General features: G+C 41.3%; 1 protein-coding gene across 2 annotated transcripts; it reads left to right on the forward strand.

Annotated features, from left to right (window-relative positions):
- The first annotated feature begins 60,912 nt into the window (after positions 1 to 60,912).
- On the forward strand, positions 60,913 to 107,626 carry LHFPL1 (LHFPL tetraspan subfamily member 1). 2 transcript variants are annotated; one of them, XM_027608809.1, is made up of 4 exons: positions 60,913 to 61,210; positions 69,661 to 70,056; positions 79,190 to 79,288; positions 106,621 to 107,626. In XM_027608809.1, the coding sequence occupies exons 2-4, from the start codon at positions 69,675 to 69,677 to the stop codon at positions 106,800 to 106,802; spliced, it is 663 nt and encodes a 220-aa protein (XP_027464610.1). In that variant the 5' UTR covers positions 60,913 to 61,210; positions 69,661 to 69,674; the 3' UTR covers positions 106,803 to 107,626. The 2 variants fall into 2 exon arrangements, with proteins under 2 accessions (XP_027464610.1, XP_027464611.1); XM_027608810.1 differs by lacking the exon at positions 79,190 to 79,288 and having other exon boundaries at positions 61,108 to 61,210; positions 106,621 to 107,583.
- The last annotated feature ends 36,553 nt before the right edge of the window (positions 107,627 to 144,179 follow it).

Here is a 144,179-nt window from a genome sequence, read left to right on the forward strand (position 1 = left end):
ACTTGTTCTCCCCATCTTCAGGAATGCCCGTCTAAAAACCAGAAGGACATCTGAGATGCATCTGATCCAGCCCAGCTAATCTCTATTAAAGTGTGAACACTCTTTGATGCAGGTAGGATATAAATTAACCTGAGTATTGTGGATTCTCTGAATTCCTGGCAATCGTGTGCAAAGTTTCATGCGCCTGTGTATATGTGCATTATTTTTTTAAATTTTTACCCATTGTGAAGTTCTTATCAGGCCAGGGTGTAGTCCTTTGTGTTAATACTTGGGAGTCAGTGTGGCACAGTGAAAGGAATAGGCTTTGGAGCCAGAAAGACCTGGCTTTGAATTCTGGCTACACCACTGAATAGCTGTGTGATCTTCAACAATGTATGTCACCACTCTGAGCATCATCTATCTGTAAAATAGGGAAAATAATAGTGCCCAACTTGAGTTGGTATTGTGAGGTTGCAGTGAAATAAGGTAGATCCAGTGCAGAACATAATGCTCGGCACAAAGTAGGTGCTTACTAAATATACATTTATTCAGGGGCACCTGGGTGGCTCAGTCAGTTAAGCGTCTGCCTTCGGCTCAGGTCATGATCCCTGGGTCCTGGGACCAAGTCCCATGTCTGGCTCCCTGCTCAGTGGGGAGTCTGCTTCTCCCTCTGCCCCTCCCCCCAGCTCATGCTCTCTCTCTCTTTCTCTCTCTAACAAATAAATAAATCTTAAAAAGTTCACTTATTCAATTATGCAGCCATCAAAAGGAATGAGATCTTGCCATTTGCAACGACGTGGATGGAACTGGAGGGTGTTACGCTGAGTGAAATAAGTCAATCAGAGAAAGACATGTGTCATATGACCTCACTGATACGAGGAATTCTGAATCTCAGGAAACAAACTGAGGGTTGCTGGAGTGGGGGTGGGGTGGGAGGGACGGGGTGGCGGGGTGATAGACATTGGGGAGGGTATGTGCTATGGTGAGTGCTGTGAATTGTGCAAGACTGTTGAATCACAGATCTGTACCTCTGAAACAAATAATGCAAGATATGTTAAGAAAAAAAAAAGAAGAAGATAGCAGGAGGGGAAGAATGAAGGGGGGGACATCGGAGGGGGAGACGAACCATGAGAGACGATGGACTCTGAGAAACAAACTGAGGGTTCTAGAGGGGAGAGGGGTGGGGGGATGGGTTAGCCCGGTGATGGGTATTAAAGAGGGCACGTTCTGCGTGGAGCCCTGGGTGTTATGCACCAACAATGAATCATGGAACACTACATCAAAAACTAATGAGGTAATGTATGGTGATTAACATAACAATAAAAATTTTGAAGGAAAAAAATTCATTTATTCATTCAACATATATGCCCACTCTGGGCCATTCACTCTTCTGTGTTCCAGAACTACAGCACTGAACAAAAGTCCTTGTCCTCGTGGGGCTTATGTTAAAAAAAAGTCAAATAAGTAAAACAGCTAAAAAGATGAGAAGCGCCATAAAGGAAGCCAACAACGGGAGCTGAGAAGGAGAATAAGGGCAATGGGGACAGTAGACTCAAAATGAGTCTACCCTCGGACGTGGTGACATTTCAGTTGCGATCCAAAAGATGTAGAGGAGATAACCATGAGACGGGAAGGATGATGTGTTAGTACTTTATCGCTGTTAGAAGACACTACCACAAACTTAGTCAATGAAAGCAACACTGATTTATTGTCTCACAGTTTCCACGGGTCAGTGGTCTGGGCACAGTGTGGCCCAGCTAGGTTCTCTGCTCAAGGTCTCTCAAGGCCAAAATCAAGGTGTAGGCCAGACTGCATTCCTTAGTGGAGACTCTGGGAAAGAATCCACTTCTGGGCTCTTCGCGCTTTCCGCACGGCCCCCTCCCTCTTCAAGCCAGCAAGAGTCACTCGAGTCCTTCTCATGCCTCCAATCTCTTTGACTTCCATTTTTCTGCATCTCTCAGCTTCTAAGGGCTCGTGAGATCACACTGGGCCTCTCTGGATCATCCAGCATAACCTTTCAATCGTAAGGGGAGCTTTGCCAGTAATCATAATTACATTGGAATAATTCCTTTTGCCATGTAATGTTATACAACAATGAGTATGACCCCAGGGGCTGAAGGTCATGGGTGCCCAAATTCTGCCTACCACACATAGAAAGGATATTTTCTGACCAGAAACCGGGAAAGAGGTTAAAGCCAGGAAATGACATGATCCGGTGGACATGTGACAAAGATCATTCTTGCCACTGCATGGAGAATGAACTGGAACAGAGCAAAAATGAAAGGGAGAAAATTGTCATGCGGGATAGAGATTATGATCCCAATCCCTGATTCTGGTGCTTTTAAACCTGTTTCAGTGACACGGCACTAGAAATCACAGTAATATCATGAAATATTCATATTTGAACCATAAAATTTCTCTCTGTGTAATTCCATGATAACTCAGATGCTACCTTTTATGTTCTAGTGTGGGCCCATGGAAGCAGGATGTCCACAGAATTTATGGGAACACTCTGTCCACCAATGTTTTGCTTTTCCTTGAAACATTTGGGGGGAAGGACCGCCATTTCATTGCGAGTTCAGTTTGTTTCATTTTTAGTGACGGAATACTCTGTTTTGTTTGCTTGTCTGGTTTTCATAGGACACAGCATTCTCTCAGAGGACAGTCTGAAAAACACTTAAGAGAAGAGCAGTTTACCGGGGCATGGATACTGATGTGAGCTAGACGCAAGAGTGGGCCCTCCCTGTGTCCTCTCGGCCTTTTCCGGTTCCCTTAGCCAGGAGATTTGGGTCACCATTTGAAACGCATTATTGCAGTGGGAAAAAAATGCAAGGTGCAAAGGATAGAGAGCTAAGATCGGCCTCATTTCTAGGTGGGTCCTTTAGTCCCAGGTGGAAACAGCTCTAAATCTACCTGTCAGCCTGCTCGCACAGGCTCCCGTGGCCTCGTATCCTGGACTGCTTTGAGCACAAAGCCCCCAGCCGCAGGCAGTTTCCCGCCCAGGCTCCTCCTCTCCTGCGCCCTGGCTTTCAAGAATTCTCTGATCTGTGCTCCTTGCAGACACTCAGACTTCTTTCTCCTACTTTCTCATGCTGTCCGTCCATTTACACACCTCTCATTGAGTCCTTCAAATGTCCTATTTTTCTAAATAACCCCTGTGTTTCCTTTCATCATCTCTCGGTCCCCTCTTCCCAGCATCACACATCTGGGGCTCTGATGGCACTTGTCCATTCCTGCCTCTCACATCGACTTTGTTCAGCTCACCCATGCTCAGAACATACATTTGCATGTCTAAAGTCCCATTAACATTATGATTATGCCTTCCCCATTCATCCTGCAGTTTTCTCAACATCACATACATTGAGAAGAGGGAAAACGTTTCTATAGGAGCCAGGATGCAGGTGTCAGAATTGTGAGTGAGGCCTTAAAGGTGGCACTGTTGGATTCCTGAGAGCCTGGGCTGAAGTAGCTAGGAGTGGATTGAAGAGGCGCTGGAATGTCCACTTAAGGATTTGTGGCAGATTCTAGGATCTGAGGAACAAAAGCAATATTGTCATCCCTTTTGGACAAGTCTATCCAGCTTCAAATGAAGCGAGGCCTGTGTACCGCCACATCTTTATATCTGTTTGGAGCACTGGGGGCTTCTTTGGTGATGGCGGGGGAGGCGGGGTGCGGGGAGAGAGGCAGAGAGCACAAGAGAGCGTGAGAGAGCTGGGGAGGGCACTAAGGCAGGAGAGAGACTGATAAAAGAAAAACCTTTTCAGGATTTTGAGAAAGCCTTTGAAAAAGCATGGAGGGTATGGGCTAGTCTGGTTCTGGTAATCCGGCGGAATGAGACAAGACACGTCTGCAAAATGCGGCTCAGGTGGCACTTGTTTTGGTACCAAATTCTTATAGTCACGTCAAACACTTGTTGAGTGCCTATAAACGCGTTCTGGGCCCCGGGCCAGGCCCAAAACTTGTCCTTTACTTGTCCTAACTCATTTAATCCTCATGGTTACATGAAAGACAGAAGTTGGTATTATATTTACACTACCTGTGGGAAAACAGAGGCACAGAGGATGGAAGCAACTGGTTCAAGGACACACATCTGGTACGTGGCAGAATCAGGATTCAAGCCCAGGTCTGGCTAACTTTGGTGCCCATACCCCTAAGGACTATACTGGCATCCTTGGCCACACACAGAACCTCATCCTGCTGACCTCGGTTCTGAATCCCTCTCTCCTCCTCTGCTTCCATCCCCAGTGCTTCCAGTACTTTCTGAGAGGTCCAAAGCTCAGGGAACGGGAAAGACTTGGAGGAAGAGTACCGTCAGCTCACAGCAGAAACACTCTTTAGTGTCTGTGTTCAGGCAAGCATCGGTGACTCAAGAATTATCACAGGCTATCTTCATGTGAGCCAAAGGCTTCTTTTGTAGTTTTTTTTTTTTTTTCCACAGAGGAAATTAAAATCCATACACCCTTCCATGTCTGCTCCGGGGTCAAGCATCTGTTGGATGTGTTAAAGCCCAAGACTCCCATCTGGATTTCTTCAATTCTCTGTCCTTTACCCTGCCTTCCTCCCCTCTGCCTCCCGGCTCTGTCTCCTGCCTCTCTGTTCCTTTATCGGATTTTGTCTCCCACTTCTCCGACTCCCTTTTCATCTTTACTTGCTAAGTCATAGACAGAAAAGAGAGTTGTATTTTCTCCTCTCCAGGGTGATTTCCTGGCTGGTCACATTCTCCTCTACTGACTGCCTCTGATCATCATATCCTCTCCCAGCCACCCATGTATATGTTTAAGATTTAAGAAGTGAAGGGGGGGGCCTGTTGCTGTTCAATGTGGACAAAGACGATATCTCGTCTCTTCATTGAAAAAATGGTGTGACATGCCAATAAATAGTGATAGGGCCACTTTGTGAAAAGGCTGCTTTCACTTTCCCAGAATGCTTTTTTCAGTCTTTGACATTACAAGGCATAGTCATTACAGGGCCTATGGAACCAACTATAGAACTCTCCATTTGTATGACTCACTCTCTTTTAGGCTACAGCTCTGGGAGGCAGACTGGACAAGTATGATTAACCCCATATACCGACAGGCAAGTGACTTCCCCATGGTTATGCTGCAAGAGAAAAGCAAAGCTAGAGGTAGAACCTAGGTATCTCATCCTTAGCTCCAGAGATCTCTCCACAGTTCCATACCCAGTGGATATGCTCCTTCCCCAATGCGATCTGGATTTTAGAAGGGTGCGGTTGGAAGTAGCTCCTGGATGGTGCTCTTGAGTGACAGGAGACATACACTAATAGCCCTAACACTTTCTAGAAGCTTTCCTGTGCTTTACATGCATTTTTCCCACTTAATTCTCACAAAATCTGATGTGATAAGTACTATTATTGCCCCATTTTATGGATGAGAAAACAATTACAGAGAGGTTGGGGACTTCAGTACTTAGCAGAAGTATTCCTTGACCGGCTCAGGCTGACATTACTGAGTCTAGAATGCCTGATGGGGGGGTGTCATTTGCTTCAGTTATAACTTCGGAATTGGGGTCGTGGCATCAAGTTCCCTTCTCTCAATTCCCACTCTTCAGACAGAAGTACCCCAGTCCTCATCTCTCAGAGTTGGTCAAGAACATCCTATTCCGATTGTACATTTGCTCCAGACAAAATGTGGAAATGCGGAAGTGTACAATTTAGTGAGAATACCCCAAATCTCACCTTATATGATCTAGGAGTGGAAAGCACTAGAAGTCAGTCAGAGCTGGATTCAAGGCCTCTAATTAATGGCTGTTTGACCTTAACAAGTCGACCTCAGTATAATCCAGTTTGCTCACCTATACAGGGGGACAATAAGAATAATCATCACGTTGAGTTTTGTGGGAATTAACGGAGAAGATGCAGGTCAAGCACAAGAAGGCTTCTAGAAAATGTTAGTGCCATTGTTACGGTGCTTTTCACCGTGTTTTCTTCTGGTACTTCTTTTGGAAGTCTCACTACCCATTCTGTGAGGTAGCAGCTGGGAGGGAGAGCGAAATGACTCACTCAGGACCACTCAGAGTCCTGTATCCCCACCTGGCAGGGGTGGTGGTAGCTCTCAAAGCAACACGAGCTCCACCTCAGGGGCTCTAGCTCCCAGCTGCCTGTGTGTATGGTGGGTTTAAAGGGACTCCATTGAAAACACATGTGCGATGGTCACCAACCCCCCTCACCCGTTTTCTCTTTTTCTTTTCTTTTTTTCCTTCAGGGAAGAGAAATGAAACCAGATGCCAGAAGACCAGGGAAAAAATCCCAGGAAAGTCTTGTTTTCGGTTAATTTTGTATATTTTATTGGCATAGTTTCTCTTCATCCCCTCTGCACCTCCATTGCCTTCACCCGGACTTGAAACGGCCCAGGCGAACAGAACCGTGCAGTCTGAAGACGGTGGGGGAGGGAGGTCTCCTCTGGGTCTCCAGGTCTGGACTGGGATAAATTCCATGTCCTTGGAGAGCAGCTTCCTTTTCCGCAGGGCTTGGAAAGATCTGTCTCTTGGGCTTCACACAGTCTCAGGTTCTTCCCTTCAGATTCTCTGGGCCTCTGTTGGGAGCAAGGAACAGGCTGGCCCTGCCCCCCCCCGCCCCGCCCTGGTCCCCTCTCCCCCTCCTCCAACACCCTCTTCCTTTATGGCAGCTGCAGCTGCTGGGTCAGCCTCGGGGCCCCAACCCCCTCCCCCACGCCCCTTTACCCCAGGTAAAAATAAATAAAATGTCAGCGAGCTGATTGCTTTTTGGATTGCACCTCACCTCTTTTCTTCCTGTTTCGAGCTTTCTTGGTTTCTTAGTGGGAACTACAAACCTTGCCTTGACTCTGGTGTGGGTGTGATTTCCTTCTTCCTGGCTCCTGTCCCACTTTCCCCCCACTCCCTCCTGTCCTGGCTTAACTCTCTTATCTTTCTAATTGGGATTTCTCACCAGCAAAGGATTTCCATCTTCTTCCAAATTAGTAAATGTCTGGAAAGGATGGTGACACTAAGTTCTCAGGAACCCAGCAATTGGAGCCGAGAAGCGGAAACTTCTGTCTTTTACCCAAGACTCACTAGGTGACCATGAGCCCTTCTCAGTGACAGTGTCATTTGGCTTGGGAAAGAGGGTATTAGTCACCCTCGAGTTACCCCAAATAAGCTTGCAAAAAGTGTGCTTGCTTGCTCTACAAATGCACCTTCAAGGCAAACCCCTTACTCTTCCGCAGCCTCCCCAAGCCCCTTCTCACATACAGAATGTGAACACAAACAGTAGAAGACGTATGGGGACAGATGCCCATATAGAAATTCTGGAGCCATTCACTTTATAGGTTGTTCCCTCTTTCAAGACTGCTCAACAATACGAACTTTTAAACATCTTTGAGATAGATTACCATGTTTGTTGAATTTAGCTGGTGTATATAGAGCCCAGATTGTGGCCTGGACATATCAGTCAGAATAGCAGCCTCTGTGGCACATTTGCAGTTCTGTCTGTAATCATTATAAAACTATACTCAATAAAACAGTTAATGAACATTGATTGAAATCCCTATGCAGCGTCAAACCCTATTCTAGTCACCTGAAGTGCACTCGGGCTCCTCAGGTAGATCTGGAATGCATTAAATGCACTGAGGCAGTGGGAAGGAGCAAAGCAACCGCCGGAGACAGGCCTAGAGATGTAAAACACTTAGAGATGTTTGAGGGCAGTGGGGCTGAAGTGCAGGGGGCAAGTGAGGGAGCAGAGGCAAAGTGCTGGTTGTCGAAGCAGAGTTGAGGGCTGGCCACCGGCATCGGCATCTCCTCTTGGGAGCACACCAGAAAGAGTTAGACATTGTGGGTCTGACTTTTGAATGGAAGCAAAAGTATTCCTCTCCTAGAGGGGTTCCTCTCTTCTGAGAAGTCAGAATGAGAAAAGTGTACTCAGATGTATAATGGTTAAGAGCATGGCCCTGGCGCCAGGCCACATGAATTCAAGTAGATTTCCCGCTAACCAGCCAGCCATGTGACCTTAGGCAAGTCATTTCCCCCTCTGAATCACTGTCCCCTCATTTGGAATGTGGAGGCAGTAATTATATGTATCTCATGAAGATGATGAAATGAGTTCACACAGATATAGTACCTGGCACAGGCTAAGAGCTCAACCAGTGTCAGCTCCTATGTATTCAGTGCTTGCGATGTGCCAGGCTCTGTTTTGTACTTTTACACACACTGTCTCCTTCACTTACTACAACTACTCTATGAAGTAGAAGTTATAATAATCTTCCATTTTCCAGATGAGGAAACCGAAGCTGAGAGAAGTTAAAATGATGATTATAATTGAGTGTGGAAGGTGCTACAACAGACAGGTTCAATAGGAGTACAAAGATGGACATGTCCAATCCTGCCTGGGGACATCTGGGGAAGGCATCACAGAGGGTGGCACATCTAAGGTGGTCCATCAAGAGGGGTGAAAGTATGCAGAGGCAAATGCATGGTAGTTGGGCATAGTTGGATTACAGATGGGAGCAGCGTACACATTGCCAGGAAATAGACCCGGAGGTTGGCCAAGACCCGTTTGTGTATGCCACACTAAGGATTTTGGACTTTACCCTCTAGAGAATCATCAAGGACACGGAAAGGCTGCATACAGGGAGAGAGTTCAAGCCAGCAACAGTGAGGGTCTGCGCTAACATAGCAGCCATGCCAATGGCGAGATAAGTCCAATTGCAATGCCACCTCTACTCTGACCTCAAGGAGCTGACAATACAGTGCAGAAGACAGACCCCCAAATCAAAGGCAAACCAACAGTTACAATACAGTGTGGTACATTCAGTGAGACACACACACACACACATAGGGTGTTGGAGAAGCACAGAGAAAGAACATTGCTTTGGGGTAGGGGGTTCAGGAAAGTCTTCTCACAAGAGGGGCCTCTGGAATGAAGTCTTGAGGGGTGAAAAGAGTTATCCAAGTGAAGAAAAGGTCAGAACAGGGTTGTCACTCTAGTTGCAGGACTAACACAAGCCAAGATGCAGAGGTAGGCAACAGCATGGAATGTGGGCGGAGCCACAAGTGCTTCGGTATTGATGGAGCAGAAAGGGCATCATCGAGGGTAAGGGGCAAGAGAGTGGTGGGAGATGGGGCTGGGGAGAAAGGCAAAGGCCAAGTCTAGGGGACTTTCTATTCCAGGCCACAGAGTTTGGATTCATTTAGTAGGTGAAGGGGGGTCACTGAAATCACCTAACCAGAGGCTTGCCAGATGTACTGATGCACCCATTAGACCGGCAGTGGAGGGTGGGTTAGGAGGGAATGAAAGAGGCAAGAACAGAAGCAGGAAATCCTAGTAGGAAACTACCGTAATAGTTCACACTTGAGATGATGAGGGCCTTGACTAAGGCCAGGCAGCGGTGACAGAGGGGAGTGGAGTGACGGGGTGGGGGGGGGGGGTAAATGAAGGTGGCAGGACTGGTGCCTGGTTTGATATGCTGGTTGAAGGGGAAAGAGTTGAGAAGGATTCCCAGATTTATGGTCTAAAGGATGAGTGAACTCAGGTTTCACCAACCAAGATAAAGAACAGAGAATAGAATCTGGAAGAAAATGATGAGTTTAGTTTTGGTCATCTTGAGTTTCAGATGGTTTGGAGGCATCCAATTGGAGATGTTCACTGGACGTTTTTCAGTATATGAGTCTAGAGCTCCAGGGAGATGTCAAGATGGAAGATTTAGATTTGGAAAGCATCAGCAGATGGATGATGGTAAAAATCACCAGAGAGGATGAGATCACCCAGAGAGAAGATGTACAGTGAGAACAAAGGAGGGCCAAAGGTAAAAACTTGGAAGACTATCACAATTCAAGGGGAAGACAGAGGACAGGGTCCAGGAAAGGTTGGTGCTCGTCTGGACTGTGTATTTTAGGGACTGTGGGATTGAGTAAGAAACCCCAATATAGTAACCTCAATCTTTCCTTCTTGGAACTTTGTAAAAGTTTTGTAGCCTATATAATTGAGGATATTAACAAACTTTAGGACGGCATATTTTCAACTTCTCCTATAGTACCTTTTTCTGAATATTGTTGCAAATTTCTTTGCAACAATGTTCACAGTAAAGGTTTCTGAGCTCCTTACCTCTCTAAGCAGAAAATTGAATGCATTTTCTTTGTTTCATTGACATAAAATGCTTTGAAGTGTCACATCCCTTTTGACCCAGTTAGAGTTTCCTCCTCTTCGTTTTAACCTATGCAAAGTACTCAGCACCAAACACAGGGCTTAGAAACATAGTAGGTGGCCAACACAACTCAAATGGCATTACGTGAATTCACCGTTTACCTAAAATAAGCACTCTATCCTGTAGCTACAGACAAACATGCAAGTAAGTTAGGTCTTTCTGAAATAGTGATGGCTCAATTTAAATCTTGCCTTGCAGGGGCACCTGGGTGGTTCAGTCAGTTAAGCATCCAACTCTTGGTTTCAGCTCAGGTCATGATCTCAGGGTCCTGGGATCAAGCCCTGTGTCTGGCTCTGTGCCCAGCATGGAGTCGGCTTGAGATTCTCTCTCTCCCTCTCCCTCTGCCCATCCCCCCACTTGTGCTCTCCATCTCTGTCTCTCTCTAAAATAAATAAATAAAATCTTTAAAAAAAAAATCTTGCCTTTCAGGTTTTTGTTTTAAAATTTTTTTGGCCCTGAAGGGCAAATTAGTAGAAGAACAACAACAACAAAAAAAAGTATGTAGATTCCAAGGGCTGTTTCCCTTTAGATTATTACAGCATGTTAAAAATTGATCACAGTTGATATACAGCAGCTTGCCTGAGTCTATGCAACATGCCTCAAATGCAAAAATCCTTGGTGATGGACGACTGTGGGTAAAAACATACATGTATCAAATTTCTTCTCTGATAGCTTCCAGACCCCATTTTAGTGGGTTTGGCTCTCAAGGCAAACTCCGTTCGACAGCACAGGAGTAGCACTCAGTCATTTCCACCACACTTGGCCTCCATTCAGCAGGCGGGCCGACTAGCTGCTTACATCCTCTCCCTCCTAAGGGAGAAGGGAAGATAGAGAACTCCCTGGTGAGTACTGAGTTGCCGTCTGTGCATAGAGTTTTATAGGAGAGAACCAAACTACTCTGCTTTCTTTCAACGTAATTGTAATAAATCTCTGAAGATACTCCCTGGTCGGATTACATTAGAGAGGGAGAGGGAGAGGGAGAGGGAGAGGGAGAGGGAGAGGGAGAGAGAGAGAGAGAGAGAGAGAGAGAGAGAGAGAGAGAAAGGGAGAGAGAAGAAGAAGAAGAAGGAGGTGGAGGAGGAGGGAAGGGGAGACAGAGAGGAGAGAACATGCATTGCCCCTGACATGCACTACTTTTCTGTGTGTGATTTGTATTTGTAATGGTTAATACCCAGATGTGTCCTAAATCCCACAAAGCTGTTTCCTTCCCAGTGACTAGTAGTAACAATCCAATCCAAATGTAGCCCTTGATTTTTTCATGAGAGGAGGATAGAATCCTTTGTTTCCTACATACCTTTTTTTTTTTCGGTACAGTTTTGAGTTTAAAAAAAAAAAAAAAGCCCAACCCTAGTCAATGTTCCAATAGCCTGCTCCTCCCCGCCTCCCCTACAAAACTTGCTGTTTGCAAGACATGCATTGATCAGTCGAAGTGGGCTTGTTAATCCCTTGTCAGGCTACAGCTACCACATCCAACACATCAGCCTTCACCATCACCCAGTCCTTGTCACTGCGGCCACTCTGTTGACCTCTGTCTCCAGGAGATGAGAAGAAGGGAGGTGTTTTTGCAGGCTTTGGCACAAAAAGAAGAGGCAAGTCAGGTCAGGTAAAGAAAGAAAAGAACAGGAAAGGAGAACGGAGTGGAAAGAAAGGAAAGGAAAAAGAGCAAAGCCCTGAAACAACAATCCCCAGGTTTCACACATAGCTCGTGTGGCTGCCCCCCCTTTGCTCCGCAGGACTTCATTAAACAAAGAATATTTCTTTGAGCTGTGGCTTTTCCAGTCCCTATTGTGGGGTCAAGCAAAGTACATGATATGATGGAGGGAGGAGAGGCACTGGAATCAGATTGCCCTGGGTCCTCCTCGCTCCAGGACCTAGCACAGTGCCTGACTCAAATCAACTCCCTTTCTTAAGAAGTTTCTATTGGAGTACCCCCTGTAGCAATGCCAACACTCCTGGGCTGTATAGTTTTTTTCCTATCATTGCAGGATGCCAGTAATCTTTCACGGGGAATCCACTTTTCTCACATGTGTTTGGCTATGAGGAAACCAGATTCCAATTGTCCGGCAAAGTAGGGTGTGGCTTAGTGTACATACGGGAACACACACTTGCACCCACACAGTGTGTACATGGTAAATAATCCAAGCCTAACAAAAGGCATACAGCAAAAGCTCTGCTCCTTGCACAGCAACCTTCAGTTCATCTTGCAAATGCAACCATTGCCAAACGACTGTTAACTTGTCCGATAGGTGAACTGTACCGTGGAGAGGAAGGTCGTCCAAGGTGCTCCTGGTTTGCACAGGTGCTGAAATAGAGGGTCTCGGGGCCTTGGACTCTCGTGGGGGATAATAGCCCTGAAAACAGGTGAGAGAAGAAGATGGGAAACATCACCTGCTTTATAATCCAGCCTCCCTCGTGGTATGACACTTACTTAGACCATGGAATGGAAAGGTCTCATCAGAGAAGGATCTAAAATCTGGTCCAGGAAAGGAAAGGCCAGTCCAAAGTTACACACACACACACACACACACACACACACACACAACCATTTAGAGGCAGAGTTGTGATGTTAGTCCCTAGGCCTCCAGCTTTCTAGAACAGTGTTTTTCCCTCAATTCCCCAGCACATCCACCAGTGGAACAAATGAGGCTAGGACCTCTGCTTCTGGCACCTTCCACTGTTATTCTATTCCCTGTGTCTGGACTCTTGAGTCTTAGAGATCTCCTGGGTCCCTAAAAGGGAGGTTTTTATCCCTCTTTTCTCCTTTTATTGGAGACATGATAGTTTTGGGGCCCAGAGAGATAGTTTTCAAATTCCAAGGTGATCTGGTTCACCTGAGCTGATTGTTAAACATGTCAGTCTTGCCCAGCTGTTACTGAATTTCAATGAATCCTCTACCCCTTGGAGAAAGGCATACCACTCAATGGAATTTTTTGTGTTTACGTGATGACTCCTTCCAATGCAGCTTTAAATCTAGAGAAAATATAGTCTTGTTTTTTCTTTTTATCGTAATGTTTCCGTTTGATTATAACATTAATACATATGGATTGGCAAAAATGAATATTATGGAAGAATAGTAAGAAAATAAATATAAGCCAGCAGATGCTGTTCTTCAAACCTTTTCCTGAGCTGTCAAGGAAATGCCCATTCTGGACACAAGAGGGAGCTTTTAGCTAAAATGAAAATAAAGACAATTTAATGTAGGCTCTGCCATCTTTATTTTCTTTTCATTAAAAATTGAACTTTGTTATCTTTGAAAACATACTAGTTAACTGATCATGGAATCATATAACGGTAAAGCCGACAGTCTCCTTAATCATGGTGACCTCTCTCCAGTGGTTGATATGTTTGCTTACTCCTTTCCTTAAAGGTTCTCCTTCCTTTGTTGGCTGAAACACCACTCTGTCCCTGGCTCTGTCTGTAACTTTTAAACCATTTCTCATCCTATGCTCTCCCCTTCAGTGTGGGTGCTTTTCTGAGCCCCTCAGCCATCTTGTCTTCTCATTCTGCCAAATATACATACTTTCCTTGGCTGACCTCACTCATTCTCATGGTTTCAACTCCCATTATGTACTGATGAATAAGTCACCATGCATACCTCCTGCTATTAAGTCTAGTCTATGCTGAGGTACAGGTAGGCTCATTCGCTTAGCTACTGGACAAGCCCAAGAATACAAAAGCTGCCCAGAGGAGGAGGAACTGGTCTGAACCAAGGGGTCGTAAATTTGAAGACTACAGAACAGGTTGGTTAAGGGAGTCTCTAGGTTTTCAGGATCTACAGGGGATCACCCTGGATGACCATATGAACTGCGATATTATTGAAACAGAAGGAAAAAACAAAGCAACAACAACAAAACCCCTCTACACACTACGGCACGACAAACAGAGCCACTTAGAGCTGAGCAGTGGCTAGTCACAAGTGGCTCCTGAGCACCTGAGATGTGGCTGGTTTAAACTGAGATGTAAGCAGACATAAAATGCATATCAAATTTAAAAGAAAGCAAAGTATCTCATCAGTAGTTTTATATTGATTCCAGAAGAGCTCCCGGTCCATATGATGTGCTCAATACATGTTAGATGCTACTGTTATTAGACACTCACTTCTGGTCATTCCAAATTTCTTGATGTTATAAAACTGACCAGGCACTTTGATGCTTCTCTACTTTTGTCAAGGCTGTTTCTCCCACTTAGAGTGCTCTACCTGAAGTTCTTCACCTATTAAGCTCCTCCTCATCCTTTAGGACTTAGCTTAAATATCACCTGCTGTTTGAAGCCTTCCTTATTACCAGGAGTCATTTTCTCTTCCGTGGCACCGTGTACATATTATTGCTATTATTACACAAACTGTAGAATAATTACACTTGTAGCATACTTTGTCTGTTTCCTCCATTAGACTCTTAAAGTCAGTAGGGATAGGGGCTCATCTACTTCCTCCTTGTATCTCCAGAGTCTGGCACGACATTTGCCACATAATAGGCACTCAATAAATGTTTTCCAGACTGAAAATAATTACCTAATCAAATGAACTGAAGACATTGAAGCTCAGGGAACTGATGGCACTTTTTGGACAAGATCACACTTTGGATCTCAGTGGACCAGGGTTTTTTTTTTTTTTTCCTTGCCCCTGGAAAGAATAGGCAAAAAGTGACCCCAGAATTCTACTATAACTGGAAGTAGAACTTAGGTTAACCTAAATCCTTCAGTTTTTCCACTTTGTGTGAAAATATCATGAGAGTAAATCCCAAACCTGATACCAAGTTAAACATATAACCTGTAACAAAACTTCCACTAATTTCTGATCTCAGGATGTTGGTTAATTTTTTAAATTTATTATCCCTCTTTGGCTGGCTAGACAGCAGAACCTATAAGTCTAATTGACCTCTGGAATCAGATCACCCTGGGTTCTCACTCCAGGACCTAGCACAGTGTCTGACTCAAATCAACTCCCTTTCTTAAGAAGTGTCTTTCCCAAGAGGGTCCAATATTGATGTGCCTTTGGTGGCAAGAATATGGAGTCAAATGCCCCATACGCTAATCCTAATTCTGATGCTAACTCTTAGTCAAGTTTCCTAAACTTTCAGCAACTATTTTCACATCTATACAATGAGGGTGTTGGATCAGATGATCTCCAAAGTCTAAGGAAATTGCCTGTGACTGTGACTATGACAGGATCCTTCATAGTCAGTGAGATTCTCTTATTTTTAGAGCTTTCTGGAGAACTCATGCATTTCTCTTAAGAATACCTTTAGTTTACTTACATCTCTGAGGTCAGCAAATCATCATGGAAATGACTGGAATAGTGTTTGTAGATTACAAATTATTTTCACATGCAATATTTCAGTTTGTAATACCTTTTTTTTTTTTTAGAGAAGGAGGGGGACAGAATCTTAAGCAAGCTCCATGCCCAAAGTGGAGCCTGCCGTGGGGCTTAATCTCATGACCATGAGATCATGACCTGAGCAGAAATCAAAAGTCAGAAATTAACCAACTGAGCCACCCAGGCACCCCTGTAATATCTTTTTGAGAAAAGCAGGCTGGTTGTTACACCAACTCTGCAGATAATGGTGATGATGATGATTATGTTGATGAAAGTTAATATTTTATTGAGTATGCCATATATTGTTCTTAGAACCCTGCATGCACTACCATATTGAATTATTCTAGATGAGGATTCTAAAGTCTCATAAGATTAACTGACCAAGTTGGTAATGACAGAACCAGGATTTGGATCCATATTGGCTCTCATTTCTGTATTCTATATCAATTGCTCATCTTCCTGCAATAGACTGTTTCACTGTTTTGTGCACCATTGAAGTAAAGAATGAATAAACACCATTTTTTATGATAACCCTTCACCACTGGAAGCTTCTGCTCTTTATCCTTTTAAGTTGATCTTCTTTTCTGGATGGATTGTATTTTTGGTCACAGAACTGGAGCCAGATCACATCATTTTATCGGAGCTAATTCTGTATATCTCTCCATTCACTGATTCAATGATTCAGTGACATCACCTTGGTGACTTGATATAGGCCATAGTTGGAGATTTTTATACCACAGAAATACGTAGATGCTACAAATCAAGACCCCTTTCCCCCTAGAGAGCTAGTGGTTACACATTTATCAGCACGTGTCTGGTTCTGGATGAAAGAGAGAAATGCCTGAACCTTGTTCTGGAGTAAATATAGCAGTGTATTTGAGCAAATGTAGCAGTGTAGACCACGGCATCTTTCTTAGTCTGGACAAAGAGAGGAGTTAGTCCTCCTTTGAGATGCCTTTCCTAATTTCCAGGTACACCTAGACTTGAAGAGAGCCTACGGAGCCAAGAATTTATTGATCCAAATTGCTACTATTCTCCTTTCTTTTGGATCCTGAAAACTGAAAAGGTCCAGACTCTGATCCACTGTTGGCAAAGATTTTTAAATAACCTGCTTCAAGCAACTTCTATTGGCTTAAGGTAACAACCTAGTGAATGGTAATGCCTGGGGTTCTGATGACTGGTTCATAGCTCTTGTCACCCAACAATGTACCTGTAAAAGGCATTATTTGGAAATATTTGCACTATGTACTGTCAGTCAATGGTATATGAACAAACTTACATCTTATAAATAATCACTCTGAGCATGTTTACTGGGTGTTCACACTGTTCAGCCATCAGAATCCCTGCAGATCCAGCTATTATACATGTTCACGTTTAAGGAGAACTTTGTGCACCTTCTAATATTTTGGAACTGGAACAATCTCTGTCATTCTCTTGAGGAAAGAAATGGTTGAAGGTCTGATCTGATAGCACACAACATTGACCACAAGAGCACCTCATAAAGTCCAGCTGACTGAGTTATGTTCATTTTAGTGAAGTAGACTTCAGATTCCTTCAAAAGACTAGTCTGTACTTACTCCCCAGGAAGCAAGAACCCTGGATCACCCCAAGGTAGCCTCAATTCCAAAATCTCTGACTGGCACGAAGTCCTTATGCCATAAAACATGCCTTATGTTTGCTTCATGAAAATACCATCACTGTACACACTGGGAATGGGACTATTTTGCTGGAAGATGATAAAACCATTCATCATTATTTATAAATTTCATTAGGGTAGTATTTTAGGAAGCTAGTGTATGGTCTGGATGAGTGGGCAGAACTCTTGAGCTGGACTGATGGGGAAGTGAGGAAAAGCTGAAGAAAGTCACTAGAGCTCAGGCTTCAGGCATGCCTCTTCTCAGCAGCTCCCTCTGAGGAGCTGTATGCATGGCTCACTCCCCAGGACCTGCATTATCTAGCCACACGTGTGTTCTGAGGGGAGGACTGGCTGCCTGTTGGTAGCAGGGCAGACAGTATCCACAAGGCCTCTTGCCCCAAACCAGCCCTCTGTTGCCATTGCTATAGCCCCTGAGAGAATGCCTTCAGGGCCTTGTCTGGGCCCAGGGCTCTGAAGGAGAGGCCAGACAAGTTGGACTATGGGACAAGGAAAAGACTGTGCAGGAGTGCTTGTGAGTGCTCGTTGAAAATATCATGGGCGGGCTCAGGATTGATTCAAGGAGAGCTGAGTAGGACTCCTTCCCGAGGAATTTCTGCAAGGGCAGAGATCCGAAGACACACATTCTGCAAGAAGCAAATGGTGGGGTGTGAGGTCGGATGTGTTTGGTTGAGGAACCACTGCACTAAGCCCCCCTCTCCTGGGTGTTTCTCTGAAGGTGGAAGAATGAAGAGAGAATTTTCTGGAAAAGAGCTATGTGATAAAAGGCAGAGCCTAGCAGAGGCTGTTTTTGGATAGGGAGACTGATCATCATATATGATCATGACTCTCAAGATTCTAAATAGACAGTGGACCAACTTCTTTTATTATGTAGCTTTTCTTTCTTTTATCAAAGCTGGCACTTTCTAGCTCTCTCTGATTATAAGTCATATTATGGGACCAGCTTCTTTGTATTAATCTTGATCTCCTTCTGCCCCTCCTTTCTCCCTCTTTATATTTTTAAATATGGACTCTGGATATCCAATTCCAGGGCTTGAGTATGTCAGCCTCAGACACTCCTTAAACCAGATAGCCATGTACTTTAGAGATGCCAAGTTGGAGAATCTTTTACTCTTGTGGGGAAGAAAAGTGACATACAGTGCTAAATAGAATAAAAAGAATAGGAATGGTACTAGGAAAAGGGCAAGGCTTGAGGTTGGAACTGGGCAAAGAAGCTGAAAAAATCCAGGGGAAATCTTAGGCTCTAGGTGAACACTGAAATGAATCCCACTGATGTTTGAGGCTGGCTGCGATAGTTGTGGGGTCTATCTGTGGAGAATGTATTTAAATGATTATCAGAAGGAAGAGGGGGTAAAGAAGTCATTTCCAAAATAACATCCAGCAATGTTTGTTTCTCTACTATGTTGTCTGATCGACAGAAGTAAATGCTTATTTGGAGGAGGAGGGGCAAAACCGTCACCACCAAAATCAATCCAAGTGATACCGGATTCTGGATGAATTAGTCATGGGGTCTAATCCATATAAGTAACCCCTTCTCTGAAGAGGGAGAAAGAAAAAAGCCACTCCCCAAATTACAGGAAGTGATGTTTGTTTCTAGATGAGTTATGTGTGTTGTCTAATCATTATAAGTAAATGCTTATGTGAAAGAGGAGGGAGACAAATGCTAGTAACAAAAACGGTTCCAGCGACCTAGGATCCTGGGCAAGTTAGTCATGGGGTCTGATCAATATAAGTAAATGCTGATTTGAAGAAAGAGGAGAAAAAGTGTCATCTCAAATTAATTGCAGTGATGTTTGTTTCTGGACTAGTTACTAGTTTTGCCTGACGCATATAAGGAAATCTTATCTGAAGAAAGAGGGGGACAAAAGTCACCACCAAATACATGGCTAGATAAGCTGAATTATATGCCACTTGTTTATCAAAAAGACTATGTGGATGTAACTGGCCTTGGTTTTTATCCCAAAGTGTAATTTTGGTGAAGAAAAATAGGTAGGAGCATGAGAGAGAGTCTCCTAGCAAGAGGAAAACACCAGAACATGGAAGAGGCAAGCTGTGATAGAAGTGGTGGAAGTCTTATCTCAGAGAGGGCAGGGAACTCTAGAATAGTGGCAACGTTGTCCTGGGTCATGGTAGAGAAGAAAGTGGACACCTGACATGGGCAGGAAACTCCAGCTACAGTGGCAGCAGATGAGATATCTGTCAATGGATAGGAACTTCCAACTACAATAGAAAGCAAATCTGCTTTCTTAGTGGAAAGGAAAGTGGGCAACTGCACAGCCAGGGAATCCCGACTGTGGATGAACAGCCAGAAATCTTACAGTGGAAAGGAACATGGGCAAAGAGGAGAGGACAAAGACTCCCAGGTAGTCAGGAATCATCGATCAGGTCTTCAAGTGGATAGAGATGTGTGCAGATAGTGGCCAGCCAACCATGATCTGCTAGGTCAGCAACATAGAAGCAGAGATCTTGGAGAATGGATTGCTGGACTTTTGGGAGAAGTGCCAGTGAGTGGTCGAACCTTCCACCCTCACTCCCAGTTGAGAGCAGCCACAGAAGGATCAGAATTGGAATTGAAAGCTGAAGCCTTAAACTGAGGGTTTTAGAGGGGAGGGGGGTGGGGGGATGGGTTAGCCCGGTGATGGGTACTAAGGAGGGCACGTACTGCATGGAGCACTGGGTGTTATACACAAACAATGAATCGTGGATCACCACATCAAAAACTAATGTTGTACTGTATGGTGACTAACATAACATAATAAAATTAAATTAAAACAACAACAACAACAACAACAACAACAACAAAAGCGGAAGCCTTTCTTTACATGGGTAAGATATCAGAAAGTAAACTGACTTTATTATAATGATTTTAGTGAGTATTTGGAGGGGATTGGGAGTTGTGTCTCATTGTTCTGAGCGGCATGGTCCTATGACATGACAGTTGCAATGTGCTAAAGGACAACATTCAGAATGTGCTCAGTCATGCCATACTCTAGGCTTTTTTCGTGGTGGTAGGAGGATGGGTTTGGAGCACTAATAATCCCAACTAATGGTTAACAAGCATTTTCAATCCAAAGATTACTTTTCCTATCAGGAAGCATTTTTCACATTCAATGTTTTTCTAGAAACGATAATGCTAACCATATTTTGAGTGTAAACATTATCATTTCCAGAGGTTAAGATCAGGGGAAAAATTTTGCTCTGAAATATATCTGAAACAGAATCCTGGTTTAAAGTCCTTCTTTTTTATTTCCACACACTTCTTAGTTGAGTATTGCATTATATAGCCAGGCAATGCTTTTCCAGCTCTTTAGAGAAAAATATCTCTTTGTATTTCCAAAATTATGCTAGAAAAAAAGTCTCAGGAATAGTAGCTCCTCAGAATACCAGTGATTGTATATGTAGCTAAAACTTATATTTAAAATATTTCTTAAAAGTGCTAATATATAGCCTAACCTAATTTTTCTTAAAGCATTTTTCAACTAGAGTTAACTCGTTGGGAAAAGCTTTTAAGCGTTATTTTCTAACTCCATAGAAAAATAGCACTACTCAAAATCAATTTGTTAAACAATTAAAGATATAGAGCTTCAAGGAAATTTTGGTATCACTCATCCTGTGAGGAGACAGGTTCAAAGTTTTAAGCAATTTCATCTAGAGCATAGCTGGCGCTGGCCCAAATCTTGCTTCCAGGTAAATTCTCCTTCCGTTATTCATATGGATGAATGGAACTTTAAAGTACAGCCCTTACAGTGCAAGCTCAGAGTTTAGTAAGATATTACAAGATGTCCAGAGTTGTTGATTTTGTTGGCCTTGATCTTCCATAAGCACTGGTGGTAACTGGCAGTATGACTATAACGTGGGAAATTTCAACTTTAGCAGAATATTAGGAGTTTTCTATGTGTGGCTTTTGTTGGCCTGGGTCTTTTGCAGATAATGGCATCAACTGCCAACATTTGGTTAAGTCTTTGTGCATAAATGTTCTCTTAAACAATTCTATGTTGATTATTTTGTTGAAAGCATGAGGAAACACAACTGATAATAGAAACAATGGGAGTGATGGTACTTCTCATGGACAAAAGCAGAGGAATGTATTTTATGATGTTTATCTCCTCTCCCTCTCCCTCCCTTTCCCTCTCCCTCCCTTTCCCTCTCCCTCCCTTTCCCTCTCCCTCCCTCTCCTTCTTCTTCTTCTTCTACTACTACTACTTTTTCACTGCAGGAATCTGAATAAACCCTGAGTAGTTCTTTATTTCCTAAGCAACTAGACCATTCTAGACTTGCCCTACTATATAAAATTATGTGTATTTGGGGCTGGGTCTTAATGCCTCATTGCTATAAAATAGAAGGATAACCTACACAAAAGAACACATAGTATTTTCTAAAAATACTTTTTTATTGTAAAATCTAACAGATATAAGAAACCCCTTAAAAATGAATGCATAGATTAATCAGTTTTTATGAGGCAAACAGCTTTATACCACAACTGTAGGTTAAAAGAATTTTGCCGTGCACCTATCCTAATCACAAAGCCTTCTCTCTCTTCAAAAGTAATCACAGTACTGACCTTTATGGTAGTGAATTTTTAATTTTCTTCATAAATTTATCAATCAAACGTTCCTTCCTAAGCACTAGTTTAGTTATGCTTTCCCTTTCTCCATATATCTCTTTTAATCTAGAGACCATCCTGCTTGTCTTTGTAATTTATTTGTTGAAGAAATGGCATCTTGTCTTCTAGAGTTTCCCAGTCTTGATTTTGCTTGGTGGTATCCTCTGTTGTAGTTTAATATGTTGCTCTGTCCTGAATTTCCTATGGATGAGTAGCTGGTTCTACAGGCTGATCTACAGGATCAGATTTGGGTTTTGTTTTTTTTTTTTCTTTTGGCTTCATAGGTGGTAGTGTGTTCTGTTTGGAGGCACGTAATGTTCGGTTGCCTTTTTTTTCTGCTATTAATGATCACTGCCATCAGTCTTCAGGTTGATGAAATTTCTCCAGGTGTTTTGGTTGTTAGAAGCTCATTCTCTAAAATAAGGAGGGACTTGTGGGAACAACATTCCCTGAATTCTCACATGTTGACAAATTAGTTTGTGGCTTTTTATGTGAAAATCAGCCTAGGTATAAAATTATTGGTTCACATGTTCTTTCCTTGAGTATTTTAAATATGCTATTCCATTTTCTGATGGCAGAATGATTTGTTGTAATAGTCTGATGATAATGTAGTTTCCTTTCATTTATGAGTGATTTTGGTGCTCTTACTGAATGTTTTTCCCCTTAAAGTCTAGTAAGTTTACTAGAATATATCTCTGTGTTGGTTGCTTTGGCTAGGTCAATTTCCTTTTTTTTAATATGCAACTTTAAATCCTATTTCAGGGACATTTTCATGAATTACATTTTTTCAAAATTGTTGTTCCCTTCCTTTGATTTTCTTCTTTGAGGATTGAGAGCCTATGAAAAGTGAAATCATTTTGAACAGCTGCTTGAGGGCCATCAAAATAGGGATGAATAAGGAATTGTCAATCAGTAATTAATGCTGAACTGAGATTAAATGGCATACATTTGTAGTGAAGCCAACTTTCTATTGCAGAACTCAGCAGAGACAAACAAAACAGATGTTTGGGTATGGTGGCAGGGTAGAGAGCAGGGAAAGATGAGGAATTGAGGGATTCTAGGATGCTTGCTGAATATAGCTGAAATAGTTACCAACATATTAATTGCACAAGTAAGTAAAAAACACACACAGGTATTTCTGGAACAGTTTCAATTTTTTACTATTTTATTCTAAATGAAGATGTAAATGTGTGACTAAATGTGATTTAATTCTTATTCACTTGTAGGAATGTTTGTAATACATTAGAAAATCAGAAAAGAAAATCTTGAGAAACCATTTGCCCCAATTTTTGGTTTGAAAAAATATATTCCATATCTGTATGTCACCATCCAGTCCATAAAAATAGTTACACATGGATTTCTGTTATGCAGTAATAATGTCAATTAAAACTTCCTGGGAGTGAAGACACTTTCAGTGGAAACTCCTCTTTACTGGTCACGTTGTCAGGTTTCAGATGTCTCAATAACATGATTTCTGCTAAATTTTAGGCCTGTGGAGCTCAGGGTGCCACCCACATAAAAAATGAACAAAATTGATGTTTGTTTGCAGACTTCGTTTCTGAAATGGAAATCCTTCTGGTATTTTCTGTTTACACTAAAGATTTTATTTTTATTTATTTGAGAGAGAGAGAATGAGAGACAGAGAGCACAAGAGGGAAGAGGGTCAGAGGAAGAAGCAGACTCCCCGCTGAGCAGGGAGCCCGATGTGGGACTCGATCCCGGGACTCCAGGATCATGACCTGAGCCGAAGGCAGCCGCTTAACCAACTGAGCCACCCAGGTGCCCCTTAAAGATTTTATTTATTTATTTATTTGAGAGAGCGAGAATGAGAGAGAGAGGGAGAATGAGAGAGAGAGGGAGAGCACATGAGAGGGGGGAGGGTCAGAGGGAGAAGCAGACTCCCTGCTGAGCAGGGAGCCCGATGTGGGACTTGATCCCGGGACTCCAGGATCATGACCTGAGCCGAAGGCAGTCGCTTAACCAAGTGAGCCACCCAGGCGCCCTCTATGTTTACACGAAGCTTAAGGTAATACTAGACAAAATTGTAACGTTAAAAATGTATAAAGTTTTATTGCTCCTTTCCTCATTCAAGTGGTAAATGTCCCTGTTGGTCAAATCCTTTTTACTCTACTTTAAATTTCCCTTTAAATTTCCCACTGTTCCCCTTGTCACATCAGACACCATTGAAACTTATTGATTGGTTGGTTTCCTTTACCACTTTCTCCTAGGTTCCTGTTAAGCAGGGGCAATGTAAGGAGCCAAGTACTGGTGTTAGCCCAGAAAAAAATATTTGTGTCCACATGGTCTTGTCTTGAATGGAGAAGGAGGGAAGGAGAAACTAGATACACATCAAATCTCATCCATAAATCTGAAGGAATTCTGTAGTCAACTTTGAGAATCTCATAGGAGTTTTGTTCTTCTAGCCACTCACTCTTTCTTCCTGTAACTACAAAATCCACTCTTTCTTGGCCCCCTTCCTTGCCATTGTCCAGTCAGTAGCCTTGACTAGGATAGTGAAATGGGGTTAGAATGCATTGGGATCAGCCAAATAGCATCCGAACATAAGCTTCTTGACTAATTTACCCAGACTGTAGCCCTTGCAATAATCTCCTTCTAAAGATCTCAGCCAATTTCTGTCCCTATCTACAATTAAGATGTCTCTTGCTGCTACTCTCTACAGATGACTTCAGGATGCTGAGGCTTCACCAGGAACACTAATGCCTAAACTCTTTATTGGACCAAGGCAACATTACTGATGCTGAATCCCTCTTTGTGACAATGCTGCAGATGCCTGCATTTAGAGTACTAACACTGCCTCAAAGATAGTACATTCTATTACTGCCAAAGCTGTTGGCACCCATGCTGCTGATTCTTTGGCTTTCAATGTCCTATAGAGATTTACTCTGTTTACTGCAGCCTCCTTGCTAAGGGATTCAGACTTAAGTCTCTGAGGCCTGGCCTAAAATACATTCTGATCTACACATGCTATACTTAAAGTCTACTTCCCCTCTGTCTTCAAACGCTGGTCTATTTCTGTTGAATCAAATTTGTTCATCTTGGTTCTTCCCATACGATTCTTTCCCAGAAGAATCCTTAGATCCTAGTATAATATCCTTCCTAGCTCCACCAAGTATCCTGATAAGAAGAATAAGAATATGCCCTGCTATATTCTTCCCCATCCCATTACCCTCAGTAAAGAGTTTGTTGTCTTATTAAGGGTCTACCCCCATAAAATAATCAGCTTAAGTAATGGATACTCCTTCAAGTAAGATCTTATCCAATATCAAGGCATTGGGAAGAGGGAAAGGTGGGGCCATCTGGTTCTTGTCTATTCATTCACACAAGTTGCCACACTGCCTTGTTGCTACTGCCTTGTCTGATGACTCATGGGACCTAGTAGAGAGCTGCTGTTCAATGCCTGCTCGGGACAAAGTAATTTTTCTATTGCTTCTGTTCCAAATTTGGAACATTGGTATATTTTACGAGGTTTCTTTTTGTCCTATCTTAGACACACATCCCATAGCCATTTCCTTTCTGGAGTCATGAGACCTCACTACCCCACTGCCAAGAATCAGGATACAGGCCTTTGTTTTTGTTATCTGCATACTTCTTTCTTTCCATTTCCACTGTCTTTTACTTAGAGCAATATCCAGACTGTGAGAAACGCCCGAATCTCCCTACCATTCACTGCCCTTATGAATTAGTTTAATTCAACATACTTCTACCCCATAGCTCGGCTGGGGTGGGGGTGGGGTGAGGTTCACAGGAGCAGTTTAAATATGCTAGAAAACCTTAGAGTGGGTCCTTGCAGCTGCTTGATGCTTTTTTTTTTTTTTTTTTTTTTACAATATGTATGTGTGGAGAGGTAGTTCACTCTTACTATCTTCAGCTTTGGGATTTTTAACTGAAACTGTGACAAAAATGTCCCACTGAAAAATCTGTAAATCTTCATCAATAAATTTCAATCTTCCCCCTAAGTATAGCAAAAGTGCATGTACTTCTTTAACTCTTTACCTGTTGCTTTAGGAACATTACTCATCCAAGCCCTGGAGGGGGTCCTCTCTACCATCCTGAAATATAGCCATGTTTAACTGTGGGACTATTTCAAAGGGAGTGCTGGGCAGAGGTAATGAGGAAAATAAAATAAGGGGGTGTTTTAGTTATCATTTAAAAAGACAAATCAAGCCTACGTGCTTAAGTTTCTCTTATGAATGTAGTCACCTCTTAGTGTAAGTCGGATGTTAGCGGAGAATTCCAGGGGAGAAAGCAAGATCCTGAGGGTCAGGGATAAAAACACCTTAATATCTTGCTAAGGATAGGTAAAGAGGGGCAGGAAACTGGCACTGTGAAGAGCACAGGCAATAGACTGCTTGGAGAGTAGCAGTTTACCTTGCTCACTAGAGGGCCATGTTACTAGATAGAGACAATCAGTTCAACTTTCAGATGCTCTGAAGCACGAAGTTCACAGGAAACGTGGGAATTAACACATTTGAAATGTATGGGACAGACTTTATTGGCAAGCTCCAGTGACTGGGGTGTGTGTGTTTATGTGGCATACTGCATATTTTTGAAATTTTGCGAGAAGACGGGAGTGTCTGAAATACCACTCATAGAGGAGAGAGTTCACAGAGGTGTATTTTTTCCAGTGTATGGTGAACATCACAATTCTGTTTTTCTTTTTTTGGTAGACTTCTCTTTTTCCTAGCACCACCTGAAGTCATGTGGTCACCCAGGTAGAGATTCCCTAACCAACGTCCACTTGTGCTACAGCACTTGAATGAAAGTACCCTGTGGGTCTTGGACCCAGCTGACTGATTCTCCATTGGACAGTCTCCTCAGTTTTTGGTGCAAGGCCAGAGGGAGCAAAGTCCCAGGGTCTCAAGGGAGCCCTTTGGGTACCATTCAGCCGGGAAGCCATACACCTCCAGATGCCACACATGTATAATAGTCACAGCACTCAGGGCAAAGCTAAGGCCCTGACGGTTGAATTTTTTCTAACTGCGCTTATTCCCAGATGCTGGACTCTGGACAATGGAAATTGCTGCACTGTCATCCTATGGAAGTCCAAACTTAGTAGAGAAGAAACCTGAGATAATTTCAGTTGGAATCATTTAACTACAGAGGTCCTGACAGAGCCAACAGCTGGATCAACTGTCCTTTTCCTCTGTGATTTCACAATAGATTCAATAAAGTCTAGATGAATTGTGTGACAATTAATAAAGGGAAACCTCACTAGAATGGAGTCGGAAGCCTGGCAAAAGGAGCTCCGATGCCGTACCACTCACAGTCAATAGCAAAAACAACAGGAAGAGACTTACCTTCTAACGTGACACTGCTTTACTATCAGAGCAAGATAAAGGACGATTTCTTCCTCCCCCAGCAACAGCCCAGCCAATGAGAGACAGTCAGAGCTCAGCCAATGAGAAGCCACTATATTTCCAGCTCTCAGTTTACCCCAATGGACTTTTTGTTTACAACAGCCCCTTCCCAGCTCCCCCGTTTCCTCTATAAGAAGAGCGTTCCTTTCCTTTGTTCTTTGTTCTTCTTTTGTGTTCCTATCTGAAATTTCTCTTTCATTCTCTTACATTCCAGATCACACCTGAAAATTTTCTATGGTCTATTTTGGTAACAGAAGCCTAGATTATAAAATATGTATTGGATATGGGGCACATTACTTTTGCCTGGGAAATGTTTTCTGTGGGAGAGTAGGTACCTAAATTAAGCTACTGGTGTGGTCACATTGGTTATGATTGTGTTTTTGGTCTTTTGTGGGTATAGGCATAGACTAACATTTCTGTCTCCTAATGTTTAGCTGTAGCTTTTGAAATGGAATTGTGAGAGATTTGGCGTGGCAGTAATTCAACATCAGAGGTGGTTTAAAAGGCTCATGAGCTTACCCTAGACTTCGACATGTTACTATCCTTCATCCCTCTGGGACAACGGGATGAGTAGAAAATGGGAGATGACATTTCTTATACATTTTTTAGAAGGTATTCACTTTGCTTTATTTATTTACTTACTTAGTCAATAGGTTGTGCATTTTGATCATTAAGTTGACCTATCTTTGGGGAGATTAATTTTGGTAGAACTTTAAATTTCAAACAAAAGATTGAGTTGACAAAGAGACTTTGTGATCTTACATTTTACAGAGAAGTTAAATTTTGAAGTAGCACATCACTGGCAATGTGTGTGTTTCTTGCACATGTTAAACATAGCACTCTGATAAGTCTGGACAACATAGCTATGTATAATTTAATATAGGAAATAGAATTAAAGGATATCTTATAGCATATACTTTGGACTTGAGGTAAATCGTTTCCTGTGGCTTCTAGAGGTAATAAAATAATAGAAACATATGCATTCAATAAAGTCCAATTGACTTGAATCTAGGGTTTAATTATTCATTTTCCAGGTCATCCTCTCAACACATTTATTGAGCACATACTATGGGCCAGGCCTCTTCAGATCCATCTGTGAACAAAGGAAAAACATTTCTGTTCTTGTGAGAATTATATTCTAGGTTCCAGGAAGATACATATAGCAAAAGACAAGACTGTAAATGCAGCTTCGAAGTACATACAAGATTTTGATAATCCACTGATATCCCTTGTTAGGAATAGCAACACCACTGTTTGAACATGGGCTTGCTTATTGAGCCCTAAAATGTCAAGAAAGACAACAAGATGTTTAGAACAAATGTCAGTTATATTCTCTAAGCCCTGGAAGAAACAGGGGGTCTCAGGGCCTAAACATTTTCCTATAGCTGGCCCCTTAATGAATAAGAACTAAGGGCAAAATGATTGAATGCTTAAGGATAAAATACCCAACTATGGAGTAGATGGCGGTATACAGAAAAAACGTTGAAAAGGTTAAAGTGCCTCTATTTAGTTCTCTTCAAATATATTGGATCATCTAAAAAAAAAAAAAAAAGTAGTGAAGCAAGGAGGCCTGGGGCTTTCTCTTGCTTCGTAAGTGGAGTTTAAGGGATCAAAGCTGTGTTGTAGGCTGCTTAGGTAAAAGGAGCCCAGACAAACATACACACTTGTCCCTATAGGAGAAGGTGAGAACCAAAATTCTCATTCATAAAAAAGTGCATGTCCTTCGAGTTTCTTCTGTGTATGCATCTTTTGTTATTCTCACAAGTCAAATATGGATGGTAGGGACAGTGGCAAAGTGAAGGGTGTGCATGATGCATGACAAATCATGCCTGCAGGTCATGTTCGGCTCAATGGACCCACAGGTCATGGCCCTTGTGGACACCTTCATACTAGGATCTCATTTGTCTTCATCACAACTTGTAAAATATGCATTATATCCTCCTACAGATGAGGGTGCTGGAGTTTAGAGATGCTAAGTACCTTGAGCTACCTGCTGTTTTGTGTCCAGGTTGGGAGATTAAGCCTGGACCAATGTCTAGGAGACCTTGTTACCTGGAGATGCAGAAAATTCACTTTTATTTTATAACTGCTGACAAGTGGAAGATGGTCAAAGGGAAAGACTCAGTAAGACTAAGACTGTGGATAAATGTTATTTTGTTTTGCCATATTCCCAATACACACCTTTGATTTTTATTTAGAACATTAGAACAGAAAAAAGTCTTAAAGACCCTCCAGTTCCATGATCTTTAAACTACCAGTCACTATACTTACTGGACTGTAAAGTCAGTTTCATGAGTACAACAAGCAGTATTTTTTAAAACAGTAAATAGAACAAAAACTATCAGAGTCCCTTGCCCACAAATAGTGATCAGTACCAGTCAGCAAAAAATGTTTAGTTCTCTACACAAAAAATCTGGTCTCCTTACAAAATCAATTTCTTTTATGTAGGTCATACTCAGCAAAATTTAAAAGTCATTTCTCCAATCTAGAATCTCTGCTGATGAAGAAGCTAGGTGGGGCAGTGATTTGCCCAAGCTCCCACCATTAGTCATATTAAACAAATTAAAGCGCAGAATATTCAGCCAGTAGGAGGGAATCCCTAAAATGACAAGGCATACAGACACATGCTTTAACTAACTACAAGACATTATTCATTAAAGATAGAAGTTCCTTCCTGTCATGATAAAAGGAAGGAAAAACAAGCAAGCTATCATAGAAAAGCTTCCTCTTCATTTATACCTTCATGTGATGAAGATTTTATTTAATTCTCTGAGATCCTGATTTTTTTTTTCTTTCTGTTGAAGCAGGGTATTTGTAACTAGGCAGCCCAAGGTGTAAGGATGCACCTTCTACCTTGGACACACCAAAAGACACTTGTGGGGGCAAATTGATTTCACTGTTTCCTCCCCTTGGTATAGAATTGGTGGCCCACACACTTCTTGTCTGGGAACTGGACAAAGAGTCTGACTCCAGTGCATAGCAGTGTATAATGGTGAACAGTGTATAATTGTCCAGTAAAAGGAGACTGTTGTCATTGAAATAAACCTAAGAAGAAGGCTGAGTTCATTCAGACCCAGCGCCAGAGAGTGAGAATTTGAGCAAAGGAAACAGGCCTTTAAATGGGGGAATGAAGGTCGCTGGCCTGGTGAGGGGAGACCTTGGTCCCAGACAACCTGTCCCTCCAGTGCATTTGTGTTTTCTTTCACATCTAGCATTACTGTGTCCCCCATACAGACATGGAACATATGGGGTCTCCTAATGTGAGGTGTGATTATTCTGTCCCTTCTCATGGCCCAGGTGCATCTTCCCCCAAGGACCATCCTTTTCTCTACCTGTTAGGGATCAGTTCCCTTCTAATTCCCCCACTTGTCTCTGCTGGGTCCGTGGGACAGGTGGGCTTCCTTAGTCAAAGACGTGGGGCTCCCAGGTCCCTGAGAGACACATCTCAGCAACACTGCCTTTGTCTGTCCTTCCTGTGGGAATTGGTCCTCTTGACACATCTACATCTGGATCAGACTCTGCCACACTCTTGGGAAAGTGTGTCCTACTGCTCAGTGTCCGCTCTCATTCTATGTTGTTCTCCAAACCAGATGGGGCTTCTTTAAGACAGGTATGCAAGTCCTGCTGCCTTCTGAAGGATAACTCCCTCCTGCGTAGGCTTTCATCTTAGATCTGGTCACAGGAAGGGTCTGATCTGCTCATCCTTAATGAGGAGTTACTACACATTTGAGGAATGCAAGCAAAAACAGCCAGGCCACATTAAAGGCTCAGAGAGGCTCCAGGTTCTGTTTTAGTTCAGAGGCAGCCGAGGGCTTGACCTTGAATGTTAGTATGTGTGATAGCCCTGGTGTGGGTCTTCTTGGTCAAATAGCACCCAAAGGGCCTCCTCTCGAGGCTCTGGGATTTTGCTCCCTCAGTCTTTCTCCAAAAACTGAGGAGGCTGTCCAGAGGAAGGTCAGTCAGCTTGAAGTGCACAGTTATTAAAAGATTGCAGCACAAGTAGGCATTGGTTGAGGAGTCTCCATTCTGGGTGAGCATATGATGTCAGGTGATGCTAGAGAAAAGGAAAGTCTTCCAAAGAAAGAAAATCTAGTAGATGAATTTTTAAAATACTTTAACATACTATAGGCAGCCCCCAGTCATTTATAGTGGCTTTGGGAAGCTAGAGGCAGGTGGGGATGGCAAAGAAAGGAGTAAGGCAAAAAGCTCATTTTTTGTCAATAGGAAACTGAAATGTTAACAGCCTTCTGCAAAGATAGGTTTCCAGTTAAGAGGGTCTATTGGTTTGACTCATGGTTTTGGGAAGCAGTGTTCTCAGATTAAAACATATAAGGACGCAAAATTTGAAGCCATCTGAAAAACGAATGCTTCCTATTTTCTCTAGTTAACTGAAAAGTTATATTCTTTTTTTTTATAAGATGAGAATTCATTCCTTTTACCATTAGAGGGCTTCCATAGGGCACCATCCCAGTCATTTTTACCTCCTAAGGAAGGGTCACCACTGCTTGATCTAGAGAGCCAACATACCCTTCTGTTATAGGATATCTTTAAATAAATAAGCTAAGGGAAAAAAAATCTCTCATTAAAAAAAGAAAACAAACATAACAAGGGGGAAAATGTTTGGGATTTATGACAGTCAAACTTGCCAGTCATTTATACCAGCATCTTAATGAATATTTGTTTTTTGAAGATACTTTCTTCTAATATTTTCTGGGAAAAGCTTGAAATAAAAGCCTGGTATTGAGAAGAGAAAGAGTAAGAAGGTCTTGAGATAGAGGAAGTCCAGTTTTGCTGAACTGACAAAGACAGCATGTGCTGCTGTTTAAAGATTATAGAAAATGGAGATACCAGTGAGGACATCTCTAAAAAGGCAACAAGGAATAAAATAAATTTATAATGAAAAAAGTAATGAACCTCCCCCCACCAACTACACATTCCACACGGAGGAGAAAACACCCTAAAAGGCTCTCATATGCAGCCCTTATATACGTGCATGTGAAAGACTTACAAATTTCTTAAGGACACATTGTGTGTGTGTGTGTGTGTGTGCGCGCACACAGGAAGAGTGAGAGAAAGCCATTGGCTAAAGGCTCACTCTGGGGACACTCCGAGTACAACCCATCATTGTTAATTAAGTACAGAACTTCAAGACATTGGACAGGGAGTCTCTAAGCTGATGTGATGACCACTCGTTTTTTACCTTGGCTGACTATAAGACTTAGGGGTTTTTGTCTAAATAAGAGAAAACAAACACAAATTTCCAGAAGTGAAGACAACCATGAAGTATTCCTTTAATGGATAATACTTGAGAATCACCACTCTTTCCTTTGGTGCCAGGATATTTAACAGAAGATTTTTTGGTTTAAGTAGCTCAAGGAAGGAAGCCTTGTGGGTTCATCAGGGATACTGATTCCTGCAGCAGTTGGTGAGAGTGTAAGAAAGGTCAGTCAAGAAACTGGTTTCTAGTGAATCACCAAGACTAATGCAAAGGGCCTTTTTGGGAAGGCAAGCTCCCTGCTTAGGGGACCCATTGACTAGACCCAAGGGCAAGGGAACAGTGGGCCCTGATTAAAAAAGGGGCAGAATAAGTACCTATGTTTTTTCTCTAGCCAATTACCAGCTGTTGTCCTCCATTAAAAGATACAAATTATTTCCTCTCACCAAGAAAGGAAAATAAGACTAAAATGAAAGTCAAGAAAAACAGGAGACTACCACACCTAGCCGTATCAGTCATCGATTCTTTCATTGACTATTATAATTTCTGAAGGCTAAACTGATTTTTAGTTTTTGTTCAAAAGGGGCAAATCTCAGGGTAAGGTGCTGGCAATAGCAAACCCAAAATGGAGAAGGCTGCTCAGAATAAGGTCAGCTCACGCACGCAGTGAACCACACTGAGCAACCACAGCACCTAAAGGGCACCCACTTAAATTGCGAAGAGGAAAATAAACAAACAACAGAAATAAATATAAAATAAATACAAAGGACAGAAAGAAGAAAGCATCTAAAAATATACTCTAAAAGTTTTTTTATTTTTTTTTAAGATTTTATTTATTTATTTGACAGAGAGAGACAGTGAGAGCAGGAACACAAGCAGGGGGAGTGGGAGAGGGAGAAGCAGGCTTCCCGCCGAGGAGGGAGCCCGACGCGGGGCTCGATCCCAGGACCCTGGGATCATGACCTGAGCCGAAGGTAGATGCTTAACGACTGAGCCACCCAGGCGCCCCTAAAAGTTTTTTTAAAGGCTGTACAAAATAGTAGATGTAATTGAGAAGGATAACACATGAAGTGCACCAACCCTGGGTGTGGTGAGGTGCCAGGGTATGCATTTATGGCTCAAGTGATTTAGGAGGCCTTGGAACAGTGTGTCAGTCAACGTCACCAAATTTCCCACACCAGGCAGATGGGAAGCACATGGCATCTCCTAGCATGATGTGTTCTTCCCCTTTTCATTGCCTCATGGGCTCCATTCCTCCGATGATTGTTTTCCCTTATAGTTTTCAGCTATCGTTCCTCCTCAAAATTCCACATTAGACTCTGCCAGGTCAGTTAGGCCTGATTTGTATGAGTAAGATCAAGAAGATTATTATGTATCTGCTTCCCTCAATCAGAGGGGAAAAGGGAGCCAGTGGTGAAGGGTGGGGGTGGAGTGCTTCCTCCAATAAGTCCATGGGATGTCTTTTATGGTTGTCTCATTCTCTTTTTTCTCAATATGAAAAAGTCATGAGCCTCATTCCCTTTTCCTACCCTCTGTACCAAATCAGTTCTCCTGGCTGACCACACTCATGCCACGTTCTTCCAGCAACTTGGAACCTAGTCAATTCCCTGCCAAAGAGATGGGGATTTCTTCACCAATCAGTGTTGCCTTAGCAACCTCCAGGCCTCCCTCTCAGGTTCCTCTTAGCCTATGCTCAAGGAGAGGGATCTGATTTCCCATCTTCTGATAGATGTTAGAGACTTCCTTTGAGATCTTGGGCTGGTGGAGAAGGAGAGCCAGTACAAGTTGCCACTGAAGTACACAACGACCTCCTCTCTGACCTTGGCCTTCCAAAGCACTCTCACTGCAGCCTGGGCCTCAGGTATACCTCTTCTCAGCATCTCAACTGATAAGCTGGGACCAGGGTTCCTTGAAGCTCCTTGTATACTTACCTGGCAGGGGAGATACCATGATCACGAAGCTCCTTGTATACTAACTACCAAGGACTTGCACGTCCAGCCACATGTGTGGCCAGATGGAAGTAGTGTCCAGAAATAGTCAGAAGGCTGGATACAGGGGATAGCAATGCACTGTTATTTAAAGGTAACAGAACAGATAGACATTAACAAGGTAGAAACTTTTAGGACAGACAGGGTTTCACCTTGACCAACCACATGACTGAGGTTCTGCTGTTGAAACGGAAGTTAAAAGAACTCAAAAAATATAGTAACTGTTAGTAGTATCCCTTTGTGGGATAACACCTGAAGGCCACCATTCCTTTGTGTGGTGTCAGGACATTTAGAATAAGACTTTAAGGCTTAAGTGGATAATGGAGTGAGAATACTGATTTTTGTGGTGGTGCTAGGCAAGAAGGATGCCAAAGGTCTGGCTTCCAGTCAATAATTAAAAAAAGCCAAAATGCAGAGAACCTCCCAGAAAGGCAAACTCTTAGTTTTGAGGGTTCACCAGCTATACATCAAAGTAGGGTTCAAGAGGGAGAAGAATGCTCAGCTTAAAACACTTAGGGCTCCAGAATATGCAGTTGTCCATGAGGCAATCTCTAGGCCTTCATGAGGAAATCTTTCTAATGTGTGCTGCATATTTGCTCCAGTTAACTACATGGTACTATTCTCTGTTTTAAAGATAAGAAATCCGTTCCTTCACCAAAAAGGAAAAAAAATGAGAAAAGGGAGGTCTACCATATTGAGCCTTCCCAGTTGTGCATACTTTAAATCACAAAGCCCAAGAGTGCCAAGTCTGCCCCAAGGAGAGTCCCTTGGCCTGGCCCAGTGGGTAGAATGTGCTATTACTTAAAGAATAAAGAACAGATAGACAATGTCTTCAAGTTTTTAGGACCCACAGGAGTTAGTCTTGGCTGATGAAACAAAGGAGGTATTTTTTGCTTTGTTTGTCTATTTGTTTTTTATTTATTTTTTATGTGTTTATTTTATATTTGGATAACAACTGGGATTTTACCTTATTTATTTATTTTTTTAAATTTTATTATGTTATGTTAATCACCATACATTACATCATTAGTTTTTGATGTAGTATTCCATGATTCATTGTTTGTGCATAACACCCAGTGCTCCATGCAGAATGTGCCCTCTTTAATACCCATCACCAGGCTAACCCATCCCCCCATGCCCCTCCCCTCTAGAACCCTCAGTTTGTTTCTCAGAGTCCATAGTCTCTCATGGTTCATCTCCCCCTACGAAATCCCCCCCTTCATTTTTCTCTTCCTGCTATCTTCTTCTTTTTTTCTTTTAACATATAATGTATTATTTGTTTCAAAGGTACAGGTCTGTGATTCATCAGTCTTACACAATTCACAGTGCTCACCATAGCACACACCCTCCGCAATGTCTATCTCCCAGCCACCCCATCCCTCCCACCCCCCACCACTCCAGCAACCCTCAGTTTGTTTCCTGAGATTAAGAATTCCTCATATCAGTGAATAAAAGAAGAAAACAAACATTTTCAAAACGAAAAGGAAAAAACAACAACAAAAAGCATTGATTCCAGGGAACTCACATGAAGGCCTCCAGTCCTTTATGTGATGCCAGATCTGTAAAAGAAAACTTTACAGCTTGAGTGTCTTACATGTCTCTCAGGAGTATTGATTCTTGTGTGTGTGGGGGTGGGGTGGGGGTAGGGGGTAAATGGAAGAAGTTAGTCAAGAAATTGTCAGAAGTCAAGACACAGAAGGCCTCCTGGTAAGGCCAACTCCCTATTAGAGGGTCCATTGGCTAGACCCAAGGACAGGGTGAGCAGCAGGCCCAGAATGGGCAGTCATTGGTGAGGAAGTCTCTTAAACCTTTCTGATCTGTCCTGAATGATTGCTTTAGCAAAGCCAAAGTGGTCATCTTCTATCAAAATATAATAATAGCTTCCTCTAACTAAAAAAGGAAAATAAAGTAATTGAGAAAAAAACCCACTGCACACCAGTAAAAACTCACTAAATTGGAAGCTACCACACTGAAACCTACCAAAATGTTTTCATTTCCTGATGATGTCTTTTGTTGGTTTGTCCCTTGTGGCAAGCGTACCAATAGTTTATTTTCAGTGATAGAGTATTTTTATTAAGGGCTTCCTTTATTCCATAGGGGAAACACTGGAAAGCATTTTTCCTACCCTTGCCCAAGGGAGAAAAACAAAATAAACGACAGTAAGAAAAACTAGGGGGGAAACCAAGGGCTTATACACAAGTGGTTCAATAAACCCTACACTTTGTATAAACTCTACATTTTGTATACTTTGATGTATATTTTTAAAGGCAATTTTTAAAGAAATTGGAGTAAGAAAAAGCACCTGGAGATGGGACATTTGGGAATCCGACAAAGGGGAAAATCAGGTTATATGCATCAAGGATTAGCTGCCTTTTTGGGAAACATGAAGACAAACTGATGCAACCTCAGTTAAAGGTACAGTCTATTTTTGAGTAAAAAATTTGATTGTCATTTCTTAATCTGGGCCAAAATGGAAGCTCTAAAGAGGCAGCTGTTGCTTTGAGTAACAACCCACATTGTAATGATTTCTAGCCAAGCTCAGACCATCTGACCTTCAGGACAATTGGCCCATTAATCAGCAGAATGCCTCATGATTATTTGATGTGATTCAGCTCTCTATTTTCACACAAAACTCTATTATTAGCCTTATTTCTATCAAAGAGCCACAGGCACAAAGCCAGCTATGGACAACCTGAATATTTGCATTTACAGGAAGATGTTGTTCTGCAAAGGATGGAAGTCACTGAGAATTGAAGCTGGCTGTGGTATGGGGAGTTGAAAATGGGAATGTGTGCCATCGGTAGAGTCATAGCTGCTGTAGCTAGAGAGTGGTCTTCCCTACAGATGGTACTCTCAGAGATTACTTTGAAAGGCCCCACTCAATAGAAATGTCCAAGAGCAGCCTTGGAACACAAGCACTCAGATATGGACAACAAAGTTCACGCTGAAAGCCAAGTGTTATGTTAGTTCAGAGGACCTGACTTGCAAAGAAGATGATTACAGATCTAGCATGAATCCTCATTTTATTCTTTCCCTTTTCTGACTTCACAGAAAAGACTTCAAAGGCCTCCATCAGCCTTGACCACTGCCCAGTCTAGATTTTAAGGCCACAGAGCACTCTTGGCAAAAGACGAGATGAAGGAGGTTTAAAAGGTTGAGAATTCTTTAAGCTCCATTCCATTCCAGTGGGAAGCTATATCAGAGACCCTTAGAAAAGGACTTGAGTTGTTGAATCATCAACTCACTGGTCAGAGGTAGTTACATAGGAGCAACGAGAGGTTTTAAAGAAGTGGTCTCATGAATGTGCAGGCAAGAGTGTCTGATACTCTTCAGACCTTCTTCTCTGGGGTGGGGGGCAGCTACATCCCTGGATGACCATAGAACTTGCTCATTAGTCCACTGGATTTACAGGAAAAATAATAAAATATCCTAGTAGCATACACCTAATTTCTAGAAGGAACTCAAGGCACCCTCTCTCACTCCACAGGAGGGAAGCATTGAAGGTCTTGAAAAGAGGCCAATGTTGAGAGCTAAAAGTAAGGAATATGATGCAAATAGTAAGTAAAAGAGAGCAGGGATAGCTATATTAGTATCTGAAAAAATAAACTCTAAATCAAAAACTGTTACAAGAGACAAAGTAGGTATTGTATAGTGAAAAAAAGGTCAGTTCACCAAGAAGATATACTGGTTATAAAGATTTATGCACCAAACCTCAGAGCTCCTAAATAAATGAAGCAAACTTTGACAGCATTCAGGGTAGAAATAGGCAACAACACAATAATAGTAGGAGATTTCCATACCCCACTTTCAAAAATGTATAGAAAAATCAGACAAAAGATGAATAAGGAAATAGATGACTTGAATAACACCACAGACCATTTGGGTCTAATAGACATATACAGAATACTTCACCTGACAATACCAGAACACACATTCTTCTGAAGTACCCATGAAGCATTCTCCAAGACAGACTATATCTTAGGTCACAAAATAGGTCTTAACAACCAAGAAGTTTGAAATCATACAAAGCATCTTTTCTGATCACAATAGAATGAAACTAGAAATCAGTATCAAAAAGAAAACTAGAAAAGCCACAAATATGTGGAAATTAAAGAACACATTTTTAAACAACCAGTGGATCAAAGAATAAGTCACAGGGAAAATACCTTGAAACAAATGAAATGGAAACACAACACACCAAAGCTTATGTGATGCAATGAAAGCAGGGAAGTTTAGAAATCTGTGTGTGTAAAAAAGAAAAGAAAAAGAAAAAAGATCTCAAATAAACAAAATAATTTTACACAGCAAGAAATTAGAAAAGGAAGAACAAACTAAACCTAAAGCTAATAGAAGAAAATAATAAAGATTAGAACAGAGGTAAATGAAACAGAAAATAGAAAAATAATGGGAAAAAATAAACAAAATGAAGAGATTGTTTTTGAAAAAAATCAACAAAATTGGCAAGCCCTTGGCCAGATTAACTAAGAAACAGAGACATGATTCAAAAACTAAAATCAGAAATGAAAGAGGGAACATTATAAGTGATGCCAAAGAAATAATAAGGCTTATAAGAGAATAATGTGAACTATTATGTACTAAAAAATCAGTGAACCTAGAAGAAATGGATAAATTCTTAGAAACACACAACCTATCAAGACTGAATCATGAAGAAGTAGAAAATTTTAACATACCAATAACAAGTAAGGATGTGGAATCAGTAATGAAAAATTTCCCATCAAAGAAAAGCTTAGGACCAGATGGCTTCACTGCAGAACTCTACCAAACATTTAAAGAACAATTAACATCAGGGCGCCTGGGGGGCTCCGTTGATTAAGTGTCTGCCTTCGGCTCAGGTCAGGATCCCAGGGTCCTGGGATTGAGCCCAGCTCCGGGCTTGCTGCTCAGCAGAGAGTCTGCTTCTTCTTCTCCCTCTGCCTCTCCCTCGCTCATGCTCCCTCTCTCTCTCAAATTAATAAATAAAATCTCAAAAAATTAACATCAATTAACATCAATCTTCCCGAAACTCTTCCAAAAAAATTGAAGAGGAGGGAACATTTCTAAGCTCATTCTCTGAGGCCACCATACAATGATACAAAATGATGAATATTGATGCAAGAATTCTCAACAAAATAACAGCAAACTGAATTCAACAGCATGTTAAAAGGATTATACACCATAGTCAAGGGAAATATATTCCTGGGATATAAGGATGGTTCAACATAGACAAATCAAGAAATGTAATATAACACATTAGCATTATGAGAGACAAAACTCACATGATCATTTCAAAAGCTGCAGAAAAAGCATTTGACAAAAATCAACATCTATTTATAATAAAAACACCCAACAGCCTAGGAATGGAAGTAAACTACCTCAACATAATAAAAGCCATATTCAAAAAGCTTACTGCTAACGTTATATTCAATGGTAAAAAACTGAAAGCTTTTCCTCTAAGATCAGGAACAAGGTAAGGATGTCCACTCTCACCACTCCTATCTGACATAGTACTGAAAATCCTAGCCATACCAATTAAGCAATAAAAAAGTAAAGACATCTAAATCAGAAAAGAAGTAAAATTATTCCTGTTTGCAGATGAAATGATCTTATATGTAGAAAACCATAAAGATTCCATAAAAACTGTCAAAACTAATAAACAAATCCAGCAAAGTTTCAGGATACAAAAATCAAGAAACAAAAATATGTTGCATTTCTATATGCTAACAAACAATTTGAAAAGGAAATTTAAAAAAATTCCATTTGCATTAGCATTAAAATGAATAAAATATTTAAGAATAAACCTATCTGTAGAGGTGAAAGACCTATATACTGAAAATGACAAGACATTGCTAAAAGAAATTTAAAATGGTAAAAATAAATGGAAGGATATCTGTGCTCATGGATTGGAAAACTTAATATTGTTGAGATGTCCATACTACTCAAAGCAAGCTACAGATTCGATGCAATATCTTTCCAAATCCCAACTGCATTTTTTTTTCAGAAAAGGAGTTCATTATATATTATGGATATTAACCGTTTCTTAGATATATGACTTGCAAATATTTTCTCCCATTCTATAGGTTGCCTTTTCAGCCTATTGATGTGTCCTTTGATGTATAAAAATTGTTAAGTTTGATATCCCAATTTTCTATTTTTGCATTAAAAATTATCCTAGATTCATACGGGATTTCAGAGGATCCCAAATAGTCAAAACAATTTTTAAAAAGAACAAAGTTGGAGGCCTCACACTTCTTGATTTCAAAACATATTACAAAGTTACAGCTATCAAAACAGTGTGTTATTTCCATAAAGACAGGCATATAGACAAATGGAATAGAATAAAAAGCCTAGTAATAAACCATCATGTGTATAGTGAAATTATCTTTGAGAAGGGTGCCAAGACCACTCAGTGGGGAAAGGACAGACTCTTCAACAAATTGTATTAGGAAAACTGGATATCCACATACAAAAGAATGAAACTGGACCCTTATCTTACACTATATACAAAAATTAATTCAAAATGAATTAAAGACCTAAACACAAGACCCTAAACTATAAAACTCCAAGAATAAAACACAGGGGAAAATCTTCATGACATTGGATGTGGCAGTGATATTTTGGATATGACACTAAGAGCACAGACAACAAAAACAAAAATAAACAATTGGGACTACATCAAACTTAACAACTTTTGAACATCAAAGGATGTAATCAACACACCCATACTATATAATGAACTCCTACAACTCAACAACAAAAAATCAAATAACCCAGTTAAAAATGGGCAAAGGACCCGAATGATGTTCTTCCAACAATGATATACAAATGGTCAACAAGCATATAAAAAGATGCTCAACATCTCTAATTTTCAAGGAAATGAAAATTAAACCACAGTGAGATAGTACATCACCATAAAAATAAAAACAAACACAAAATAACAAGTGCTGGTGAAGATATGGAGAAATATAAACCCTTGTTCACTGTTGGGATTGTAAAATGGTATAACTCACTAAGAAAACATTATGGAATTTCCTCAAAAAATGAAAAATAGAACTACCACAAGATTTAACAATCTCACTTTTGGGTATATATCCAAAAGAATTGAAAGCAGGGTCTTGAAGAGATATTTCCACACTCATGTTCATAGCACAATTTGTAGCCAGGAGGTGTAAGCAACCCAAATGTCTATTGACAGATAAATGGATAAACAAATGTGGTGTATACGTTGCTACAGACTGAATGTTTTTGTCCCCTCAAAATTCGTATGTTGGGGCGCCTGGGTGGCTCAGTTGGTTAAGCACCCAACTCTTGATTTTGGCTCAGGTTATGATCTCAGTGACTTGAGACTGAGCCCTGTGTCAGGCTCCATCCTGAGCAGGGAGTCTGCTGGACGTTCTCTCTTCCTCTCCCTCTCCCACTGCCCGTCCCCTGGCTCCCTCTCTCTAAAATAAATAAATAAGTCTTTTTAAAAAAAGTCATTTGTTAAATACTAATTCCCAATGTGATGGTATTTGGAAGTGGAGCCTTTAGGAGGTGATTAAATCATGAAGGTGGAACCATTATGAATGGGATTAGAGCCCTTGTAAAAGAGATTCTAAAGAACTTCCTTGCCCTTTCTGCTATGTGAGGACACAGCAAGAAGATGGCCATCTTTGAACCAGAAAGAAGGCCCTAACCAGAGACGGAGTCTGGCAGCAACTTGATCTCAGACTTCGGAGCCTCCAGAACTGTGAGAAATAAATTTCTGTTGTTTCAGCCATCCAGTCTATGGTATTTTGTCATAGAAGCCTGAGCAGACTAAGGCATACATACAAGTGGAATATTATTCAGCCATAAAAAGAAGGAAATCCTATCACATGCTAAAACATGGATGAACCTTGAAGACATTATGTCATGTGAAATAAGCCAGTCACACAAAAAGAGACAAATACTGTATGACTCCACTTACACAAGGTATCTAAAGGAGTCAAATTCATAGGAACAGAAAATAGAGTGATGGTTAACAGGAGCTGGGGGAGGAGGAAATTGAAGTTTTTGTTTAATTGGTATAGAACTTCAGTTTTGTGAGATGAAAAATTCTGGAGATCTTTTGCACAATAATGTGCATATAATTAACACTGCTGAACTATACACTTAAAAATGGTTAAGGTGCCAAATTTTATGTGCTTTTTTTTAACCACAATAAAAAAAAGTTTTAGAGAAACAAGGGATCTGAGATCTGACTGACTAAAAGTGACCATTGCCTTCCGTATTTTTATGAGCTAAGAGATCTAGGATAAGTTTGTTATAGTTATGTTTCAGTTTTTCCAATTATAAAAATAGGATGATAACATAGTACCTATTACACAGAATTGTTGTCAGGATCAAATGAGATAATCTATGTAAAAGCACTTACCACAGTGCTTACGACTTGGTAAGTGCTTAGTATTTGTTAGCGATGATTGCTAGCCTAGGACAACTTTAGGCTATAATTCTAGAGTAAAGGTTTTCATATGATGAGGGAAACAAAGCTTGAACTCTGATGACCAATCCATTCTTTTTCTCTTTTTTCACAGACCACAGGTGGGTCAGAGAAGCAGCATCAGGAAGGTGTACAGCCAGGACCTTTCTGATGCCCTATTTCCTTTAAGGTAGCCAGCTACATCCCTAATTGATCAAAGTTTTGTCTATTAATCCCACTAAATTCACCAGAGAAAGAATAAAAGGTTTAGAAGCATACCCCTAACTTCTACAAGGATCTCAGAGCTTCCTCTCTTAACTCCACAGAAGAGAATCACTCATGGGAGTCCAGGGGACAGAATAGTATGATGTGGAGTTCAAGAGCAAGTTTAGATTGACGGAACTTGGGTATGCCTTCTTATTATCTGTGAAGTCTTAGACAAGGTTTTTGGTTTTTTTTTAAAGATTTTATTTATTTTAGAGAGAGTGAGAAAGAGAACGAACAGGCATAGGGCAGAGGGAGAAGGAGAAATCTCAAGCAGACTCCATGCTGAGTGTGAGCCTGATGTGGGGCTCAATCTCATGACCCTGAGATCATGACCTGAGCTGAAATCAAGAGTCAGCCACTTAACCAACTGAGCCACCGAGGCGCCCCTTAGACAAGGTTTTGACACAGAGGTACTTCACTTTCCTCAGTTGTAGAATTGGGGATACAAATGTGAAAATTCCTCACTGGGTTGTTGTGTGGATCAAATGAGGTAACCAATACAATCTCATCTAGCATAATGCCTGGCACAGAGTAATCATTTAATAAAATATAGTTTTTAATGTTAGCTAAGGTGATCCTTGGGCCACAGTTTTGGAAGGTAGAGTTTTGATGTCATGCAGGGAGCCATTAAACCTTCATGTCCTTGGAACAAGCTTATTATATCTTCTCTCCATTGCTCCTTTGATTCATTTGATGTCTCTGGAGTGTTTAGTGGGGGTTGAGAGGAAGTTCCAACCCTGAATAGGACTAGGGAGAGTAATTGGATTACCTCTGCTCTAGATACAGAGACAAATATCCTCTTTCTCCTCTAGGGTTCTATGGTCTTTGATTTTAGAGTGCTAATTTTTAAAAGGAATGATAAAGCCTTTGGCCTAGCACAAAGAGGCCAAGGAAGCTGCTCAACGTATATGTTTAGCATTATGAGACTTAGATCTGCATGGGGTCTTAGGAGGATGGTATCCTTAGACAATTTCCATCTCTGCCCCTTCTTTCACTTTCCCTCACTATTCTCTGATAACATTAGCATGCTTTTTTTGGGATAACATCTGTATTGAGATATCTCAGATACCATTCATTCATCCATTTAAAATGATTCTTAGTATAACCACAGAGTTGTGAAACCTTCACCATTATCTAGTTTCAGAATATTTTCATTACCCCAAAAGAAACTCTGTATCCAATGAGCATTTGTTTCCCCATCCCCTCCCCAGAGCCCCTAGCAACCACTAAACCACTTTCAATCTCTATAAATTTACCTATTCTGCATATTTAATAGAAATTAAATAATATAATATATGGTCATTTGTGTCTGGCTTATTTCACTTAACATAATGTTTTCAAGATTCATCCATGGCGTAGCATATGTCAGAATCTCCTTCCTTTGGAAAAGGTAAAAGATGGCAGAGTATGAGGACCCTAAGCTCACCTCATCCCACGGATAAAACTAGATTACACTCCTATTAGTGTAAATAACCCAGAAAATGACCCAAACACTGGAAAAACAAACTCCACAACTAAAGGTAGAGATAAAGCCACATTGAAGAGGGTAGGAAGGGCAGAGACTGGATGGGGAACTAAATAGATCTGCAAGACTGTCCTTGAGGGAGGGACCTACAGGCATAGAGAGGGGGAAGAAATAGACCATCACAACAGGGAGCCTACATGGGGAAAATGAATTCCCATAACATTTGGCTTTGAAAACCAGAGGGACCAAATTTTGTGAGTTCTTACACCAGCAGTACTTAAAACCCAGAATTTTAAAAATCAGTGGGCTTGGCTCTGGGAGAGCTGGGAGGATGAGAGGAAACTGAGTCCCTGCCCTTAAGGGGACAGCACAAAAAACGGCCTGCAGAGATACAGCATAAAAGCAGTAGTTTGAACAACACCTGGGGCATACAGGAGGGAGAATTGTTTACTCATCTCAGAGCATATCCTGGAGGGACAGAGATCATTGGAGGACTCCTCCAGGAACAAAAGAGCTGGCAGACTCTGTTTCCCTCCTCCACAACCCCCCCCAAGTATAAACACATGGCCACCTGCAGGAACCAGCACAGCACTGACACTCACTACTTGACACACTAACACCACTGCTCTATCCACCTCCCCCTGTGCTTTGGCAGATTGACCCCCTCCAGCCAGTCCTGCCTCAGTCCTGTTGCTGCAGGTCCCATCCTGCAGAGGACCAGCATAAACCTTACCAACACCACACCTCCTGTCCCCTGTGTACTTTGCACACCCACCCCTCCAACCTGGTTAGCCTTGGTTCTGTGGCAGGTCACCTCTCACAGAGAACTGGTGCACAAACCGTGCAAACACTGCACCATCCTGCCCCCATGCATGTTGCAGATCCACCCCCTCCAATATGCTCTTGGCCAGAGCCCATCAAAAACAGTACCACAAGCCTGCCATTGTGCAAGCAGCCCTGACAAGGGCCAGCACCACTCCAAAGAGACTCCTGCCCCAGGGAGAGGGAAAGATAACCACACACACCAGTCAGACTGTGGCACTAGCAGTGGGCTGGGGGCAGACAGCTGGTATGATTGTATGCCCTCCTCACCAATGAAAGCTTCTCAGGGGCAACACAAGGAAAGCACCCGGTAGTTTGGTGCTATTGCATCTTGCAAAAGTCAGGTCCGACTTAAATCAAGCCCAAGGTGGCCCCAGACTGGGCCACTAATACCACAGGGATGAAACACTGCCACAAAGAGACAAATAAAGACACTTCAGATGACTGGACTGAAGGAAAAAGTGGCTCAGCCACAACAACATGGCACACTCAACACATATAGGAGACACCCACAAAATGCCACATCCCAATGAACAGGGGACATTGTACTGCAGAGCACTACAGGACTTCTTTTTCATAAGGCCACTACTTTCAAGAGTAGGAGATGTAACTGACTTTCCTAACATGGAGAAACAAACAGAGAGAGTTAAACAAAATGAGGAGACAGAAGAATATGTCCCAAATGAAAGAGCAGGACAAATTTGTAGCAAAAGACTTAAGTGAAATGGAGATAAGTCATATGCCTAATAGAGAATTTGAAATAATGATCATAAAGATACCCACTGGACTTGAGAAAAGAGTGAAGGATATCAGGGAGACCCTTAAGAAAGAGATAAAAAAGAACCAATCAGAGATGAAGAACACAATAAATGAAATTAAAAATACACAAGGTGGAATAAATAGAAGAGAGGAATCAGAAGAATGAACCAGCAACCTGGAGAACAGAGTGTTGGAAAGTAATCAAACTGAGCAGGTGAGAGAAAAAAATAATAATACAAAATGAGAATAGACTTAGGGAACTCAACAACTCCATCAAGTATAATAAAATTTACATTATAGGGACCACAGAAGGAGAAGAGAGAGAAAAGAGGGCAGAAAATTTATTTGAAGAAATGATAGCTGAAAAATTCCTGCATCTGGGGAGGGAAACAGAAATCCAGATCCAGGAGGCTCAGAAATCCCCCAGCAAAATCAATGCAATGAAGTCCACACCAAGACACATAGTAATTAAAATGGCAAAAAGTAGTGATAGAGAATTTTAAAAGCAGCAAGAGATGGGGCACCTGGGTGGCTCAGATGGTTGAGCGTCTGCCTTCACTCGGGTCATGATCCCAGGGTCCTGGGATCGAGCCCCGCATCCGACTCCTGGTTCAGCAGGGAGCCTGCTTTTCCTTCTGCCTCTCCCCCTGCTCGTGCTCTCTCTCTCTCTCTGTATCTCTGTATCACGAATGAATAAATAAAATCTTTCAAATAAAATAAAATAAAAGCAGCAAGAGAGAGACACCTTGGTGGCTCCGTCAGTTGAGTGTCTGACTCTTGGTTAAGGCTTAGGTCATGATCTCAGGGTCCTAGGATTGAGCCCTGCACCAAGCTCTGTGCTCAACGTGGAGCCTGCTTGTCCCTCCCTTTCTGCTCTTCCCCCTGCTCTCTTTCTCTCTCTCTCTCTCTTTCTGGAATAAATAAATAAAATCTTTAAAAAAAAAAAAACAAGAGAAAAGAAAGCAGTTTCATACAAGGGAAACCCTATAAGGCTATCAGGTTATTTTTCAGCAGAAGCTTTGCAGGCCAGAAGAGAGTGGCATGATATATTCAACGTGATGAAAGGAAAAAATCTGCAGCAAAGAATATGCTATCCAGCAAGGTTGTCATTCAGAATAGAAGAAGACATAAAAAGATTCCCAGACAAAAAAAGTTAAAGGGGACTTTATGAGTGGAAAAGAAAGATATTATGTAAGAGTAAGAAAAGTAGGAAGCACAAAAGCAGTAAAAAATAAGTATATCTGTAAAAATCAGTCAAGGGACACACAAAATAAAAGGGTGCAAGGTAATGACACCATGTACCTAAAATGTGGGGTGGGAGAGGACTAAACAATGGGGTCAAAATTAGGGATACCTGGGAGTCTCTGTCAGTTGTCTACCTAGCTCAGGTCATGATCACGGGGTCCTGGGATCGAGTCCCGTGTTGGGGTCCCTGCTCAGTGGTGAGCCTGCTTCTCTCTTTCCCTATGCCCCTCAACCCCATTCATCCTCTCTTGCTATCTCTCTCTCTCTCAAATAAATAAACATCTTTAAAAAAAAGAATGGGTCTAAAATTAAGCTATCATCAACTTAATATAGAGTGCTATATGCAGAAAACATTATATACAAACCAAATGGTAACCATAAATCAAAAACTAGTAACAGATATGCAAAATATAAAGAGAAAGGAAGCAAAGTATATCACTAAAGAAAGCCAACCCATAATGAGAGAACAGAGCAAGGGAAGAAAAGAACAGAACTACAAAAACAACCATAAAACAAGTAACAAAGTGGTAATAAAATTATACTTATCAATAATTAGTTTGAGTGTAACTGGACTAAATGCTCCAATAAAAAGATATAGGGTGATGGAATGGATAAAAAACAAGACCCAGGACATCTGGGTGGCTCAGTCAGCTATGTGTCCAACTCTAGATTTCAGCTCAGGTCATGATCTCAGGGTTGTGAGATCAAGCCCCACAATGGGTTCCATGCTGGGCATGGAGCTGCTTGGGATTCTCTCTCTTCCTCTCCCTCTGCCCCTCCCCTCATTCTCTCTCTCTAAAAAAAAAAAAAAAAAAAAGAACAAAAAAACAAGACCCATCTATACTATGTGCTACCTACAAGAGACTCATTTCAGACCTAAAAGACACATGCAGATTGAAAGTGAAAAAATGGAAAAACATTTATCATGCAAATGGATGTGAAAAGAAACCTGGTGTAGTGATACTTACATCAGACAAAATACACTTTAAAACAGAGACTGAAACAAGAGACAAAGGACACTACATAATCATAAACAGAATAATCCAACAAGAAGACACAATTGTAAATATTTGTGCACCCAACATGGGAACACCCAGATGCATAAAGCAGTTAATTACAAACATAAAGGAGCTAGTCAATACTAATCAAATAATATTAGGATACATTAACATTGTACTTATATCAATGGAGAGATCAGCCAAATAAAAAATCAATAAGGAAACTGTTGCTTTGAATGACATATTGGACAGATGGATTTAACAGATATATTCAGAACATCTCATCCTAAAATAGCAGAATAGGGGCGCCTGGGTAGTTCAGTTGGCTAAGCATCTGACTCTTGATTTCAGCTCAGGTCATGATCTCAGGATCGTGAGATCAAGCCCCATGTCAGGCTCCCATGTTCAGTGGGGAATCTGCTTGAGATTCTCTCTCTCCCTGTCCCTCTACCCTTTCACTTTGCACGTTCTTTCTCTAAAAAAATAATAAATAATAAATCTTAAAAAAAATAAAACAGCAGAATACACCTTCTTTTCAAGTGCATATGGAATATTCTCCGAAATAGATCACATATTGGGACACAAAACAAGTCTCCACAAATTCAAAAAGATCGAAGTCATACCATGCATTGTTTCTGGTCACAGCAATATGAAACTAGAAATCTATCACAAGAAAAAATCTGGAAGAAGCACAAATATACAGAGGTTAAATAACATGCTACTAAACAAGGAAAGATTCAACTAAGAAATCAAAGAGGAAATAAAAAAACACATGGAGACAAATGAAAATGAAAACACAGCATTCTAAAATATTTGGGATGCAGCAAACGTGGTCCTAAGAGGGAAATTTATAGCAATACAGGTGTACCTCAAAAAGCAAGAAAAATCTCAAATAAACAACCTAACCTTTCACATAAAGGAGCTAGAAAAAAAAAGAACAAACAAAACCCAGAACCAATAAAAGGAAGGAAATAATAAAGATTAGAGCAGAAATAAAATAAATTAAAAAAACAATAGAACAGATCAATGAAACAAGGGACTGGTTCTTTGAAAAAAATCAATAAAATTGCTAAACCTTTAGCTGGACTCATCAAGAAAAAAAGAGAAAGGACTCAAATAGACAAAATTACAAATGAGAGAGGAGAAATAACAAACAACACCACAGAAAGACTAACAATTTTAAGAGAATATTATGAAAAACTATATGCCAACAAATTGCACAATCTAGAAGAAATGGGTAAATTCCTAGAAGCATATACACTACCAAAACTGAAACAGGAGGAAATAGAAAATTTGAACAGAATGGTAACCAGCAAAGAAATTCAATCAGTAATCAAAAAACTGCCAACAAACAAAAGTCCAGGACAGCTTCACAGATAAATTCTATCAAACGTTTGAAGAAGGCTTATACCTATTCTCAAACTATTCCAAAAAATAGAAGAGAAAGGAAAGCTTCTAAATTCATTCCATGAGGCCAGCATTACCCTGATACCAAAACCAGATAAAGACAGGACCAAAAAAAGAGAATTACAAGCTAATAACTCTGATGAATATAGATGCAAAAATCCTCAACATAACATTAGGAAACGGAATCCAACAATACATTAAAAAAATCATTCACCACAATCAAGTGGGATTTATTCCTGGGTTGCAAGGATGGTTCAATAGTTGCAAATAAATCAATGTGATACACCACATTAAAAGAAAGAAAGGATAAGAATCATATGATCATTTCAGTGGATGCAGCAAAAGCATTTGAAAAAGTACAACATGCATTCATAATAAAAACCCTCAGGAAAGTAGGTTTAGAGGGAACATACCTCAACCCACAGCTAACATCACATGCAATGGTAAAACACTGAAAGCTTTTTCCCTAAGATCAAGAACAAGACAAAGATGTCCACTCTCACCATTTTTTTTTTTGACATAGTACTGGAAATCCTAGCCACAGCAATCAGACAAGAAAAAGAGGTAAAGGGGGGCATCCAAATTGTTAAGGGGATAATAAAACTTTCACTATTTGCAGATGATGTGATACTATATATAGAAAAACCAAAAGACTCCACCAGAAAACTACTAGAACTGACAAATGAATTTAGTAAAGTTGCAGGATACAAAATCACTGTACAGAAATCCATTGCATTTCTTTACTTTTTCCTTTTTTAAGATTTATTTATTTATTTATTTGAGAGAGAGAGAGAGACAGAGAGAGATTGAGGCAAGTGAGCAAGGGGAAGGGCAGAGGAAGAGGGAGAGGGAGAGAATCTCAAGCAGACTCTCCACTGAGTGCGGACCCTGATGTGGGGCTCAAACCCATGACCCTGAGATCATGACCTGAGCCAAAATCAAGAGTCGGACGCTTAACTGGCTGAGTCACCCAGGCAGCCCCATTTCATTTCTATACACAAATAATGAGGCAGCAGAAAGACAAATTAAAAAAAAAAATCCCATTTACAATTTCACCAAAAAATAAAATACCTACCAATAAGCCTAACTAAAGAAGAGACCTATACTCTGAGAACTATAAAACATCAATGAAAGAAATTGCAGATGACACAAATAAATGGAAGGATATTCCATCCTCATGAATTGGAAGAACAAGTGTTGTTAAAATGTCCAATCCACCCAAAGCTATCTACAGATTTAATGCAATCCCTATCAAAATACCAATAGCATTTTCCATAGAACTAGAACAATTCTAAAATTTGTATGGAAGCAAAAAAGACCCTGAATAGTCAAAGCAATCTTGAAAAAGAAAAACAGAGCTGGAGGTATGACAATTCCAGATTTCAATTTATACTACAAAGCTGTAGCAATCAAGACAGTATGGTACTGGCACAAAAATAGACACATAGAACAATGGAACAGAATAGAAAACCTGAAATAAACCCAGAATTTTATAGTCACTTAATTTTTGACAAAGGAGGCAAGACTATGCAATGGGAAAAAGACAGTTTCTTCAACAAATGGTGTTGGGAAAACTGGACAGCTACATGCAAAAGAAGGAAACTGGACCACTTTCTTACACCATACACAGAAATAAAATCAAATGGATTAAGGACCTAAATGTGAGACCTGAAACCATAAAAATCCTAGAGGAGAGCACAAACAGTAATTTTTCTGATATTTGCCATAACTATATATTTCTAAGTATGTCTCCTGAAGCAAGGGAAATAAAAGCAAAAATAAGCTATTGGGACTACATCAAAATAAAAAGCTCCTGCACAGCAAAGAAAACTATCAACAAAACTAAAAGACAACCTACAGCATGGGAGAAGATATTTCAAATGACATATCTGATAAAGGGTTAGTATCCAAAATATATAAAGAACTTACTGAACTCAACAGTCAAAAAACAAATAACCTAATAAAGAAATTGGCAGAAGGCGTGAAAAGACATTTCTCCAAAGAGGACATCCAGATGGCCAACAGACACATGAAAAGATGCTAAACATCACTCATCAGCAGGAAAATGCAAATCAAAACCACAGTAGAATATTATTCAACCCTAACAAAGAATGAAATCTTGGAATTTGCAACAACATGGATGGATCCAAAAAGTATAATGCTAAGTGAAAGAAGTCAGTCAGAGAAAGACAAATACCATATGATTTCATTCATATGTGAAATTTAAAAAACAAAAGAAACAAACAAATGGGGTGAAAGAAGACAAACCAAAAAACAGAGTCTTAACTATTGAGAACTATCAGATGGTTACCAGAGGTGAAGTGAATGGGGAGATTGGCAAAATAGGTGAAGGGGTTTAAGAGTACACTTATCTTGATGAGCACTGAATAATACATAGAATAGTTGAATAGGTATATTGTACACTTGAAATTAATACTGTATATTAATTAATTGGAGTTAAAATAAAAATATAAAATTAAAGTTTTAAAAAAGAAAAGCATTTCCTTCTTTTTATGAATGATTAATATTCCATTGTATGGATATACCACAATCTCTCTATTCATCAGTTGATGGACATTTAAGTATTTTCAACATTTTGGCAATTATGAAATGTGCAGCTATTGATATTCATGCACAAGTTTTTGTTTGGATACCTGTTTTCAGGGGGTTATTTTTGGTATACACCTAGGAGAAGAATTGCTGCATCATATGGTAACTGTATGTTTAACTTTTTCCAGGAATTGTCAAGCTGTTTTTTATGGCAGTTGCATGATTTTACATTCCCACCAGCAGAGTACAAGGGTTCCAAATTTTCCACTTCTTCTCCAACACTTGATATTTTCCATGTTTATTATTATCATTGTTAATATTATAGCCATCCTACTGAATGTAAAATGGTATTGAATTGTGGTTTTGGTTTGCATTTTCCTAATTACTAATGATGGTTGAGCACCTTTCATATGCTTATTGACCATTTACATATCTTCTTTGGAGAAATACTTACTCAAGTCCTTTGCCCATTTTAAAATTAGGTTGTTTGTCTTTTTGTTTTTGAGTTGTAAGTGTTCTTTTTTTAAAAAATTTATTTATTTATTTTAGAGAAAGAGAGAGCATGGATGGGAGGGGCAGAGGGAGAGTGAGAGAATTTCAAGCAGACTCTCTGCTGAGCACAGCGTCTGATGCGGGGCTCCATCTCATGACCCTGATATCATGACCTGAGCTGAAACCAAGAGTTGGATGCTTAACCGACTGAACCACCCAGGCACCCCAGAGTTGTAAGTGTTCTTTGCATATTCTGGATACTAGGTCCTTATCAGAGATATAACTTTCAACGCCCCCCTTCTGTAGGTTGTTTTTCACTCTCTTGAGAGTATTGTTTGATGCACAAATGTTTTTAATTTCAATGAAGTCTAATTTGTTAATTTCCATTTTGTCACTTGTGCTTTTGGTGTTATATCTAAAACACTTTGCCTAATCCACGGTCATGAAGATTTATGCTTGGATATTTTTCCATGAGTTTTTTGATTTTAGCTCTTGTATTTGGGTATTTGATCCATTTGGCATTCATTTTTGTATACGGTGTGAGATGAAGTAGCAGTTTAGCTTCTCTTTTTTGCATGTGGACATCCAGTTTTCCTTAACCTGGATTTACTTTCTTAAACAGTCCATGCATTTTTATGACTTGAGGGCTCTTAATTTTGTTTCTTCTGCCTGAAAGTTTCTTATCTTGGCTCTTTGCATGCTTGGCTTCTGATCTTTTAGGTCTCATGTCAGATATCACCTCAGAGCCTTCCTAACTACCCCATCTAATCTAAAGTTGCCTTTATTCCCACCCTAACATCTTTTTTTTAAGATTTTATTTATTTATTTGACAGAGAGATAGAGAGAGAGAACAAGTAGGCAGAGAGGCAGACAGAGGGAGAGGGAGAAGCAGGCTCCCTGTTGAGCAGGGAGCCTGTTGCGGGGCTCGATTGCAGGACCCCGGGATCACAACCTGAGCTGAAGGCAGACGCTTAACCGACTGAGCCACCCAGGCGCCCCCACCCTAACATCTTATCTTACAACCAAATTTTATTTTGTTCTAGAACTTATTACTCTATTTTATTAATTGTTCACTTGTTTATTGACTTTCTTCCTTACTAGAATGTGAGCTGTGTGAGAGCAGGGACCTTGTCTATCCTGTTTTATCACTGAATCTCCAGTGCCTGACACATAATAGACAGTCAACAAACATTGTAGAATGAACATAGTGGTCCCATCAGTAGTATTAACACTGACAACAATGTCCTCCAAGTCATTTTTCAACTTAATGTATGATATGTCCCCATAGTACATAAGAATAGTTTTAAATTTTCTAAAATTTTTCCCTAGATAGGAAAATTAAGTTCTGGGAAGGGTAAAAGTGGCTCTACAAGGTCAAACAGAAAGGACTTGTGGAGTGATTCCCACAGCATTAATTTAGCTTGTGGCATCCCACAAGAGTAAAGGAGAAAGACACAGGAGACTGTTCAAGGCCAAATCCAAGGTGCCTGAACCTGCTTTCAGCCTCCCTGCCATTCCTTGAAATTTCTTTAAATTCAAGAAAGTAAATCAGGTAGTACTAGTGTTGATGGTACTTTGCCAGTACAACAAATGTCAGCTACTGAGTGGTCCCTTAAAATGCATTAAAAATGAAAGAGACTTGTTAAACAAGCTGGAAGTACAATTGCATTTCTGAGTGAGACTGGTTTCTCACAGCTCATCCTTGGTTACCTCTGGACAATGGTTGGTCGATAAAGCACTTAACTCTGAAGGATTTTTAACCACTCTGCCCCCCCCCCCCAACCTCCATGTTCCCACATCCTTCCTGGGCCAGTTCTTCCTGAGCCAGCTCTTATTCTTGAGAGGCTGTGGTGTGTGGGAAACAGGAAGGCAAGAGGAGGACTGAGCAATCTTTGTCTCCTTCACAGATCCTTGCCTCTTTACCTATCCTTTAAATGTGGATGTTTATCAGGGCTTTTTTTTTTTTCTGTCCTTGACCCACATATTTGATAAGCACCTTGGTCACATCATCTACTCTTAGGGCTTATGCCTTTCACACTTGAACTTTCAGCCCAGGATTTTCCTCTGGGCTCCAGACACCCATAACTATGTGTGTACTATACACTAGGATGTTCCAGAGATGCTTCTCACCTGATAGCCAAGTTGAACACAATTATTTACTGCCCTTCACTGTCCATCATCAAAGAGAAGGGGTGTGGGGAGATCACACTGCAATCTACCTTTATTCTTATGTTAATGAAGGATATGTCCATGCACCCCAATTCTCAAAGCAGAAATGTAGGAGTCATACTACATCTCTCCCTCTCCCTCAAACTCCTTTTGGCCCCTCCCCTCTGTTTCCCATCCAGCCTGTCTGTCTTCTGTCTTCAAGTCCTTTTCTGAATCCATCACCTACTAGACCTCTGAGCTCTGTGGCTTTGGGAAAGTGATATAACCTTTCTAAGTCTTAGTTTCTGCCCAGAAAATGGAGGTAATGCTTACTTCATAAGGCTGTTGTGAGGATCAAATTTACTATTCAAATTTAAGGGACAGTTACTTGGTAAAAAGCAAGTCCTGCTAGCAAAGATTAGGCTATATTTGCTCACAATTCCCAGCAAATATCTATGATGACAGCCTCCTGGGCAGGTCTTCTAGATTGAAGTCATTTTAGAATCACTGATGGGCCTACCGTGTCACCAGAAAGTAGAATTACATCCCAGAAAGAGAGAGAACAAAGTTCTTTGGCTGCCAATTGTATTCACAGCTGTCAAGAAAACATGGTGCATACTGCAGGTCATTAGGCAAATGCCCAAATGTGCCCTGGGGTTGCCTTACCCCAGCACCCAAATACTCAGAGAACAAAGCTGAGGTTCATAGAGCAGGGCTTTTCCTATTGTGTGATCCTTGCTTCCTGCAGCTGTTGCTTCCTGGGATTTTGTGGGCAAGTAGTCTGGCTCATAGCACTGTCTCCACTGGCCAGCCACTGGCCCTATCAGATTGCTCCTGTGGAAAATGCTGTTGTATATTTCCTGAGCCCTACTGAGCATATTTTGGTTATCCTGTAATCCTCACTTTTCCTTCAGCCTCTTAGCCAATACCAAGATGGCAGGAGACACACTCACCCTTTCAGCTCTTTTAATGTCCTTCTGTAGTGTAGTTGCCCAGGTCTTTTGAAGCAGCTGGACAGGCTTCACCATTCAGCAAAGCCAGTAAAATGTGGTAATGCTGTGATAACCAACTGGAGGCCTAGAAACTAGTCTTTGTGGATGAGGTTCCTAAATTGACAAAGCTCCGTGACTTGTTTCAGGAAGCAGAAGCAAGGATAATAAGGATTTCTTGGTTCTGGAATGCTGCTTCTCTTGTTTCATGGAAACTCTTCTAACCCAGTTAGATAACCCTCTGGGAAATGAATCAGGGTGGTTTAGAAAATCAGATAGGCCACCAGTGGTCACTCCTCCAAATTGTTTGGCTAGCTGAGAAGACAGGGGTGTTAGTGCTAGAAAGGCTTCAAAAGACACTGATGGCTTTATGGTGGGAGAGGGGGAATGGGGAAGAATGACGGAGGAGATACTGTTCAGAGACTGTGGAAGAGACCATTTGTTCTTTCAGCTGTCTGGACCATCATTTAGGACACTGCCCTAGGAATAGAATTCTAGTCATACCTTGATTAACTGGAGTATGAGAGAGTGAATCTTCTGTTCCTAGGCAAATCAATCTCATAATTAGTTCAGCACCAGGGTACCTTGAATGCAGGGGCCAAAAAGCAAATGAGAAGTGAAGTTTGGAGGTTATAAATGGAAGATAATTTCTGAAAGAATAAGAAAGATTTGAGAATAACCTGGGACCTGGAAATACCAATGTTACAAATTTCTATATTTTACAAGAGGACAGTTTTCAAATATGAAGCAGATGATGCTTTAAACCCGGCAGTGGCTTCCTGTTGCTATGACTTAGGCTGAACTAGAATGTAAACTTCATAAGGGTAAGGACACTGTCTATCTTCTTAACCCTTGTGCTTCTTGTACCTAACACAGTGTCTGATGCATGTTGGCAATTTGTAATTGTTGGCAGGTTGCCTTTCTCCAAAAGGGCAACAATCAGCGTGGGTGATGAATCCTCCTCATCTGGTATATCAGACTTTTCAAGAGTTTTATTTAACATGTTAATGAAAACTTTCTCTATTTTTTTCAAAAGTTTATTCATATTCAATATAAATATGCTTACAGATACTCATAGTTGTTAATATAATGCAATGTAGCTTAACTTCCACTGAACGTGTACTGAAAATATGGTAAATTTAAGTTAAAAAGGGGGGAATTTGCAACCTGGCTTATTTTTCATCTGTTATATTTAATAAAGAGCCTCTCTCAAAAGTTGTTAAAGCAGGCAGCAATGAATCTTTCAGGACATTGCCCTAGGGATGAAATTCTAGTCATTCTATAGTCACAAACAATTTATCTTTGGTTTACTTCTGTGTAATGTACAAATTATATTCTAAAAGCTTAAAGGTTGGTACAGCAAAAAAATTTTGGAATGTTTTAGTGCCAGTTAACAGTGTATAGTGGGTAGACATCTATGTGTAATGTATGAAACAACTATGCAAACTATCCTATTTTGGTTCATATTGCATCCTCCTAACTCCACTTTTATTGACTTCAAGTTGGTAGCTTGCAATTGACCATGGTAGGAGTATTTACACCATGGGAATAAGCAAATGCCACAAATCAGGGCTCTCTTGCTCCCTTGCCACCCAAATCCAGTTATTAAATATTTATGAGCACACCACATCATTAGTTAACACTACCGGTTCATCTTCTGAGGACAATAAAAAAACTCAACAAAATAGTTGTCAGTTCTGATTTTTTTTTTTAAAGATTTTATTTATTTACTTGAGAGAGAGAGAATGAGAGATAGAGAGCACGAGAGGGAAGAGGGTCAGAGGGAGAAGCAGACTCCCCGCCGAGCAGGGAGCCCAATGTGGGACTCGATCCTGGGACTCCAGGATCATGACCTGAGCCGAAGGCAGTCGCTTAACCAACTGAGCCACCCAGGCGCCCGTCAGTTCTGATTTTTATAGAAAAATAAATATAAGTTTCATCTCTAGGTTTTTAGTCTAGAACTGAAACTACAGCATAGGCAAGGTGTACCTTTCATATTCAACATGCATGGGTGACAGGCCATGGAGTCTATGCGGCTTTAAATTTGCAAACACTTATATGTAAACTCTCCAAAGTTCAAGGGTAATGGTGCTCTAGAAATGCCTCTAGAAATAAATGGCCCTTTCTTATAGACTAGAAAAGAATATGCACCCCATAGTAAAAAGAAACTTTGTTTTAAAAAAAACAAGTAGTCCCCAAAGAAGCAGCAGCTCTGACAAAAGAGCAAAAAGAACTTGAAGTATACACTAATGAGTATGAGGTTTGTCTTGGGGTTAATGAAAATGTTCTAAAATTAGATTGTGGTGATGGGTTGCACAGTTTTGGGAATATACTAAAAAAACCTGATTTCCACACTTTGAAAGGTTGACTATTATGGTATGTGACTTAGATCTCAATGAAGTTGTCAGTAAAAAAAAAAAAAAAAAGTTAAGGTATATTGGCAAACAACATAAATACAGGTTCAAAGGATAGTTAACAGAGAAATACATTTTCATGAGCTTACCGAATATTTGGCTTATACTGATCTCTAATGTGTTGTTAACGTCACAGATTCTAAAAATCTGGTGAGGGTTGGTTGGCACCTTAACAAAGATGAAAGCAAACAGCATTTTTTAAAAAAATTTCACTCCACTCCCCTTCCTTTTCAACCCCTTTGTCCTATAATGTCTTTATCATTGTGGGTTTAACCAGGGGTCAGCATCATTTTTTGTTTCCTATAAGGAGCCAGATAGTAAACATTCTAGGCTTTGTGGGCCATAAGACCCTTGTCACAACTCAAATCTGCAATTGTAGCATGAAAACAGCCATAGATGATACATAAATGAATAAGTTGTGGCTGTGTGCCAATAAAATACAGAAACAGGCAGCCTATTAGATTTGGTGCATAACACAGTCTCTTGTTTGCTGACCCCTTGTCTAGACTGCAAAATGTTGTGGGGGTATTGATTTTGCTTGGGAATTCTATTGCATAGAGCAATGGTTTGCAAACTAGGGAGGGGGGCAGGATATGTATCAGAATCATCTATCACCATATCTTGTCTTTGCAGGATCTCTTATCCCACACTGACCAAAGGCAAAATTTAGGTGTCCCCTGGGTTCCTGACCAATACCCGTTTTCACATTATTAAAAATACTATATACCATCTTAGCCTCTAAATAAATTACAACGTGTTCCCTTCTCAATCCTTCCCCCACGATCTTATGAAAGTAGGGCTGAAGAGCACATTTCACTTATTTTTTATTTTTATTTTTTTGTACTTTTTAGAATTTAAATTCAATTAATTAACATATAACATATTATTGGTTTCAGAGGTAGAGGTCAATGATTCATCAGTCTTATATAACACGCAGTGCTCATTACATCATGTGCCCTCCTTAAGGTCCATCACCCAGTTACCCCATCCCTCTACCCCCCTTCCCCTCCAGCCACCCTCAGTTTGTTTCCTATGATTAAGAGTCTCTTATGGTTTGTCTCCCTCTCTGGTTTTGTGAAGAGCACATTTTAAATGAAAAATTATCTAGAGTCACAAGATACAAATGATTTTTTTTCCCTGAGAGAATTATTAACCGTTAAACTAAGAACAGGAAGCAAAACTTTACCCAATAAATTAGATCATTATTTAGTATACATTTAAGTTTTCATATTATTCCACTTAAGGGAACTGGGAACATAGGGGAAAAAGGAAAAAAGAGCTAAGTAAAAATGATCTCTACTTAGAGTTGCAAATGATGATCAGTTCTCCAAATGATAGGTGTAGCCATTAAGCAAAGGGTAATATTTATTGGTGCATAGAGTGGAATCAACTATTTTTCTTATGTCAAAATCAGCCATATCATACACAGTTATTATGTATATGCTAATATTGACTTATTTTTAATGACAGAGGGTCTAGCACTTCCCTTTATACAGCCTTATATCTGAAGCAGTGATTCTTAAAGGGACACCAGCTGGGAGATTATAAAATTTATCTCAGAACTCACACTGCCAAAAATCTGACATTTCACCTACTAGGTCATCTGTCCCTCCCCTAGAAACTGCCTTAGTAATAGTATTCCAGATGGGAATGTGGTTTATCAGTGTGTTGGGACAGGAAAAAAAATGATTGAAAACTGCTGATGGAAAGTAGCAAGGTTATATCACTGATAAAAGACAGGATGCCCACTTGTATCCACAGCAGGCAGGAAAAACTTTTAACTTCATTAAATAATTGGGGTACAATAAATCTGTCAAACTGCTAGTTTGTTTACTCTCCTCTTTTAAATTATTGCCGCAGAATGGTAGAAAATAGGCCTGATAACTTCTATAGCATTCTAGGCAGGCAAATAGGATATTATAGAAGTAAAGATACTTTGGACCAGTCTAGTATGCTCTATTAAGTTAAGCTGGTTACCATTCCTCCTTCTAACTCATTTTGTTTAGCAAAGCTCCCTATTCACAAGGCATCTGGGAGGGGAAATGAGACACATATGCGAAAAACTAACACAAGATAGAAGGTGATAAGTTTCCCAAAATAAGTATGGAGTGCCAGGGACATTCACAGGTGGGAGAGATGACATCAGGTTGGAGCAAAGCATCAGGCAGAACTCCATTAATCTCCAGACTTCTCAGTTATCTTCCCAAGCACAAAAGCAGTTTTTGGTGCTTTGGGATAAGTTAGACGCGGGCTTTTGGTAGTACTGTTATTTTTAAAGAGACATTATTAAGCTTTTTCAATGTGTGATTTCAAGTCTCTTAAATGTAGTCATTACATCTTGGAGCCATAGATTACGCTGTTGGAGCATCAGACAATGGAAATCAATTTGGGGGAAAAAGGTTATTCTGTCTTACTTCATTCAGGCATGTGTTTTCTGTCGTTTCCAGCCACTTAGGTCTGCTACCTAATATATGTGGTGGAGATTATTTAAGGCTTTTGAGGAAAGTTAGGGAGAACCTCTATTCTTTGGCAGACATGTGAGCAGCAGATGAGGAATTGAGACAGATACGCAGTTGCAGCGACGCACACGCGCGCACACACACACACACACACACACACACACAGCTGACTTGGCAGCTGTGAGGATGGAGGTGGGGAACTCTGTGCCAGCTAAGCTACTTCAAGTGCCTGCATGTCTGAGGCTGGATTTGAAGGCTCCAGCGTGTTTGGAGTTAATTCCCATTAGGTTGGACTCCGCCCCTCTCTCCCAAAGGTAAAGCAAGGTTTTCAGGCATCACTGCAAAGAGCAGCTGGGATTCCCATCCCCTTCTGACAAGCTGTGAGGAGAAGTTGTTTCTCAGATCTGAGTCTGAAGAGAGGGAACAAGTCAATCAGCTTTCGTGGTCAGAAGGTAAATTTGCAACTTGGGCCAAATGCACTGGAAACAGCTGGATAAGAAGCTGCTTTTGCTCTCCCCGTGCTCAGCCCCTCTTCTCCCTTTCCTTTCTCAGGCTTCCTGTACTTTCATCTCACAGCTCAGAGAAGCTGTTTTCTTCCCAAAGAGGGCCTCGTGCACTTTTACTTCCTCATAGCCTGTTGTTTGCACAGAGGGTAAGAGGAATCCTGGCTGGATTCCTATTTCATATTGACAGGGCTTGAGGACCTAAGGGTTAATGGTTAGCTGGTTTTCCTAGGAGAGTTGGTAACTTGAGGAGAGGAAGTACATGTCTCTGGGAGTGGAGGGAGGGCTTTTGCTTGGACCTGTCTATAGAAGGAAGAGTGGATCCAGTTTGCCAGTGTGCTGGGTTGATCTCTTAGAAGTGCCTAAATTGGGACTACGGGACCGAAATAAGGTGATGGGGTTAAACTGAAATGCAGATGTCGAAGTCATTCAGTCCGGCTGGAAACAAAAGATTGTATTCACTCTGTAAATATTTATAAGTTCCTACTATGTGCCAAACATGATGATTTACAGAAAAACCTGAAATAGTTTGACTATAAATCCATTCTTGAAAAGAACATGGGGCGCAGTGGTTCCACTTTGTGGTGAGAAACTGAACACAGAAAGAAGCCGAGAGATAAGACGTCACTGGAAGAGTGGCTGGAGGAGAGAGAGAGGGGAGAGGAGGGATGTTCTACTTCTTGAGAGACTTCAAGTCTTCTCTATTACTTATGGTGGAATGTTATCTTTTCCAGTAGAGGGGAGAATAATGGGCACCTATCCTGGTGTTAGGTTTACCACAGATATCATGTCACTTGAACTATGTTGAATCATCTTCATTTTTTTTAAAGATTGTATTTATTTGACAGAGAGAGAGAGAGAGAGAGGGAGAGAGAACACAAGCAGGGGCAGCGGCAGGCAGAGGGAGAGGGAGAAGCAGGCTTCCCGCTGAGCAGGGAGTCGACGTGGGGCTGGATCCCAGAGTCCTGAGATCATGACCTGAGCCGAAGGGAGTCGCTTAACCAACTGAGCCACCCAGGTGCCCCTAATCATCTTCATTTTATAGATAAAACTGAAACTGTGAGGTTTTAAGTGATCCTCTCAAGTTCATATAACCTGTAACAGGAAGACCTCAGGACCCTATCTCAGATCTGATTCCAAAATCTGGACCCTTTTCCACTAAAATGGTATTTCTCAATCATTAGTTTCCAACAGAATCAATTGAGAATTTTTTAAAAATGCAAATCTCATATTGTAATTCAGTGGCTCTGAGAAGGAGTCTTCTCAGTGTTTCAAGAATTTGAAAGACAAGGCTTAGGTCAAAAGTGAGCTATTAAGCAGAGTAGAATAGTGGTGCCAGGGACTGGTGGGGAGGGGGGGATAGGGACTTCTTCAGTCTGCATTTCAAACAAGCACTGAGGGTGATTCTAATGCAGACGGGTTGGGGCCACCATTTTGAGAAATGCTCTTAATATGCCACACTGCCTCTCATGTCTGCCGAAGTTGTTGGTGACGCACCCAGCCCACCTTCTTCCTATACTGGCCAGGTTCACTGAATGGAGGTGATCAGCTGTGGTGGTATTCTATTCCCTTTTGAGGCCACAGGTGGAGGGTCTACTGGGCAACAGCAGCAGGGCTGGGACCATGAACTTAAGGGTGTGGGGAGATGCAGTCCCAGTTAGCCCACTGTTGATAGGGCTTAACAGTGTCTTGCCAGAGCAGGCTGGTAGGAATGGTTTCTAACTGGTGATTGGTACTCCTAGCTGACCAACTGATCACTGAAGGTGGTGGCATCTGTCCAGCCAGAATAAGAACTGTGATGAAGAGCTCTAACTGGCACCTCAGTTTTCAAAGCAGAAGACAAATGGGGAGCTCAGTGAGCACCATTTTTTTGCAGGGAAGGGAGAGTTCATATGAAATTTAGGGAAATCATTTTCCAATTCCCACCTTTCCAGCCTCAAACTCTGGAGAAAGGGACCAGGACCTGACATGGAGTTTCTTTGTAAGGGCTCTCGCTATCTCTGCATGGCCAACTTGATTATTTAGAAATGGTTGTCAGTGACTCAGTTGGTTATCCGTCTCCACGTACTCTCTAACTTCCAGCCTCCAACTGTCTTACCTGCCTGTGAACATCTCAGACGCAAATGAATAAGTAAAGCCAACACAGCTAATTTTGCTAATCTTTCTATTCCAGAATAAAAGAGGAGGGAAGAAGAGAGAAGGCTTAGAAAGAGGATCAGCAAGTATGGCAGCTGAAGAATTTGGAAGACAAGGCTTAGGTCAAAAGTGAGATATTAAGCAGAGTAGAATAGTGGTGCCAGGGACTGGTGGGGAGCGGGGTATAGGGACTTGTTGCTCAATGTGTATAAAGTTTCAGATGCTAGATGAGTAAATTCTAGAGATCTTCCATATAACTTTGTGCCTAAAGTTAACAGTACGGTGTTGTGCACTTTAAAATAAATTAAGAGGATAGATCTCACATTATATTCTTAACACACACACGCACACACACACAAACCCAATACAAGGAACTTTTTGAAGTTTATGAATATGTTTTAGTACCTTGATTGTGGTGATGGTGGTACAAATATAAGCATATGTCCAAACTCATTGAGATGTATGCACTAAATGTGCGCATTTTTTGTATATCATTTACACAAATGGGAAATAAAGCCCTTGGAGTAACCACATCCTGTGATGATTTCAGGCATAGGAAAACTCGGAGTAACTCCCATTGCAGAGATATACAGAGGAGGAATAACTCCTGAGGGACTCAGGTGGCAGAAAATGAGGAGAGAAATGCTTGGGGCTGTGTCTGAAGTAGAAAGATCTAGAATGTTCAGGCTGCTTATATACCCAACTTGATACAAGGAATCACATTGGGCAAAGGCATTTCTCTGGAGCGTCGCTCTATTTACCACTGGAAACATATGCCTGTGTATCTTGCTCATTTCCTACAAAAGTTTCAACACTGAGTATGATGTATTTGTAAAAGGGTTGGCAGGTAGGCAACGCACACCATCTGGGGGCCATGAGGAGAAAGGCCTGTTCACATTCCTTTGCCAACACCAGTGCCAACAAAGCTGCTCCTCACAGACCAGTCTGAAACCAGTAGTCTTGCAGCCATGTTTTCCTTAGCAGCTGTAAGTCAGAGACGCCCTTTCTGACCACTTCGTGATCTGGTCATTAACTCACTGGGGGCTTTGCCTGGATCCTGTTACCTTTGGTAAGGTAGTGCTTTCCTTAACTACAAAGTTGTATGACAAGCTCAAGTGGGGACAAAAGTATTTGAGTCTTTGTCTGTGAGGACTGGGGAGAAAGTGAGGTAAAGGAAGGATTTGGTTTCTTTTCCTCCCACCCAGAAAAAAATAAGAGCAGTTTTTCCAGTTTCATCGATACTAAGTGCTTATGTACGAGTATGTACACAGGAGAGTGAAAAGGTGAGAACAAATAATTAAAGACTTGGCGATGAGACACCACAGAGAGAGGTAGAGTACTCATTTTGGGGGGAAGGGGGCTAAAGCTAAGCTCCCAGCAATCTGAGTTGATTAAGGGCTCTCCTCTGGAAGACCAGCCAAGCTCTTCTCCTTTCCCTCTGAGGATGCGACCAAAGAAATCGGCCTTATGTTACAGCAGAAAAGGTTTCAAATGAGACATAATGAATGATTTATTGACAGTGAGAGTTGTTAAGCTACTGAGAAAAATCAGAGAGTCCCCTTCTCTAGAGTTCTTTAAAAGTAATCTAGATAACCATTTGATGTGTATGGCTTAGGTGGGTTTCCTGCCTCAAAAGGTTGAAGTGATTCCTACCCATGAGTCTGCATTAGAATCATGACCATATCTCTTAAAGATTAGTGAGCATTAGCCTTTAGTAAGGACAGTAAATGCAGAACACACTTTGTGCTTCCACCCTGGTTGTCACAACTTTCTGGCCACACTCACTGCATCTTACACAACCACTCTCAGAAACAGGCACGTGACCCATTTAGGAAATGGAGAAACTAAGGGATGAGGGACCATGTGACAACTAAAGGGAGAGTGTCAGTAAGAATCCTATCAATGTCTTGTTATTGGACAAATTAGCAGGTATGCTGGGGTTGAGTTCTTGGTTTCTGAAATCCAGTGTAGCCGTGTGGCTAGAATTCCAGGTCAGGGAAACAGAGCCATTGCATACATGACATATGCAGGAAGGACAAAGATAGAAGGAAGTATAGCACTGTGCATGGTTTTTATTTATGTGCATGCAAAGAGACTTGGCAAGTTCCTGGAAATGAACTTGGATTGCTTTGGAGGACTGTCATGGAGGGACATCCACTGCAGGCCATACAGGAACTAAAAGCATTTGCCTGAATGCACTTCCCCGTCTGGCACATGTGAACACGTGGCAATGTGCCTACGTAGACACCAAAGCCAGTGCCTCCCTGTCCAGCCACAGGCGAAGCTGGGTTGGGGTTTATTCTATGCTCAGAAAACATTGAGCAATTGGATCTCTGAGCTCTCTTCCTTGACTGCATGAGGTCACATCTATGATTCAGAAAGGTTTACATTCAAAATACATAGGCTTCATTTCTCCATTGTTTAATGCCATACTCACTTTCAACTTCACATTGTTTGAGTCCTGGAGAGAGAACATTAGAGAATTATCTGTGGCAGTGATTTTCAGCTTGCTGTCCACAGACAGTGCTGGCTCACCACACCTCTAGTCCTAAAGAGGGTGACTAACTTTGCTAGTTTTGTCACTGTAAGTCCCACAATCCAGGAAATCCCTCAGCCCCAGAGAACTGGCCTGATTGGTCATCCTAGTCCTCAGTGAAATAAGGACAATGAGTTTTTCCTGAAGTTAAAAGTATTTAAATTCTGAAAGCCAATGAGTTTCCCTAAAGCTAAGCATATGTAATTTAAACTGGATTTTGTGATTCTGCCTTGGCTTCAAAATTCCATTTTAAAAATAAAATTATGGTGACAGTGGTTGGTAGTATTGTAGTTTTTTAAACAGCCTGATTTGTCAAAGATGATGATAATCTTTTTTTTAACAATTTAAAAAAATAAATAAAAGATTTTATTTACTGGGGCGCCTCAGTGGCTCAGTCAGTTAAGCATCCGACTCTTGGTTTAAGCTGAGGTCCTGATCTTGGGGTCGAGAGATTGAGCCCTGCATCCAGCTCCACGCGCAGCATGGAGTCTGCTTGAGATTCTCTCTCCCTCTTCCTCTGTCGCATGCTTGCGCACTCTCTCTTTCTCTCATTTTATTTTGACAGAGAGAGAGAGAGAGAGTGCGCACACACACATGTACACACGTGAGTGGGGGAGGGGCGGGGGTTGGAGAGAGAATCTCCAGCAGACTGTGCACTGAGCATGGAGCTGGGTGTGGGGTTTGATCTCACCACCCTGAGATCACGACCTGAGCCAAAATCAAGAGTCTGATACTCAACTGAATGAGCCACCCAGGCACCCCCCCAGATGATGATAATCTTATGTCAGAATCTCACCTCTTATTTCTAGTATAATCTAGGTACCACTCACTGATACAGTTTCTTTCTCTGCCTTAAATTCTCTGCCCTTCTACTGGTTGTCATACCGGGAATTTTGATCTCAACGCGATGATGTTTATGGGCAACATAGGGGGTTGGTTCTTTTCTTTTTTTAAAGATTATATTTGTTTATTTGACAGAGAGAGACACAGCAAGAGAGGGGACACAAGCAGGGGGAGTGGGAGAGGGAGAAGCAGGCTTCCTGCGGGGCAGGGAGCCCGATGCGGGGTTCGATCCCAGGACCCCGGAATCAGGACCTGAGCCGAAGGCAGATGCCCAACAACTGAGCCACCCAGGCGCCCCTTATGGGATTGGTTCTGACTAGAGCTGCTGAGCTTGAGACAGCTAATGCTCTTGTTCCGCTGGTTTACACACTGCTTAGAGAAAGTGGCCTTCCTCTTACCTTCCCAGTCTGCCTCTCTAAGTCTTTCTCCATTCTTAAACATTTTTTGAAATCCTGGCTGGGAAACCATGGAGGCTTTTAACTGTAATACTACTGGGGTGATAACGGAGAACATGGTGGCGGGGAAGGTGGTGGGTGAATGAGAAGTGAGAAGTCATGGCTGTGCCAATAAATTACTGTGCAACCTTGGATGAGTCACTTAGCTTTCTGACCCTCGCTGTGCTCATTTGTAAATTGGAGGTGACACCTTTCTTACCAAACAGAGAAGGTTGTTGGGCAGAGGTCATGACATAATGGCTTTGGAAGGGAATATGATGATGCAGCCCTAAGCGTTTGTCAGCTGGTTTCCTCTCATCCGCCTGCCTGGGCTTCTTCACCAGGAAGTGAGACCGTAGCAGAGAGCTGCTTTGCGCTTTTCATAATCTTACGAACTCTAATATCACAAGCAGAGACGTTACCTCATTGCAGCCAAGCGTACCTGTTTCCTAACAGCAATTACTTAAAACTAGTTCCACTTCTCCTCCCGTTGGCTTTCCATCCCTCATCACGTCTTCGTCTCCCCCCTCCCCCCTCAGGCATAAATCCTCACTCCCAGGGGCCCAGCTAAGGGCACTTTCTTCCCAAGCCCTAGCATTCCAAAGTAAGCACCTGCAATTTATGATCTCTTCTCCCTTCCTGCACAAAACACATAGCACACAATACATATGTTTCAGGAGGGGAATTGTGGTGGACTGAAAACAGCGTTATGCTAAGAATCAAATAACTGGGCTCTGGTCTGGCCAGTGTACCTCACTAGCCCTTTACCCTTGGGTAAAATCACTTCCTCTTCGGATTCCAGTCTGCAAAGTGTTGGGGGGAGGGGTGTTAGTACTATGTGGTAGAAAAGTACTGGCCCAGGAATCTGCAGATCGGCTTTCTTATTCCGGTGTTGCTGCTTGCTAACTTATTCTGTGACTTGGGGGAAATGATTCCCCCCATTACCGCGCCATGCTCCCCCATATGTAAAACAAAAAGGCTGAATTAGGTGATTCATTAAGGTCCCTGCCAGCCTGGAAATTGGCTGCTTCTATGAAATGGGTTTCATTAGACAAACATGAGTTGGAGTGTCTACTCTGTGCCAGGCACTGATTAATGGTGCTTGTGAAAAGACCCACAGCTGGGCCTACTCCCTGAGACCCTGAGTACAACTGCTGCTTGTTCCTGACAATGTCCCAAATTGGCGGTATGGTAGCCCCATATAGCCAGTGCCTGTACTCCCCTTACTTTCGGTCCCCCATTGCTGGACCCCTCTCCTCTCCCACCACCTGTAGCTTTAAGGAATGGCGATGAATCATGGAGAAGTTTCTGAAATATACTCCACCATCTGCCTGCTGGAGACATTCACAGTGCGGTCATCAAGCTGCAGTGTGGTCTCTGCCCTAATTGAGGCCAGAAAGCAATGGCAGATTAATGGAGTTGGGAGGGAAGCGGTTGATTTTTGACAGAGGGGTCTGTGAAAGCCATTTGTGAGCTGGGGTGAGATTAGATCTGAAAAAAACTCTCAGTGTCTTGAATCTGAGATTACTTGTTACAGAAGGCACCTTGAAATGTCCTTACAGCTATATATGCACGTTCCTACTGCCAGGCAGGGGGTACCTGATCCATTTCAGAGAAAGGAGAATCTTTTCTGACTATATTGAGCATAGGATGAGGCAGGTTTTCTCAGTAGCCTGTCTAGAGTTAAACAACCTTCACTGGTTGGAAAGTTGCCTCCCATATTGTTTTTGGGAAAAAGTGACTAAAGAGTGCTCACTCAGTGACAAGCAAGGGGTGTAAGTCAGGCACCCCTTGTTTTATTCTACACATTTCAACCCTGTGAACAGCTCATACTGAGGCACTATTGGACATCTTACATAGGTCACATGGGCACATCCTGTAACTCCATAGTGAGCTCTCCTTCCCTCTTCTCCCTTGTAGAAGGGGCAGCCCCCTGAGTTGTCTTCCTTCTTCCTTCCTCTTTCTTCATTCTCTGAAAATGACTTGGTTTCTGAACCTCTTGAGATATCATCTCCTTCCAGGCCCCCAGGCCAGCAAGGCCATCCCACTGGAAGCTGAGGATTCTCTGGGTCGCCTTGGTTTCATTCCGGCTTCAGCTCCAGCCACTTGTTTCATGCTAGATGTCAAGAATTGAAAGCTGTCTGATTAGGCTGCATTTGAGTTGGCAGAACAGTCACTAATTCAGTTCTGTGGTTCTTCCACTGCAGCCTAGAGACCCTAGAACTCTGAATCAGGTGGGAGGAAGGGAAGATGGGAAAAGTGCTGGAAAGCAGAATTCCAGAAGGACCTAAATGGGCCTCAGTAGAATAATCTTATCTAAAGGCAAGGGCCAAGTTGTCCATAAACGAGCCCTAGGACTGGCCAGCCAGATGAAAAACAGGCCAATGGAGCTTACATGCTAACTTTCTGCATTTGGTGCTATGACCCAACTCATCTCCCCATTCCTACAGAGAAACCTGGGACCATGAGGAGCAGCCTGACACTGGTGGGGACCCTCTGGGCCTTCCTGTCTCTTGTTACTGCTGTGGCCAGTTCTACCAGTTACTTCCTGCCCTACTGGCTCTTTGGATCCCAGCTGGGGAAGCCTGTGTCATTCAGCACATTCCGGAGGTGCAACTACCCTGTGCGGGGAGAGGGGCACAGTCTGATCATGGTGGAAGAGTGTGGGCGCTATGCCAGCTTCAGTGCCATTCCAAGCCTGGCCTGGCAGATGTGCACGGTGGTGACAGGTGCCGGCTGTGCTCTGCTGCTCCTTGTGGCACTAGCTGCTGTCCTGGGCTGCTGCATGGAGGAGCTCATCTCCAGAATGACAGGACGTTGCATGGGAGCAGCACAGTTCGTGGGAGGTAAGACTGTTGCTGGGGTTGGGTAGGTCTTGGAGCTTGGTGGTGGGGGTGGGGGTGGGAAGTGTTTCTTCATGGAGAAATTCACTCTCAGCCCCTTCCCTTTATCCAACCCAAAGGCTACGAATGGAGACTCCTTTGAAACACCCAGCCTAGGTCTTCCCAAAAGTGCCATCTGTACCAGGGCTTTATTTGCAGCAAAATTGGCTAGCAGCAAAGTTGATATCTGGTTTGTTAGCCCTCCATTTTCATCACCTTCTTCTGCCTGAACAGTGCTCATTTAATGATATTATCCAGGTCCACTTTCTAGGGACAGCAACGTATACTCTAAATACACTTGATCTCTAAGAGCCTTGATCTCTGGTAGTTATCTCAGAGGACAGTGATCTGATAAACATATAGGCACAAGTCCTCATCACTAACAACTTTGATGTACAACCCTCACCAAAGAAATACACCTCTAAAAGGGAAATGCTAGGTACCAGACAGACTGTAGGTGACTGCTTATTTGGCCTTTATCTAAGGCTAGTCCTGTCTGGTAGCCCTTAGCAGTCTATCCCCATTTCTTAGGGCCCTGACCCACCCTACTTATTTTTCCCTCATTCAGTCTCCCTCTAAATTTAGTGCAGAACACCTGGGAGGCTGGTGATGCATAGAAGGGCCAGGAAAGGGCCAAATGCAAAAATGGCAGACTGCAGGAAGGCAACGGGGGCAGTTTAATTGGAACTTTATGAGAAGAAAAAGCAAGTTTAGACAGGCAAATCTGTGGGTGAATATGTGAATTATATTTTATACCTAGATGGCACACTGGGAAAAAGTGCTGGTAGAACCTATTGCTGAAGTGGTGGTTGTTGCTCGTGAAGTTTTAGAATCATTACTCAATTCATTATCATTATCATCTCCATTAGCAGTACAGTGTGGGTGACCAGAGACAGGAAACTTGGATCCCACTTCTGGCTCTTGCCCTGAGTTGCCCTGTGGTCATGGGCAAATGACAGTGACCTTTCCTGGTGCTCATCTCCCTTCCTTCCTTGAATTTGTTCACTGGCAAGATAGTGCAGATCCTAATTTTCTTTCTTCTCTCTAATGACTATTCAGGTGGCCATAGAGTGAGGTGGTAGTGGTGAACAAAGACAGCGGTTCTCAACAGGGGCTGATTCCCACCCCACCCTGGACATTTGGTAATCTCTTTGAGACACTTTTGATTATCACAACTTGAGAAGTATGCTATTGACATCCAGTGGGTAAAGGTGAGGGAACAAGAACAAGACAGCTTCCCACTTCCAATGACAAAGAAGTATCCAGCACAAAATGTCAATAGGGCCAAGGTCGAGAAACCCTGAGCTAAGGTATCATGGTTTCCTGACCTGCTTATTAAAAAGCGCTGATTCTTTTGGTTTTGCCAGTTAAGGTGATAGTTTCTGGTCCCCTCTTTCCTCAGACTCAGTGTAAAAGTTTTAAATATGAATGAACATTCTAGCCTCCCTTATCTCTGAATTTTTCCACTCTTTAGCTACTAATGGTTTCCTGGCCACATTGGAAAGTCATTTGATTAGCTTCTTTCTTCCCCCTTGAGAACCATGGTACAGAACCAATTACTAAGGCTCGTCTAAGCCAATGACTTTGTCTCCCTTTGGGGGCTCTATGGATATCACAAATGAACCTTACACAGGCTCACTTTTCACCTGAAATCTTGGGCATGCTATAGATAGCTCAGCACTTTTATGGACACATTATTTCAGGAAATGACACTTAGCTGGCAGAAGAAAGAGGTGGCCTTTTCAACCCATATTTATAGTCTCAGGTCCCAGTTCATTGCCTGGCACAGAGCAGGTGTTCAGTAACTATAAAGGAATGAATGCACAGCTAAGGCAATATTTAGTGTATGTTGGGATAAGTTGGACATGTGAGAGCTGGGTTCATTCACATTCTATCCTTTTTTACCAGCCTTCCATTCAGGGGAGTTAGCACCCTGAGTCCTTTTCTCTTCTGATTTGAGAGTGGCAACTTAGCTTCACTTGAATTTCTAAGAGTTGCCAGCAGGGAGTGAGGAGGGGCTAATGGGTAGGAATCAGAAGGCCAGTAGCAACAGCTTCCATCAGACTCCAGCCATTAACAGTGGCTCCTGTTCCCAGCTTGCTTGGGCTTGACTGAGACTTTAAGAAACCCTTGTGGTTCTCCATGTGATACATTTTAGTTGATCCTACTTCCTAGGTCGAGAAACTCAAAAGAAATTCTTGAGATATGTGAGTAGATCATGGAGCTTTAGACCCTCATAGACTGAGTGGGGAAGAACTTTGGCTGAGTGGCGGGTGTCATACAGAGGAAGTCAAAACATCAGTACCCTTTTCATCTCATATGATTCCCCATATAGAATGATTCCCCACTGACCCATGCTCATAGGAACAGGGTCACAGTATTTATACTTAGAGGAGGGATTTTAAAAGTTCAAGAATAAAACACCATTTGACAGTAGGCATGGAAGGAGTCAAGACCCAAGGCATGGTAGTACAAGGTTTATCCCTGGATATGTGAAAGATATTGGATAGGTTGCTAAATTTCAACAGCTTCCCCATCTGTAACACCAGCCAAATAAGGATCATTCCTACCACCTTTTTAGGAACTGGTGCCTGTCAAGGTTACATCAGATGTGAGAGAATGGTGAAGACTGCTTGGATGTATCATATTTTCTAGGAGCCCTTTGGCACATGACCATTACCCAAGGGTCTTCAGAGACCTTGGATCTGACCTCTTAGAGATACACTTTGCCAGTGTCAGGAAGCCCAACCTGAACAGCATGTTTAGCAGCATGGATAAAAGACACAAGAGAAAGAGGTGTGGGGGTTAAGTTTAAGCTTGTTGTTCAGCTGAGGGGAATTGATTTTGTTGCTCCAGGCCTGGCTTCTCGGCAGCTAGTGCATTAACTGAAATACATCAGAGGGTGGAGCCAATTTGTTTTAGGTCTGGTTTATCTCTGCCAGACCCCAAACCACTGAAGAGATGGAGTATCCATTAAGAACAACCCCTCCCCCTCTTGACTCTTGTTCCCCAGTTTGGCAGCTGCCCACAGAGATGAACGGTGGGAAGTGGGAGAGACAGGAAGGAATAAAGAGCTGCTGGCCTGAGTCAGACTTAGCAAGGTGACCTGATGGGGCCCTTGGGTCCCATTTGCTCCACCTGCAACTGATCCAGCTGGACAAGCCTAGGGTCCAGAGAGCCTTCCACTGGGACCTTCATGCCCTGCTCCAACCGGTGAAGGAAACATCTGGCCAGGAGATTATTTCAACCCTGGGGATCCTGAGGTTTCCAACCAGCTGGCCCCCAGTCCCTGAGAACAAGGTCATTATTCACATTCTCCTGTGTATACATATGCAAGATGCTTGTGAATTGTTCTCTATCTTCAGTGAGAGCTAAACAAAGAAGAAATAGTTGAGAAGTAAATATAAGGAACTTCTTGGCAGGAAAAAGTGTAAGATCTTGGATCGGGTTACTTGAGGGAGGCCAAGAATCTTTCTAGAGCAGGGAATGTATCAGGATCACCTGGAGCACTTAAAAAATGTGGACTCCCCATCTCTCCCATCCTCTTTCCCATTCTGATATACATAGCAACAGGTGGAAGTCTGGTGTTTTGAAAAATCTCCCCAGTGACTCTGATGTGTATGCTGTGTTCCCTTTCCCTAACTCAAGTGAGAACCATCACCCTGGACATTTTTTTGTCCTTTAAGGAGATATAATTCAACATACCCAGACAGGCACCAGTGTTTTTTTTTTTTTTTTTTTCCATGTAAGGTCCTAATGCTACATGCTTCAAGCTCAATGAAAATTGCCACTGGAGGCAGATCCCCGAGAACCTGAATCAAGGAAAGAGAGCTACTTTTCTAAAAACCATTATCTTCTCTGGAAACCATGCATTTCCTGGAAAATCCTTCAGAGTTTCACTGGCATCATTTAATTTATCCTTACCATGCTGAACAAGGATAAAAGTGGCTTTCTGTTTGGGAAAATAGTATTTAAAGAAGTTAACACTTATGTAGCAAATTGGAGCAGAGCAGAGAATATGGGTCAAGGCTCCTGACTCTCACCCCTGGGCTTTATGCACTGGTGCTATTGATTTTTCCTTTTCCCCTTGAAGATAAAATGCTATCACAATGTTTTTCAGAGTGGCCCATGAACCACTTGTATAAGAATTACCTGGGGTGCTTGTTAGGGCCATTCTAAGCCTACTGAATCAGAACTGATGCCCTCCACTCTATATTTTACACAGCCTCTTAGACTGATTTATTTTTTTTTAAATATAGTATAAAATAGTTCAGATGTATGCACCACTCAGCTTAAGAAATAGAATATTACCAATAGAGTTACAGTGTCCTTCATATCATGATCATATGCCCTTGTTCCTATAGGAAAGGTAACTACTGTCTTTGATTTGTTTTTATCATTCTCCAGCATGATTCCAGTACACGCTAAAATTTGAGAACCTCTGCTCAGTTTCATTCATAGTGTTGCTTTTTTCTAGAATTCCCTTCTTTTCCATCTCTGTCTGTAAACATCTGCCTATTTCTCAAAGTTCATGTCAAATGCAGCCTCTGTGTGAAGTCTCCCCTGATCTATTTTAAATGTCTCTCACCGAAGTAAATTGTCTTTTAACTCCGAGAGAGAATATGGGGTCAAATGAATGGGACAGTTGAGTGGGGAGCTCCCTGAGAAGGGAAAGCTGAGATTATAGCTGGAGGGCAGGCTTATAAATTTTCTACTGTGCTTGAGTTGAAGTTGTTCTAAGAGCAATAAATGAGCAAATAACAAATTAACCCATACTAGACTTCTGCTCAGGTAGTAAATTCAAACTACCTAATAACCATATTTGGACAGATATTTGGGGATTGGATTGGGTGTGTAATAAAATGATTGCACACTCAATATTTGTACTTGTGAATGGCTGTGGAGGAAGCAAAGGGGGTTGGTTAACACCCAGGGAGGGGGCTTTCTCTGCCCAGAGACAAAGATTTGGCATCTGCCTAATGGAGAATGTGCAGTTAGGAGGAGGCTATACAACTGTTGGGATATAGGGAAGTAGTAATTCTGGCATCAGGGGAAAGTTGACTGTAGCTGGGAAGTAGCTGTAAGGAGGGTTCCAAGTTCTGTCCAAGAAGGTGAGTCTGAGGGTTTGTATGGGAGTTGAGGTTGCCTGCCACAAGGGCTGAAACAGAGTAAAGTGTTTAACCCCAGCCCTCTGCTTGGTCAGTGAAGTGAATTCAAACCATAGCAACCATGTTTGGGGAGGACATTTGGTACATTTTGCATTAGGGGATTCTTGTGGAAAGAAAAGCTGAGGAAGGGAAACAAGATGGCAGCCCCACTGGTCACTGTATAGTAGGGAAGTAAGGAGAGTAACATATTCTAAAGAGCTTTTTGTTCCCCTTTCTAGAGGCAGATGAGAATAAGAAAGTACCCAGCTGAACCAAGGGACATATGTGGTTGGAGGGGTAATAAAACCAGGAGTTAGCTATAGCGACTAGAGAAGGGGGAATGCATATTCCTAGGCCACAGTTAATGAATCCAATATCCCAAGAATCTACATTTATTAATAAGCCCCAACTCTTTCAGAAGGTGGCAAGACCTGACACTGGCAAATGACTTCTGCATTTCTATTTGAAGGTCGTCTTCAAAATCCTAAATTGATGAGAACTGTTGGAAACAAATATAATTGAGGATAAATTACCCTATGACTTCATGTTTAAAATAAGTCTCCCAGGACACATCTTTCTCCAGCTATGAGCAAATGTGATGGGATCAGCTGTCAGTTACAAGTCAAACATCTCCATGAAGCATGTGTACAGCCTACTGTGCTCATCTGTCTAAAAGGCAGGAGGGAGGATGAGGGATGGGAGGAGCGGGAGGGCTGGTTGGGTAGAGCGTGCGGCCGCAGGCACTGGGGCAGAACACATGCATGGCCAAGATTTCTAGGCTCTGGCTTGGTGCCTACAAAAAATTGCAAGATAACAACTCCAACCAGGAAGATTTGAATCGAGCCCTGTTGAACAATTTGACTTTTCAGCTGTATTTTTTATAAGAACAAAGAGGTGAGGAAGAAATTAGCATGGAGAATATAGGGGGAAAATGAGAGAGGAGGCATAGGGAGAGGCTGTTGTTTAATAAAAATAATTTTTTGTTGAATACTTTCTATATGCTAGGCACTCTATAAGCATTATTTCTTGAAACAACCCTATAGGATGGAGTACTATTATTCTCATTTTAAAGGCAAGGTAACTGAAGCACAGAGAGATTAAGTGACTTGCCTAAAGTCACACAGACTCCAGGTGGCAGAGCTGGAATTTGAACTTAGATCTAGACTGACTACAGAACACTTTCTCTCTTTTTTCCCTTATTATTAAAATATAATTGACATATAACACTGTGTGAGTTTAAGGTGTACAATGTGATGATTGGATACACATATATATCGTGAAATGTTAACCATAATAAGGTTAGATAACACATCCATCACCTCACATCATTCTGGTTTTTTTTGTGTGTGTGGTGAGAACATTTAAGATCAACTTTCAAATATATAATACAGTATTGTTCTCTGAAGCCAGTGTGTTGTGCTGTCTCTCTGGATCTAATGCCTATAAGATTCCTAATACTTGCTAGAGATGTTATCAAAAGGTGGTCATTTCTGGATACCTGTCTCTAGAACAGCAGAGCTTCTAAGGGGTTGATGATGGCTCTGATTAGTGGGAAAAGTGTTGCCAGTAACTGGCTATGTGACCATAGGTAAATAGCTTTCCCTCTCTGAGTCTCCATATCCACATCTGTAATGGGGATGGATTGGAGTAGATAATCTCCCGAGGCCTTTCCCTCTCTAAGATTCTATGGCTGTATCAGGTGTCTAGGATGATCTCCCATCCCTGCTATGAAGATCCCTTCAGAAGGCTTCCCCATTGGGTAGCATGGGCAAAGGAAGCTGTCTGTCAAGTACCCAGAGTATACTCTGAAACAGATGCATTTATTGGGCACTTATTATGTACCAGGTACCAGGGGTTCCTCCCTTCCAGGAACACCCACTTTAGTGAGGGAAGCTGACCTCAATCAGTTGTGAAGCATATATTACCACAGGATATTTTAATCACAGGAATAAGCACAGGGTGCTGTGGGAGCACAGAGGAGGAATATGTAACTTAGCCTGGGGGTGTGACCTTGGGGATAGTGAGAAAGGCTTCCTGGAGGAGGTGATTCCTGACCTGAGCTCCTCAACATGGTAAGGTTTGAGGAACGAGAGAGGGCTGAGGAGAGGAGAAGGTTCCCCCTGCCATGCTGAGACACACACTTGGCCAGCACTGATACCTGCTTGAGAAATCAGAATTCATGCCAGTCCCAGGGTTCTGAATGTGGAGGTTTGAAAGCAGAACTGCTGTTCTTTTATGAACTTATGTTCTTTTCTTCTTAGTTTGTGTGGAAAAGCTCACTTTTTAGTAACTCTTCCCTCAAAGGATATATATACTAGAAGCAGGAAAAGGCTAGGATTTCATTTCCAATTTTGTCCTTAACCCATTGTGCATACTCTGGGCTCCATATTCTGGCTCATACTTCCTCATCTCGTAGGATTTCAGTTTATCTGTGGTACAAACAAACAAACAAAACAGAGGAACCCCTAAACAAATAAGAGTGTTGTTCCATTGCCACTGGATAAATTCCAGAGCCTAGAAAAGTCTTTGAGTGACCAGTTTCATTTCCTTTAAGACTATGAGACAGATAAGAATGCCTTCTAATTTTAAGCATTCCACTGAAGGGAATTTCTAGCCTTAATTGGTCATTCTTTTAGTTTCTAAACCCTCTCTCACTGTCAGAAAGTTATCACTGTTTTCCTATTTAAACCTTTCTTTTTTAAAAAAGATTTTTATTTATTTATTTGAGAGAGAGAGGAAGAGAGCACAAGCGGGGGAGGGGGCAGAGGGAGAGAGAGAAGCAGGCTTGATCGCAGGACCCCACCATCATGACCTGAGCTGAAGGCAGACACTTAACCAACTGAGCCACCCAGGCACCCCTATTTAAACCTTTCTGGCTATTTCTTAAGGCCCTCATCTTTTTCTCTGGACTCACTGAATATTGAGAAAAGCTGGTTGCCATGTTGCAGACAAGCTTAGAGTACTTTGTGATCTCTTCCAAAAGGATTCATCTTAAGACAAACTGGGCTTATTAGCTTCTCAGAGTGTATCTGGAATCTTCCTCAGTGGGGAAAGAGAGGTGTAGGTGAGGCCAGTAGTCCCTGGAGCAGTCTGCCTTTCACTGTCCAGCTGAGCCCTGGAGCTCTGGAACCTCTAACTATGCCATTCCTTCATCATTGATCAAACACCTGCTCTGTGGAGGTTCTGTGTTATGTGCAGTGTCAGCAAGCAGACCCAGATTTGTACCTCTTGTTGGAAGAGTAAGGTTATCACTAAGGTCCCACAATTACTTTGTAATGACCAAATAACCTAAATAAAATGGACATGAAGACAAGGGGCACAGTGGAAGGTATTGGAAGCCAAATAAAGGAGAAATTCTTATCATAAAACTGGAATGGTTTCTCAGAATAAGAAAGTATTTCTGGAAGAGGGAGTGTGGTGCCGTCCTCAACAGGAGAAGCCTATCCAACGTATATGCTTTCTCTAGATCTCAGTCTGGCAGCTGAGTCCACGTGAGAGAAATCATGACCTACCTTCAACTAACAGGGACCTATTTGACTCTTAGAAAAGGCTGAATTTTAGGAAAGAGTAGCAGTCTCTACATTATTATTCTTTGAAAATCAGACCAAGGTAGAAAAGGAGTCTGACTGGGGAGGCCAACTTAGTGTTGTAAGTCATTGTCAAAAACATTTGGGCTGTAAAAAGTACACTGGCCTGTCTCAATTCCTAACACTGCCCTTTCTTTCTAAGTTGTTACCTCTACTATCTACCTCAACTCACTGCCTATGGCATGGCAAAGAAATCCTGTTGAGTTGGTAGTGTCATAGACATTTAGGGTTTAAAGGGGAAGGGGAAAGGTAAACTCTGAACAGAAGAGGCAGAAGTTGAGCCAAGCTAATCCAGAGAGAAATTTTAGGTGACAGAAGACCTGTTATTTTTTTTTCTACCTATGTGTATGCTTTTCTTTCCAGGGCTGCTGATAAGCTCAGGCTGTGCATTATACCCCTTAGGATGGAATAGCCCGGAGATAATGCAAACATGTGGGAATGTCTCCAATCAATTTCGGTTAGGTAAGGTGGCCTGGGCAGGATGGCAGGGATGTTTTTTTGGGGAATCTAGTTTTCGAAGTGCTTTACCTCTTGGAGGGGACTCTGCTTGCTAGTGGTGCTTGTCTGAGTCTCTGTCGTTATGTTGGCTTGTGGGAAGTGGTCGCTTGTCCAGATTCATTTGGCCTTGCTAACTCACGAAGGACTTAAACTCCTCTTTTTACATTATGTCTCTCTACATCCTTTACACACTTTTACCCAGAGTCCTGTGACCAGTTTGGGGAAACCCTATCTACAGGGGGATTTCAAATGCTTAGAGACTGATGATCGGTCATTCTCCAAAAAACTCCTAGTTCCTATTACTATTTCTTTCCAAGGCACTGTTTTTCAACTATAAATCGACAGTATCTTTTCTCACTCTCTACCAAGGATGTAACAAGAGGTCATTTGGTTTACACCACACATTAGGAACCTAGATTAAATATGGGGAATTGTTACTGGCATTGTTACATGGTTACTGGTATGTTAATGGCAAGAGCTGTCAAATATTAGAATGGGTGACAGAAGTAGCTCTGGACTCTCCTATGGTTGCCAATCCTCACTGAGAATGGCTTAAGTTCACTGGTGTGAACTGGGAATAGATTAGTCTCCGACTGAAAGACTTCAAAATATTTTCCCAACATACTATGATGGAAGGGAGTAGAAGGGGAAATGTCTAGGTTTCCTTGAGTATTCTCAATTGTAGGAGAGGATTTTGGAACAATGAGGCCACCTGTTCCCTATAGCTTATGCCCCAATACTTCCCTTTCTCTCTGTTGCCTCAGACTGTTTTTTTGAGTCTCACTTGACTCATGTTTAGAGAAAGGAGTTGTTCACTATACAAATATAACATGAGGGAAGGGCTATATAGAAGATGTGACAAATATGGACCCTAGAATGTCCAGTGTCACTGGCTCAGGGCATAGCTGACTGGCACCTTCTGCCATAGGTGAAGGAATGAGTAAATATTTGGGGGAAGGTTGTGAAGAAAAAGGAAGCAGGCCACTGGTCCAGCCAGTCAGGATACAGAAAATTGAAGATTTAGCACATCTCTCCTATTTGGCTGTGAGACATATAATTCTCCTTTTTAAAATAACAGCTTTATTGATATAAATTCACATACCATAAAAGCTGCCCTTTTAAAGTGTACAATTAGTGGTTTTCAGTAGATTCACAAAGCTGTGCAATCATCACTACTATGCAATTCCGAATATTCCAAAAGAAACCCCTTACCCATAAGCAGTCACTCCCTATTCCCCTCTGCATCCAGGTCCCAGCAACCACTGTCAATATAGATTTGCCTATTCTAGAAATTTCACATAAATGGAATCAAATAATATGTGGTTTTTATGTCTGCTTCTTTTACTTAGCATATTGTTTTCAAAGTTCATCCATTTGTAGCATCAGTACTTCTGCTTTTCATGGCTGAATAATATTCCATTTTATGGCTATAACATATTTTGTTTATCTACTCACCAGTTGATGCATACTTGGGTTTTTCCACTTTTAGGCTATTATGAATAATACTGCTATGAATATTTGTGTACACACTCTTGTATGGACATGTATTTTCATTTCTCTTGGGTGTATTTCTAGAAGCAGGGTTGCTAGGTCAAATGTGAATCTATGTTTAAGCCTTTTGAGGAACTGCCAGGCTGTCTTCCAAAGTGACTGCATCATTTTACATTTCAACCAGCAATGTGTAAAGGTTCCAATTTCCCAACATCTTTACCAATAGTTATTTTTCATTTTTTAAAATGATAGCCATCCCCGAGGTATGAAGTGGTATCTCAATGTGATTTTAATTTGCATTTCTCTGATAACTGATGATGTTGAGATTCTTTTCATCTACTTAGTGGACATACCCTTCCTATATCTTCCTTGGAGAAATATTTATTCAAATTCTTTATCTATTTTTAACTGGATTATTTGCCTTTTTTGTTATTGTTGTTGAGTTGTAAGAATTCTTTATGTATTCTGGATACTAGACCCTTTTCAGACCTATGATTTGCATGTAGTTTTTTCCCATCCTGTGGGTCATATTTTACTTTCTTGATGGTATCCTTTGAAGCACGAACTTATTTCATTTTGATGAAATCCAATTTTGTCTATTTTGCTTTTGTTTCTTGTGCCTTTGGTGTCATATCTAAGAATATATTGCCAAACCCAAGGTCATGAAGATTGTTTAGCTATTCTGGATCTCTTGCATTTCCATGTAAATTTTAGGTTCAACTTGTCAATTTCTGCATGAAAGCCAACTGGGATTTTGATAGAGATTGTGTTGAATTTGTACATAAGTTTGGAAAGTATTGCTACTTTCACAATATTAAGTTTTCCAATCCAAGAACACAAGATGACATTCCACTGAGTTAGATCATTTTTAATTTCTTTCAATGATATTTTGTAGTTTTCAGTATACAAGTCTCACACTTCTTTTGTGAAATATATTCCTAAGTATTGTTTTTTTAAGATTTATATATTTACGAGAGAGAGAGTGGAGGAGGGGCAGAGGGAGAGAATCTTCAAGCCGACTCCCCACTGAGCACGGAGCCCAATGTGGGGCTTGATCCCACAACCCATGAGATCATGACCTGAGCCGAAATCAAGAGTCAGATGCTTAAACGACTGAGCCACCTAGGCCCCTGTATTGTTTTTGACAATATTATAAATGGAATTGTTTTCTTAATTTTATGTTTTGATTGTTCATTGTTAGTGTATAGAAATACAAATGATTTTTCTATATTGACCTCATATCCTGCAAGCTTGCTGAACTCCTTTATTAATTCTAATGATATTTTTAGGTAGATTTCTTAAGATTTTCTATATACAAGGTCATGTCATCTGAGAATAGAGAGTTTTACTTCTTCATTTCCAATCTAGATATCTTTTATTTCTTTTCATTATCTCATTGCCCTGGCTAGAACCTCCACAACAATGTTGAATAGAACTGGTGAGGGCAAACATCCTTACCTTATCCCTGATCTTAGGAGTAAAGCATCCAGTTTTTCACCGTTAAGTATTGATGCTAACCATGGTTTTGTTTGTTTGGTTTTTTTTATATGTGGCTTTCATTAGGTTGAGAAAGTTCCCTTTTATCTATTTCTAATGTGTTAAGTGCATTCATCATGAAAGGGTGATGGATTTTGTCAAATACTTTTTCTTCAACTACTGAGATGATCACATGCATTTTATTGATTGCTCTTCGTATGTTAAACCAACCTATGCATATAAACCATAGTTAGCCATGGTGTATAATCCATTTTATATTTTGCTTGGTTTGGTTTGTTAGCATTTTATTGAGGATTTTTGCATCTATATTCACTAGGAATATTCATCTATAGACTTCTTTCTTGTGATGTGTTTGTTGGATTTTGGTATGAAGGTAACATTGGCCTCATAGAATGAGTTGCTATTTTGATTAATAAAAAAAAAATGCCAAAGTAAAAAATTGGAGACATGACTTGTACATAGTCATCTGGCAGTTTTCTGCACTAATCACCACACCCAAGGGGCTAGTTCACAAATGGGCAATTTTGTGTGCGGTTGTCTTTGTTTCAAGTTGATGGCCATCAATCGTGTTTACCACAGGATCATTATTTTTCTCTTTCTTTTCACGCAATATTTTTTATTGTTTCTTTCTCCATTCCATTCTCCTCCTTTATTTACCTTTCTCTCCTGCACCATATGTCTTCCCAAGGGCTCTGGCTCCCCTCTCCTCAGTGCACTGAATAGTGTTGTTCTGTGAATCCTTAGGGATGAAGGGATTGCTGAATCCTGCTCGAGTCAAGCCCTCCCAGTTCCTTTTTTGAATCACTCTTTCAAATTCTTCCAACTGCCTAAGTGTCTGTCATCCATGAGCCACATTTCCTGCCATATTCTTCAATACAGGCCTCCGTATTAGCACTTTTATGACTAATGCTGAAGAGAAGAGACAACCTGTGCCATCCTTGATCCTCTTCTGGTCAGCTGCCCAAACATACATGACAGTGCCAACTGTATTAGCAGCTGTCCCCTTGTAATATAGAGGTGCCAGGAGCAGCAGCAAAACATGTAGTAGAATTAAAAAATATATTTTATGATATGTTGTGACTACCAAGGTTTGGAAATACCAATGCTAGAAGTACTGCCTTTCTCTTTAGACCTTTCTTTAATACTCTGGAGATTCTGGTAGTGTGGAAGCACCCTCGGCACACATTAGATATTGTGTGGATGGATGAATGAAATAGGAGAAAAGTACCCTTGGTATCCAGTATACAGACTTTTGTTTCTTTTTCCTTGAGAGGCAGATGGTAGATTGAAAGATTATAGGCTTTTGAGTCAAAGATCTCAGTTGCTATCCAGGCTCTGCCACCTATGTATTTGTTATGGGGGTAAAGTCACTTAACATCTGTGTCTCACCTTCCTTCTCTGTAAAATGGGGGATAATAATAATACCTGTCCCAAAAAATCTTCTCCAAATGAGAATTTTCACACTTTACCCAGTGGTTTTTCTACTCTCCTGCTTGCGTATTTTGAAGAACAAAATTTAATAATTATAATAATAAAACATAAATCTTTTCCATTTAAAAAACCTGTCCCAGTGTTGTTACAATGAAATAATAAAAGATATATTAAAGTACCTAGCGCAGCATTTGACTTAAAGTGGATGGTGGCCTTTAAAAGATAGAGCAGAATGTGCTGGAGGGTAGATTATCAATCAGTGGCATTACTTTGATTCTGCTGTAGGCTCTATACTCTACTATGCACTCCGTATTTTGGATAGGAAGTTTCACAAAGTCAAGAAAGACATGAGCCCTAACCAAGGAACAAAGCTTCTTACCCTGACTTACTTGAGAGAGATGAAGGGAATATGGAGGACAATGGAAGCAGGCATTATTAGTCTGCCAAAGTGATTCTGAGAGTAAGTAAAATAGAAATTCTACTCTGAGACTCTGAATGGCCTCCTTCATTTTCCAGTAGAAGGAGTCATACTCGCGTCTTTAGCTCTTCTTTACCCGAGTTTCCATTCAAGTTATCCTGAACCATCCACTGTTATGATTTTGAGTCCTAACCTGAATCATCAAAGATATAACTTGTATTAAGGCAGCAATCTTGATGTCTGTGTTGGATTAAAGATGGCCACAAATTCTTTGATGCTCTTCCCATAGCAAGCCTGGGTTTATCTCTACCACTTATCCCCTAAATCTGGGTTGGCCTATAACTGCTTTAACCAATGGAGTGTGGCATAGTGACATAAAGCTCATTCTGGGCCGAGCCTCTAAAGAACTTATAATTTCCATGTTGGTTTCTTGGATCTCTGAGCCATCATATGAAATATTTGACTACTATGCTGGAGGGACCAAATGGAAAGTCCCAGAGATGCTTAGAAACAGAGGCCCACCTGAGTCCAAACTTCCAGCCATTCCTTCCAAGGCACCAGACGTGTGAGTAAAGCAGTCCTAGGTCTTCCATTCAAGCCATCTGAATACCACTGAATGACTCTAGTTAAAGCCAATTGCAGTGGAGATAGCGCTCAGCTGAGCCCTGACCAAATTTTGACCAATAGATTCATGAGATATAATAAAATGGATGTTGTTTTAAGCTACTATGCCCTGGGGTTAGTTTGTTATACAACCATTATTGAATGCCAAATCATATACATATAAATTTAAGATTATTATTTTTAATCAAAAGTAATTTATGTATGTGATAAAACAGTACATAAATGTATAAAATGCAAAGTCAAAGTCTTTCTCCTAACCCCGACTCCATTCCCCAAAGGGACCATTAAGTTTTTTTGTATCTCTCCAGAATTTCTAATAAATATAAAAATATGAGTATATATTTTGTTCAACCAAGATCATATTATGTATCTATAACTATACCATTCTGAACCTTGCACTTTTCACTTACCAATATCTCTTGGAGAGCTATCAATGTTTATAGATCTCCCTGCTACATTTTAGGCATGCCATATTTTCCCAGTATAGGGATAGCATAAACTCTATGAAGGCAGGGATATTGTTTTCTGTGAGATTAAGTAACTTGCCTAAGGTCACTCAGCTGATAAATCGGCAGAGCTGGGATTTGAATTCTAGATGTCTGGTTCTAGCTAGCACCATCCAATAGAAGTTCCTGCAATGATGGAAATGTTCTGTGTCTTGCTATCCAATGTGTTAGCCTTTAGCCACATGCCATTGTTGAACAATTGAAATGTTAGGTTGATGGGACTGAATGCTTAATTTAATTTAATAAATATTTAATCTTGTTAATTAATTAAATTTAATTTATTTAATTTTATTAATTTAAATGTAATAGCTACAATGTGACTAGTGGCTACCATATTGGAAAGCATGGCTTGAGAATCTGTGTTCTTAAACTGCTATGCTCCTCTACAGAGAAGAAAGAGACTACTAAGGAGACTCAGAAAGAATACCCAGAGAGACATATAAAAGAAAAATAAGAATTCAGGGTCACAACCAGGCAATTGTGTTTAATACTGATTTAAGTTGCTAGATGAGGATAGAGAAGTGACCACTGGAGTCTGCCAGACAAAGGTGACCTAGAGGAGCAGTTTTGCAGTTGTAGATACTGGAGTAATTTTGAGGTGAAGCAAATGAAGGCAGCATGTATAAGCAATTCTTTCAAAAAGTTTTGCTACAAGGGAAAGCAGAGAAACTGAGCAGTAGCTGGAGGAGAATGTAGGATTAAGAGAGGCTTTTTCTAAATTGGCCAAATACTTGAGTCATGATGATAATGATTCTGTAGTGAGACAGATTGATGCAGAAAAGCAAAGTCCTTGAGAATATGAAGGTACAATGAAGAGGACCCTTGAATGGAGACTTCATTTCAGCTGGTTTCCAAATACATGTATTTTAGCTTCACTGTGATTTTCAAAATCCTCTTAGACCCACAAAACTACTAGGGAATTCCTTCATACCCAATGGCCTATCACCCAAAGAAGCCCCACTGAAAATTTCAAGAAGCTAAATGGGACATAGCTGTTTTCAAGCTAGCTTATAAAAGTACACAGTAGCACTTAATTCTAAGGTAAGGACTGTACCTCCTATCAATGGATCACATTTGCAAGATGTTCTCATGAATATTATCTAATCTGATTTTCAAAAGTGCATGGACAGCAGATGGTAATATGCCCATTTTATAATGAGGAAACCCGGAGATAGGAATAGGTAAAGTAATTTGTGTAAGGCCATACAGCAAGTGAAAGGCAGAACCGTGAATGGAGCTTATCTCCTAATTCACTGTTCTGTGTGTGACTACAATGATTTTTTTCCCCTCTCCACTGGTGAGGGTATGCCTTGAGTCATTTGAGAATTTCTCAAAATATGCTTTAGCTCTATTGTTTTCAAAAACAAATGTCTGAAACATCGTGGAAAGTACCTAGTATTGCATCTTGTCTCCTTCACTTCCACCCTCAGCCTAAGTCCCCTGTTGATCTTTTAGTATAATCAGGGTATAAATACAGAAGGTGGCAGCTGAAACTGATGGGATTCTGGAAGAGGTTGTAAGTGGAATGGACGTGTGTAGGAAATTTTAAAGTGCCTCTAGATTTGACTTGCATTAATAAAGACACCTACATCGTCTTGCTAAACTTGATCATAGGAGAAAGATATACAAAAGCTTTTGTTTCATATGCTCTAAGATCATATACAATCTTCCTAGGGCCACTCCCTGGTCTTCTAGCATATCTACTCCTTACAGTCCTCCTTACTTTAGTCTCTCTTCTTGAAAGAAAGAGATTGGGTGGGGCAAAAAAGGGAAAATAGAAGATCAGAGGGCATTGGAGAAGACAAGGCTCTCCAGACAAAAACACAGTTGTATAAGGAATCCCCAAACTCTGGCACCCCAAAAGTTTGACTATCACCAGCTAGACCCCAAGACCTTGCCTTCACTGCCCACCTGCTTGTACTCACTGACCTTTGTCCCACATTTTTCCTTAAGCTCTTCTTTCCAGCTTCTCTTAACTCAGGCAAATGGAAAGTGAAACTGCCCCTCAAGCAGTAGTGACTGCCCTGACAAGACCTGCAGCCTGCCCAGACTATCCAGACAAGTTTTAACTTAAGCCCCGACTCAAGTCTGCACAGATGGACCATGAAATGACCTCTAGAACCACCGATGACTACCTTTATTATAATGCTAAAATCTCCACCCAAGCTGGAGGCTCAGCCTCATTTATATAACATACAACGGTATGTATAGGCATGGTTCTTTAAGGCACATTGTGACCTTATGCCTGCCTCTACATACAATGACAAGACTTCCCTATCTAAATATTCATCCTCACCCTAAATAAAAGGAACCCATCCAACCTTGCTTGGGGACGCATGGCTTTGGAAGCTATTGCCCGTGACCTCCTTATTTGCTGCAAATAAAGTTTACTTTTTTTTTTTTTAAGATTTTTATTTATTTATTGGACAGAGAGAGACAGCGAGAGCAGGAACACAAGCAGGGGGAGTGAGAGAGGGAGAAGCAGGCTTCCTGCTGAGCAGGGAGCCTGATGTGGGACTCGATCCCAGGACCCTGGGATCATGACCTGAGCCGAAGGCAGACGCTTAACGACTGAGCCACCCAGGCGCCCAAATAAAGTTTACTTTGTGCAACAACTCAACCTAGTGTAGTTTCTGACTTACTAAGGAGTGAACTCGTGTTGGTTGGGTTACATGACCACCTTCCTCCCACTGCCTTTTCTGTTTCTAGGATCTTGTCTCACGTCTCCCAGTCTATCTTCCAGGTGCCCTGTTGTCCCTATCCTCCCTCAGTGCCTGTTCTAACACCCTGGAAACATACCTTACCTGGCTCTCACCCGCCAGAGTCATCAATTGAGCAGTTTAAGGAATTGACTCCCTTTCTTCTTTTTTGCCATTTAAAGAAGAAATTATGGGCGCCTGGGTGGCTCAGTTGGTTAAGCGACTGCCTTCGGCTCAGGTCATGATCCTGGAGGCCCGGGATCGAGTCCCGCATCGGGCTCCCTGCTCAGCAGGGAGTCTGCTTCTCCCTCTGACCCTCCCCCCTCTCATGTGCTCTCTCTCTCTCTCTCATTCTTGCTCTCTCAAATAAATAAATAAAATCTTTAAAAAAAAAAAAGAAGAAGAAATTAACTTGTATGAAACCATAAGAGACCCCCGAATAGCCAAAACAGTCTTGAGAAAGAAGAACAAAGCTGGAGGTATCATGTTTTCTGATTTCAAGCTATAATACAAGTCTATAGTAGTCAAAACAGTATGGTATTGACATAAAAGCAGACACACAGATTAACGGAATGGACTAGAGAGCTCAGAAATAAACCCACACAAATATGTCAATTAATTTATGACAAAGGAACTGAGACTACACAATGGGAAAAGGGAATTCTCTTCAAGGGGCACCTGGGTGGCTCAGTCAGTTAAGCATCTGCCTTCAGCTCAGGTCATGATCTCAGGGTCCTGGGATCGAGCCCCGCATTGGGCTCCCTGCTCAGCAGGAGTCTGCTTTTTCCTCTCCCTCTGCTCCTCCGCTCGATCTCTCTCTCTCTCTCAAAAATAAATAAAATCTTTAAAACAAAATAAGGAAAATTCTCTTCAATAAATGGTGTTTGGAAAACTGAACAATCCTATGCAAAAGAATGAAGCTGGGCCACTATCTTACACCATACACAAAAATTTACTCAAAATGGATTAAAGACTTAAACATAAGACCTGAAACCAAAAACCTCCTAGAAGAAAACATAGGAAGTATGGAAGTAAGCTCCTTTACATTGGTCTTGCCAATCATTTTTTGGATTTGACACGAAAAGCAAAGGCAACACAATCAAAAATAAACAAGTGGGTCTATGTAAAACTAAAAAGCTTCTGCATAGCAAAGGAAACCATCAACAAAATGCAAAGGCAACCTACCAAATAGGAAAAAATATATGCAAATCATATATCTGATAAGGGGTTAATCTCCAAAGTGTATAAAGAACATATACAACTCAATAGAAATCCCCCCCAAACAATCCAATTTAAAAAATGGGCAGAGGATCTAAATAGGCATTTTTTCAAGGAAGACATACAGACGGCCAACAGGTACATGAAAAGGTGCTCAACACCACTAATCACCAGGGAAATGCACATCAAAATCACAATGAGATATACCCTCACACTTGTTAGAATGGCTACTATCACAAAGACAAGAAATAACAAGTGTTGGTGAGGATGTGGAAAAAAGGGAACTCTTGTGCATTGTTGGTGGGAGTGTAAATTGGTACAGCCACTGTGGAAAACAGTGTGGAAGTTCTTCAAAAAATTAAAAACTATATGATCCAGGAATTTCATTTCTTGGTATTTATCTGAAGGCAATGAAAACACTATCTCCAAAAGATATATTCACTCCCCTGTTGATTGCAGCATTATTTACAGTAACCAAGATATGGAAGCAAACTATGTATCCATTGATGGATGAATGGATAAAGAAAATGTGGAATATTTATACAATGAAATATTATTCAAGGATAAAAAAAGAAGGAAATCTCGACATTTGCAACCACATGGATGGACTTTGAGGGCATTCTGCTCTGTGAAATAAGTCAGATAAAGACAAATACTGTATGATCTATAAAGCCAACCAAACCAACCAACCAACCAACCCACCAACCAAAGTCATGGATACAGAGAACTAATTGGTTATTGCCAGAGGCAGGGGGTGGGGGTGGGTGAAATGGGTGAAGAGGGTCAAAAGGTTCAAATTTCCAATTATAAAATTAGTAAGTCTTGGGGATCTAATGTACAGCATGGTGACTATAGTTAATAATACTGTATTATATGTTTGAAAGTTGCTAAGAGTAGATTTTTAAAGTTATCATTAGAAAAATATTGTAACTATGTATGGTGATGGATGTTAACTAGACTTACTGTGATGATTATTTCACAATATGTGCAAATATTGAATCATTATGTTGTACACCTGAAATGAATATAACATTATATGTTAATTATAGCTCAATAAAAAATAAATAAGAAAATAACAATCGAATATTTAAAACAGGGAAAAAAAAAGCCCTAAGCACTAGTCAGGAGCTTGCACTGAAACCTACAAAATGAGGGACCTCGCAGATTAATCAGTGGGCTTATTTATAGTTAGTGAGACCCAGTAGGGGCAGGTGACTTTTTCAAGGCCCACAACAAGGGACTTGGGACTAGCTTCCTGACTCTCAGGCATATTGTAGGTGCCGCTCAATGGCAATCCCATACCTGTTTGTTGAATGAATCACTCATTCAGTAAGAAGGGGAAAATCAGACAAAGGCGCTTAGCAACAGCCCTGTTAAGTGCAAACTTTCCCACACCTTAATTCGATTAAGTAAATGAAAGATTTAAGCTGAGAAAGGTGTTTTGATGGTTGTTAATTAAACTCTGGCCATCACATAGAGATTTCAACAACTTGATCCCACACAAATGAATCCTCAGTCCAATATTAAATTAATGCATTTCACTCCTCCTCTTGTTGTCCTTCATCAAGCCTCTAATTGGCATCAACAACAGTGGGAGCCAGGGAAGAAACCCAAGGGAAGATTGCCTAGTGGTAAGAGTGGGCTTTAGCACAGCAGCATCCTTAGCTCTGTGACCTTGGGCCAGTTTTTCAGCATGTGGGAGCTTATTGCTACCTCCTGGGGTCGTTGTAAGGATTAAATGAGATCACACATGCAAAACACCTAGTACAGGGTTTGGTATACAGTTACCAGTCAATAGGTGTTGTCTGGTATCATCATCATTATAATAATACCAATTGTTGAAATGGAAATGTTCCCAGTACTTTTCAGTAGTTTTCAGAAAAAGGACCTATGACAGCAAGGAGCCATTATTTATAGCATGATATAAATAGCATGATATATAGCTCAAAAACACAGGTTAATAGTAGAAAGATCTGCATTCAAATCTGAGCCTTGCCTCTTACTGGTTGTGCATTTGGGGGCATGCTATTTAACCTCACTGTGTCTCCACTAATGGGGATTGGTAAAAGTAGTTTTCCCCATAAGTTATTGAGAAGATTAAGTGAGGTAATAGATGCGTACACAGCATTTAGCGCAATAGGCTGCACTAAATGTAACATGTGTTAGTAGGTGGTCGGCCCAGTTCTCAAGAGCCTCCTTAGGGAGGATGCCCCAGGCTTGGCTACTGGGAAGGAGGGAGAGACCCGCTCCACTTGACAAAGGCCTGCCACAGGGGCTCCCCAAAGGCCTTGTGTGTGCTCCCTGTGTTTCCTCTCTCAGAGGCCCCATTTCCTTTGCTCTCTCATCATTTCCTCTCATTCTTGCCAGTTCAAAGCCTTTTATGGTGACTCGGGGTTTGGACTTTATGGGTTTAGTTTCCAGGCATTTCCTGTTACCTTTCCTCTCTATCAGTTTCCTTCTTTGTGGACAGTCTGTTTTCTTGTGCTCACCAGAGCACAATGAGGCAGCTTAATACATTCTCATATCCATAGAGGGGCAGCAGAGTGTGGTGGAAACCGTTCTGGCCTGGGTATCAGGACAGCTGTGTTTTAATTTTCCGAAATTTGCTTGGGCATGTCACTTCCCCACCCTGAGCCTTGGTTTCCCTGTTTTAATAGAGAGAACATTGAATTAGACTGATGAGCAACCAGAGGCCCCAGGCACCTACCTAGATCCCTGCTGTGACCTACCTTTGTGGTGAGGCCTTTGATCAAATTTCATATTTATCTATTGTGTTCTTAAAAAAACAGAAGGATAGGGGTGCCTGGGTGGCTCAGATGGTTAAGCGTCTGCCTTCAGCTCAGGTCATGATCTCAGGGTCCTGGGAATTAGCCCAAGGTCATAGGACTCCCTGCTCAGCGAGGAGTCTGCTTTTCCATTTTCCTCTGCCCCTCCCCGTCCCACTCATGTGCAATCTCTCTCTCTTTCTCTCTTTCTCAAGTAAATAAACAAAAATTAAAAAAAAAAAACCAGAAGGATAAACTAGTCTACTTAAGGCAGCCATCCTAAAGGAGAGGAACCTTTTAGTATCACTCACCCATGGGATTGAGGGCCAAGGATTGACCCAGGGGATTGGGAAAAGCACCTCATTCATTGGGCAGCAACAGATAGAATGCTCTGTGGAGCCTGTCCTTCTGGAAAACTCATGACTCAGGTGTTGCTTAAGGTTTTTCAGTTGCCCTCCTGCTTCACACAAAGAGGAGTTTCCACCCGGAGAAGCTGGGCTAACTAAGCTGGATCAGGCAGGAAACAGTGAGTCAGGGAGCAATGTAATTCAACAGCATATCCCTGGTGCCTGGTACATACTTTGCACTCTCTAAAGGTTGCACTGAGTGGAATGAACAAATTGCAAGGTGGCTGTTGCCATCTTACTGTGTCACCATATGGAGCCAAGTTATTTCAGCCCCTTATAATTTTGTGCTTTTTATTGAAATATATTTGACCTATAACATTGTGTAAATTTAAGGTATACAACATGTTATAATGATAGATTTCTATATGGTAATATGATTGCCATTGTAGTGATATTTAGCACCTCTATCTTATTACATCATTATTTCTTTGTAGAGGTTAGAATAATTAAGTTCTAGTCTCTTAGCAAGTTTGACGATTATAATACAATGTTACTATCTATATTCACTATACTGTGCATTAGACCTCTGAGGCTTATTGCCTACTTGTTGCAAGTTTGTACCTTTAAACAACATCTGTCCTATCTCCCCCCCCCCCCCCCCGTCCAGCCCCTGGTAACCACCCTTTTACTCTCTGTTTTGGACCACTTTGGCTTTTTAAAGATTTCTCACGGGCATTTCACTTCTTTAAACCTAGCTCCCGGAGACTACAGTGAGGATTATTTTATCTACCTTTAGGGGTTGTTTTGGCCATGAAATTACAAAGTGCATGTAAATGTGCTTTATGAAAACAATGCCCTAAAGGTGTAAGGGGTAGAAGATGAGAAAGCATATCTACTGTTAGATTTCTCCTCCCTATAATTTTAGCGACTAAACTTCAGTGCCAGTTTTCTCATTGACCATCTTCTTTTAAGAATAGTGAAGAACATCAAGTAATGAGACTCGATACATTCCCATGGGATGCTAAGCTATTTTCATTTTGAATAGAAAAAAAAAATGATGGTGCGTATAAACATTTCTGCCTTTCCTGAAAATAGCCTGCATGAAAAAAAGGGTGTTTATCCTGCAATAGTCGATCCCTAGACTTCCAGCCTGGTGACTCCAGAGGACTTAGAAAAAGACCTCAAAGGGCGGGTTCTCTGTTTTACTTGGCCTTATTTCCCTGCTTAGCGCCTTGCAGAGGGTCTAGCAGGCTCCCTGACTGAAACAGTGAAGGCAGAATTGTGAACTGGTTGTCTGATCATCAGACCACCACGAGATGGCGGTAAAGTCAGGTGAATTCATTCTGTTTGCTGCTTTCTCAGTCCCGCCTCTGGTCCTCAGGTCAAAGAATCTGATTCATGCTTTATCTCCTTGCTTCCGTTTCCTCCACTCAAATTTCCTTCTATAAACCTCAGTAACAGTCTTCTTTGTTCCCCTCACTTTTAGTGTCTTTCCCTGGCTACTCTGGAATGATACAGTATCCTAAGCCTTTGTTTAAAAACAGAAACCAGTTTTAAATAGAGGTGTTAGTACTGTAGTGCCCATTTCATGGGGCTCTTGTGAGGATGGAATGAAGTGACGTACCTAAAACTTAGTACAGGGCCTGAACTCAATAAATGTCAACAAGAACTGCCATTATTATTATTGTTATTCTTATAGGTTAGACTGACCCAGGTTATTTAATAAGTGAGATTTATTTTCACTTATTATATAAGCAGGAACCAGAGGGAAAACCGGGGACAGTTCTTGCACATTCTCGGGGCAATTCTCTGGCAAAGTTAGAGTTACATATTAGGGGTGGACATATGTGTCCATCCGCTGTGTTGCATGACTTTTTCAAACCATCTTTACCAAGTCCCACCCAGGTGAGTTGGGAGGAAATGCATACAAATATGTCTTTCAAGAGAAATCCCATAGCATTGCATCAAGCATATTGTAGGTTGTTGGGTTTTTTTTTTTAAGATTTATTTATTTATTTGAGAGAGAGAGAGCATAGAAGGCACGGGCAGAGGGACAGAGAGTCCTAAGCAGACTCTGTGCTGAGTGCAGAGTCCAATGCCGGCTAGATCTCAGGACCCTGAGATCACGACCTGAGCTGAAACCAACAGCTGGTCATTTAAAGAACTGAGCCACCCAGGCTCCCCCTGCCCCACTGTAGGTTCTTAAATCAAGTTTGACTTTTTATCTAAAAGTTGGACGAGTTTGAGCTAATAATATGGTCTCATTCAGATGGTTCCCCACTGGACTGTGCATTGTAATCATCTGGGCCCTCTCCCCAGAGATCACAATTCTATAGATCTGGAGCAGGGCCTAGAAATATGTACATTAAAGCTTTCTCCAGACATTTGTGGAAACTAGTGGACCAGTTGAAAAATGTTAGGCTGAGAGAAGGGGCCCAGAAGAATTGATCATTCTACGTGCCATTCTGAGGGCTTTATATGTATCATATCATTTGACCTTCACAGCTGTTCTGTGGTGTCACTTCCACTGTGCCCATGGGAGAGCTGAAACTCAGAAATGTTAAATGACTTGCCCACAGGTTCAGTTTGTAAATGACAGGTCATGGTTACAAACACTATTCTCTGTCATCCTCATTTAGGACCCTGTTCAGGCACCACATGAGTTCCTGAGCACACATGGGCCTGGCCCAGTCTCTACTCTCTGGCTAAGTGGCAAACTTGATTAAATACTTATCTGTCTGCTCAATGGCTTTCTCTATAAAGACATTCCTGCCTCTAGCTGGGACTTGATGAATGAATAAAACAAACACAAGAGGATTAAATGAAATAATGGATAGAAAAAGTGCCTTATAAATTGTAAAGTGCTATACACATATTGGGTGGTATTATTGGGGCATTGGTTGTTACCCAGAGATACTGGGCCCAAGGAGAGCCTTTAAGTTCTATATCTATTGGCCAGTGGAGCATGGATAGAAAGAACTGATGTTCAAACCTAGCCTTGCAGTTATGGGGCTATGTCAACAGCCGGAATGAGGGTGCACGTGCTTCTGAGTCCTGAGCTTTGTAGGCTTTCTCGGTCAGGCATTCTAGCATTCATAAGTATTTGAAGATCCTGTCAAAAGTATATAACAGTAGAGCAGTGATGTGGCACACTGCAGGTGGTGAGGATGTGTGTGCCATGGCTCCTTCCTCTTTCTGGACTCCATCTTTTCGGTAGAGGCTGCATTGGCTGCCGTTCAGTCTTGCTGGAGGGCATCGCCCCAGAGAATCAAGTCTTGATCCTGGCAGGCACACCCCTAGAGGATGAGGCTACTCTGGGTCAGTCCGGCTCTGATCGCCCTGGAAGTAGCCGGCCGCACGCTTGGAGGTGAAGTCCATGGTTCCCTGGCCCGTGTTGGGAGAGTAAGAGGGCAGACTCCCAAGGTGGCCAAACAGGAGAAACAGAAGAAGACCTGCCCAGCTAAGTGGTGGATGCAGTACAACCGGCACTTTTTCAATGTTGTGCCCACCTTTGGCAAGAAGAGGGGCCTCAATGCCAACTCTGAAATCCACTGTAACCCTGGCTTTCCCCAATAAAGCCAATTAGTCCAGTCAGAAAGAAAAGCATATAACAGTCACTCAGTAAGCATATGATAGACACTTACTGTATATGAGATACTGAATGAGACACCGTACATAGTCTTCAAGAAGCTTTGAGGAGACATTATATATATACATATATATACATATACATATATAGATGTCTATCAAATGCAACCATAATAATATCAATCCCAAACCATAATGATAACATCAGAAGGAATAAATACTGCTAAGGCACATGAGAACTCCAGAACCTATCTTCTTTCTCTTAGTATCAATTTTCATCTGTATTATAGAAAACAATCCGTGACTCTCTCCATATTCCTAAAGATACTGCACACCACTCTCTTGATCTGTCTCACATTCTGTGGCTAAAATGATATTTCAAAAATGCAAATCTGATGTTATTCCCATTCTTTAACAATAGTTCCCCATTGCCTGCAGGATAAAGATTCCTTAAGCATGGCCTATAGGGACCTTGGCCATCACTTCCATCAACACTCAAGCTCCTCCTCCTGCTCAGCCACCCTGAAATACCATGTTCTTTCAAACCTTTGCAACCTTGCATGTGTTCTTCCCATAGTTAGGAATACCCTTCTCCCCTTCCTCAGCTAGGTAACTCCCTACTTTTTCTTGAAAACTCCCTGCCCACTTTGAACTGCACTTGCTGTCCCTCATCTATATCGTTGTATTGCTCTATGTCGTAGCACTTGTCACACTAATAGTCTGTTAACTTGTTCCACTTCTGCCTCTGGCTCCCTTTCACTCAATCTAGTTTGTTGATCTTACCTATGCGAGAACAACATATTTAAAGAGCTTACCACAGTGACTTTATTAGCTGAAAAAGTTCAAGTGGATGCAATCAGAAATCTATTGAGCAGATGCTAGAGGAGAGGGGCCAATTTCTTAGAGGCCAAGTATCTTACAGAGCTCATGAGGAGTCAAGCAGGTCCAGTACTTGGTTTTTGACTAGTCCTTTGGGGAGAGTACCTGTCTTAGTTCATTTGCACTGCTGTGAGAGATGCCAAAGACCAGATGGCTTATAAACAACAGAAATATTTTTCTCACAGTTCTGGAGGCTAAGAAGTCCAAGATCAGGGTGCCAGCAGATTAAGCATCTGGTGAATTCTTTCTTCCTGATTTATATGTGGCAGTCTCCTCGCTGTATCCTTACATGGCAGAAGGGGGCAAGGGAGATCATTGGGGTCTCTTCTATAAGGGTACCAATCCCATTTATTAAGGCTCCGCCCTCATGACTTAATCACCTCCCAAAGGCTCTACCTCCAAATACCATCACATTGGACATTAGGATTTAACATATGAGTTTTGGGGGACACAAACATTCAGTCTATAGCAATTCCCAAAGCTCTTCTGAAATGCCACTTCAAGTGTAGTTTGATGGGCTATATAAAGAACAACACAGAGTGACAAGAAGGTTTATTCAGGGAAGGGGGGGGCAATCTTGAGAAAGACCCAGAAGCACAATTTAAGTTGACCTGAGACTTAATTCCTCCCCTTTATCCCCCATTGAAGAAAAAGATCATCAGAGTAGCTAAAACTCAGGATAGCTATGCAGGAAATAACATAAATAGGAAAGACTGGTTGGCAGCATATACAGGGATGGGTGAGAAGCAAATGCTTAATAGGGCCGGGGAAGATTTCAATGGAAGGACTCAATTTTTTTGGCAGAAGTATAAGAGAGAAAAAAAAAAAAAAAACAACCCTATCAGGTCATCTCTCTCACCATGAGGATTTGACTCTTTACTGAGTGCTACCCTCACTTTCTAGCAAGTGGCTAGAAATAGTGGCTACTAACAAAAACATGTTTACCTGAATAGCTGAAGTTTTCAAAGGATTTTTTGTTTTGCCTTTTTCTCTGGCAAGGGAGCCTAACAGGCTTCTGGAATCTTCAATAGGTTCTGGACCTCCAGTCTGGGTTCCTGCTGAGACTCATGCCCAGCCTGGAGAGTGAGAAGAAAGCTCTTCTCATGGCTTTGGCTATCTTTTTACTGGGGCTATAGTGGGGTGGGGGGTGGATAGGGTGTTTGGCAATTGCCCTTAAATTCATGGCTTTGCTTTATTTTTTACAATTACTCACCTGGGCTGAACCTAGCAGAGAAGGTTTCTCCTCATTTAGCTTGGCTGCAATGAAAATGTTTTTATGCTGCTATACCTATGGAGACCCTATGGTTAGCAGTATCTCTCTGAACAGATGGGACCACCAGCTTCTTCCAAACCGTTGCTGCCTGCTTAACACAAAATGCAAGTCCCCGTGGCAAAAATATGTTGAATAAGCAAATATCAACCCTATCCTTCCCCCCATCACACACACCAAACAGCAGTTTGGGAGGTGGGTTGCCGCCCTGGTTTCATAAGCTCAGATGTTGCTACAGTGATGGGAGGAGCAGCTGATCTTCCTGAGCTGGGTCTGCTCTGCAAAGCCCCCACCTTTATTAGGAATAGGTCTGTTGAAGCCCTCAGCTTATCCACTCAGTCCCTATGTGCCAGGTTTTCTAGTGTTCTAATCTTATACTGTTTTCTAAACAAACTCTCCCTGCCTCTCTTCTCTTCCTCTTCCACCATTGACTCTCATTTAGACTCTTTCTTTTCTTTGCTCTCTCTCTAGTTCTTCCCCTTTCCCTCCAGAGAATTCCAAAGGAACTTACGTATCTCTCTGTAACTGAGGTGATTGCTCTCAGGGCCAGTGCAGGCAGCCTGGTCTGATATGATGAAGGCTGTGAAGGACTCTCCCCCCGCCCCCGCTCCCCCAGGTGGCTCCTAGACAGACATCTCTGCATATCTGTTCTGTCTGCTCTGGAAGGTGAGGTTGAGGGCAATATGTTGGTTCCCATTGCAGGTCCTCCTCCATCCTTGGGGTCACCTTCTCCTTTATTTTGTCTTTAAGGCTAGAGCAGTGTCTCTCAAGTTGCCTGGTTATTGGAGTATATTAGATGATAAAACAGGTGTCAATATCGTTCCCTTGCATTCTACCTGAACCACCTCCCCAATTCCTGACTCCGTGAGTTCCTAGAATTTGGATGTCATCTTTGTAGGAATACAGTCCCCAGTCCACACCCTGGAGCTGTTTACATTGTTAAACAGCTTTATCCCTTGTTATCCTACCCCAAAACTCCAAGCTACTTCACAGTTCTTAACCCCTCCATTAGCCTCTTTCTTACCACAAGTCCAGGGCTCCTTACCTCTGATCCTGGGTCACAAGCATGGCTTTTCCTGGAGTATTAGATCCCAGAACTAGATTTTTGCAAAAATTTGTGTCAAATCAAAACTTCATATATCTGAAGATTCCATTTCATTGCATCTAGTGCTAGTCAGTGTTGGAACTGTTCGTGGTCATTATGTACTTGCTATGTCTTTGCTTCCCTGTCTCTTCCTCCAAACTTTCGGGACCCTAGATTTCCATCAGATGATTTTTCTAAAAGGGAAGACTTGAGAAACCCAAAAGACAGACTTACCTCACTCTTTTTAAATGAAGACTTTAAAAAAGAAATTTAAGATTCATAGCAAAATTGAGGGGAAGGTGCAGAGATTTTCCATATGCTCCCTGTCCCCACACATGCATAGCCTCTCCCACTATCAACATCCTTCACCAGAGTGTGGTACACTTGTCACAATTGATGAACCTATATTGACACACCATAGTCACCTAAAGTCCATAGTTTCCATTATGGTTCACTCTTGGTGCTGCACCTTCTATACATTTGCACACATATATATTGACATGTATCCACCATTATACTATCCTGCAGCGTATTTTCACTGCTCTACCAACCCTCCATGCCCTGCCTGTTCATCCCTCCCAAAACCTACCAACTCATGGCAACCATTGATCCTTTTACAATCTCCATAGGTTTTTCTGTTTTCAGATGTCATATAGTTGGAATATATAGATAGATGATGATACATAGGTAGCTATAGATATAGCCTTTTCAGATTGGCTTTTCACTTAGTAATACATATGTAAGTTTCCTTCTTGTCTTTTGTGGCTTGATAGCTCACTTCTTTTTAGTGTTTAATAATATTCCATTGTCTTGTGCCCACAGTTAATTTATCCATTCACCTATTGAAGGATATATTGGTTGATTCCAAGTTTTAGCAATTATGAATAAAGTTGCTATAAACATCGTTGTGCAGGTTTTTGTGTGGACATAAGTTTTCAACTCCTTTGGGTAAATACTAAAGAGCATGATTGCTGGATCATATGGTATAAGTATCTTTGGTCTTATAAGAAATGGTCAAACTGTCTTCCAAAGTGGGTTTACTCTCTTTATGCCTTCTCCCTCTTTCTCCAAGCAGGACTCCTTTCTTTGAATTAGTTCTCTAGCAGTGTTGGCTCCTTTTTTTTTTTTAAGATTTTTATTTATTTATTGAGAGACAGAGAGAATGGTAGAGAGAGAGCATGAGAGGGAAGAAGGTCAGAGGGAGAAGCAGACTCCCTGCTGAGCAGGGAGCCCGATCCTGGGACTCCAGGATCATGACCTGAGCCAAAGGCAGTTGCTTAACCAACTGAGCCACCCAGGCATCCTAGCAGTGTTGGCTTCTAAGCTGGCATTCTGAGCATGCCCTCTGCAAACAGAGCCTCTCTGTTAGACTCTTTCCTACTCTGATTCCCAATCCTGATGCCCACACCAATACTAGACCCCACCAAAAGCATCAGCCTGTGGCTTACTCCTCCCAGTAGTTCATAATGATCCATTTACAGTAGGCCAGATACCATGTCCCTAAGGACATAGGACTTGGGCTCTATGGAGGGGGTTCAGTTTAAGTAGCAGCCAGTGACAATTTGTTCTCTAAACAGCAGAGATGCAATAATCTGACTTAATGCTGAATCAAAGAAAATAGAGTCAAACTCCAAACCAATTTGATTTGCAACTTGGAATAAAAGCAACATGTCTTGATTTAAATGTCAGGCCCACTGCTGAGTGATGATTTAATAACTTTTATGAGGGATCTTGTCATAGCAAATTCAACACTGGACTAGAATGACTCACAGATAGAGTGTTAGAAATTATACAGAAGAGCACAAAAAAGAACAGGCTTCTCTTAGGGCTCCTCTAGAAACTTTTGCATAAAGCTAATTTGCAGTTAGGACTTCTTTTCTCCTCCTATCCTACCACCCAGTCTTTCTCTTCACAGATACCTATGCATGCATGTAAAGACAATCCCCAGCTGTGATGTCAGCTCACTGCATTATTTTCTGAGGACACGAGAACAATTCTAGCATGGAGGCTCAGAACTGGTGCAGTTAATCTGAAAGGTGAAGCAGCAGTGAGCCTGGTTATTTCTGAAAGGGACCTCAAGAACTCATCTGGTCTTTACTGCTCTGTCTTCAGATGGGTACTTAACTACTTTCTCTGATTTTAAAGGTGAGAGAACTGAAGTCCTGTGGGGTTAAGAGATTTCTTCAAAGACTCCTGTCTCCTGACTCCCAGGGAATCAGTGCTTCCTCCTGCATACCTTGTGAGATATCTTTCCTTGACCTTCCCCAGCTTCCCCTGGGCTAACATACTAGAATGCTCAAAGCTGACCATGCCCCAGTTCGAGTCATCTTCCCAGGTCAATAGGAAAGCATGCACAGCTGTTCTTAAGGAAAAAGATTCCATTCTGTTGGCCTAATTGTTCAGTTATCAAGATTCATTTTGGAGGTAATTCAAAGTGTAAATATATCGTGTTTGCCTAGATGAGGGTTGCTTAACCTCAAAAATACTGACATTTTTGGCCAGATCATTTTTTTGTTGTTGTTGAGGGAGGCTGTTTTATGTATTGTTGGATGTGTACCAGCATCCTTGCCCTCTGGTTAACTGGTCTCTTACTACAGTATACAACTGCCTCCAATCCCTTTTATATAGGGATTTTAAGTTAATCTTCCCAAACTATACCTCTAACTCAGTCATTCTTAATGGGAAGCAATCCACTCCACCCCCACTCCCAGGGATGCTTGACAATGTCTGTTGATATTTTCAGTTTCCACAACTCGGGGTGGGGGGTGGATGAGTTGCAGACATCTAGTAGGTAGGAGCCAGGGTGCTACAATACACAAGACAACCCTCCCACTCCACCTCACCTCACCCCCATACACCAAAGATTTTTTTTGTTTTGGCCCAAAATATCTATAGTGCCAAGGCTGAGAAACCTTCTTCTATCATGTCATCCTCTAGTCAGAAAATTTCCATTGTTCCCCATTGCTTGTGGGAAAGATGCCAGATTTCATGGGTCCTCCTGGTCTATATTCAGCTTATTATTTGCCAACTATAGCTCTTTATCTGAAGCAACTCTGAATGGAGTACTGTTTCTGAAACATGTGGTCAAATTTATCACTTACATAACTTTGCTCACACCAACCACTCCGACTGCCTAGAATGCCCACTTCCCACTGCTAAAGTCAAGTTGAAATGCTATCTTCTCTGTAAAACACTACGTGATCCTGAATTCTCCCAGATACAAATAATTCTTTTCCTAGATGTTCCTGTAGTATTTCCATTATATGTCTCTTAAAGCATTTATCATGTTCATAGTAGAATGGAAATTTTGAGTTGGAAGGGGCTTTTAAAAATATGTCCAGCAATGGGGCACCTGGGTGGCTAGGTCAGTTAAGCATCTGCCTTTGGCTCAGGTCATGATCTCAGGGTCCTGGGATCGAGCCCTGCATTGGGCTCCCCACTCAGTGTGGAGTCTGCTTCTCCCTCTCCCTCTGTGTTCTCTCTCTCTCTTTCTTGCTCTCTCTCAAGTAAATAAATAAAATCTTAAAAAAAAAAATCTGTCCAGCAAAATTCCCTTCACTCAAAGAAAAGGAAACCGAGACCCAGAAAGCTGAAGTGATTAGTTGAAGGCACACTTTTCCATAAGTCTTGGACCATAGTAACTTGTATCCTTGGCTCCACTCTCCTGGCATGGTTGAAATAGGTGACCATGGACTTTCAGTCTTGGCACTCACATCTAAACTCTGACACTTGTACGTTGACAGAGTAATTTTTCTTTCTGAGACTCTGTTTTCTCAGCTGAAAATATGATTATTATGAAAATAATCATGGCTGTTGTGAGAATCAAATGAGATGGTATATTCAAAATGTGTGGCACATGGAAGGTACTTAATAAATATTTGTTAGATGAATAGAAGAATCAACAGCGCTTTAGGGAGTAAGATTTAAGGATTGGTGATGGTCTATGGGACTTCACTAAAACGTGATTGGAGATAAAGTGTGGTTACTGTTCCCTATTTTGCACCCTTCCATAGAAAACACAAATTCCTCTGTAGGCCATCAGACCAGTGTCCAAGCTTTCTGTGGAGTAGGTGAATACTGACAGCAGCTCTCAACTTGAAGATGTAGTTCTTGAAAGGTTTGCTTTTTTTCTCCCCTTTTGCAATGCTACTGATGCAACCTCTCTATTCCCTCAAGCAAATAACAGGTAGGATTGTGGGGAAAGGGTTGGATAAAAGATATGTTTCCTCTATTTCTCCTTGGCTCCCCGTATGGCAGCAGCCTGGAGCTTAGGTGCTGTTCAGTGGCCTAATAGGAGTCTCTGTGAGAGGAAACTCTGATTGCATTTGGTGTGGCCATGGGAGCACTTTGGTGCTGGCTCCTAACCCTGTGATACCTGGTTTTGACATGACTTCGATAAAGTTTATTGAAGCCCTTCTAACCAGCTCTTCACTCTGGAGCTGCCCAGTCTGTCAGCTTTCTTCCTGCCTAGGGCTTTGGGGTAATGCCATGCTATGCATTTATTCCTTTCATTTACAGAAACAAGTCTTTCCCTAGTCCCAGGGTGCATGTATCTAATAAAAATATCCCTGCTACTCTAATGGCGGGGGGGGGGGGGTAGGTGACCTGACAAGCAACTGAAGAAATAGAATAAGACTTCTGATGCCTTGTCTAGACTAGATTGGGAGCATGCCAGAGAGGAGGAAGTTGCCTGACAGTGGGTCTACCCCAGAGCTGGCTCTTGTCTACTCTACCATGTGAGCACAGGAGATTTTGGTTAGAGGGGCTACGGGAGTAGCTCAGGTGAATCTATTACAAATTAACTTAGGAGCCCCCTCTTTAGGGCTTATAGGTCAAGGGTCCTGTAAGAGAAAAAAAAAAATGACTTTTGGGAGGATGAGGAAACCAGTAGAGAGGACAGAGTACCAGACTGAGAGTAAAGAGATGGTCTAGATCCTTGCCTCTACCTCTCTGCTTCTGAAAGAGTTCCTAGGGCTATCAACTAAGCCTCACATTCCTGTCTGTGAACTGAGTACAATAAAACCTTCAACCTTCCTCCTAAGGATGGCAGAAGTTGAAGGTTTGCCCATCTCTAGAGTTTTCACCTTGTGAAACCCAAAGCATTATATAAAACCTCCTACTTTTAGTGAGTATGTGTGTATGTCTAAAAGGAGGTGTGACAAGTTGGGGGGAGGTTACAAATTTATTGGCTGCTTGCCTCAATATGGTATTCTTCAGTTTACTCTTTTAGAGTCCCGCCATTATTTTTCATGTTGAGGCCACTTTATAGACAGTTGAATTATTTTCTCTTTCAAATTCACTCCATCTAAGGATTGCATTGTTTCCATATCTACTGTAGTCTGGCTCTCAGTATAATTTTTGGTGGGGCCATGGGATTTCGAGTAGTTATATGACTGCCTCCATCTATTGGTAAAGTACTATCTCTGCTGAAGAACTAAAATTTGACATTTGTCATGGCAGGGGATAAGGGATTCACTCTTTCATTTAAGTATAGAAGGAAATATACACAGTGCTAATAAGGGCCTTTGATGAAGGAATTTGAATTACGGAGGTCAGAGAAGGCTTCGCTAAGGAATTAATGATTGGGCTGAGCTTCGAAGAATGACTGAATATTGACTAGGCAAAGAGAGTGGTGGGAAATATTTGTATACATGTGCATATGCAGTAAGCATTTTAAGCAACAGAATATGCATAGGCCTTACGGTGGGAAGGACTGTAGCACATTCCAGAAACAAATAGAATAATACTGCAGCTGCTTTTATAACTTTAACAAAAAATTTAAGCCATAGATTTGTATGTTGAAGATTAAAAATGCAAGTATACCCATATTTGGAGTATTGTTAGGCTAAAACATGCATAGTGAGCACCCACTGTTGATAGAGCATGGGAGGTATTATCAAGAAAAAAACAAATACATCTGCACTGTTGAGCCAACAGTCTGGAAGGGGGTAAAGGGCAAATAAAAATATGTCATATGCAAATTTTCCTCCCAAAATTTTGTCCAACAGGTACACTCATGTAAGGGATATATAGACAAACTCCTGGAGGGCTACTTGGTTGAGATGACTTGAGCCTACTGGGATTAATCTGGAAAAGCTTCCTGGAAGTTCTGGATAGTGTTCTGAGGAAGATATGAATTGGTGAATAAGAGGGAAGAAGCTGTTTCTGGCAGGAGAAACAGTATGAATAATAATTTGGTGGTGGTAGGAACACTATTTCTGAGGTGAGAAATTTGGGATAAATTAGGTTGGCCTGAATGGAGAAGCAAAGCAGCCTAAATTGGGGCCATGTTACACTCTTTATATGACATGCCAAATAGTCAGCTAAAAGAAGGAAAATTAAGGTTCACTGAGCACCATGTGAACAAAGACAATTGGTTATTAAAAAGTAAATTATCAAGATCAGTCTTGACATCTCCAGCTGACCAACTATAGTCAAGACTAGCTTTCTGCAAGACTGTGAGGTAGGTGAAGGTCACTGCCTACCTCTTTTCTTGGGGCCTCTCTACAATTTTCTACCACTGACATCTACTCCAATTTCTGGAGTCTTGTTTGCTTAGGCACTTGATTTTAACAATTAGTTGTTACTCTGTTCCCTTAAAAATTAATAGCTCTCCTTTCTTTGGGCATTGACATTTTCTGAGGGAAAATTCTCCGAGAAAACATAAATACTTCAAAGGACAGAATCTACCTCTGATAGAAAGGCAGGTGGTGGAGTGGATGTTTTTGAGCAGGTGACCTTTCCTATTACCCTTTAAATTGAAACTGCCGCCTTACAAGCTTGGCCTTGATTCCAGTGCATATTTCTTCCCTGGATACTGAAAGGGTAGGTTAAGATAAAGGCATGTAGCAAGGGGCAAGGGATTTTTATTTGTTTTTGTGCCTGTCAAATCTCCTGATGATGCAGAATACAGTTCTTTGGAAATAGTCCATGCATGGCAGCACATCTGTGTGGAGAAAAAGGTAGAGCTTTAGAGTCAAGATTAGCCAGGGTTTATATCCTGACTCTATTGCTGTCTAGCTGTGTGATTTTTCACAATTAATTTAACCTGTGCCTCAGTTACCTCATCTTATATAAAACAGGGATAATAAGAGTGCATATCTCACATAGTTATTGTAATGATCAATGGGATGTATGTGTAAGGAGTTTAGCATAGTTCTTGACACTTGATCAAGTTGTTCTTGTCATCAGTTTCATTAGCAGCATCACCACCGCTACCACCCACACCACCCCCAGGTTCCTACTGTAACAGAATAAAATTCTATAACTTCTTGCTAAAGCAAATACCAGCCATCAGCAAAAGAGGAAAGGAGGAAACAGGAAGCCCAGTTGCACTCACACATTTACATTAACTGTGATTACTGTAATCACATTACATTAATGTGATTGTAATGTATCACATTACATGTTGCGTAACACCCCAAGGAGAACGTGTGAGAAGACAAACCAACCCTCATGTCTCTGTCCCTATTTCTACAGGTACCTGTCGGCTTGGCTGGGCCTATTACTGTGCTGGAGGTGGAGCAGCTGCAGCCATGTTGATCTGCACCTGGCTCTCTTGCTTTGCTGGAAGAAACCCCAAGCCTGTCATGTTGGCGGAGAGCATCATGAGGAACACCAATTCTTACACCATGGAGCTTGACCACTGCCTCAAACCTTGAGTTTTGGCAGAAGATTGGAGAGGGTGGGAAAGAGAAGGGAAGAGGGCCTTGAAAAGAGGCACTAAGACTAGGCCACTTGCTACCCGCCTGCTACTAGTGTAGCCTCATGTTTGCATGCTTTTTAAATCACCAGTCATTCATTTTCACTTTCCCTTAAGCCATTGGGTCAGTGGCTATTTACAAAATTCATCAAGAGCAATGATTCTCTCAAACATTTACCCAGCTGGTGAGTACCCACTAGCCCTCAAGTCCCAAAGTGTTCCTTTGTGCAAAGTAAGGAGAAGACCTCACCTGAAACGTAACTTCACAATCAAGCAGATCTTCAGAGATCTACAGCTCCTGTCCATCACTTAAATGTTGTGTAAGAACACATGTGCAAGGAAGGACCAGGAGACGGACAGGGCTGGTTCCTACCACTCCATGCATATGGCCCTCCCCCTGGTATTTATTGCCATCTCCAAACATCTATGGAGTGCCATTGCTCAAAATTTTGTGACTTTCTCGGGACTATACCTTGACTCTTCTTATTTTCTCCTGCTTCTCTTCCTTTCCAGTTGTGCGGAAGCTTGTGGGGAGGGTGACTCCCAATGGGGAAAATATTAATCAAGGATGACTGCATATAGTCTAAGACCCCTTCCTTATTATGCCTTAGAATAGTCGTAAGAGTTCATTTTGTGTTTTGGCTGGGTGACTGGCATCAAAATAGTGGCAAGTATTCCCTAGTCCCTTATAGATACAGAAATGGTGTTCATCCAAAGTTCTGAGCAGAGACTAGCATTTCTTGTACATTCAATAAACATGAATTCACAATGATGATGACAAGGTTGTTTCTGCTGGCTCCTTATTAAAATTTCTAGTAGAGTTCATTTTTATTGACTAGGAAATTCACAGTGGTCTTTTGCCCCTATAGCCATTCCTAGCGTGATACAAGTTTCTCTGCCTGTTTCAAAGACTGCTCATCAAATGCTTTCCCCTCCATCTGGGGAGAATTAGACATGAGAGAACACAGCTTTGGTGTCACCTAGGGCTGATGTATTTTTAGGGCTGGCCTCCATCCCATCTGTGCTCAAGTCTGATGGATGGTGTAGAAGAACTTGGTGTCTCCCGGGGACAGAATTTGTCTCCCCCACCCCAATTAATTCAGGCCAGCTCTATTGTTCCATAACTATCGCTTTAGGGATTAGGGAGAGCCTGTGACTCAAAAGGCCAGCTCATCTGTTTCTATTCTTAATCACTCCAGAGTGGTTTGGGTACAGCCCTACCTAGAAGGGGAGAAATGGCCAAAACTGGCCTCATTAGTTACATGCCATTTCAAGAAGGGTCAGGGTCCTGATATTGACCTTATGTAGGTAAGTGAATTCAAGCATACACTGCATGAGCTCATTCATTCGTCTAGTCACTCATTCAGGACACATCCCTTGGGTATCCTACTATATGCCACATTCTGTGCTAACTGCTGTGGATAAAAGGAAGAAGAAACGCTTACCCTCAAAGAGAGAGTGGTGGGCATTGACAGACATGTAGATAAATAATTGCCAGTGTGTTAAGTGCTAGTAAGTGAAGAAGAGGGGCCTAAAGGATCACGCAGAGAGGCTATTAAACCAACTTGGGGTAAAGGGATGCATGAGAAAACTTCATAGAAAAGATGATGCCTAAGATAAGTCTGAGAACTGAGTAGGGGCAATTAGTCAGCAAAGGCAAGAGTGTACTAGAAGAAGGAGCAGGAGCATGAAGACATGAAAGAATATGGCACCGTCATGAAAGCAATGAATAGGGTTGTAAAAAGGGAGGTGGTAAAAATGAAGCTGAAAAGGGAGATACTACCCAGATTCCATGAGGCTTTCTACACCAGGATAAAGAGTTTGGATTTTATCCTAAAGGATCACCACTGAAAGGGAAGTGACATGAACATATTTGCGTTTTTTCAAAAATCAGTTTGACAACAGTGAGGAGAATGAAAGAGAATAGGGAGAAATGAGAGATATTTCAGTAAACCAAGTGTAAAACGATCCAGTCCTGACTAAGGTAGTAACTGTGGGGCTCGAGCAGATGGATGAATTTGAAAGAAGCTATTTAGGAATTAGGTTAGGTCCCACAGTACTTAGTCTAATGGATATGTGTAGTTGAGGGTGAGTGAAAGTTTGGGGATGACCACTTTAGGATATGGGTGGTTCTTATTACCAAGATGGGGAATACAAGAGGAATAACATAGTGAGGAACTGATGACTGAATTCATGTCAAGAATTATCTTCCTCGTGGAACTGGATTACGTGTTTAAGGTAAGGCAAGTTGAACACATCTCATTGGAAGGGAAGAAGTGTACTTGGGTTTGCAATTGTAAGAAAGATGACTAAGAACAGTTAAAACAAAAATGGAACCAGCTCAAGCCTCGTTTTTATTATGTAGAAATAATAATGCAACTTTAATTTAGGAAACCCCAAGATATGGAGAGTATGTCAAGCATTTGAGAAAAGGCAGACTACTCTCCTTAGAAAAGACAGATCAGGTGATCTCTCTTCTCAGGATAGGGAACCTCCTGAAATTCTGTGGGATGGAATTTGTGTGAGTGGTATGAATCTTTAAGCCAAGGTCTTGGCAAGAAACAGATGGCACATTCAGTAAGGTATACTTAGCTGAGATGAGCTTAATGCAGGGACCATTTATGGTGGTATGTGTAGGATTAAAGGAACCTGCCAGTGCTGGTGAGACAAACAGATACTATGAACAACGGGGAGCTGTTATCACCTATAAGCCTGAAAGGGCAAGGGGAAGAAAGTGTGTTATTGGAACCCAGCAAGAGCTATACGGGTGCAAGCGGGGGAGCTGCCTAAAGAGCTATGGCTTTAGGTAGCACAATGTGGACTCTGCTTAAATGCAACACAGCCGGGAGGGAGACAGGGGCAGAAAATCTGCATATCTCACTCTCTTGCCACTCTGATCTCCTGCCAGTGTCCACCATTACCCAGACCCAGCCAGATGCCAGCTGGTAAGGAAGCCTGTTGCTACAGTCCACGGAGGTGAGCTTTGGCACAGAACATGGCAGAGAAGGGCAGAGAAATAACCTTGGGGGGTGTGAGGGGCAAACGGAAAATAACAGCTCAGTGAGTGTACTTGGCCCTTGACACTGTCATTCCCTTACACATTGCTCTCCAGGAAGCCTTAATTTGCTGCCCAACGTGGCCCAGACACCTGAGCACACTGGGAAGTAGTTACACTCTAAAGAGGGGACTGAGCAGGAAGGAGTTAATTCCATTTTAAGAACCATTTTAAATGACTGTCACCTTGTATAAGGTACTAGTTAGTTGGAATGTTTCCTCTCTTTTTCCAGGGAAAGGAGATAGGATTTAAAAGGATTTTTTTTTTTTTCCTGTGAGGAAACCAGGCCTTCAGGGGCTTATACGAAAAGAGGGGTCCAGCCCCTTGTTCAATTTGAATTTAAATTCCTTTCTGCCTGTGTCTGGTTTCTTTGCTGTTAAGCCATGTTTTTGCGTAGATGTCTGACTAGCCTGTTTCCCGCACCCGCCCCCCTCCATGGCCTGGAGTAGTCTCTTGAAAGCTAAGCCCGCCTCCTCTGGCTGCTGTTGAACAGAGAGGAAGTAGAGCCCATGGTTCAAGTGGAGGGTCAAATGAGTCAAGTGAGGACCTTAGAGACAGTGGTTTGTCCCATGCCTGGCTGGCTGACATGCTCCCCACCTGTGTACACAGATGGAGTGACGAACCATGGGTCCTTTACGACTCCTGGAAACACATAGATCTTCTTGGAGGGGTGACAGGATGGAGGCTATTCACCTGGACAAGCTCACAATCCGCTGGGTATTTCATAAGAGCTCATTTAGCAGGACATTCTTTCAGGAAAGAATGACAGATTGGCAGTAACTGCCCAATTCACATGCCTTCTTGTCTATAAGGTTATAGTTTCTACACCTGGGGTGGCCCTTGGTATACTGCAAGTGTTAAGTCACTCAGGTGTGTCTTAGACGATGTCCTCTCCCTAATGTTGTCCCTCATTATCCCTGGTCCCAAGGGAGTAGCTGCTTCCGTTCCCTTGCAGCTACTCGTGACTGCCAGGCACTGATACCCTGCCTTGCCAAGATGGAAAGGAAACGAAGATGGAAAGGCTCTGACCTCTGGGTAAGAGGTTTCCGGTTTCTGCAAGAATTAGTGGCAATATGGGGGTTTTGCTGGATGAGGGGAAACCCTAGGAAGAGGAGGGGGTGGGGCAGCTGCTGAGAGGCACAGGCTTCATAAACTGTCAAACAAGGTGCACTGAGAGGGAGAGCCTGGCCCCTTCAAGTGTGACAAAGACACTTTCTTCAGTCTGGCTTTCACTTTTGGTAGAGGTAGTAATGTGGAGAAACTTCAGGGTGGTATTTGGTCCCAAGGCAGCCTGTTGGCGGCGGGGGCGGGGGAGGGGCAGTTCCAAGAAAATTAGTGAATGCATTTTGTAAAAGATGGAAGGCATCCCACTTGGTGGTTTGAGGGGAAAGGTGTGCTATTTCTAGAACGCGCAATCAATCTCTTACCGGGCCCAGTAAAGCTTTCTTAGCAGACAGGAAGCAGGACCCTTTCAAGGAGTCATCTCCGCTCCATGTCCTTGGTTTAAAAGCATTTCCTGAGCTTGAGATACTTATTACTGGCCTCTCTTTCAGATGTAGAGATGTGTCTTTTCAGCTTCAATTTTCATTTTGTCTACTTATGAGATTAGGCTCTCCCAGGGTTGATCTCTTCTCTGAATGCATCAAACCCCCACTGAGCCCTCAAAGCTAACAGCAAAATAAACAGTTGCTATGTGTGCACACAAATGATTTAGATTTTCATTATACAGCGCTGCTGATATGTCAGGAGGCAGAAGTAGGGGGAGACAAAATGCTTGGTTTTGACTGCAGCACTGTATCTTGTTCCTTCCTCCCTCTCTAGGAAGGAGGCCCCAGAGAACAGTACTTGGGAAAGGGGGGCATTGAGGCCAGCTGGCATCCACGAGGGCAGCCCACAATGTTGGCTCCTTTTCATGTAGTGCCTCCACTGACTGGAGAGATGGTGGCAACTACAGAAAAGGAAACAAAGCTGGTAGGAAGGTCAAGGGGAATAAAGGGGACAGATAAAGAGGTAAATATTGGAATGTTGGGAATATTTGCCCCTTCCCACTGTGGCCTATTAGAATCTCATTTGGTGGGGGTGCCTGGGTGCCTCAGTCAGTTAAACGTCTGCCTTCGCCTTAAATCATGATCCCAGAGTCCTGGGATCAAGCCCCACGTCTGGCTTCCTGCTCAATGGGGAGTCTGCTTCTCTTTCTCCCTCTGCCTGCCGCTCCCCCTGCTTGTGCTCAATATCGCTCCCTCCCCCACCCCGTCAAATAAATAGATAAAATCTTTAAAAAAGAATCTCATTTGGGGAATTTTGCAATTTTGCACTTCTTTCCAAAACATCTCTTTGTACCTTCTGAGCTAAAATACTGACCCCTAGACAACATGGTAGAATGAAGACTGTCTAGGCTTTGGAGTCAGGCAGATGGAGGTTTGAATCCCAGCCCAAACATTTCCAAGCTGTGTCTCCTTGGGCAAATTACTTAACTTCTCTTTGTTTACCGAACTTTCTAAGACAGCATCTCCTATTTGCTTTGGCCTTCACATTCCCAGGAGCTATGGTAGGGATGTACCATTCAGCAGCTCCATACCTTTCACTTCACACTGATTATTCGAACACAGTGATTTGTAATTCTGGCTCACATTAGAATCCTCTGAGAAACTTTGAAAAAAGTTTGATGCCTAGGTCCCACCCCAGTTTAACTGAGTCACAGTCTCTGGGGGCCAACTAGACTATCCCATCCCATTTTCATTTGGTACTTCATTCAATGAGTACTTCAGCACGTGGCTTACTTCTTGTCTGCCATCCTTTCGGAAATTTCAACGTTCATGTGAACTTCTGTGTCAACTTCTTGGCCTCCAAGTTCTTTGGCTTCCTTACCTCCAAGTATATTTTCTTTTACTTAATCTCTGCGGCTCCCACTCTTGAAATCAGCAAGAAAGTCACCAGCACCGAAATCTTGATTTTAAGCCTCCCATTCCTGACCAACACCTCTTATCCTTTCAGTTTATGTTCTTAATATCTCCACTCTATCAACTCTTTGATCCCATCTTACTTACCCAATCTAGAGTCCTAGTTCATTAATGTAACCACCTCTTGAATAAATGTTCCATTCTTTTGCGCCTTTCATATATTTGTCCCACAAAGCCTTAATCCTGCTTAAATTTAGTAATCTTCCTGGTCTGTGCTTGTACCAATTACCCAACCATTGAGAGAGAAAAACAGTAACTGTTCTTGCACCTTTTCTCTGTCTACACCCACTCCCTTGATGAGTTCATCTAATCTCATGGCTTTAAATATCCCTACCCTTGCTACTCAGAGTGTGAGTTACCGTTCAAAAACATAGGAGTGCCTAAGAAATTTAGAATCTCGGGCCCCACCCCAGACCCACTGAATCATAATCTGCATTTTAACTAGATTCCCGGGTGCATTAAAATTTGAAAGGCTCTGATCTATACCAGTGGTCCTCAGCTCTGATTGCAAACTGGAGTCAGGTGGAAAGTTAAACCTTTGCTATTGCCCCGGCCCACTTTCAGAGGTTCTAATTTAAGTGGTCTAGGGTAGGGCCTGTGCATGCATAAATTTTGTAAGCCACTATGTGATTGTAATGTGCAGCCATGGTTGAAAACAACTGACTTAAATATTGACAGCTCCCCAATTAGTATCTTCTAGGCCAAACTTCTCCCATGAATTCCAGGCTCATAAGTCCAACTACATACTCCACATATCTACTTGGATGTCTAATAGGCTTTGCAAATTATACATATCCACAACCAAGATCCAAATCTTCCTCCTTAAACCTGCTTTTTGTAATTATCACCATCTTAGTAAGTGGCACCATACTTATTTGGTTACCCCCCCACCCCACCTCCTTTGGTGGCCCTTCTCATCCTTTTTTGGCTCTCCTGCCTCTGTTCTATCTCTTACTTTGTAAATGCTCTAGGGCACGTTGCTCCTTTCAAGATGCAGAATCTCCCCAGATGGTCTTATCTATATGATGATGACTTAAACATGATTAGGTTGCTCAAATCTAACCTATGCAAAAGAAAATTCCTAGTTTTCTTTATCCCTTCTCTAACCATTGCTCCTGCCAAAAATTTGGAAGTAATCTCTGAGCCCTTTTCTTCCCTTGGTGCCTACCTCCAATCCAGGTGCAAGTTCTATCAGTTATACCTACAAACAACATTCCCTATCTGTTCATTTCTCCTATATTTACTGGTACCATCCTAAGACATTAATGATAAAAAGATATTAGCAAACTGGGACTAAAAGGAGGATATCCTAACCTGATAACAGATATCAAGCCTTCAACAAAAATCATACCAAATAATGAATTTTTAGAAACATTCTAATTTAAGTCAGTAAAAAGTCAATGAAAAATATTTCAGTCCACAACAGCAACCAAAAATATAATGTAGTTAAGACTAAATCTAACAAAAGATGCAGAGGAAGTTACAAAACATTACTGAAGGGCACAGGAAAAGACTAAAAGGAGAGATAAATATGTTTCATGAATTAAAAAAAACTTGATATCTCAGTGTGTCAGTTCTTTCTAAATGAATCTGTAAATTCCATGCAGTTCCAATAAATATTCCATCTGTTTTTTGTTTTTGTTTTTTTTTTTAGTGTAACTTTACTTGTTGATTTTCACATTTGGATTCAGATATCAAGACTTCATGCAAAGCTATAGTGATTGATAAGTATAATATTGACACAGGGATCAACAAATAGACTGATGGAACAGAATAGAGGAATTGCTATAGACTGAACTGTGTCCCCCCTCCCCCAGATTCATATGCTGAAGCTCTAACTGAGAATGTGACTGTATTTGGAGGTGGACCTTTGGGAAGTAATTAGGTTTTGATGAGGTAATGAGGGTAGGGCACTCATGATAGGATTAGTGCCCTTATAAGAAGAGATACCAGAGAGTTTGCTCTCTCTCTCTCCATCTTGTGAGAACACATCATGTACCCTGAGACTACCCCTTCAATATCAGCCTCCAGAGTGCAAATGCACAGAGAAAAGCCGCCCCAGCTGGTACAACAGACCAGGGGAGCAAGAGAAGCAAGTTTGTTGTTGTATGATACTAGATTTGATATACAGCAAAAACTGAAAGGTATAATGTTGTTTATGTATATACATACATATATATATATATAGCGTAACATATATATATATACACACACACATACATTATATAAACACATATACATATCACCAAGTCTATGTATATATGTAATATGTGTGTATGTGTAATAAAAACAGGAATAATAAGCACTAAATTTAAAAGAGTGGTTATTTTTCAGGAAGCGAACAAGGAATCCTTATTTTCCTATATTCTCCTTCATTTTCCCTCGTAGCCTGTGTTAGTTAATTGTTCCCCTCTACCTCCCACTAAAATGTAAATTCCACAAAAGCAACTAACTTTTCTTACTTGTTGACTGCTGTGACCCAAGCATCCAGTATATTGCCTAGCACACAATAGGAGCTCAATAAACACTTGTTGAAAAAATAAGAGTTGTTTACACATCCATAAGTAGGGACAATACTACTTGCCTTGCGAACTTATATTGAGGGTTAAAGGAGCGCAGGTCTGTGAGCACAGTGTTGAGCCTATCATCTAGGTACTTGGTTATGTCAGTCTTCTGTCTTGTTCTATTCTGAATCTGCAGTTTCTCTGTTGAACTATCTCAATAATGTATGTAGCACTCAAGGTGTAGGTTCCACTTCTTCTTAGCTGTACAATCCTAAGTTGTTAACCACTCCATGTCATAGTTTCCTCATCTCTAGACTGGGGACAGTAATACTCACTTTATAGGTTGTTTGAGGGTATTAAGTGATATAAAGACATTAAACACTAAACACAGGACATGACACATAGTAAATGTTCAGTAAATATTAGCTGTTTTCCTATCACTACCACCACCACCACCACCACCACCACCACCACCACCACCACCACCTCTACTACAAAATAGGCACTTGCTTGTGTGGTATAAGTTCAAGAGTATTTGGAAGCTTCCTTTAATAAAATAATATCTTCTACACCAGCCTGCCATTTATATATTAAATTTCACCATATAGAACTACTCTTTTGGTTTATGTCTTGTCCATTCCAGCTGCCTCTTATAAACTTCATTGGAAATATGCTGCCAACAGTTTTGCATCATTAGCTTTATGTGATATCTTGTTTTCCTCCATTCCTGGGAAGATGGGGAACATGAGGGCCTTGAGTACAAGCTTGGGAAAAGAAGCAAAGGGACAAATTCCAAAGGCAACCTTGGGTTACTTGCTCCTCCATTTTAGGGATGGTCTTGTTCAAAACTGCTTCTAGTTCATCATTCTCTTTCTCAGCAGGAACCAACTCTCTACGGTCGGTTACTTATAATGTGGGTGAGAGGTTGGAAATCTGTGAGACATGTTTCTTCTATTAGGGTTTCCAAGTGTTCCATGTTCTGAAGACTACTGCTAGCTGTTTTATGTCCTATCATCTCTTTAACTGTTGTAGACCTGCCAAGAGAAACCAACCCCAAACTCACTAAACAGGTGCTATTGGCCTGACTTCTTCCTGGGCCTGTGAATATTATCCTTAGCTCTTCTGATTATAAGGCTACACTGTTTTGCTCATATCTTATTTCTTGGACATGTGCTTCGGACTCTTTGAAGTGAATTCTGGAATGATTATAATGGGTGTGCAAATACTTGCAATGGTTTGTGCAAATACCTATACTTATTTGACCTCTTTTTTTAAACAACCTTATTAAAGTATAATTTAAACATCACAAAATTCACCTGTTTTAAGTATACAATTCATCGATTCTTATTACATTTATAGAGTTCTGCAACCATCACCATAATACAGTTCTAGAACATTTATGGTTGCCTTCTGAATGTATTCCTCGTACCATTACCTAGTATTCTTGATGGGAATCCTAGAAAATATCTAAGCTTTAGCTACATAGTTTTATGGAATAGGTCCCTTCCAACAAAGTGTCACAAAACAAATTTCTGTAGAATTAATACAATTTTAAATGACCAAAAGCTTTATACTTCTCATACAAGTAAAAATGTATTTAGTGACATGTGTGGGAGAAATATGGAAATCACGCAAAAGACTGACTGATTTGGATATTCTTATGAGGGCAGGATTGCATTAGGACTAGTAATCACTAATTGCCTCAGAAGACAAAAATTCCAGTATCTCAACACAGCAAAAGTTTATTTCACCAGGTCTAATGCAAGTTGGTGGGGATTTTCCTCCAAACAGTGACTCAGGATTCGGGTTCCACCCATTTTGTGACATCACCATCTCAACATATAGCTTCTGAGATCATAAGAGGAGAAGAGAAAGATGGAGAAGAAACACTAGCTCTTAATCCCTTGGGCCTAAAAGTGGTACACATGACTTCTGTTTAGTCCATTGGTCAGAATTAGCTACATGGCCCCAACCTGACTGCAAGGGAGTTTAGGAAAGTAGGTTAACACTTAGATAATTATATGATCAAGCTATAGTGGCCAAGCCTTTGGTGCTTTTTTTCTCCTCCTTATGCCCCTTCCTTAAGCTCTCAGAATGGCTAACATCTCACAACCTTCTGAGTCCACATTTTTTGCTTCTAGAAACTAGATGCACTCTTGGTCATTTAAAATGTGCAGTCAGCTAGATTGCAATACCATGTTCACCAAGAAGTAACACAAGTGAACATACCTGTCTTCAGCCTGCAAAAGCCTCCTCTAAGATTGTCAGTTCTGTACAGCAAACTGTTTTATTTCATCAATTCAGCAAGATTAATTCTTTGTAAAATTCATACATCTGTACCAATAAATATCCATGTTTTTATGAATCTTTGTTTCCAGTTTTATTGAGATTTGATTGACAAACAAGTATTGTATATATTTAGATAATACAACATTTTAAGGTGTACAATGTGGTGATTTAATATACATATACATTATGAAATTATTACCACTATCAAGTTAATTAACATATCCATCACTTCACATTATTACCAGTGTGTGTGTGTGTGTGTGTGTGTGTGTGTGTGTATGTGTATGTGTATTTAAGAATCTTTAGATTGCGGGTGCCTGGGTGTCTCAGTCAGTTAAGCGACTGCCTTCAGCTCAGGTCATGATCCTGGAGTCCCAGGATCGAGTCCCACATTGGGCTCCCTGCTCAGCAGGGAGTCTGCTTCTCCTTCTGATCCTCGCCCCCCCTCATGCTCTCTCTCTTTCCCATTCTCTCTCTCTCAAATAAATAAATAAAATCTTTAAAAAAAAAGAATCTTTAGATTGCATCCATTACTTAACTAGCTCAATAAATCACCAATGATTTTGGTCACTGATTATCCTTATTTAGTGCTTATGATAAATGTCACAAAGGGGTGTCTTTCCCTATTTTCTAATTTCTGTTTCCTCAATCCTTGTCATGCTCAATAACATCGTACAATGACATACTCAAGGTCAGGAGCCTAAAAATGAAAGCTGCCAAAAGGGTCAAGACACATGGAATCTAGCCCTGGCTCCTGCTACTAATTAACTATATGACTTTGGGTGAGTCTTTTAACCACTCTGAGCTGTCTTCCGTATCTGAAAAAAACATCATAAGATTTGCCAATGATAAATGAGTGGTCAGGGTGACCTCAAAAAAGCAGCCTTGTAGTTGCTGTTGCAAGCTATTTCTCCCTGCTTGTGTTCTAGGGGTTTCTTCTTCTCTGAGAGCCTTGCTCCTGGAGTCCCAGTCCCTCCCTCAATTTTTGTGGTGCCTCTCTCCAATTATTATAGATTGAAATATAAATTGTGTTTTTAAAGTTTTTGTTGGTTCATTAAAATTCCTCATATTTCTATACCCCTAATATAATGCCACATCTCTGTCTCAGCTCCCTCACTCCCCCAAAATGCAAAGTCCTTTTTGACTGAACTTTATACACTTCATCTCTTCTTCTAGGTCAGACGTGCTCTCATTATTTATACAAAATTCTGACTCAGTAGCATTCCAGGATCCAGAACCAAACTCCAAACTCTTTGGCATACAACCTAGGAAAAATGACCTTTCTCATTGTTATGCAAGCTTTCCCTCTGACACTACACATCCCCCAATATTAGTTTCTGAAGTGTAGTGGTTATCACGCTCGCCTGACACATCCCCACTATCAGAGGTGACTCTTTCACACTCCTGCTCTAGCAGCCAGGACCAGCACATCTCCACACCATACTTTTAGGTCTCAGTCGGGGGTAGTGTAGGACATTAACTCATTAACAAAAAAATAGTCTTTTCTTACTCTAAACTATTGCCAGACTAAGGTTGTTTTCAATTAGCAAATTGGGAGAGGGAACGGTTTTTCTTCTCCCTTTTTTGCATAGCCATTCTGTGTACAGGGTAGCTGGGAAGCTCAAAGGAATCCATATGAATATAAATGGCATATATCTATATTATAGGTATGGAGCAAACTCAGATACAGAGTGGAGGTTTATATGGGGACCATCCTCTATAATTTATCTTTCCCTGGTTGCTTTTAGAAAGAAAAAAGCTAGAATCTTCATACATCTTAAGTTTCAAGGACTTTTATTATTTGTATGGCCGGTATACTACCGTTCAGATATAATCATATCTATTTTTCATCCCTATTGGGTTCTGAAGAATAATGCATATCTCTTTCCTTCTGTAAATCATAGCAATGCATGGACATTAACCTCTACTGAACCTGATTCCCAGCTGCACCACTAACTGAAATGTATCCTGCTTTCGTGTCTTCACTCATGCACTATCTTCTCTCTTAATTTATATTTTAGACTATCAGATGTGACAGCAGTCAGAAACCCATTTTATTTCTAAATGATAAAACAATCATGAACATTCAGATAAATTTAAGTATTTTAAAAATCAGCAACTCAAAGACATTTAAGTTTCCGTTACGAAATGTAAATGGCTACCCTTCACTGCTATACACTATTGAGCACTTTTATAAAACCAACAAAAATTGGTTTCCATTCTTCTGGCCAGCCATGAGGGACAATTCTTTCTCAAAGTGGTGTTCTACCACAACTGTAAATTCAGTCACTCTTTGTGGTAGAAACCCAAAGATTACACAGGTACCTGAAATGATGGGAATAGTAGGTTCTGTTTTGTTTCCAGAATCATGACAAGAAAAGGAGAGGTTGGGGAAAAGTCTGAGTATTGCTAGCTCTTGGATGTGTACTGATTTATGGACTCACAGCTCTGCAAACCTGTGCATGGGGAAGAAGGAGGGGTAAAGAGTATATGCGGGTGTACACACATATACAAGTGTCCTTTTATTGCTGTTGTACGAGGAATTCTAAAATACATCCCCCCTTCCTGACCAGGTTGTGCCCCCTGATATGATGATCACTGCTATGATTATATTATGTTATATGGCACAGTTGACCTTTAGAGAGGGAGATTATCTCAGTGGGCATAATCTAGCCCTATGAACTCTTCAAGACAGAAAACTTTTTCTGGCTGGTGGCAGAAAGAAAAGGCAGACGGGGAAGTCAGATTCAAAGCATGAGAACGATGTGAAGTCCTATTGCAGATTAAAATAGGGAGGGGACCATGTCAGAAAGAATACAAGTGGCCACTGGGAGCAGAGTGTGTGCCTGACGATAGTCAGCAAGAAGAGGTCCCCAGACCTTAGTCCTATAACTGCAAGAAGTTGAATTCTGCCATAACCACATGAGCTTGGAAGAGAGTCCTAGGCTTTCAGATGTGAATGCAGCTCAGCTGACAACTTATTTTCAGGCTTGTAAGACCCTAAACAGAGATTCCAGTCACATCATGCTGTACTTTTGGCCTACAGAACTATGAACTAATAAATGGGTGTTATTTTAAGCCACAAAAGTTCATAGTAATTCATTAGGCAGCAATAAAAAACTAATATATTACTGAATTCATCTTGTCCCAGGACTGTGGGACTCCTGAAGTGTGGATCATGTCATCTCTATGGAAAAGGCACACTATCCGTAATGCAGTCTTCCATCCAGTGCATACTCCAGAACTGTTAGCTGGTGACAAGTAAGCTCACTGGGCCAGGTGCAATTGCTCAATGTGTTCATTGCACTTGGAGTGTCATTGAGCTGCTTCTTTGGCTCACTGCTACTATTAAATTGCTGGTTGGAAAACAAGGGCGAGAGAGCCAAGGGGTTCAGCTTAGGTTCTCTCTTCCTGTACAACAGATAGGAAGGGTCCCTCAGGCACACACGAGCTTAACAGCAACATCGTGTGGTCTTAAATAAGCCAGGCTGGGCTTCCTCTGGGACCAGGGAGATGATATCAGGGATAAAAATAAACCACTAGGCACTTGCTGCCCTGGTTCTTGGGCTGATGAGCCAGATGATGAAGTTGCACTTTTAACATGATCATGAGAATGGAAACGGGCTCACTCCTCCTTTGGTTCTCATTAGAGTCTTTGTCCAGAGAAAGCCTATATTTACAGGTGCTTTGCAAAATGAAGTTCCCCTCCTGTTCTCAGCAGGGAGGGCAGCAGTGGCGACTGTAATGTTGGCTTACTTTCCCTCCCGCCTCCATCTCTTCCTTTTCTTCCTCCTTTCTTCCCTTCCCTTGGGCCCAATTTCTAATTTCATTTTCTTCCTATTGAGCTGTTTGGCTGGGAGAGTGAGAGCCTCAGAGAAGTGGCAGAAAAAACCTCAGCCTCTCAGAGTGAGATAAATGCCCTTTATTCTTATTTGAGTTTCTCACTGCCTAGAGTGTAAGGGTAGAAAATAGAACAGTCTAACAGAAGTGGAGAGCAAGACCTTTTCCATGGTGTTTGGAAAAGACTAAAATAGGGGGCAGAAAGGAGGATGAGGTGACCCTGTTCCTGTCCCTCGGCAGTCACACAGTCAACATTTCTGGAGTGCAATGACATTTACTGTCATTTCATGTCATGTCACTAAACAGGGTACAAAGTGGTTGTAGTACAAGTGCCCACTGTGTGCCCAGATATTTGCTGTCTGTTCTAGGTCTTCAAAGGAAACAGAGGATTTGGTCCCTGCCCTTAAGAACTTAATAAGGTTGCCATAGAGCAGAGAACCCATATATGAAAAAGACAGGCAGTCCCAGGATCATGCAGAAAAACTGAGGGGACAGGATGTTATGGGGCTAGAGGAGAAGAGTGGAAGTAATGTGACTTAGTAAAAGCAACAGTCATGGTTTCCAAGGTGCAGAGAAAGTTTCTTTGCAGCATGTGGTTAGGAAGGATGATTGAAATATAATTTCATGGATGCAGGATGAGGTACAGATGAACATTCTTATGCCCAGTTGTCACAGAGTTTTCATATTGTTAGGAACCGAATTGTGTCCCCCTAAAATTCATCTGTTGAAGCCTTGACTCCCAATGTGACTATACTTGGAGAAGGGCCTTTAGAGATGTAATTAAGGATAAATGAGGTCATAAGGGTGGGGAGCTAACCCAAAAGGACTAGTGACCTTATAATAACAAGAAGAGACACCAGGAGGTGTGTGCATAGAGGAAAAGGCCATGTAAGGACATAAAAAGATGGTGGTCATCTGCCTGCTAAAGAGAGAGGCATCAGAAGAAACCAATTCTGCTGACACCTTGATCTTGGACTTCCAGCCTCCAGAAGTATAAAAAAATAAATTTTTATTGTTTAAGCCACCTAGTTTGTGGTATTTTGTGATGGTAACCCTAGCAGATTAACACACATGTGAAGGAAGATTGTTCTTAAGCCTCAAGCTCTGGTTCTCAATGCTGGATGAGGATTGCCCTAAAGTCACTTACTCTCATCCTGAAAGGTTTACGTGGGCTAACAGTGGTGGGTGTATCAGCACTGGAGAATACAGGCAGGTTCTGGCATCATTTTCAGCTAGATGACCTTTTGTAGGTCACGTTACTTATCTGGGGCATTTTTGTCTCTTCAGTGAATTAGGAAATTAATAAGAATAACTTGCTAATGCATGGATATAAAGCTCAAGGTGAGGCTCATAATAACCTCGGCATATTTTTCAAAACACTAATGCTCCACTGCTTTGCTTCCTGTTCCTATTAAGAGTCCCCAGTTTTGATATTACAGGTCATTTCAGATCATTAAGGTCTGCAGTCTTATGAACCCACTTCTTGCTCTTGATAAGACTTCTAGTCCCTAAAGAATCAGCACCTTCTGCCTTTTGGCTGGGTAGAGTCAAGAACATAATTCATCCTATGGTACCACCATTAGGTGCTAGGTGAGAGGAAAATGCCTCTTCTGAGGTCAAAGTTGAGGTGAACCATGAGAGTGATGAGTAGGGGCTCCTGAATCTCTTGGCTATCAGATTGCTCAACAGGTGAGTCTCAGTTTAGGAAACACTAGTGCCTTCTCCTCCTGCTTTGTGTTCACTCTTAGAAGAGGTGTCCCCAGCTCTGGAGGAGGTGTGTGGAGTAGTCTGATTTCTCATTGTCAGAGAGGAGTTCCCATCTTTAGCTCCCTTTGCTTTTCATTTACTAGGCATATCTTGGCTATAACTGTCCATTCAGATAGCTTCAACACAGATCTGCTCATAGAGACCAGGGGCCTGGGTACAAGAATGGAATTTTGAGCTCACAGACACCGACTTCCTGGTTCTCCCCTGATGCTAAGTCTAGTTCCTTCTCCTAACCTGCTCCCAACTTCCACTATGCAAATACACACACTACCCACCTGAACTGAGGAGGTCAAGAAGCCCCTGAAGCCCATACTAGAAATTCTGAGTACATCTGAGTAAGTGGCAGAATGATTGAACATCTCTTCTTTTGGCTTTGATGAGCCTCTAACCCAGGCAGGAGATTTATTTCTGTTGTCAGTGTTATTTTAGGGCTCGAGAAGTAGTTGTCTACCTGGTTCTTCAGCCAATCATAGGCACTGGTAAAGAGAGGGCTGGCAGGCAACAAGGTCCACTGGGGATAGTGATGGTTATTTTGAGCTTATCTTATTCTTAGCCAGCAGCCTGGGGCGTTGGTGTCTGCACATGATTCAGTTTTGCCTGGTGGTGGTAGCAGCAGGACACTTTGCTTCAGGTGCTTAGCATTCAGTATTGCAGAAATGAATTATGGGAGAAGAGGTTTCCTGATGCCAGCTCAGTCTCCCAGTAGACCTAGAGGGTCAGGAGGAAGATTTCAGGTAGGCAGCCTGCTATGTAAGCAGATGCAGATGCCAGTGCCCACAGGGGAGCCTGGTACTTAAAACAAAAAACAATCAACCCCAAACCATAATATGTCTGGTCTGATTTAGAGTTCTGAGAAACTAAGGTCTCTATCATTCTGATGTGACAAGACTGGCAAGGGACTGGGCAATGAGAGAGGGGCTGGCAAAATGCATTAGGGAAGGGATGCCTTCCTCTTTGTGCCCCTCCCTCAGAGAACAGCAAAGGAGAGCCAACACCTGCATCTTCAGTGGGTCACACACTAGGGGAATAGTTACTCTGAGTTCCAGAAAACCCTTCCCCATTGTCTCTACACTTTCAAATCCTTGGTGTGTAGAATTCTTTATAACTCTAACCCTTTTCTAGCTTCCCATAGGAACATTTAGCCCAGTGCTGGCCACATTATAAGTATTTATTAAGTGTTGAATTAATGGTCCATATTGATGGCTTTCATACTTTAAAAAATCATAACACTTTCTTGCAAATATAATCTTACTCTAAATAGATAGAAGGAAAACCACTCTGATTATACTGGTGTTGAGGGGGATGGGAGTAGCAGAGCTATGTCTCTCAGCCCTCCTTCACTATATCCTATGGGAAAGAGTCAAGAATGTTAAGATTCCCTCAGCAAGGCTTCATTAAGTATCTATGGTTTGCCCACCCCCATATGCATTCTGAAGGGTTTCAAAGGAGTAGAAAGCTTTATCATGGAGAAGACAGAGTTTAAGATGGACAATAAAATGTATGCATTAAATATACATGAGAGAACCAGGGAACCGTGAGGAAAGAAAATATCACAATGAGCTGGATTTCACAGGAAAGTTTGGCTTTAAGCTAGGTCTTAAAATAAATGCAAGATTTCAGTTTACGGAAAGAGTGGAAAGTGCTCCAGATTGAGGCTACAGCGTAAGCAAAAGCACAGGAGTGGAAATGAGCATAGCAGTTGGCACCAGCATGGAAGAAGGGGAGTGGTAGTGGAGAAGCCTATGTAAGTAGAAGAGGGCGTGTGTGTGTGTGTGTGTGTGTGTGCGCGCACACGCACACATGGACACGCGAGTGTTGGGAGGGGTGGCATTTACAAAGCAGCAAGTTGGAGTCAGATGATGGTGGTCTTTATAGTCTGCCAGAAGAATTTAGGAGCCGATATGCTGTGACCTAGAGAACACACACATGGAAATGATGAGAGTCCCCAAGTCTGAGTAAGAAGTTACTGCATTAATCCAGGTAAAGGAAGGGAAGAAACTGAGGAGCCTGGAAAGGATTAACTCAGTGGATACCAGTTCCAGAATCATATATGTGAAATTACTTCTGCTGTTTTCCTTTGCTGGCAGGGTGGGGTATGGAAATTTCAGGGTTTCAGCTCACCTTCTTACAGGGTAATTTTACCTTCACTGAGAGAAAAAAATCCTTTTCCAGGTCCACGGTACTTTTCATTCAACTTAAATTCTATGTCTTGGGGAAGCATTCATGAGTTTCAAAACAAACCAAGTAATACATGTTCCCTCTCAGGACAATTGGTTCACTTCTTTCCTCTACTTGAGGAAATCACTATATGAATTTTGAATAATGAAATTTCTCTGTATCTCTTTAGACTGTGATTTATTAAATCTCAGATTTCCTATTAGATTATTAAGTAATTCCTTTTTATTAAATGTCTGTTTTGTAAACATTACATTCACATTAGTTCTTCTTTTATTATGTTATGTTAATCACCATACATTACATCATTAGTTTTTTTCTTATGTTATATTAATCACCATACATTACATCATGAGTTTTTGATGTAGTATTCCATGATTCATTGTTTGCATATAACACCCAGTGCTCCATGCAGAACGTGCCCTCTTTAATACCCATCACCAGGCTAACCCATCCTCCCGCCCCCCTCCCCTCTAGAACCCTCAGTTTGTTTCTCAGAGTCCATCGTCTCTCATGGTTCGTCTCCCCCTCCGATTTCCCACCTTCATTTTACCCTTCCTGCTATCTTCGTCTTCTTTTTCTTTTAACATATAATGTATTATTTGCTTCAGAGGTACAGATCTGTGATTCAACAGTCTTGCACACTTCACAGCGCTCACCATAGCACATACCCTCCCCAATGTTTATCACCCAGCCACCCCATCCCTCCCACCCCCCACCACTCCAGCAACCCTCAGTTTGTTTCCTGAGATTAAGAACTCCTCATATCAGTGAGATCATATGATACATGTCATTCTCTGATTGACTTATTTTGCTCAGCATAATACCCTCCAGTTCCATCCACGTCATTGCAAAAGGCAAGATTTCATTCTTTTTGATGGCTGCATAGTATTCCATTGTGTGTGTGTGTGTGTGTGTGTGTGTGTGTGTGTGTGTGTGTGTGTGTACACTTCTTTTTTTATCCATCCTTTTTTTTATCCATTTAATCCACACTTCTTTTTTATCCACTCATCTGTCGATGGACATCTTGGCTCTTTCCATAGTTTGGCTATTGTGGACATTGCTGCTATAAACATCGGGGTGCACATACCCCTTCGGATCCCTACACTTGTATCTTTGGGGTAAATACCCAGTAATGCAATTGCTGGATCATATGGTAGCTTTATTTTCAACTCTTTGAGGAACCTCCATACTGTTTTCCAGAGTGGCTGCACCAGCTTGCAATCCCACCAACAGTACAGGAGGGTTCCCCTTTCTCCGCATCCCCGCCAACATCTGTCGTTTCCTGACTTGTTAATTTTAGTCACTCTGACTGGTGTGAGGTGGTATGTCACTGAGGTTCTGATTTGGATTTCCCTGATGCCGAGTGATGTTGAGCACTTTCTCGTGTGTCTGTTGGCCATTTGGATGTCTTCTTTGGAAAAATGTCTGTTCATGTCTTCTGCCCATTTCTTGATTGGATCATTTGTTCTTTGGGTGTTGAGTTTAAGAGGTTCTTTATAGATTTTGGATACTACCCCTTTATCTGATGTGTCATTTGCAAATATCTTCTCCCATTCTGTCAGTTGTCTTCTGGTTTTGCTGACTGTTTCTTTTGCTGTGCAAAAGATAATGATGAAGTCCCAATAGTTCATTTTTGCCCTTGTTTCCCTTGCCTTTGGCGATGTTTCTAGGAAGAAGTTGCTGCAGCTGAGGTCGAAGAGGTTCCTGCCTGTGATCTCCTTTAGGATTTGATGGATTCCTGTCTCACATTTAGGTCTTTCACCCATTTTGAGTCTATTTTTGTGTGTGGTGTAAGGAAATGGTCCAGTTTCATTCTTCTGCATGTGGCTGTCCAATTTTCCCAACACCATTTGTTGAAGAGACTGTCTTTTTTCCATTGGACATTCTTCCCTGCTTTGTCGAAGATTACTTGACCATAGACTTGAGGGTCCATTTCTGGGCTCTCTATTCTGTTCCATCCATTCTGTTTTTGTGCCACTACCATACTGTCTTGATGATGACAGCTTTGTAATAGAACTTGAAGTCTGGAAAGGTGATGCCACCAGCTTTGCTTTTCTTTTTCAACATTCCTCTGGCTATTCGGGGTCTTTTCTGGTTCCATACAAATTTTAGGATTATTTGTTCCATTTCTTTGAAAAAAGTGGATGGTATTTTGATGGGGATTGCATTAAATGTGTAGATTGCTCTAGGTAGCATTGACATCTTCACAATGTTTGTTCTTCCAATCCATGAGCATGGAACGTTTTTCCATTTCTTTGTGTCTTCTTCAATTTCTTTCATGAGTATTTTATAGTTTTCTGAGAACAGATTCTTTGTGTCTTTGCTTAGATTTATTCCTAGGTATCTTATGGTTTGGGGAGCAATTGTAAATGGGATCGACTCCTTAATTTCTCTTTCTTTTGTTCTGTTGTTGGTGTATAGGAATGCCATTGATTTCTGTGCATTGATTTTATATCCTGCCACTTTTCTGAATTCTTATATGAGTTCTAGCAGTTTTGGGGTGGAGTCTTTTGGGTTTTCCACATAAAGTATCATATCATCTGCAAACAGTGAGAGTTTGACTTCTTCTTTGCCAATTTGGATGCCTTTTATTTCTTTTTGTTTTCTGATTGCTGTGGCTAGGACTTCTAATAATATGTTCATTAGCAGTGGTGAGAGTGGACATCCCTGACGTGTTCCTGACCTTAGGGGGAAAGCTCTCAGTTTTTCCCCATTGAGAATGATATTCGCTGTGGGTTTTTCATAGATGGCTTTTATGATATTGAGGTATGTTCCCTCTATCCCTATACTCTGAAGAGTTTTGATCAGGAAAGGACGCTGTACTTTGTCAAATGGCTTTTCTGCATCTATTGAGAGGATCATATGGTACTTGTTCTTTCTTTTATTAATGTATTGTATCACATTGATTGATTTGTGGGTGTTGAACCAACCTTGCAGCCCAGGGATAAATCCCGCTTGGTCGTGGTGAATAATCCTTTTAATGAACTGTTGGATCCTATTGGTTAGTATTTTGGTGAGAATTTTTGCATCCGTGTATATCAGGGATATTGGTCTGTAATTCTACTTTTTGATGGGGTCTTTGTCTGGTTTTGGGATCAAGGTAATGGTGGCCTCATTAAACGAGTTTGGAAGTTTTCCTTCCATTTCTATTTTTTGGAACAGTTTCAGAAGAATACGTATTAATTCTTCTTTAAATATTTGGTAGAATTCCCCTGGGAAGCCATCTGGCCCTGGGCTTTTGATGTTAGGAGATTTTTGATGACTGCTTCAATTTCCTTAGTGGTTATAGGTCCGTTCAGGTTTTCTATTTCTTCCTGGTTCAGTTTTGGTAGTTGATGCATTTCTAGGAATGCATCCATTTCTTCCAGATTTTCTATTTTGCTGGCATAGAGTTGCTCATACTATGTTCTTATAATTGTATTTCTTTGGTGTTGGTTGTGATCTCTCTTCTTTCATTCATGATTTTGTTGATTGGCGTCATTTCCCCTTTCTTTTTGATAAGCCTGGCCAGGGGTTTATCAATTTTGTTAATTCTTTCAAAGAACCAGCTCCTAGTTTCGTTGATCTGCTCTACTGTTCTTTGGGTTTCTATTTCATTGATTTCTGCTCTGATCTTTATTATTTCTGTTCTCCTGCTGGGTTTAGGCTTTATTTGCTGTTCTCTCTCCAGCTCCCTTAGGTGTAGGGTTAGGTTGTGTATTTGAGACCTCTCTTGTTTCTTGAGAAAGGCTTGTATTGCTACATACTTTCCTCTTAGGACTGCCTTTGCTGCATCCCAAAGATTTTGAACAGTTGTGTTTTCATTTTCATTTGTTTCCATGAATTTTTTTAATTCTTCTCTAATTTCCTTGTTGACCCATTCATTCTTTAGTAGGATGCTCTTTAGCCTCCATGTATTTGAGTTCTTTCTGACTTTCCTCTTGTGATTGGGTTCTAGTTTCAAAGCATTGTGGTCTGAAAATATGCAGGGAATGATCCCAATCTTTTGGTACCAGTTGAGGCCTGATTTGTGACCTAGGATGTGATCTATTCTGGAGAATGTTCCATGGGCACTAGAGAAGAATGTGTATTCTGTTGCTTTGGGATGGAATGTTCTGAATAAATCTGCAAAGTCCATTTGGTCCAGTGTGTCATTTAAAGTCTTTATTTCCCTGTTGATCTTTTGCTTAGATGATCTGTCCATTTCAGTGAGGGGGGTGTTAATGTCCCCCACTATTATCATTTGCTGTCATGTGTTTCTTTGCTTTTGTTATTAAGTGGCTTATATAATTGGCTGCTCCCATGTTAGGGGCATAGATATTTACAATTGTTAGATCTTCTTGTTGGATAGAACCTTAAGTAGGGTATAGTGTCCTTCCTCATCTCTTATTATAGTCTTTGGTTTAAAATCTAATTTTTCTGATATAAGGATTGCCACCCCAGCTTTCTTTTGGTGTCCATTAGCATGGTAAATGTTTTTCCACCCCTTCACACTCAATCTGGGGGTGTCTTAGTTCTAAAATGAGTCTCTTGCAGACAGCATATCGATGGGTCTTGTTTTTTTTATCCAATCTGATAGCCTGTGTTTTTGATTGGGGCTTTAGCCCCTTTACATTCAGGGTAACTCTTGAAAGATATGAATTTAGTGCCATTGTATTGCCTGTAAGGTGACTGTTACTATATATTGTCTGTGTTCCTTTCTGGTCTGTTACTTTTAGGCTCTCTCTTTGCTTAGAGGACCCCTTTCAATATTTCTTGGAGGGCTGGTTTCATGTTTGCAAATTCCTTTAGTTTTTGTTTGTCCTGGAAGCTTTTTATCTCTCCTTCTATTTTCAATGACAGCCCAGCTGGATATAGTATTTTGGGCTCCATATTTTTCTCATTTAGTGCTCTGAAGATATCATGCCAGTCTTTTCTGGCCTGCCAGGTCTCTGTGGATAGGTCTGTTGCCCAGCTAATGTTTCTACCATTTTAGGTTACAGATCTCTTCTCCTGAGCTGCTTTCAGGATTTTCTCATTGTCTCTGAGACTCGTAAGTTTTACTATTAGATGTCGGGGTGTTGACCTATTTTTATTGATTTTGAGAGGGTTTCTCTCTGCCTCCTGGGTTTTGATGCCTGTTTCCTTCCCCACATTAGGGAAGTTCTCTGCTATAATTTGTTCCAGTATACCTGCTGCCCCTCTCTCTCTTTCTTCTTCTTCTGGGATCCCAATTATTCTAATGTTGTTTTGTCTTATGGTATCGCTTATATCTTGAATTCTGCCCTCGTGATCCAGGAGTTGTTTAGCTCTCTTTTTCTCAGCTTCTTTATTCTCCATCATTTGGTCTTCTATATCGCTAATTCTCTCTTCTGCCTCATTTATCTTAGCAGTTAGTGCCCCCATTTTTGATTGCACCTCATTAATAGACTTTTTAATTTTGACTTGGTTAGATTTTAGTTTTTATTTCTCCAGAAAGTGTTTCTCTAATAACTTCCATGTTTTTTTCAAGCCCAGGTAGTATCTTTAAAATCATCATTCTTAACTCTAGGTCCAACATCATACTAATGTCCGTATTGAGTAGGTCCCTGGCAGTTGGTACTGCCTCTTGTTCTTTTTGTTGAGGTGATTTTTTTCTGTCTTGTCATTTTGTCCAGGGTAGAATAGATGAATCAGAGACCAAAATGCTAACAGGGTAACAATGTCCCCGGAAAATACACTTGACAAATCAGAAAAGACCTGAAACCAGGGGAAAAGTAAGGGAAAGAAAGATAAAAGAAAAAGAAAAAAAAAGGAAAAGATAAAAACAAACAAAAACAGAAAAAAAAACAGAATATGATCAAATATGATCAGGCTGGTGCATAGATCAGTGCCACACATTAGATTTTGTGCGTATTTTGGTCTGTTAGAAGAAAGTTCCTCCCAAAATTTTAAAGAAAGAAAAACTTATATATGTACAAAAATAAGGGTTAATATGATGAAGGGATGGAAGATGATTGTAAAGATGAAAATTATAAAAGATTTTATAAAAGGAATTGATAGGATAAGAAGTTGGTTGAAAAAAGAAAGAAGAGGATTAAAAAAAAAAAAGGAAAAAGGGAGAGAATGTGATCAGGCAGGAGACTAGAACAAAGCCATACACTAGAGATTTAGGGTATATTTGATCTGTTAGAAGAAACTGTATCTCAAAATTTTAAAGAGAGAACAACTTATATATATATGCCAAAAATAAGGGTAACTACTATGAAGGGATAGAATATGAATCTAAAAATGAAAAATAAAAATTTTTTTTAAAAAAGGGATTGATAAGATGTTGGTTGAAAAAGGGAAAAAGAAAAATAAAAAAAAGTTAAAAAAATTAACTTTGAAAGACTAAAAAATCATGGGAAAAAAGCCATGTGCTGTATTCCCCTAGTGCTGGAGTTCTGCCGTTCTCATTGATCGGTAAACTTGGTCTTGGCTGGCAGTTCTTGCTGATCTTCTGGGGGAGGGGCCTGTTGCCATGGTTCCCAAATGTCTTTGCCGGAGGCGGACTTGCCCCTCCCTTGCCGGTCCAGGCTAAGTAATCTGCTCGGGTTTGCTCTCGTAGCTTTTGTTCCCTGCAAGCTTTCTGTACAGCTTTGGAGGTTGAGAGTGAAAATGGCAGCCTCCCAATCTCTGCCCTGGAGGAGCCGAGAACTCGGGGCTCCACTCCTTAGTGCGCCCCCAGAGAAAAGCAGTCAATCACTCCCGGCTCCCCGGTCTCCGGCTGCACTCCGTGCTCACGGGGCCTGTGACTGAGTGTTTCTATCTCTGGCACACGACCCTGTGTGTAGTCTCCAAACCCAGCAGATCCCTGCGGTGCCCTCCTGCGTTACTCCTCCTGGGGGAGGAAGGGTGTCTCCCCGGATCTGCAGCTTGTTGGGTCCCTGCTGGAGGAGCAGTGGCCCCGACTGTGCCGCGGATCACGGTTTATGGCAACCCCGAGCTGAGAGCCTGCGCCTCGGCTCCGTCTCTGCAGCCAGCTTCCCTGCTCCAATACCCGGGAGCTCTGCCGCACTCAGGCACCCCCGGTCTTTCTGTGACCCCGAGGGTCCTGAGACCACACTGTCCCATGAGGGTTCCACCCCTCGCTTAGCCACTGGAGCGACGTCCCTCAGCGGAGCCGACTTCTAAAAGTTCCGATTTTGTGCTCCGCGACTCTAGCACTTGCCAGAAGCGGCCGACGGAGGCCCCCTCCCCCGCCGTCTATCCTCCCGAATATCACCTCGGATTCACTTCTCCGCACGTCCTACCTTCCAGAAAGTGGTCGCTTTTCTGTTCAGAGAGTTGTTGCTATTCTTTTCTTCCATCTCCTATTGAGTTCGTAGGTGTTCAGAATGGTTTGATCCCTATCCAGCTGAATTCCTGAGACCAGAATGAAATCCAGGTACATCATTAGTTTTTGATGTAGTGTTCCATGATTCACTGTTTGCGTGTAACACCCAGTGCTCCATGCACAACGTGCCCTCCTTAATACCCATCACCGGGCTAACCCATCCCCCACCCCCTTCCCCTCTAGAACCCTCAGTTTGTTTCTCAGAGTCCATAGTCTCTCATGGTTCGTCTCCCCCTCCAATTTCCCCCCTTAATTTTTCCCTTCCTACTATCTTCTTTTTTTTTAACATATAATGTATTATTTGTTTCAGAGGTACAGGTCTGTGATTCAACAGTCTTGCACACTTCACAGCGCTCACCATAGCACATACCCTCCCCAATGTCTATCACCCAGCCACCCTGTCCCTCCCACCCCCCACCACTCCAGCCACCCTCAGTTTGTTTCCTGCGATTAAGAATTCCTCATATCAGTGAGATCATACGATAACAATGTCCACAATAGCCAAACTATGGAAAGAGCCAAGATGTCCATCAACAGATTATTAAGTAATTCTTGATATTTATCTCTAGTAGTACTGTCCTTATGAAAAGAAAGGATCCTTTTCCCAGTGTATTAGGCTGCTGTGACATGCCTTCTAAAGTTGTTATAGTAAAACAAATGGATTATGTCAGTAAAAAAAAAAGAAAGAAAGAAAAGAAAAAACTACTTCTTAATGTGACTAAATCCTTATTGATTTGGGCTGGGCCAAACCGATCTGGAAAATTACTATTTGCACTTTCTTGCAGGCTGAAGGCCTGCTCCACTGCAATCATTTTTAAAACAAGTTCCATCGTTAGTCTACGGAAACACCAGCCATCTGACTACTCCAGGCAGTCCAGTGCATTTCCAATAAAGACCAACAGCCCAGGGAAGGCAGCTTCGAACTTGGTACTCGCTTGAGCCAGTACGGACCTGCTTGGAGGCATCAGCTTAGTGTGGCATCATGTTTGGTGGCACTCAGATTGGATATACAATGAGGATTTGTTTTAAAGTATCTGAAGAATATTATATGGTACAATTGGATTGTAAGGATCCTAGGAGCATTTGCTAGAGTTATAAGCTCTAAACAAGAAATTTTAAGCAGCCTGGTCTGCACAAGCATTGAGGCATTTGCCTCAAGAAATGTGATCAAATCTCCTGGAGTCCCTGGATCGAGTCCCGCATCGGGCTCCCTGCTCGGCAGGGAGTCTGCTTCTCCCTCTGACCCTTCCCCTGCTCATGTGCTTTCTCTCTCTCTCATTCTCTTGCTCTCAAAAATAAATAAATAAATAATCTTAAAAAAAAAAAAGAAATGTGATCAAATCTGAAGTTAGTGCACGTATTCCTTATATCTGTAGTGCTACAGGAAGCCTTTGCCAATTCACAACCTGACCATGATTCAGATACCTTCATGTGGGGTCCGATTTTAGGTGTCCTCTCTAGGTTAGCATATTAGAGCAAAGAAGTGGGAGTGGTGGAAATCAAGGGGTCGCAAGGTCTAGGCAAAGGAAGTTCCGAGAGGAGAACAGAGAACACATCAGGATAGGTATATGTGCCCAGCTAAGAACATTCTCTGTACCTTGGAGATATGATGGCTGTCACTATCACGAGTGAATATAACTCTTTATGAGAGAAATAAGGAAGAATAAAGAAACCAGGGTTGGGAGGCTAGGGTGGGGCCACATGTCACTGTGTGGCCCATCCATTGAGAGGTATTTAATAAGAAACTTAATGGGCGCCTGGGTGGCTCAGTTGGTTAAGCGACTGCTTTCAGCTCAGGTCATGATCCTGGAGTCTCAGGATCAAGTCCCGCATCAGGCTCCCTGCTCAGCAGGGAGTCTGCTTCTCCCTCTGACCCTACCCCCTCTCATGTGCGCTCTCTCTCTCAAATAAATAAATAAATAAAATTTAAAAAAAAGAAACTTAAAATACTTAATTCTACATATTCAATATATTTTTTAAATAAACAAACTATTATCAGAACTAAAAGAACTACAAGTGAATTGAAATACCTGCCCTTATGGAGTTTACATTCCAGTGTGGAGCGGGAGACAGGCGAGAAACAAAAGAAACAGATTCTTTCCCTGAATGATCTCATCCAGCTCCATGGCTCTATTTACCATTTATATTCCAACTCATAAATTTACATATCTAGCCCTGATGTCTCCTTAGGACTCCAGACTCATTTATCCAATTGCCAGTTTAATGTCTCTATTTGGGTCTTATGGGCCCCTCAGGTTGAACATGACCAGGAGAGAATTCTTAATATTTTTTCCCAAAATCTGTTCCTCCCACAGCATATCCCACCTTGATAAATGGCCTCATCACTCCTCCAGTTGTTCAAATGAAGCCCTAAGGGTCATCCTTGGTTCCTCTCTTTTCTTCACCCTCCTGCCTCCAGTCTGTCAGCAAATCTTGTCAATTCAACCATCACCACCTCCATGGCTATAGCCCCAATCTGAGCTGTTATCATCTCTCACCCGAACAACTGCAAGAGACTCCTAATTGGTATCCCTGGCCTCCACTTTTTTTTTTTTTTACCATCTAATCCATTTTCCACAAAGCAGTCAAAATTATCTTACATACTATGAATTAGATCATATCACTCTTCTGCTTAAAAACTAATGATTTCCCATGACCCTAAGAATTAAACAGGAACACTTTTTCAAGGCTTCCCACCAAGTCTGGTCAAGATCTGGCCCTAGCTTATTTCTACCATCTCATCTCCTATCAGCCTTTCTCTCTCTTCCGCTTACTACACCCGAAGTACACTCTGCCTGTTGCTATCTTTCTCTGGATCTTCACATGGCTTGGTCCTTCTTATCTTTCCAGATAACCACCTCAGAGCAACCTTCCATGGCTATCTAAAATAGACCCAAGTCTATTTTTCTGGCATGGCACCCTATTTGTTTTTTTCATCATACTTATTGCAACTTGAAATTACTTCTCCTGTGTGTGTGTGTGTGTGTGTGTGTGTGTGTGTGTGTACGCATTTATGTCTCTCCCATTAGGCTGCAAGATCCAGGAATGCAGGGGCAATGACCATCTAGTGTCCATGTGCAACTCAGTAAAAAGTGTTTGAAATGAACAAATAAGTGAAGAAAGATTCTGGAATATAGGCATCATGAAGGTCTAGACAGACTAAAACTATGGGTTTTCCAGGCCCCAGACCTTCACACCAAGGACTGTTCAGATTAGGTACAAACTTTCAGGCTAAGATCAGAGCCAGAGACTACTATGGCCAGGGTGCATTGTATGAAAGCCAGAGCAGTAATTTCATCTGTATTAGGTCAAAGAGAAAAGACTGAAATAATAAATTCAAGTCTAGCATGAAGTTGGCCCTGATAACCAATGTCCAGGGAACACAGAACTTCTCTTTTATTAGAAGCAGGATATTACTTAACAAGAAGAAATAAATGCTTTGGCATTAGGCGGACATTGGTTTCAATACCAGCTTAGCCACTGACAAGCTGGGTGACTTTGGGCAATTTATTTAGCCTAGCTAAGCATCAGTTTTCTCATCAGTCAAGTGGTTACAGTGATACATCTCCTGCATAGGGTTATTGCAAGAACTAATGAGGATAAAACGTAGAACAGAACCTAGCACATAATACAAACAAATGATGAACAAGAAAAATAAGAATGAGGAGGAGACAAAAGAGAAATGAGTTCTCACAAGTTTATGCAGACCTAGGATTCTGTCTATATCATTGCTTTGGCTTGAGTTCTCAAGAAGGTGACTGTGATTGCCTGGCATGATTTTGTGGATCATAATCCAAAGGCTGTGGCCATACTAAAACCCAGTCAATTCATCAGGAATAAAATAGAATCATTCAAGCTAATTAGATGACCCAGGGCTCAGACCATGGGCCAGCGGTGGCTTACTAACCCAGCAGTTCTATGCCACCAATATCCATGTGGATCACTTGACACTAACTCCTCCTCATACTTTGAGGTGGAAATGTATGGGCATACCACAGAGTCACAGATGGCCATGGAGCCAGGAGAAGCTTCAATATGGCTTCCTTCAAAGAATACCACAAATGCAGTACAGTCAAAAGAAGTCACTTAGCTCCAGAATGAGGGTATAAATTCTGAGAAGTAATCATACCAATAGTTGTTCTTGATGCACAAATAGAAGCAGCAGTGAATTATCAATCCTAAAATTAGAAATGAATATTTTCTATGAATATTTGTAGTTCATTATTGACTTTTGAGGCTCATTATACAAGTACTAAAATATGGAATTTTATGATTACTTTGTATAATTATATATAGACAAAGAGAGCCAAACTCCCTTTAAAATCAGTGGGAGATGTGCATGAGGGATGAGAGATAAAATTGGCCCCTATGTATTTTTCAATTTTGCCTGATGTAGAATTCAATATTTCAAAATGACAAAAGACTCATCTTGTTTTCAAATAGACTATAAAGCATGATAACAATAATTTATTTACATGGCTGTGTTCTTCTGGGAGATCACAACATTTTGCAGCTGTTCTCTTAGCTACTTTCATATTGGAAGGGGTAAGAGTTTTTATTCTCTGCTTTTTTTCCAGCTATGGAAACTGAGGCACAGAGTGGCCAAGACATTTATTAACAATAGCACAATAGGCTGTTAATACATTGTGTTTTAAAATGGGGTTAATAAGGATGCCTGCCCTATCTCATACTGTTGCTATAAGGGCATGGATAAGACTCCTCTAGACCCCTCTTGTGTGAGGCATCAAATGATCTTAACCTTACCTCCCACTCCAGCCACTACTGCATTGTTTATTTCCCTGAAGACTTCTAACCTGACATTGCTTCACCTTGGACCCACTGCTACTATCTCTTGCTCTCTACTCCATGGTTTTGAGGACATCTAGGATTTGGATGTCCTTGGGGCCTGCCTTGAGCAAAGGGAGCTAGAGTTGATGGAGAAATGCTTTCCACATTTTCCCTCTAGACTGGCAGTTTTGAGATATACTCTTTTAGATACCTCAGTTTCCCAACCACCCACAGAGATACCCAACTCAAGAATATCTCCTTGTATTGTCCTTTCCATCCTTCCCTGTTTCACTTCTCCATCTTTCTCCCTGGAATTACTCCCCCAATATATTACCTGCACTCAAGCCTCTCCCTTGGGCTCTGCTTTCAGAATAACTAAGGCCAAGAAAGAATGACATGAAATAACATAAATGAGAGAAATTGAAAACCCAAAAGTGCTATGTAATGTAAGCTATTAATATTACTTATGTAATGTTAGCAGTATTCATACCAATTATAACCAATCATAATTCATGCTCACATTGAAGCTATTGAAAGACTGAAGCAAAAATTGACAGGTATTTTTGAAATTCTGGAATCACCACATATCAGTAGTATGTCTTCTTCTGGAGGAACACAAAAATTTCAAGAGGTATGCAGGCAAAGAGTTAAGGGAATCAACTTCCAGTGTCATCTCAATTTCCATATGTATAATTTGTAAAACTGACCTGCCTGAGAACATGCTTACAGTCAAGGTGTCCTGCCAAATTTTCTCTTCCCCATCTCTCCTTTCACAATCATCCTTCTCTCCCTACACAAATGAGAAGCAGAACATTCATCTTTGCTTTTACTATAATGGATCCCATCTTCAGGAATATGAGAGTCCTAAGAGAGCAAAGCAAAGAGAGCACTGGTAAGAAATAACTTACACGAACCTCTCACTGCCTAATAGTCCTGTAGCTTCTCTTTAGTGTGCTGTTAATTTACACACATAGATTAAAAATGCCCTCATGACGCAAACAATGAATCATGGAACACTACGTGAGAAACTAATGATGTAATGTATGGTAATTAACATAACATAATAAAACAATGCCCTCATAAAAGCAGAACATGTACTTATGTATAAGTGTAGGACAAAATGTTTCTAAAATGCTATCTAGAATGTGATGCCCAGAACTTTGGGAAACCAGTTTCATTTAATTAGGAAAAAAAATCTTTTTCCTTAGCTGATACACTCTTACTAATTCAGTCAAATGAATAATTATAAGCAGCAGTTTTCAACAATAAAATTAAGTTACTAATCCACGTATATATAATAATTCTCAGTGTCTTCCTCTCTGTGTACCCTGAGTTTTAAAGGCACTTCTAGAAAATTTAGATTAGAAAACTGAAATATAGCATATAAAGTATGTATATGTGTGTATATGTATGTGTTCATGTGTTTGTAGCCCATGAAGCAAGTTCTAAAATGCACAATTTCCAATTTTTTGGTTTGTCTGTAACTTCTTATTTTGAAATAATTTTGGATTTTGCCCTTGTAATTAATGTGTACCTTGGGGGAGATACTTTGAGACTATGTGAATGTCCTGGTTCTCTATAAATTTTGCCTGCTATTTTTAGTATCTGTTGATGGATCTTATCTGCCACAATTGTTACTGTGGTGTTCTAGTTCCCTCATTTTTTCTACATCTGTTAATTGGAATTCTTGTGGAATAGCTATCCCTCCTCCATTCATTCATTCATTCATTCATTCATTCAATTATGTGTTATATCAGTATGGACTCATGGATATTTCTTGTATCTTGATGGGCTATAATCCTGTACTGTTGTTACTTATTTTCTTTCTCAAATTGTTCCAGCTTTGACCATTGGTATCTTTAATAATTGGGAAAGAAACCATGTTGGAAGTCAGATTATTATTAATATATTATAATATATATAATATAATATATATTATAATATATTATTAATATATTAATTATTGACTTTCAACAAAGTGGAGGGACTAGTTGAATTATCAGCTGATTGATCATTAAAAACAATGTCAATGAGAGAACCCTGTAATTTTTTATATGTAATGCAGAAGATGCTCAAAACATTAAGTCACATTGTAATAAGAAAACTTCCATGTCCATATACTTACTTAGGTGGACAAGATTTCTTTTTTTTTCTTATTTAAATTCAATTGGCCAACATTTTGTACATCATTAGTTTTTGATGTGGTGTTCAATGATATAAATCATTATATAGCTGCATATAACACCCAATGCTCATCACATCACATGCCCTCCTTAATACTTACTCTGTAAAAAGCAAAAATTAAAAGAAAGAAATTGAATCAGTGCTAAAGTACCAAAATCTACAGTTTTCAATAACTTTCCTTTTTCATATTTAACAATTTTTAAAAAATGTATAATATATTCATATAGCTTTATCAATTATGTACTACTCATAACTGTAATAATTACTCATAATTACTCCAAAAGAAAAAAATAGCTATTACCCACTGTGGTAACAAAAAAATTTTTTTAAATTAATATACAGAAATATAAGTATGTGAGGGTGATCAATAAAATGCTTCTAAGTATATTACTATAATATCCTGTAGGGTAAGTAGAAAAGAGGCACAAGTTCAAGGAGAAAATGTGTTCACATATTTTTAAATGGACAAGGTTGGGTATCAGACCTCTATGGTATTTTGATACCATTGGATATATTTATAGGGATAACATAATAGTTTTATTTAACAAGTCAATATTTACAATACGTTAGAAAATATATCCTTTCCAACTGTCAAACCTAGGATACAAGCTAGATGTTAGTCTAAACATGTACCAGGGAGTACATTGTTTTTCAAAAGTCTTTTGGGAGTTACATAAGAAAAAAGGAAAGAAAAAGAACCTGGTACAAATGATTGGCAAAAGTTTGCAAAGTTTTAACAAAGTAGTCAAAATTGCTAATGATCTGTAACTCTACCTGAGTTCACAAACATGTTTTAGGCAGACCTGACTTGTGAAAGTTCCCAGGAGCCACTGTGGCGGCTTGGTGATGGGCTCTCTGGACTGCCTGGCTTTCTTGGGGCAGGTGCCCAGGGGGCCATGCCCTTCAGCAGAACCTCATGAAATGGCATTTTGAAATAAGGTATGGGTAGCTCTGCAGGCTACAACCCTCTTCCTAGGACCTTTCCCTTCTCACTCCCTTCTCTCAACTCCCTTTAGCTAAAAGCTGCTCATGGAAAAGGATCTGTGTTCTTTTTCGCTAGTGTATAAAAGCCCATGAGGGGTCCTTGTCAGGGGGAGCTCATTTGAGATAGAGAAAAGACAGGGCTCTGCCCCCTAGGAAAGCAATGGTTGACCTTAGCAAGAGTAGGTAGGGGAGGTAGGCAGTAAAGCCTTTCCGAAAAGCATACCAGCAAAGAGCTGACCCTTCAATCTCCCAGCACCTCTGCTTTTACCTTCTGCTTGACAGGCCTGGTATTCTGGGAAGGGGACTGAGTGGATACATTTTGCAAGCTCTCTCTTCCTCTGTAGTCAGTCTGCATGTTAACCTGAACATTTAAACATGCAATGGCCACCTTTGTCCACTGTGCCAAGTTGTCACCAACAAGGCTACCCAAAGAACTGTCCAGAAAGGGATCTGAGATTTAAAGTAAGTATGTTTCTCAGATGAGAGATGGCTATCCTCTGGAAAGTATAAACACTTATATAAAGTCATTCATTCCACAAATATTATGTGCTGGTCAAGCTCCAGGCATTTGAGATATATCAGGGGAAAAGCAAACCAAGATCCCTGCCTTCCTGAAGTTTATATTCACTTTGATAACCATAGCTAATAAGTATATGGTATCTGTATTAGTGCATTTGGGCTGCTATAACAAAATAATACAAGCCTAGTAAATTATAAACAACAGAAATTATTTCTCATAATTTTGGGGGGGGTGGAAGTCTGAGATGGATATCAGAGTGCCAGGATGGTCACATGAGGGCCCTCTCCTGGGTCTCAGAATTTTTGTTGTATCCTCACATAGTAGAAGAGCCTAGGGAACTCTCTGGACCCTCATTTATAAGGCATTAATCCCATCATGAGGGTTCTACCCTCCTGACTTAAGCACCTCCCAAAGGCCCTCCTGCTAATACTGTCATCCTTGGGGGTCAGGCTTTCAACATACGAGTTTTGGGGAGATGCAAATATTCAGACCATAGCAACATCTCTGTACCAGACCCTGTTTCAAGTGTTTTACATGTATGAACTCTAATGTTTACCATAATCCTGTGAGGTAGGAGCCTTTATCATCTCCATTTTACAGATGAGGAAAACTGAGGCCTAGAAATTTTAAGTAATCTACCCAAGAATTTGTACACAGACATTACTAACATTAGTAAAATATATTTTATTTATCTGACTCATGTTATTTCTCATAGACAGAGTCCAGGAAACTGAGTAACTGTTTTGTTTTGTTTTTTTAACGTGGCCAAGTGTTCTGTGACCATTGCTTTTGTATATCAGCTTGACTGGGCTATGGAGTGTCCAGATACTTGATCAAACATTATTCTGGGTGTATCTGTGAGGGTGTTTTTGGATGAAATTAACATTTAAATACTTAGACTGAGAAAAGCAGATTGCCTCCCTAATGTGGGTGGGTTTCATCAATCATTTGAAGACTTGAACAAAAAGAGGAGATTCACTTTTTACTTTATTACTTTTTTAATTAAAAGGTAATTAGTGCTCATTATAATAAGTAATAAGTCAACAAAACAGATTTTTATCTATCATCTATCAGGAGATTACACTTCCATTACTCTCTCAATACAATTAACCAGTTTGACACTGAAAGTAGGGTTGTGAACTGTTGTGTTTTATGTGGCATTTCTCTGATTACTAGTGATTATTTTTAATGGGATTCTTAGTTACATACAATTCCTCTTGGGTCACTGGCCTATTTCTATGTTTTGCCCAGTTTTTCATCTGACGCTTTATCTTTTGTTGGGGGGGGGCATTTTTATATGTCCTCTGTATAAGCCTTTTTTATCCTATATATGTTGAACATTTTTTCTCAGTTGATATTTTCCACACCCTATTGTTTTTATTGAGGCATAATTTATATAAAGTGGAAAAATCCTAGGATGAGTTTTGAAAAGTGTGTACATCTCTGTAACCACTACCTCAATCAGAATATAGAACATTTCCAGCACCCTAGGATTTTCCTTTGGGCCCTTTCCCAGCCAATACTGCCCCCAAGGTGGCTCTCTAAATTGATTTTAACATGTGCTTGAATTTCTTATAAATGGAATCATCCAGTGTGTACCCTTTGTGTGACTTATTTATTTAAGATTTTTAGATTTATTTATTTGAGAGAGAGAACGAGAGTGAGCGAGTGAGCACAAGTGGGGGGAAGAGGCAGAGGGAGAGGGAGAAACAGCTACTTGTTGAAGAGGGAGCCCAATGTAGGGCTCGATCTCAGGACCCTGAGATCATGACCTGAGCTGAAGGCAGACGCTTAGCCAACTGAGCCACCCAGGCGCCCCTTGTGTGACTTATTTTACTTAACATAATGTTTTTGACATTCATCAATGTGTTGGTGTGTATCAGCAGTTTGTTTTCAAAAAAATAGTTGTATTCCATCTTATGAGTAGACTATAATTTCATTATCTATTCTATTATTCATGGATATTTGGGTTGTTTATGGTTTTTGGCTCCTATGAATAAAATGACTATTAACATTTGCTGCAAGTCTTTGGATATATACATGTGTTCATTTATCTGGGATAAATACTGAGGACCAGACTGCTGGACCACAGAATAGGCATAGGTTAAGTTTTAGCAGATAATACCAAATTGTTTTCCAAAGTGGTTGAACCAATTTATACTCCCAACAGCAACATACGAGCATTTCATTTATTCCACATCCTCCTCATCACTTGGTTTCATCGGTCCTTTTGATTTTAGCCATTTGGCGGGTGGATAGTGTTATCTCATTGTGGTTTCAATTCATTTTCATTTATCTTTTGACTTTAATGTGTAGTTTCTCTTGTGGAACCATCTCATTTTGGAGTTAGTGACATTTTCCCCTTGTAGGGAAAACCAGGCTGTGGGAGACTTGGACAAATGTAAATATATATCCAGAGGAAGGAGGCCAGGAAGTTTACCCCCCGGTTTAATAGACTGTATCATGGAATATATAACCAGCAGTCATTACAAGTTAGAATTGGGTCATGATTCTTGAATCCATACAGGGCACAAGACAGTCTGAGTTTTCCATATCCAAACCTCTTACTGGGTTTTTGACAGTGGGGTGGCTTCTGCATGTAGATTAATTACGTAGCTTAGCTGAAGATTGTTTGTACTGGCTTGGAAAGCAGGAAGTCAGCATGCAGACATACAAGCCTTGGTAAGGGCTGGTTCAATGTACAGCACAAATGCAGACTAGTTGGTCCATGAGCTCATATATTTTGTTTGGCTTTCACAGTGTGCTAGCTTTAACTGAAGCCAACATTTAAAGATTCAGGAAGTTCACATAAAAATCATTCACATTTATCTACAATCAGCTGGAGCTGAGTAATGGCCAGACCCCTTCAATCAATGATGTGTTCTCCAGTTAGTTAGAGTCTTCACCACTTCCCATTGCTCTATGACAGAGGCTGAGTGTGAAGTTTTCTTA

The sequence above is a fragment of the Zalophus californianus genome, chromosome X (assembly GCF_009762305.2).
Source record: "Zalophus californianus isolate mZalCal1 chromosome X, mZalCal1.pri.v2, whole genome shotgun sequence".
Classification (NCBI taxonomy): Eukaryota; Metazoa; Chordata; class Mammalia; order Carnivora; family Otariidae; genus Zalophus; species Zalophus californianus.

Excerpts from the sequence above, each read along its gene's own strand:
- LHFPL1 (XM_027608809.1), top strand. The coding sequence starts at position 69,675 with ATGAGGAGCAGCCTGACACTGGTGGGGACCCTCTGGGCCTTCCTGTCT. Across the intron at positions 70,057-79,189 it reads AGCAGCACAGTTCGTGGGAG|GGCTGCTGATAAGCTCAGGC; the intron begins GTAAGACTGTTG and ends TTTTCTTTCCAG. Across the intron at positions 79,289-106,620 it reads CTCCAATCAATTTCGGTTAG|GTACCTGTCGGCTTGGCTGG; the intron begins GTAAGGTGGCCT and ends CTATTTCTACAG.